Here is a 144,179-nt window from a genome sequence, read left to right as displayed (position 1 = left end):
CTTGGGAAACAAAGTTAACATATTCTGGAGATTACCCTCTCATATGGTTATTCTCTGAAATACTGATGCAATGAGTTATTAAATTGGTCAGGATTCTTGGTTTGAAGTGACAGAAACATGTCAAAAAAGGGGATTTGTTGGCTTACATAACCTTGGACGGCCAATAGTAGAGCTAGTTCTAGGCATTCAAACAATATCATGTAATTTCTGTTTTCTCTTTCCGTCTCTTGGCTCTACTTCCCTTAGTGTTGGCTTCATTCTTAAGCAGGCCTCTCACACTTAGCTGCAAAGATAGCCCTTGGCAGCTATAGGCTTATATTGTTTCTGGTCCTTACAATCTCAGAAGAGGCCCTTTCATAACCAATGTCTGTATCAGTCCCTGAAACAGGGCCGGACTTGACTTTGTGAAATGTGTCCATCCCTGAACCAACCAGCATGCTCAGGAGTATGAGGTTTATTGATTAACCTAGGGCAAGTGCATTCTCCTGAAGTAAGGGAAGCAGAGTTGTGTGCTGATGGATAATCTCCCCGGTGGGGTGGTGGAAGTTTTCAAAGAGAAAAGATGTAGGGCAGTCAAAAATTGAACAGAAGCTTTAGGATCTTTTCTTTGACTTCAATGTTCTGAAATTTCTCAATGAGAGGACTTAGTGTGGTTCTATTTTCATCTATTGGATTGGGCACCTAATGACCCCTTTTGAGTTGGAAAGTCATATCCTTCAGTTCTGGAAATTTTTCTCATATTTTGATATTTCTTTGAAGTTTTTCTCCTGTGGCTGATTGTATTTCCCCAAAATGGTGATGCCTGTATAGCCTCCATCCTACATACTCTACTTACGATGTGACCTTGGTATTCCTCCAAGGAATGGTAGAGTCCCTATTCCCTCCCCTTGAGCATGGGTAGACCTTTGTAACTGCCTCAGCCAATCGAATGTGGCAGAAGTAACACTGTGCAACTTCCAAGGCTAGGTCATAAAAGGAGATATGATTTCTGCCTGGGTCTGTCTGTCTGTCTGTCTGTCTCTCTCTTCTCTCTCAGAACACTTATTCTTGGAATCTATCCACCACAAGTGAGAAAGCCCAGCCCACATGGGTGTACCAGTTGACAGCCCCAGCTAGAACTTCAGTCAACAGCCAGCATCAACCACTAGACATGAATGAACCTTCAGATGCTTCCACTCTCCAGCCTTGGAGCTTTCCAGCTGAGGCCCAGACATTGTGGAGCACAAACAGTCCACGTTCTGCCTTGTATGAATTCCTGTTCTGTAGAAACCACAAGAGATAGTAAGTGATTATTGTTGTTTAAGCCACCAAGTTTTGGGAGAATTTGTTATGCAGCAATAGGTAACTAATACATTTTCCCTCTTCTCTCTATTGTCTCTACTGCCCTACCATTATAATTGTGGGCTGTAGCTCTTAAACTGCTCCTCTAATTTTCTTAACTTTTTTTCTTGTCATTTTGTTTCTTTATCTTTTTGCTGCTCTTTGTAGGAGATTTTCTCAATTTTATATTCTAATCCTTATATTGAATTAAAAAATTTTTACTATAATTTACTTTCCAGGAACTGTTTTTGTATTGGTTATTTTTTTTTGAGTGTTTTGTTTATAGCACCCTGTTTGCATTACGTGTGTGTGCTATCTTTTCATACATCTCTGAGGATATTGTTATATAGGTTATCTATCTACCAGCTTAGTGAGACATCATTTACATACCATAAAACGCACCCTTTCAAAGTATAAAATTCCGTGGTTTCTAGTATATTCACAGAGTTGTGTAACTGTCATCATTATCTAATTCCAGAACATTTTTATGACTCCCTCCCAAAACTCCATACCCATCGGCAGTCTCTCCTTACGCCCTCCTCCCATCTACTGGCAACTACTAATCTACTCTGTCTCTGAGTTTGCCCATTTTGGATATTTCATACAAACAAAACCCCACACTATGTGCCCTTTGTGTCTGGCTCCTTTCACTTAGCATAACATTTTCAAAGTTTATCCATGTGGTAGTATGGGTCAGTACCTTAGAAGCGGTTTTTCCCCCCATTCATGAGTAGTCCGTGCTTTCTCTAAATCTTTTTTGTTTCTTTTCTGTTTGCTTTGGATTATATCTTTCGTGTCGGAAGTGTTCCACAGGTGTCTGATAACCCTTGGATGTCTGCTAAGGTTTAAGAGTGGGGGGCCAAAAGTTGATTGGAAACCCTGAGGCTATGGGTCAGCCTTGACAACTTAGAGTTTCACTGTGCCGCGCTACGGCTGGGCCACTGGGGTGGGGGGAGCTCTGCTAGAGTACTGCATTACTTTGCTGCTGTAACAAAGTACCGCAGACTGGCGATGGCATAAACGACAGAAATGTTTTTGCACCCGATTCTTGAAGGCTGGAAGTTGAAGAAAAGCTGTCGGTAGGATTGGTTTCTCAGGCCTCCCTCCTTAGCTTGTAGATGGGCACTTTCTCCCTGTGTCTTCACATTCTTCACACTCACTTCACTCCCTCTGTATGTGTCTGTGTTCAAGTTTACTGGTGAGCACGTCGCTCAGATTGGACGAGGGCCTGCCCTAATGACCGCATTTTAACCTAATTACCTCTTGAGACCTGTCTCCAAATACAGTCACATTCTGAGGTACTAGAGGTAGGACTTCAACATAGGGGCTGAGTAGAAGAAAGCTGGAGACCTGGCATTCACTGAAGACTTCTGCTTTCAGTTATAGTGCCCTCAGCCCGCCACCGGGTCTGATGCCCCCACCTAGACACCTGCTGTCTTACACTCTTCACAAAATAAAACCTTCAGCTCCAGCTGGGGTTGGGGAAGGGACCTGGAGTTTTAACTGCATTCTAAGTACACTTGCAAGTGACCTTTCCTTTCATCCTGCCAGAGGTACCTGCTTCCCCTAATCATGTTATCATTAGGGGTAAGAGTTCTGCATTGTAAATTGGGTTACTTTTGAGCTTTCTCTACTGTCAGTTCAGGATTTGGCCTTCTTGGTTCTACTAAGTCACCACTCAAATGCTTTCTAGCTTCCAAAATTGTGTTGCTGTTTTCTCTTCTCCCATTATTTTTTCCTTGTCAGTTTGGACCTCTTAAAAATCTTTTATTGTTGTTTTAGTGGCATTTTAGGAAGAAGTAAAAGCAAATGTGGGTGTTTAATCCATCATCTTTACTCAGAAGTCCCACACATTTATATTTTTAAATGAGCTCACGCTATACAGACTGTTCTATAATCTACTTTTATCATGAAAGAAATTCTAGTGAATATTTATGTTGTATCCATGTCAATAAATAGAATTCTGCATCAGTGGTTCTTAAGCTTGGCTGCACTTTGGAATATCAGGGAGGGGTCAGGGTGGGGGGGACCTTTAAAGAGTACTGATGTCTGGGTCCCACCTCCAAAAGTCCTAATTGAATGGATATGAGGTATGATGGCCCTGGGAATTATAAGATCTCCCCCAGGCAGTTCAAAAATGCAGCCAAGTTTAAGAGCCACTGACCTACACTATTGTTCATCATGCCAATACAGTATGCCATGGAAGGGATGGATAGCAATGTGTTTAAACAAACCTCTTTCTCAACGCATAGGTCATTTCAAATAGTTCAATATTATAAAAAATGCTATTATGAACATCTTTGGACTTCAGACATTATATTTGTGATTATTTTATTGGCTAAATTCCTAGAAGTTGGATCACTGTGCCAAAGGATATGAATATTTATAGGATTTTTGGGTACAGTTTACCATAGTTTCTCCACACTCAGAAATACTGTATACCATCATTAATGAAATTTAAAAAAAAAATGAATTTAGTCAGTTTTTAAAACTGAAAAATTGTATTATTGCATGGCTATTTTATTTTTTTCTTATATTTTTACTAGGTAAGATATGTATCACATAAAATTTACCATTTTAGTCATTTTCAAGTGTATATTCAGTGGCATTAAGTACATTCACGTTGTTGGGCAACTGTCACCAGCATCCGGCTCCAGAACTTTTTTATCTTCCCCATCTGAAACTGTGTCCATTAAACACTAACTCTCCACTCTCCCCTCCCTCTCTCCCCATCCCTGGAAACCACCATTTTATTTTCTGTCTCTATGAATTTCACTTTTCTAGGTATCTTATATAAATAGATTCACAAGATATGTGTCCTTTTGTGACTGGCTGATTTCACTTACCATAATGTCTTTGACATTGCTCCTTTATTTTTAATATGTTTTATTATTTGTGAGGTGAAACAATGTTTATGCTATTGTCTATCCCACCTGTTATGTATGAATTCCTGAATCAAATGAAGAACATCCATGAGGAATGTTTTTGGCTTGGAGTGTCTGAAGCCCTAACAGTGGCTAACACTCATAAGGGTTCATTTTTTCTTGACACACACAGGAGTCTGGAAGTAACCAGCTGCTGGTGGTATTTGGTCAGTAGCTCAGTGATATCACATTTGCAAGATGACCTCCCCAGCTCCACAGCCATACCGTCCTTGTCCAAAGCAGGAAAGAATGAGGTAAGGAATATGGGTGACATCCATACTTGTAATCAACAGCACACAAAATTTCCTAGAAATGCCCGTCTTTCGATAGATACTTGCTTGCAAGATTGTGTCACATTACTACCCCTAGTTGCCAGTGACACAGGCAAGAGGGGGTGGTGGTGCCAGGAATGCTTGCTGAGTTAGACCATCAACAGTGCATGGTCCTTGGCCTATTTATCTGTTAGAATGCTTGTCTCTTCTTTGTGATTTATAAAAGTTCTTTGGATATTAACACTCTCAACTCTTTTTTGGTGTATGTATGTCACATTTGTTTGGAAAATATAGTTCCCCAGCTTCTTGTTTGCGGTTTAATTTTGTTTCAACATACAGAAGGTTGATGTTATCGGTTAGGTCCGTACGTCTTTTTTATTTTCTTTTTTTGTTCTTGTGCTTACAAAAGCCTGGTCCATTTGGAGAAAAGATGAATATTCTTTCATAATTTCTTCTTGATCTTTCATGGTTTCACTTGAATTTTAAAAAGCTGGAGTGGTACCCTTTTTGATTTCTTAGGAGGAAACACATTTAATCTACTACCACTGAAGATGGACAGTACCACGCAGTCCTGTCAACTGTGGAAGAAAGTACCTTCTGTCACAGTGTTTAGTGGTGGCCACTGGTGGCAGCTGGGGAAGGTAGACTCTTGGGGACATATTTAAAGGCAAGAAGTGTTTTGTGGTAAACAAACCTCAAGTGCTGGCTGGAGAGAATATAGAGAAAGACACTGGTTTAATTTCAGAAATAAGAAGTGTGAATATACAAATGGAAAGACCACACAGAGATCAGGTTTGCAAGCGGTTGTGCCATGAAATAAATGCCCCATGAACCTGATGTACAGTCTGAAGTTTGCTGAGAGAGAATATAGCTGAGACTGCTTTAGCACAGTGGTCAAAAGTAGCTTTTATGAAGGGCAGAGAAAAGCCCAGCCTACTTTATAAAGCTGTTTCTTGTATTCTTCATTAACCTAGGGCTGGACACTCTTGTGTCCCAGATGAAATTACTTTAAGGTGACAGCCAAGTGACAGCGCAGCCCTGTATAATAATGAGAAAATATACAAATATCCAAGACATTTTCGGCTTAGAAAAAAATATCTTCCCATATGTTTGTGTCCAATCCCATCTGTCTTTGATATAGAAAGATGACAAACTGAAATTGACAATGAACTTCCCAAATCATTTTTCCCGGCTCCAAATGGAAACTACAGAATGGCTTAAAGAATAACCTGTAAATTCCCACCCCCAGCATGAAACACAGTGACATCGTGGTGTTTTCTAGTTATCGTGACACTGCAAGACTGAATTTGAGAAAAAATATTATATGATGATGCCATGTTTTTCCATGTTTCTTTGTCTTTTCTTTGTTGGATAGATTATTGGGTATTTAGACTCATGGCTCCGTTGATGCATATTAGCCTTGGAAGACCTTCGAGTTTAGCCACTTGTTTACTGACCTTCAGATATCATATGTCACATATAACACCTGTTCTTTAGGACTTTAGTTCACTTTAGAAGTGCTTTTTCATCAACACAAAGGTAGAAAATTACAACAACATCCATTTAACTAATTATTCCTCCTGAGATGGTCTTTCAGTGACAGTATTTCCTCAAGAGTTGACTTGTGCTTCTTCCCATGTTTTAATCAAATATTTTCCTGTCTACTCCACTGTCTTCTTCAACTTCAGGTCATTTTAGGAGACGAATTGAGAGCTTTGTTCATAACATTCAACCTTTGGATTTACAAGTACACACATTTTCACTTTGCCTTTGTTAGTACAATAGTCCTTGAAAAAAAAAATAGGTTAATTTGACATCATACCATGTACCCATCTTTTTACATTTGGTTCTCCCACAGGATGCTATTAGTGACTAATGTTACAGGCTTTGCATAATCTGTTTCTTTCTGCTTTTGTCCTAATAGTTCTTTTGATCACAGTTAGATCCAAACAACTAATTTAAGGTGACTTATTCCTTAAAAAGAAAAAAAAAACAACACACATATTATTTCCATCTGTATAAAAGAAAGGCTAAGGCACTTTAATAATGAGCACATAATAGAGAAATTGGGCCTTATGATTCATAGGATATTAGCAACAGGTCTCTTTTTGTCTGGTGTCTACCAAACACCTCAACAACTTCTTTAGGTGCTGCCTTGTTAAATCTTGCAGTGCACATGTGGGTCTTACCTTCACAAAGCATTTTCAATTGTAGGTCTTTGGGCTTTGTTGGATCCAACTGCACTTCCCCCAACACAGTATATGTGCACTGTAAGTGTGCATTTACCATCACAGTATCTTTATGAACCTTGTATCTACAAGCTCTTGACTTCCCTGTATTTTGCTGGCTGGGAACTTTGGAATAGATGGAGCTTCTGTTTCCTGATGCCTTAGGCAGGCTCTCCACTGCTTAGAGATACGATTTGTATCATTGGCTTTTAGAGTACAATGTTTGGCCTGGAATGATCCTACAGTTTAAATGATCGTGCCGTAACAATGGAGAAATAGCCTTACATTTTCTGGAGAACAGGTCACTGTGGATGGTGTTCTAACAACGTTAAAGAGGTCCTCTATCGAGGAGATGGCCACATCATGGCAGATCTCCTGTAAAGTTGGTGAGGGGGCCAAGTACTTGATTACAAGAAAACTAAGTCTCTGTAGAGTTTCCATTTCTATACATGACCTCCTTTATAAAGATGAAATTGAACTGTTGCTGTGGTATTGATTCATTATATGTAAGCCTGGGAGAGACAACAGTAAGCTTCATGATGATGGACGGGCACTTCAAGATGATGGGCACTTCAAGCTTTGTTTGGTAGCTTTTCTTCTTAATGGCTTCATTGTCTTCAGGTTTGGGCGGTGGCGTTATTGAGCTCCAGGAAAAAGAAGGTAAGTGGGGCTGGCAGCGGGGAGGAGAAGCTTGAGAGACAGATCAGTGCTCTGGTCCAAGTTTTACTAGATTTGTTCCACAAGGCTCTTGTGAAAGCAGACGACAGATAAATGGTGAAGAATACCATGTGATCACAAATATGTGAAAAAAGCATGCATTGCGAAACAAGGGCAAAAAAATAAACCAAATGTTAACAGTTGTTATCTTGTGGGTGGGAATAGCGTTGACTGGCTTTTTTTCTTATGTTTTCTGCATTTTTCCATATTTTCCATGCTGATTATGCATTGTTTTATAATAGAGCAATAAGTTTATCAATTAAAAGTGTGATGAAAAAAGATGCCATATGCCAAGATAGATTTACCTCAATGCCTTAGTCTAAATATATTATACCATGAAATAGAATTACTAAATATTTTTTTTCCTGTTGCTGGGAATAAATAACAACATGAAATCTTGGCTTTACTCATCATCTTTGAAAGAACACACACTTAAAGAAGCACAAGTGCATCATCGAGTGTTACTCGAAAACCAACAGTGTTGCAGAAGCAATTTTAAAACCTCAGTAGCAAATAAACTCTGCGTTAACGATCCCTCAGATATACTACTGGAGGCAAAAATCGTATCTTCAGATATATCAGCTTTATTGAGGTATAATTCACATACCGTGTAATTCACCTATTTAAGGTGTACAATTCAGGCATTTTAGTGTATTCACAGAATTGTGAAACCATTACTACAATCAATTTGAGAACATTTTCATCACCCCTAAAAGACACCCCATATCACTTAGCCATTTACTCTCCACTTCCCTCCACCTGACTCCCCCAGCTTCTGGCAACCCCTAATCTATGTTCTGTTTCCACAAATTTGCCTGTTGAGGTATCTTAAAATATCTTGTGTGACTAGCTTCCTTTACTTAGCATGATGTTTTTGAGGTTCACCTATATTGTAGTATGGATCAGTACTTCATACCTTCTTCTGGCTGAGCACTGTATGGATATACTGTATTTTATTTGTCCATTTAGCAGTTGATGGATGTTTAGATTGCTTCCATTTTTAGGCTATTATGAATAATGCTGCTATGAACATTCACGTACAAGTTCTCGTATGGATATTTGTTATTCTTCCTCTCACGCTTATGCCTAGGAGTGTAATTGCTAAGTCAAGTGGTGATTCTATGTTTAACTGTTTGTGGAACTGCCAGCCTGTTCTACAACGCAGCTGCACCGGTTTACGGTCCCACTAGCAGTGTATAGAGTTTCTGTTTCTCTGCATAATCATCAACGCTTTTTATTACCTATCTTTTTGATTATAGCCCCACTAGTGAGTGTAAAGTGGTGTCTCATTGTGGTTTTGGTTTGTGTTCCTATTAGGGCTGTTCATGTTAAGCATCTTCTCATGTGCCCATTGGCCATTTTTATATCTTCTTTGGAGAAATGTCTGTTCAAATCCTTTGCCCATTTTCAATTGGACATTCTTTTTATCATTGAGTTGTTGAATAAAGGAAAGGACTTGGAGCCTGAGAATCCTGGATTTGAACCGGAGAACAGACACTGAGTGAAGGTGCTCAATAGGGGAAAACCAGCCTTCCTGTTTCTCATAGAGCTCTACAAGGGCTGGAGTGTTCTCTGTGAAGGAATGGGGTATTCTCTGCGACTGAATTTTTCACATGAAGTTTATTCCTTTCTTTTCTTGATTAAAGTTGAAAACCCTCTGAGCTGCCTTATGTACGTACTGTGTTTTGTTCAACAGAGAGCACTGAACCTGATTTAACCCTTTCTTGATGACTACTTGGAATATCCTGGATTGTACTGTATCTGTAGCCCTGTCAGGGCACTCGGGGATCACTCAGGTGCAGAGGGTTGTTTGCTGAGGCTCTTGTGGCTTCTAGTGACTTCTTTCCTCTGTTTGGGGTTCATTTATCAGCGAGTCTGTTTGTCACAGTGTTCTTCCTTCGCCCGCTCATTGTGTCTAATTTGACTGTAATTTTAGAAGGAAAGGAGGGTTACCAGGGGAAACCAGATAAGGAAATTGGTTAAATATCATATAAAATCCAAATATAATAGTTTCCATTTCAAAAGCCAGAGGGTGGCTTTTTTGGTCTACTCCACAGTAAAGTCCATGCCCTTTATTACAGCTGTTCAGGTACTCTCATTTAGCTGTTCAGGTCCTGTTTGAGCTTCAGTTGGTTAAAGTTGCTGGAAGTTATCTTATTAGGCAAGTGGAATATTGTACTCATTCCATATTTAGTAAGGGCTTTTGCTCCATTGTCGGTATTCTTTCAGGTATATGTGTAAAATTTCAAAATTCAGAACGTCCTAGGATCAAAGTTTAAGTAACATTTAATTTAAAAAATCAACCCGAAACAGACCCAAACCTTTCATTAAGCAGGGGAGGGTTTTTTTTTTTTTTTAATCAGACTCATATTCAACTTTAATTATCTGGAGGGAAAACATCTGTATTTGGGATTTCCATAGGGAAATGTTATCTTCAAAGTACTCCATTTGGGAACTTGGGTCAAACTGACAATTCTCTGTTGAAAATTAACACCTATTCCAGACGAACTTATTCTTTTTTGCGTGTAACCTGCACCCTACTGGGAAAGGTTTAAAATCATTACCCAGGTTCCAAGGGAGGGAGGGTTAGGATGATGACTGGCACGAAAGGGTTAACTGCACTGGCTGGGGCCCACTAACCAGAACCACTTTGAGGAGGCTCCTGCTCTGGAGGATGGCTGGCTTGCAGGTGCCTGGCTGTGTCAGATAGTACACTGTACTGTTTATCTGTGCAAAATATTTTTTGAGGATTATAGGATTATGTTTTTGGTCATGAGAAACCAGCTTGAAAATTTTCTGACAGTTTTCGTAGACGTGGGGCTTAATAAGCAAGCCAATGGAATGCAGGGGAACTCAGCCTGGGATGTTGCTAAAACTGCAGAACCAGGTGTCACATCCCTCGAGGGAAACCGTGACCTACAGGGTTAATTGCTGGCACCAGCTTGCCTGGAATGAGTTCAGCTGCAGGCTGGAGGTGGCTGAAGTGGCTGGAAGCTGAAATCGTGACCTAGCAAAGAGCCAGCTGGGGTGGGGCTGCTTTGAGGGAGCGGTCAGTATCTATCTGTCTATCTGTTGGGAGGGAGTTCTCACTGGGAAGGTCGTTTGGCAACCTGTTTTTACCAGAATGCCATGCCCACCATTGCAGGCACACCTTGTTCTAGGTCCTGGTTCTGTCTATCCTACGTGACCCCACTGGACTTCATTCTCTCATGCTCAGCCACATCAGGAAACATTAAAGTGGTAGGCTAGGTCTCCATTCTGATTTTATTATTGTTTTTCTTGGTCTTCTTCTTTTCCTTTTGGTGGCACGTATCATGCCTATTTTGGATACCTCATTAATACTTACTTGCTAGTGGACATCCAGGGCTCTCAGATTCCCTCTGCATTTCCCAGTGTCTGTGATTGTGATGCAAAATCGTATGTTTTATCTGCCAGTTCTCTGCTGCTGTTGTTACCACTGTACTCATGACTACTGTCATTTATAGGGTTTTCTCCTGGCCTCTGCACGTCTGTGCCTTGTGTTGTCTTTTGGGTGCAGGCTTCCTTGTGTTCCTATCTTTTGTCTGATATAATCTCTCAATGCTGCTCTGTTCCCCCAAAGGTGGGCCGTAGGTCTCAGGATCCTCCCGAGAAACTCCACCCTTGGTGGCGTGACCATGGGGTCGCACCTCCCTTCGAACACTGCTTTCTGGTCTGTGTGACATCCCTGACCCCCGTGAGCAGTGGAGCCTCCTGGCTCGCCTTGCTCTCACACCAGACACCCCAGCTTTGCAAACTGCTGACTTCCATGGAGCTCTGTTCCCCACCATCCTTCGGCTCTGTTTGTCAGACTCCGCTTTTCATCTTCCCTGTGGCTTTAGCCAGGAAGGAATAGCAGCTTCTGGGCAGCATGCCATGAGAAAGACTATTCCCTCAGGAGCAGCACTTTTTCTGCTTCTCATTTTCAAATGTTCCTGCTTTAAATCTCCCTTCCCTTCCCCACCACGGCATGCAGGTTCCTTTTCAATCTATACAATCTATGACAGAAACTAATAGTTCCTTACAGTCTATAACAGAAACTGGTCCTGGTATTGCATGTATACCACAAAAAGAAAAAATTCCAAGAGATGTCAAGATAATCATGACTGCCACGTTGGAAAAACAAACAAAAACAAAACACTAATGGAGAGCAAAGAGGAATTTCCAAGGGTTTCTGATAACCCTGACCTAGAAGGAGTTCTACTGAAATGTACTCATGGAAAATCTCACCCAGAAGGTAATGTGCAACTGTGAAATCAAATGCAATGCTTCTACCGTGAGACAACCAAGTATTGAATTAAACTGAATTTAGGTTCCCCCAGTAATGGGAACTTTCTGTCGTGTGTTTACTAGAAAGCTTCGAGTGGGGAGATGGTACTTTTCACTTCTCCAAAGTGAGCTTTTAGTCCAAATTAATGTTAAAATTCATGAATGTGCAGTGACAGCTTAAAATTGATAAATGTTGGATAGAGAGTAGCCTCGTTTTATAAAACATGTATTCCTCAAAAGCTTTGTGTAGATACAATTTTGGAAAGCCCAGTCACATTGAAGGGCACTGAGGGAGCATGTTGTTTAAAGGAACTCTGTTTGCAGTGAATCTTTTTTTTTTCTGGGGGTGGGGTAACATGAATAATCTCTTAATATATCTATTTTGTGAGTTTCGGTTTCATAAGGTATGGGGCCCCTACGTTTTTCTTTTACCTCAATCATTTCATAAGAGAACATTGAAGGGATGGAGATTCCAGTTTTAATTATTTGTTGGTTGATCAAAAGCAAACATACCTAAGAATGCTTTAACAAACCCATGCAGGGCCTGAAGGAACAGCCATTTCATTGATTCAGTCAACAACAGAGCTTGACGTGCAGCTTTCTCTTAGGGTTGAGACTATGTAGTCAACTTTCTTAAGAGCCTCGAGTTGCTTCTGACTACTCCCACAAATCTTTTCGTTTAATGTTTGACCTTGATTTTTTTGCTGCAGAAAAATTCTTTACTGAAAGCTTTGAAATGGTTACAACAATCTTTTTCATGAATATAAAGAATCCAGACAGGAATGCAGTTGGCTTTTGAAACACACACGTGGGTATGTGCCTATACACACATATCCTTAGCTAAGATTTCAGCACTCTCTGGATGGAGAAGTGTCATAGCAGGGTCTCTAAGAAATGGGGGCTAGGATAATTTAATTTTTCACCCATTAATTTAACCAACAAGTATTTGTGAAACATCCATTGAAAGCCAGGCATTATAGTTTTAAACATTTACTGCCTTCTGTAGGGAGAATGCCAGAATAAAGGTAATAGGACTCTAAGCTGGGGGAAGAAAAAAAGGGGGAAAGTCAGTATTTACGCCCCCCCCCCCCCCACATACCATGTTGGGTCAGTGCTGATTTATCACCACCACAGCTCATAGAATGTTAAAGTTGTAAAGAAGTTCTGAAATCCCCAGTCCAAAAGCTTTCCTGGTGCAGAGAAGCAAACTGAAGCTCAGCACCGAGAAATGACTCCATCACTGTCACATGGTGAGAAAGTAATAGATCCAGAGCAAAAACTCATAATAATAGTGATGAGGGAGCCTGGGGCAGGCTGAGGGCCAAAACACAAGCTAGCACGCTGCACTCCCCCCACCTCCCCCCCCCCCCCCCCCCCCCCCCGCCCCCAGGTGGTACATGGATGATATTCTTTGGACACTCCCGGCTACCCAAAAACAAGGAAGGACAAAAAACAATTGGTTACACTGATAAAAGTCTCCACCAGTTTACCAGAAAAAGACAATCCTATCATAGCCCAAAGTCCAGGAACTCCCTACTGTCTCAATGTTAATGTCTTGCTAGAGGGAAAAACAATTTTAGTTTAACAATAGCTAGGCCTTCAGTAAATCTTTAGCTTGTGAAAGTCTCTTTGAAAACTCCCTCCCCCCTGACTCCATAAAATGGTCACTCCCCCCACCCCCACCCATATTTACAGTGCAGCTCTTCTTGCCCTGCCCAATGGTCCTGTCCCCTTGCTTTCATAAGATCACCTTTTTTGCACCAAAGAGGTCTTCAAGAATTCTTTCTTGGCTGTCGGCTCCGGACCCCACGAACCCCCCATCACCCTAAAAGTTCATCAATAGTGTCCATGTTATAGGGCTGTTAAGAGGATTAAAGTAAGTTTATAAAGTGCTTAGAATAGTGCTTGGTACTAAGTAAACATGATATTAATATGTTAAATGCCAGCAGCGACAGCAATAATATGCCACGCTACAACTCGAGCAGATCTGATCTTCCCTACTTTACTCTTTCCTGATGTCTTCAGAGACTTCCACAGGCCTTTCGAAACTTGGAGGCTCAGGGAAGGAGCTCACCTCATTTTGATGGAGTCAGACTTGTCCATGGGGAGGGGATAAGATGAATGGGGTCTGGTTAGATTCCGGAAGCTTGGAAGGCCGCCAGTAAAAGAACCACACCCACACATCCTGCATTATGCAAGTCATTCTGGTTTTTACCTTCTATTGTATTGTAAGCACATTTGCCCTTTTCAAACTACAGGTAATGTTTTTTTAATCAACTCTCCTCAAGTATTGCTCAGTGAGGTGGATACTTCACAATTCTTATTTTATTTGACCTCGGCAACGTTTGACTGTTTTGATTATCCCCTCCTGCTTAAAGAAGGTTTCTTTGGCTCCACATTCTTTATCTTTTACTGCCATCTCTTTGCCAGCCTTTGTCTCTTCCCCTCCCCTCTCCTCTCCTCCCTTCTCTTCTCTTCCTTCCCTTCCCCTCTTCTCTTCCCCTCTCTCTCCCCTCCCTCCCTCCCAGGGAAAATTTCAAATGTACACAGAAACAGAATAGTACAGTTTCGCTCTGCCAGGTTTGGCCATGGACTCAGTATACAGTTAGCTTCATTTCTTTGTTTTGCTTTCAGTTTTTATGGGTTGTTTTTAAAATTATTTTTGTCTTATAATTAGGTAAAATATTTCTGTAGTTTTGAAATGAAATGTACAAATCAAGGCATATTCGGAGAAGTATAGCTTCTATCTTTGTCCCTTCCACCATGTTTCCTGTCTCTCTATAGGTAGCCATTTAACTTTTTGTTTTTAGTTCCTTCGTCTATTTAAAAAATACATTATATATTATTCAGTTTTTATCCTCATCTCCACACCTGTGCTTACATCTGTTTTCCTGCTCTCCTTTATACACACACATTGCTGTCAAGTCATATTGAATGAATTATTTGAAGTTGCGGAGGGTGGGGAGGGAGTGTGTGTGTGCCTAAACCTCTCCTGCCTAATTTCTTGCCTTTAACCCCATGGTTACACCTGGGTTGACATCTGTCCCCCAGCCCCACCCCCAACCCCCAACACTGTACTTCAATCACACTGAATTATTTGAAGGGCTTCAATATATTATGCTTCCTACTGCCTCTGAGCTTTCTTAAATGCTGTCATTTCACACGAAATCGTGCCTGGAAAGAGTTCAAGGGAGAACGAGAGAAAAGGGTGTAGGGAAACAGGCAGTGGCACATGTTGCCAATGTGGTGCACATAGTACAGCCTCTATAATGGGCGAGCCTACACATTTCAGCTGATTCTGGGACCTTAGGTATCAGTTATACTTTCACATGTACAGAATTTGTATATGTATGAATTTATGTGTATATCTCTATCTGTTGGCATTGTTGGTAATAGTAAGAGCCCAAGTGTTCTGCCACTTGTAAGCTATTTACAGAAACTATGGAACGCCCACAAGATAGAATAGGATGCAGCAGAAAAAAATAATGAGGTTGATCTCCATGCAGTGATATTGGAAGATCTCTAGGATATGTTGCTAAGTGTATAAAACCATCTACGGAACCAGTGCATACTACCTCTGGCATAAGAGCAGGTTGGGGAGGATAAGACTCTGTGTTCATAAATGCTTTCTTTTTATAAAGACACACCGAAGGATAAGAAAGAAAATAATACACATAGTTGCCTATGGGGAGGAAAAGGGTGGATGGGGCAGGGAGAGTTAATAAAACAAACTTATGAAAGAAGGAAAAGGAATTCGAATTGAAAGAAGGATTGGAGAGAGTATACACAGCTCTTTTGAGGAATTTCGCTGCAAAACTTTGCTGCAAAGCAGATGGAAAATTGTATTTATAAAAGGAAACTGAAAATTGTCATTATTTTCATCAAATTCAGTATTTAATTTCTTTCCTAGTGCTTGCTATTTTAGTTTTCTTAATATATTTTCTAATTATATAATGTCAAGAAAGGGTAGTATTTTTTTAAACAACCCCCTCTTAGAGACACCCGCCATGTGGTCCACTTTACCCCACTGCACTGTGCAAATATCACTTCCTATGTGTGCCCTAGTTTCAAAAAGGTGGGAAGCACTGCCTTACAGAAAGGTGCTTGAGGGGGGTTCTCCATGTGTGGGTAACATAACTCACTGCAGGGTCTTCGGATGCTCAGGGCAAGCCCTGGATAGCATCTGAGTAAGGATCCCTGGACTGCTTACAAAGAGTTACGGAGAAGACTGTAGAAGCTGACATTGGTCCCAGGGGTATTCTGACCCTCAACAGCAAATAGGGGAGATGAGGACAGTGCAACGTTTAGAAAAGGGTGCCCCAGGAAGACAGACCTCGCCATTATGACTTGGGGGTTGTGAGATTTTATTAAAAGGTCTTCTATAAATAGGCACAGTTCAATATTGTTTTTTCATGAGAATATGCTGTTTCAGCCAAATTGACAATTTGTCATGGCATCCTGTGTTGCGTTCCTGCAACCCAGTTGGGATACAAAGCTGATAGAGCTGCTGCTGGGACTATGATGAAGATCAGGCCTGACTGTGACCCTTGCTGCAGGTGTAATACCCCAGACATAGATTCTCTCTGCAAAACAGGGTGTGTGTTGGAAGTCCTTAATATTGCAACGTTCTACAAATATAAAATGAGCCACGTATATTGTTTAAACAACCTACTAGTCACATCACCCAAGTACGAAGAAACAGGTGAAACTAATTTTAATGTGATTATTTTATTTAAAGCAATATACTTATACATGAATATATAGTCAATATAAAATTATGAATAAGAATTCCACATTCTTTTTTTTTCATATTAAGTACTTGAAACCTGGTATATATTTTACATTTGCGGCACATCTCAATTCCGATGCTCAATTCCGAGGTGAAATGTAGTCCTATCAAAATAGAGGAAATAAAATAATGCAAATGTAGCAAAAATATTTTACATTGCTTCAGTCTATTTTTATTTTTTTAATTTTTTTTTTTGAGAGAGAGAGAGGCAGACGGACAGAGCACAAGCAAGAGAGGGGAAGAGAGAAAGGGAGACACAGAATCAGAAGCAGCCTCCAGGCTCCGAGCTGTCAGCACAGAGCCCAACCTGGGGCTCGAACCCACAAGCTGTGAGACCGTGACCTGAGCCGAACTCAAATGCTTAACCAACCAAGCCACCCAGGCGCCCCACGTTGCTTCAGTTTTTAAATTCAAATTTATTAAAATCAAATACAGTGAAATAAAACACAAAATTTAGTTTGTCAGTTGGACTAGCCACATCTCAGGTGCTCACTAGCCACGTGTGGCTAGTGACTAGTGGACAGCACAGATCTACAACATTTCCCTCATGTTGGACAGTGTAGCTCTAGCGGTATCATACCTGGAACTGAGAATCTGGCACAAACAGCATCCGAAAGACAGATATATTATGAATTACTTCTTAGCTATTAACATAATAACTTAAAAAAGTGAATTTGAAAAATTGTCAGAAACATATTTCTTAGAAAAAAATTTCCAGGCCTGTAAATGCTGACTTTGCTCTTTTATCTTTTACAATTCACTTTTGGAAAATCTCCAGGAGTATAAGATAGCTGAAGGATCCAAACTGTAGTAGTTGAGTTGTACCACAAGAGGACCTGCAAAGACAAGTTGAGCTCAAATTTCAGCCACGCTGATATTATTAAACTGAAGTGTAATTAGGAAAACATCTCACTGTCAGAATTAATATTCTCATATCTGCCTTCATTAAAATCGAAAAAAGTAATCCATTTTAATCTAATTTGAAAATAGCACATGGTATGGGGGCTCTAAATGGTGAAGTGAAGCTACCAGAGGTACCGTTTTAGCAGGACGTAGGAGACAGTATGTTATGGTTAAGAATATATATGCAGTATGAAGTCATTCAGGCCAGGGTCAAGTCACAGTTTGACCCCACAGCAGCTTCATGACCTCAGGCAAATCTCTTCATCCTAAAATAGAACTAATTATACTACTTATGTCCTAGAATTTTTTGAAGATTAAATATAATAACACCTGTAAAATGCTTATCACAATGTACATAGGAAGTGCCCCCAAATTTTCATTATTATTATGCTTAGTAGTTGTTATTAGCTCTTAATCCTCTCAGGATTTCAAATGATTTTTTTTTTTTTTTGATAGAGAAGGAGCATTGCTTTAATCCTACCATAGTTTGTCATGCAACTCTGTATAAGTAGTGACAGGAAGACTTAAATACAGTAATGTATCAAGACAGGAAGTGACTATGTTATTTATGTAAGGGGTCCAGCCCTGCCTGGCTCTAGCCCACACTGGCTTTCCCCAGACTTATATTGGAATCAAGTTCCTTGACCCCTTCCAAGCACCTGTTTCAGTCCTAGGGATCAGTTTCCCTGGCTATGCACTACACGGTTCGTGCTCTCACTTCCATCAGAGCTGCACCTTTTGAAGATTGATATTTGGCACCGTTTTCCCTGCTGTGACCTTGACCTCACCCCTTGGCTTTTCCCTCCTAGCCTGCTTCAGATAAACATCTTTCTTTGTTTGATCTGGCACCTTCCTGTTGAATCTTATTTCAATCGGCCGTGCTCCCATTCCTCATATATGAGCAAGAATTTGCTGTGACAGAACAAGAGAGCTCTGACTACAGAATGCCCATTTAGTCACTTTATCTCCTTTACAAAAATATTTGTTTAATTGAATAATAGTATGTGCCTTCAGAATTGGTCATGTGTGCATTTTGATTTGCAATATTCTGTTAAATGTTTAATATTCGATGTAAATATGCACATCTTTATACTGCCACCCCACTACCCAAGCAGGCACTCTGTCCCTTTATTCTTTGCCAAATTTGCCCCAGAGCACTTATCACCATCTGATAAACTGAGCATTTTAGTGATATATTTGTTCTCTGTCTTCCTCTACTAGAAGGTAAGCTTCATGAGAGCTGAGGATTTTGTCTTTCTTATTTGCCGTTATATCCCTGGTACCTAAAACAGTGACTGGTATAGTATAGGAGCACCATAAATATTTGTTGTATGAGTAACAATGCCTATAAACAAGAGAGTGTAGCACTGGCAGACCAGAAATTTTGAGGGATTCCTAGAAGATAGAAAGCAGACAGGATCACATAGATGAGAAGAAAGGAGACTACATCCCAAGACACATACAGGAGTAAGAACAAACCCAAAGCAAGTCTCAATTCATTCAGTAAATGCTGGGAGGCAGAAGGGATCCTTGGGGTAACCACCAGTAAAATTCACTAAAGAACTACGTTAGAATAATAGGACTAGTTGCTCTTCTTCTTCAACCCCTTTCCGCAATACTCTCTCATTCTTGCAGAGCTGAAGGCTGCCACACACTTAATCACAAGGGGAAAACAAGAAGGAAACTGCACTTTACCAAACTGAATGAGCCACCTGGGAATTGCTCTTAGTATGGATATAGCAGTCACAAGAAGTAGAACAGAACTTGAGCTAGCTGTGGCCTCTGTGACAGGCCCAGGAGAGTCAGATGGGAAGGAAAGATAGTTCTGCTCAAAAGAGAAATTCTTTAATGTGTTGGCAATTGCAGTAACAGTGCTCTACTTCAAGCACAGGTGTCCAAAGACATGCTTTATGCCCTGTCCAATTATATAGAGCTGAGCTCACACAAGTTACCTCCCATTCACCAGAGCAGCCGGTTGTGGAAACATACCTACACAAATGCAGAGAAAAACCATGCTAACTACCTGTATTTATAGCCTAGTCCTTCATTTATAAACATGAACCGACAGCCAAGTACCACTGGAAAGACAAAGACTGATCCCAGAAGAAATAGGAGTAATGGACGCAACACACAAAGAATAAAACAATAACAACAATACAACTTTTTCAGAGACATCTGAAAAGGTATTGCACCCGATAAACAAAATAGAATTTACCGCAAAAGAAAAGCTTGGAGAACAAAAAAGAGTTCTTGGAAATTACACTTTTACAAAATAAGGAAAGCATAATAAAAGGGTTAAATGCAGAATATACATGACCAAAGACCAAATTAGTGTTCTGGACAATAAAATCAAAGATTAAAAAGTGAAACAAGTGAAAAAATCTTATAAACCAAAGACATGAAAATTTTAGAGAAAGGTTAAGCAATACGGTCAATTACTCTAGGAAGTTTACTCTCCATTTAATAAGAGATAACATGGTGAGGTGGAAGAAACAATAATAGAAATAATGAAACAGAAAAATTGTTCCTGAGCTGAAAAAGAACAGGAATCTTCAGAATAAATGTGTCATTCAATGCTGAGCAGAAAGAATAATAAAAGACCCGCATGTGGGCACATTCTTATGGATTTCATAACTCCAAAGATAAAATTTCAAAGGCTTCCATCAAGAGAGAGAGAAAGAAAAGTTTATCTAAAGGAGAAAATTTGTTTAATAAGACAATGGAGGGGTGCCTGGGTGGCTCAGTTGGTTGAGCATTCAACTTTGGCTCAAGTCATGGTCTTGCAGTTCGTGAGTTCAAGCCTTGCATTGGGCTCTGTGCTGACAGCTCAGAGCCTGAGGCCTGCTTAGGATTCTGTGTCTCCCTCTCTCTCTGCCCCTCGTCAACTCGTGCTCTGTCTCTCTCAAAAATAAATAAACATTAAAAAAATTAAAAAGAGGCAATGTAGTAGTATCTTCAAAGTTCTGAAGGAAATAATTAACTTATAATTCTATATTTAGTCAAACCAGGAATCTAGTGAGTCAAAATAAAGACATTCTCAGACATGCAGAAAGTCAGAAAGTTATTACCTACAACCTTCACTGACAAAAATACTCGAGGATGTACTGGAGTAAAAAGAGAAATGAATCCAAAGCAGAAAATTAGAATACAAGAGCCAGAAGTATGTAAAGAGACCAGTAATACTTATATTTAAGTTTAACAGTTGACAACTAATTTAAAAATATTCAGAACTAAATCCTAGATTACTACAATTTGAGACATGGACAAGGAAGGGGAAAGGAAGATAGGGTGCTAAGAATTTTATCTTTTTTTTAAATTAAAAAAAAATTAATGTTTATTTTTGAGAGAGACAGAGTGCAAACAGGGGAGGGGCAGAGAGAGAGGGAGACAGAATCCAAAGCAGGCTCCAGGATTCGAGCTGTCAGCACAGAGCCTGATGTGGGGCTTGAACTCACAAACCATGAGATCATGAACTGAGCTGAAGTTGGATGCCCAACCGACTGAGCCACCCAGGTGCCCCAAGAATTTTATTTATTTATTTATTTTTAACGGGAAGTGTATGGATACTGATAAGTTCTATAAGATGAAGGAAGAATGTAAGTTTTAAAAAATGTTTTAGTTTATTTTTGAGAGAGAGAGAGAGAGAGAGAGAGAGAGAGAGAGAGAGAGGCACAGAGAGGGAGACACAGAATCGGAAGCAGGCTCCAGGCTCTGAGCTGTCAGCATAGAGCCTGATGCAGGGCTCGAACTCATGAACCGTGAGATCATGACCTGAGCCGAAGTCAGACATTAACCGATTGAGCCATAAGGTGCCCCAAGAAGATGTAATTTTTAATGTTTAAAATTTTAAGGGTAACCACTAAAAGAACAGAAAGAAGCTATATAACAAATCCCTACAGGAGGAAGAAAGGAACAAGGAAACCTAATCAAGTCAACAAAGAGTGGTAAAGTTAGAAAGGGAAAAGAGGGAGAGGAAGAAAGGTAGGAAGAGAAAGAGAGAACATGGAAAATATAAAATATGAAATAGAACATTAAAATAACATAAATATGTATAGATTACATTCCCCTATTCAGAGAAAAGACAGACATTTAAATTGGGTTTCATTCATGGTATAGTCATCATAAAAACACTCAACAAAGTAGGTTTAGAGGGAACATACCTCAACATAATAAAGGCCACATACTAAAAGCCCACAGTGAACATCATACTACATGAGGAAAAACAGCCTTTTCTCTCAGATCAGGAGCAAGACAATGATGTCCACTCTGACCACTTTTTTTTGAGGTGTATTTATTTATTTTGAGAGAGAGAGAGAGAGGGAGAAAGAGAATGAGAGGGGGAGTGGCAGAGAGAGAGGGAGAGAGAGAATCCCAAGCAAGCTCTGCACTGAGCCTGACACAGAACTCACTCTCACAACCGTGAGATCATGACCTGAGCTAAAATCAAGAGTTGGACACTTAACTAACTGAACCACCCAGGCACCCCCAATCTCACTACTTTTATTCAACACTGTACTAGAATTCCTAGCCACAGTAATCAGAAAACGAAAAGAAATAAAAGGCATCCAATATGTAAGGAAGAAGTTAAACTTTTACTATTTGCAGATGACATGACACTATATTATAGAAAAACCACCACAAAAGACTCCACCAAAAAAACTACTAGAACTGATAAACGAATTCAGTGAAGGCACAGGATACAAAATCAATGTATAGAAATCTGTTGCATTTCTAGAGACTAATAATGAAGCAGTAGAAAGACAAAATAAGAAAAAAAATCCCATTTACAACTGCGTCAAAAATAACAAAATACCTAGGAATAACCTTAACCAAAGAGGTGAAAGACCTGTACTCTGAAAACTATAAAACACTGATGAAAGAAATTGAAGATGACACAAAAAAGGGAAAGATATTCCATGCTCATGGATTGGAAAAACAAATGTTAAAATGTCCATACTACCCAAAGCAATCTGTACATTTAAGGCTATCCCTATTGAATAACCGACAGCATTTTTCACAGAAGTAGAAAAAAACACTCCTAAAATTTGTATGGACCCAAGAAAGACTCCCAATTGGCCAAAGCAAAAAGAAAAGCAATACCGGAGACATCACAATTCCAGACATCAAGTTATATTACAAAGCTGTAGTAATCAAAACAGTATGTTACTGGCACAAAAATAGACACATAGGTCAATGGAACAGAATAGAAAGCCCAGAAATCAACCCACAATTATATGGTCAATTAATTTGCATCAAAGCAGGAAATAATATCCAAAGGGAGAAAGACAGTTGTTTTAACAAATGGCATTGGGAAAAATGGACAGCAACACGCCAAAGAATGAAACTGGACCACTTCCTTACACCATACACAAAAATAAGTTCAAAATGGATTAAGGACCTAAATGTGAAACCTGAAACCATAAAAATCTTAGAAGAGAGCACAGGCAGTAATTTCTCTGACATTGGAAATATATAGAGAGCATCCTTCTATATATGTCTCCTGAGGCAAGAGAAACAACAGCAATAATAAACTAGGGGGACTACATCAACATTAGAAGCAAAGGAAACAGCCAACAAAACTAACAACCTACTGAATGGGAGAAGATATTTGCAAATGACATATCTGATAAAGGATTAGTATCCAAAATATATAAAGAATTTATATAACTCAACACAAAAACCCAAATAATCCAATTCAAAAATGGTCAGAAGACATAAACAGGCATTTTTCCGAAGAAGACATACATACAGATAGACAACAGATGCATGAAAAGATGCTCAACATCACTTATCGTCAGGGAAATGAAAATCAAGACTACAATGAGATATTACCTCACACCTGTCAAAATGGCTAAAATAAAAAACTCAAGAAACAACAAGTGTTGGTAAGGATGTGGAGAAGGAACCCCTGTGCACTGTTGGTGGGAATACAAACTGATGCAACCACTGTGGAAGACAGCATGGGGATTTCTCAAAATTAAAAAGAGAACTACCCTAATTGCACTAGTGGATATTTACCCAAAGAATATAAGAACACTAATTTTAAGGGATATATGCACCCCTATTTTTATTGCAGCATTATTTCATTATTTACAATAGCCAAACATGGAAGCAGTCCAAGGGTCCATGGATAAAGAAATATATATGCTTCCTACCACTTCTTCATCTTTTTGATGGCTGAGTAATAGTCATATATATATATATGTATATGTGTGTGTGTGTGTATATATATATATATGTATATATATATATATATATATATATATATATATATATGTCATCTAAAGGAATGAAATCTTGCCATTTGCAACAACACGATTGAATCCAGAGACTTTAACTCCAAGTGAAATAAGGCATTCAGAGAAAGACAAATAACATATAATTTCACTCATATGTAGAATTTAAGAAATAAAACAAATGAGGGGCACCTGGGTGGCTCAGTCGGTTAAGTGTCCAACTTCAGCTCAGGTCATGATCTCACGATTCATGGGTTCCAGTCCTGCATCGGGCTCTGTGCTGACAGCTCAGAGCCTGGAGCCTGCTTCTGATTCTGTGTCTCCCTCTCTCTCTGCCCCTCCCCCATTCACACTCTGTCTCTCTCCTTCAAAAATAAATAAACTTTAGAAAAATTTTAAAAAAGAAATAAAAGAAGAAGGAACAAAAGAGGCAAACCAAGAAAAAGACTGTTAACTGTAGAGAACAAACTGATGGTTACCAGAGGGGAGGTGGGTTTGGGGAAGGGTAAAATAGGTGAAAGGGATTAAGAATACACTGATCTTGATGAACACTGAGTAATATATGGAAATATATGGAACTGTTGAATCACCATATTGTACAACTAAAACTAATATAACACTATATATTAAGTACACTGGAATTAAAGTTAAAAAAACCCAAAACAACCCTTTTGACAAAGTCTAGTTATGTATCATAAAGAGAGACATCTAGAAAAAAGCCAAATGAATAAACTGACACTGAGAAGTTGAAAATAAAGAGATAGAAATAAATACCAGGAAAATGTTTTTTTTTTTTTTTTTACTTTTTCAGGAAAGTGGCATATGGCTGTATTGATACAAAGTATAATTTAAGGCCAAATGCCAAATGTGGGATACAAAAAAAACCAATCAAATGAGACATGGTGATCTGTCTTGTATTGATACAAGCTATTATCCTCCCAGAAGATGCAACATAATAAACTTTTCTGTACCTACCAGTATCATTCTGAAATGTATAGAGCAAATACCATTACACATATAGTAAACTTTAACATTTCTTTCCCAGAAACTAATAGATCAAGTAGACAAAACATAATTAAGATTAGAGAAGATTGACCAGAATTATGAAATATATGTACATTGATTCTTACATGTATGAATTATATATAATATATGAATGATATATGTATCATATATACATATACATGAATTTATATTCTTATATATAATGATTCATTCTTATATATATTCATTCTTAATATGTAATATATATATGTAATACATATTTATTAAATACAGATTTATTAAAGAAAGACTTCACATTCTTTTCAAGCAAGTATAAAACTTTAATGAGGGTTAGTGATGATTTGGCTACAATGGAAAAGACAATAAATTCTTCCAAGGAGAAACTAAGCAAGTCATTTTCTCTTACCACAGTATAGCAACATAAAGAATTTAATAAGACAGTAAAAAAATTCATATGTGTATGAGTTTCTTGTTGAGGCTGTAACCAATTGCCATACAATTAGTAGCTTAATTATTACTGTGCTGGAGGTCAAAAATCCCAAATAGGTAATATGGGGCTAAAATCAAGAGCTCCATTCCTTGGAGGCTCTAGGGAAGAATCCTTGCCTTGCCTTTTCCACCTACCTCTGCTTTTGTCATTTCATCTTCCTCTCTGACTTTTCTGTCTCCCTCTTTTTTTCTAATGTTTATTTATTTTTGAGAGACAGAGTGCAAGAGGGGGAGGGGCAGAGAGCGAGGGAGACACAGAACCGGAAGCAGGCTCCAGGCTCTGAGCTGTCCGCACAGAGCCCAATGCAGGGCTGGAACCCACAAACCATGAGTTCATGAACTGAACCCAAGTCAGACGCTTATCCGACTGAGCCATCCAGGTGCCCCTCCTATCTTTTTTGTTAAGTTTATTTATTTTGAGAGAGAGAGAGAGAGAGAGCATGTGTGCATGAGCATGTGCACCCCAGGGAGGGGCAGAGAGAGAGGGACAGATAGAATCCGAAGCAAGCTCTGTACTGTCAGCCCAGAGACTGATGTGGGGCTCAAACCCCCAAACCGCGGGATCATCACCTGAGCCGAAACCAAGAGCCAGATGTTTAACTGACTGAGCCACTCAGGCACCTCCATATCCTATCTTTTAAATGAGATTATGGGCCCCTATTTTGTGGCTTTTTGGCACCATTCATTGAATACCTCCTAAATGAAGAAGGCTGTCCAAAAAAGAATCATTAATAAAGATGGGGGAATGTGCCTTTAAATAGGTCATGTAAAGATGGTGGGAAAATATTTTTGAGATACTAAGCTGTGTTTTTCTCCCTTCGGGTATTTACCTCTTTCTCATTTCTCTTTTCAAACACACAGTTGCCTTTATGCTTATTAGCGGTGGTTATGACAGGGCAGAAAGAAAAAGTATGCGAGTCCTCTCTACTTTGTGCTTCAAAAGGCTCAGCCCTTAGGGTTACTTAGAAGATTCTGGGGGGGGGGCAGCAAATGGTGGGAGAAGGAAATAAATGGGGGGATGGGAGTCTCCCTTACTGAACCAGAAAGAGATTCTTCCAGGCTGGAGGGAAGAAACAACGGAGGGAATTTGATTAGAGTAAAGATGTCGGTGGGGCCTCAAAAGAGGGGCGCGTACCCCGTTTCCCATTCCCAGGCAGAGTCCTAGAGTGGCAGTAGGAATGATTGTGAGAGGGATCTGCACGGTGTCAGCGGGTTTCGTGTCCTGTTAGCATACAAGCAGCCGGATGACCCCTCGTGTGTGACGCAGAAGCTGCAGAAAAAGTCAAGACCATAAGGTAACAACAGACATCCCTGGGGAAATAGGGAGACCTCAAATTGACTGAGATTATATTTTTGCCAAAAGTGATATTTCTGGTGCATTTGACATTGTGGACTGAGATTCATATAATTATGAATAAGGCCAGTTATCAATTAACAGTCTACTTGTGCAGGTGAGAGAGAGTTGAGCACACCTTCCTCAGGAGGAAAAGACCAAAGAGACAACAGCATGTATGTATGTGTGTGTGTATAAGTCTTTTAGGAAAAGGTAGAATAATGCTTTTCTTTAGATGCTTTAAATTATCACATGCAAATTCAATCGCTTTTGAACTCTAGTCCAGCATCACTCACTTGAATTAATTGGGAACAGACTTGTGAGAATTAATGAAGCATCGGAATTAGAGACAATTCTCCAATACCTGCAGTAACTCGGGGTTGGTTGTAAAGCCCATCAATTACAAAGACTGTGACCTTGAATAAATTATTTAAAGGCTTTGAGCTCATTTCCTCAGCCCTGGAGTTGATATAATGATCCCTGTATTACAAGGTTGTTGTGCGGATTAAATGAGAGAATGCTTATAGAAGAACCCAGCAAGAAGCAATCATGAAATAAACTATAGTTTCCTTTTCACCTTTTCCTGTATGTGGAATTTATGGAAATGCATTAGTTTCTGTGAAAGCCCAAACTAAGCCTCAGAACGTGATCATGACATAAGTCCTAGGAATATGGGCTCCATACTAAGAATGGGAAATTAGAAACCAAGGTCATATCTTTTGAGTTCTGAACCCATCAGTTAGCTTGCTGGCATTTTTCTTTTCTTTTTTTTTTTCTTTTAATGTTTATTTATTTTTGAGAGGGAGAGAGACAGAACATGAGCGGGAGAGGGGTGGAGAGAGAGAGGGAGACACAGAATCTAAAGCAGGCTCCAGGCTCTGAGCTGTCAGCAGAGCCCAGTGTGGGGCTCGAACTCATGAACTGTGAGATCATGACCTGAGCCGAAACTGGATACTCAACCGACTGAGCCACCCAGGCGCCCCTGGCAATTTTCTGATATTATAGCTAATATATCTGATATTTTTCATCCTGTAACTGAGCCTTTTAACCAATTTGGATGAAACTTATGTTTATTTTCATTAAAAATACATCATCAAAAAAACTTAAATGATATAGAGAAAAACAACAAACTAGCTTCAACTCTGTAAAGGTTTCACTTAAGAGGTTAAATAAATATCAGGGTTTCAGTTTCTTTGGCTTGACCTAATTATATCTTCTCTAAGCATAGCAGAATGTGAGTAACATTTAACAACTCATTTAAACAAAACCTTATTATAAAGAGAACAGGCACAGAGCAGCGTATTTGACAGTGATGCGTGTGGCTTGTATCCACAAGCCCCAAACAACCTATGAATAAGACACATTTTACAAAGGGAAAATAAAACCTTGATGGTGAAGTGTGGGAGGCTTATGTTTTTGTTAAGAGAATTAGGTTTTGGAAAGTACAGGGCTGTTAGAAAAGGTGAAGCTCGTATTTCTCAATTTGTGGGTGATACAGTTTGGGACAATGCAATGGTGATAGTTATTATTTATTGAATGTTTAGTGTGTGCCTTGTGCTACAGTAGCTCCTTCACATATTAATTGGAGGTGTATTTGGTCAGGAGGATCTTAAGTCCTTACTTTACTCCTCTTCATCTTAGAGAAAAGAGCTTGGTGACACTTAGGAATGTGACACCTAGGTACGAGAAAGAGGTCATTTCAAAGGTTGTGCAGGTTGTTTGTGGAGACATTGCCAGGTGGATAATAGCTCTGCAATTGTTCCCCTTTCCCTTGTCCTGTCCTGTGTCTCCCACTGCCTCTTCCTACTGTGGGCAGAGATCTGTGTAGACCATGTTTAATTTAGGGAAATTTTCTTCTTACTCAGATTGGAGCTAGATTGTGTGTGTGTGTGTGTGTGTGTGTGTGTGTGTGTGTGTGTATAAAATGTATGAATTTGTGTATAGATAGGTATTGTGTATGTGTGTATAGTGTGTGTAATTCTGTACATGTGAAAGTATAACTGATACCTAAGGTCCCAGAATCAGCTGAAATGTGTAGGCTCGCCCATTATAGAGGCTGTACTATGTGCACCACATTGGCAACATGTGCCACTGTCTGTTTCCCTACACCCTTTTCTCTCGTTCTCCCTTGAACTCTTTCCAGGCACGATTTCGTGTGAAATGACAGCATTTAAGAAAGCTCAGAGGCAGTAGGAAGCATAATATATTGAAGCCCTTCAAATAATTCAGTGTGATTGAAGTACAGTGTTGGGGGTTGGGGGTGGGGCTGGGGGACAGATGTCAACCCAGGTGTAGCCATGGGGTTAAAAGCAAGAAATTAGGCAGGAGAGGTTTAGGCACACACACACTCTCTCCCCACCCTCCGCAACTTCAAATAATTCATTCAATATGACTTGATGGCAGTGTGTGAGGGAGTTTTTTGGGAGGGAGGGGAGAAGCGTGTGTTTGGTTTTGTATTGCCTGCTGGATGGCCGAATGACTCCTCCTTGCTCTCTTTGTACCGGCATGAGGATCTTGGAGTGGGAGAGCAGGTTTAGAGGGCAAAAGGTCCCCCAGGTTATTGTGCCGACAGTCCAGGAGGATGGACCTACAGAATGAGCAGAAGGGCTGGTAGCTGGGAGTGTTCTAGGTGGGAACTCTGTAAAGAGTAACTTGTGGGGAGCTTGACTCCTGGGCCATGGGAACAGTCATATGGAGAACACAGTTTTTGGTCTTTTCCCTCCTGTGCTGCGGTCTCCTTTAGTTACTCTTGGTTCCTCAGGAAACACTCAGTTGCCACCACCTTGGGTGGAGGTGTGAGGACTGACGGGACAAAGCTGCACAAGGAAGTGTGAATTGCCCTGCAAAGGCCCTCCTGCTGATGCCCCTGTGCAGGGAGCAGCATGCTATGTAGTGGGCGACTGTGTTCCGGTGTTTCCGGAGGCGACCAGCATCTAAGAAAGAGGTGGCGCATGGCCGAGCTGAAAATAGCAAGGAGGAGCAGCTGCAAGGTGGGAGATTCAGGAGCAGATGTGAGATAAGCCCGTTTTCAGCGTATCCTAGAAGGTGATCCTTACAAAGGAAAAAGACTGACTTGGACTTTACACAGATCATCCTTTATTTTCCCAGGAAACCTGTGTGAGAGGTCCTCTTCTTCCTACTTTGCGTATTACAATATAACAGTGTTTTTTTTTTATCTCATGCTGTAAATAATGGTGATAATAACAGCTCTTGTTGTGTACCTCCTATGTGCTAGGCCCTCTGCAGGTTTCTTTACATGCAGCATTATTATGGAAAGATTGCTGCAAGGAAATAATTGTTTTCTTAGTTTTACAGATGAAAAACTGGGGACTCAGAGAGTCAAAAATATACACAGGGCCATGGAGTTTACAAGTGCCTAACTGGGACTAGAATCCAGGACTGTGGGGCCAGAGCCATGCTAATCCCCTTCATACATTGAAGAGATCAGAGATGAGAGAGACAACTAGGGATGAGCTTCCCCAACTCCACTCTCTTGCCTTTTCTAGACTTACTCATAGCCTTACCTTCTGATTTCTGTAGTTCCTTCTCTCTAGGTTATTTTATCCAAGTATCATTTGGACTCCATTTCTTTCTGCCCCCTTGAGACCTTTATCCAGCAATCACCTCCCTTCTCTCCTGAACTTATAACTGTGAGCATTCGAAGAAGAACTCCTTCGCTCCGTTCTTTCTCTCTTTCAAGCTACTCTTCTTCAAAGAAAAGTTTCCATTCATATGTTCTATTCATTTGTCAATTCATTTCAATGAAGCGCTCACTGAGGTTATCACGGACCTCCTGATTGCCAAACCCGGTGGCCTCCTTTCAGTCTTCATTCTTTTGAACCTTTCTGAAGCTTTTGACACCATACTATTGGCTATCTCATAGTTCTTAAAATTCTCTCCTTCTTCAGTATCCAGGACACCAGTCTCTTGTTCTCCCCCTACTTTTCTTGCTTTCTTCCTCAGTCTCATTCAGCCGCTCTTTCTTCTTCCCTGTCTACCTCTTTTTTTTTTTTTTAAGTTTATTTTGAGAGACAGAGCAGAGGAGGGGCAGAGAGAGAGGGAGAGAGAATCCCAGGCAGGCTCCATGCTGTCAGCACGGAGCCCGATGTGGGGCTTGCACTCACAAACTGTGAGATCATGGCCTGAGCCTAAACCAAGGGTCAGACACTTAACGGACGGAGACACTCGGGTGCCCCTTCCCTGCCTACCTCTTTACACACAGGCGTTACTCACAGTTTCCTCCTCTGTGTTAATCCCCTCTCTCCTGCGATGAATTTATTCTGTCCCATTGCTCTGACTTCCAAACCTGAACCAGGCTTTTTTTTTTTTTTTTTTTTTTTGAGATTTGGAAATGTATTGGCAGTTGGAATTGTTCTAAAGCTTTGTTTAAAAAGAACCCTCATCTGTGGAACATTTTGACTCCTCAAGTGGATGCACTTTCTCATTCTTTTGAACCTCCATGGGATTTGGCTCTCACCTCTTAGCTGATACTCATCATATCAAACTTGGTCTGGTAGTTATTTGTGAGCTTATCTTACTCCTTCTGGTGGATTATAAGCTCCTTTACAGCCAGAACTTCGGTTTTCTTATCATTGCATTTTTTTTTTTTTTTTTTTTTTTTACAATACAGTGCCTTGTCCATGATAGGGGACTGATGCTTGTTGAATTTCACTTTATCAATTTTTACTATTAAATGGACTCTGATTATATCTTCTAGAATTTCTCTGAGTTGAGGCCCTTTGAACCAGACCTCCTCACCAAGCCGCTGGAGTTTGAGGGTTGCAGGTGGATTGCTGAAGAGGATGTCATGAAACGTTTATTCCTCCTCAGTTTGGGGAGAGCAGATCCACACGCCCCCTGACACTATGTCCATATTTACAGTAAAGGAGCTTTAGTTCCAGAAGGAGGCCAGCCTGACATCGGCAGGCCAGCTTTCCACACGGTGGACACTGAGTTCTACAGCCATAGATCTAGGCCCAAGCAAGCAGTGGCTGAACAGATTCCACACCCCTCACCTTACAGGGAAGCCCCCGACTGTATCCCCCTTGTGTGTTGCCTGCCTGTCTGCCTGACCCATGCTGACCTGCTCACATGGCCTCTGCTGCCTGCCAGACACCTGACCATTGGCTTGTCTGCTGGATGGTAACAGAGCCCTCATCACTTCTTAAAGGAAAAAATGTAAGTTGGTGGTTGCTTGTCCTCCCATACAAAAATCTCATAATGCTTGTTTTCCTTGTCGCTGCTCCCTATTTCTTCTGTATGAACATATGTACATATATAATTTTAGTTTTTTCTGTTTAATGGCTACTCTTAATATGTGTGTCTTGGTCTAGATTGATTATATTATGTTGCAGGTTCCTAAAGGATAGGGATGAGTCTGGTTGGCTAATTTGATGTATTCTTAGCATCATTTGAAATGTGCACTTAATAAGCAAAAATGTCTTTGATGATGATTTAACACCATCTACTGGTCTTTGATCGAATACATCAGTCTTTAAAATCTATGGTGATTTATCAGCATTGTGATTTACCAGCTTGTATTCTTGTGATCTCATCCAAATTGGTATGACTTTGAGACAATAACTGATAGACATCTTTCATCATATTGAAAAATTAGAATGTAGCGGGGGGATTTACACTGAGTCAAATGTAGATAACTGTGATGTAACAAGGCAAAATATATGTGCCTCCATGATGGCAGTGACAAGTTGCTCTCTCAAAGCAAGCAGGAGTTGCATCCGTCAAGGGGTTTAGGAAAACACTTCATGAAGGAGTTTAGATGTGATACAATCAGATTTGCAGTTTCGATGGCATTCTTGTGGCTGAAGTGTGGAAGATGAATCAGAAGAAGACAAAAATTAATATAGGCACACTAATGGGATAGAAAGACCAAAGAGAAACCATTGATAATCTGGAAGCTGGCCTGGCCTTCACAACCTGTTGGACAGAAACAATTTTACAGAATACTAACATCAGGCAAAGTTACTCTGAGACCATGATAAAGTGAAACAAAACATGGCTACTTCATTATTTTGTTTAAATACAGACAAAAATAAGCTTGCTGTGCCACCTATAGAATACCAAACTTGGTCTTGTTTCTGTTAAAATGAGTGACTGATACTTCTTTACCAATTACAACTTTATTTCTGCTCTAGTCTGTTCATATAGATACCTAACTATAAAATTGAGATACCTAACTATAAAATTGCCCCTATTTTCTGACAGCATCCATTCCAGAGTGAAGCCCTACTTCCTTAGACCATCCAAACCCAAATCCTATAATTTGGTTCTTTTAACACCCTCTTACTGAGATAACCCATGGTTATCCCACCATAGGTTAGCTTTGGTGTTCTCTCCTTCACTGCAATGAGTAAGAAACCCAACTTGTTCAACTACAGGTATATTCCTGATGGTCTTTGGCTAGAGGACATGGGCACTAATAAGAGAACAATTACAGAAGTATATGTAAGCTATGCTGAGGGCATGAAATAAGCAGTGATATCAAGGATGGTGAAGAGTGTGCAGAGTCTAGAAACATTTAAACTGTAACATCAGTAGCACTTGATTGATTAGATTTGGAGGTTGAGAGCATGGGAAGGTCCTCGACAATGTCAAAGTCTCCAGCATAGGTAACTAGGTGGGTAATGATGCTGTATTCATGAATAAGGGGAAAACAGAAAGAGAGGAACTTTTATGGGGGAAGATTCTGACTACTTATAATGGAAGCACCTATGAGATATCCAGGTACAGAGGTCCAGCAGGCAGTTGAGTGTATGGGTTTGAAGCTAGGAAAGATCTTATCTAGTAGTTAAACCCCAAAGAGGGGATGAAATTACCCTGCAAAAAATTATATGTATATATATATGTGTGTGTGTGTGTGTGTGTGTGTGTGTGTGTATATATATATATATATAGAGAGAGAGAGAGAGAGAGAGAATGAATTTGGCTGAGATCAGAAGAACTCTGAGATTTGTTAACATTTAAAGAATAGGCAGAAGAAAACAGAGAGCCGGGAGAGATGAATGTTATAGAAGCAAGGGACTTTGGAGGCTTAAAAAAGGGAGGAGTCATGGGTAGCATCAAATGCAGTTGAGAAATCAAGTCTGTTAGGTGTGGAAATTACAAAATCATTGATGACCAGAGGGAGAGCAGTTTAAGTGGAATGGTGGGTGTGTATGAAGACAGCAGTGGGTTGGAGAGTGAATGGTGAGTGAGAAAGTGGAGGCACTAATTGTGAACAAGTCTTCTGAGACATTTGGATGAGGAGAAAAGTAGAGGTTCGGGGTAGAAGCTAGGTAGAAATGTGGGATCAACAAGCAAAGAAGGATAAGATAAAAATACCACAAGAATGTCTGTTTTGTTCTCTGATACATTACCAGTGACTCCAACAGTGTTTGGCACTTATGAAGGCATTCAATAAATATGTGTTGAATGACTGAATGGCAGAGGAAAATTGGTAGAGATCTTTCCAGAAGATGTAGGAGTTGGAGTCAATAGAGCAAATGGTAAGGCTGTTGTTAACCAGAGAAGTGCAGACCTTCCTCTGTAGTGAATTCAGAGACATCATCCCATTTAATCCTAGGGTCTTTTTCTAGAACCATTTGGTCTTTTCTGTTATCCCATTGTGCATAGTTTCATGTAGTTCAAAACCTTGAATAATATCACCATAGATTTCTTTTGGTAATAGGAAGCAACATCATTTAGAGAAAGTTTGTGAATTGATTTATTTCCAATGTTAATAACTGTCTTTAATATTCTACTTGTGCAACATTTCCTCTTTATGAAGCTGTCATGATTTTGTAATTTTGTAGAACTTTATGCAATCCAAACTGGCCACCAATAGACTGGTGGTCTGGTTTGCCCCAGAATGTGCTGATTTCCCCAACACTGGAGAGGCAGTCATGCACAGGCTAGCTGACCCCTTGCTGGGGATAAAGTAATTGCTATACAGACATCATGTAAGAATTGAATTAGATAGCTTTGCAAGGTCTGTTGTAATGCAGAGCTTCTAAGATTCTGCAACTGTGTGTCTAACCAATCTAATACCATTTCCCATTTTAAAAGCAATCCTGTTACCAAAATTGTCATCTGATATGCTGTTTGTGTTAAACCTTTTGATATTGGAGAACAAATTTTGGACATTGATAATTATATCATAGGTAAGGGAGTTTACCTAATGACAAATAATCTAAGTAGTTTTTTCTAAGAATGTGTGTGTGTGAGAGAGAGAAGATGAGAATGAAAACAAACTACTGAACTTCATTTGCTTTCCACTGACAAGTTAGGATTTTCTCTCTACCAATACTCAGAAGCTCTAGACTGAGATTAGGGTTTTTTTTTTTTTTTTAAACAAAGAAAGAGTTACTGTCAGGAAGCTATATTATATTATATTATATTATATTATATTATATTATATTATATTATATTATATATATTTTTTTCCAATGGAGCATAAAGCTGTGGTTCTCTTGAGGTCCCTGACAGATTTTTTGTTTCAGGGGCCTGCTTTGTCAGTTCCACTGGATAGTTTTACCAGTGCAAACTGGCCTTTCGGAAAAGCCTGTTGTCTGCTAGCTGCCTGGTATCTACTGATGAGAACAGTATGAGGCTGGTATGGCAGAAAAAATAAAGTGCACACATGACTGAGGGCAGATGGTGACAAGGGGTAGACTATAGAGACCCTCCCTCCTCCAAATCTGACAGTCTCCATGTAGCCCTAGTCCAGAATACAATCTTTTTCAAAAGCCATAATCTTGGCCTCTGGGTAAAATAACAGAAGAAGGCCTTGATGGAAAATCAGGAGCCTTGTGATGTGATCTGTGTCTCAAATAGGAGGTCAGTGTGATGAGGCTTCACCGACCCAGTGCTCTCCTTAACGTTGCTGCCGTCTTCCTCCCGCATCCTTCAAAGCTCCTTGGACAAGTTCAGAGCTGATAATTACTGAACTCCTAACACCTTTTCCTCTCTAGTGACCTGAAACTTTGTGACTCTTGCTCCAGCATAAAGTCATATAGAATAAGTCATGTTTATTCACTGCCTATACACAGCACCCACTCTATGGACTGTCCTCATACTAACTGTGCCAAGCTGGTATCATTGTACAGCTGAGGAAACTGATGTGTAGGTCAAAGTGACTGTGACACGGCCACACAGATATTAAATAGAAGATCTAAGATTTCGGTTCTGATCTGTTTGGCTCCAAAACCAGTCTTTTCACTATATTATTTGTTTATGAATCAATTAATGATGGTTCTAATGAATTTTAACATTTAAGTCATCAAATTTGATTTTCTTCAATGGTTAAATTGAAAAAGATAATGTCCAATGTAGTATACACCTACTGAATAGGAGATACACATACACTTTCTTTCTCTCAGTTGAAAGATAGTTTCACAGTAAAGATAGTTTTTCAAACTAACATTGCCTTTTAGCCACTGGTGAAATTTTAAACTTATGATAAAATATAATTAAAATTAGTGTTGGCTGGTTGGTCTCAGGTTGTCAGCATCTCCGCAGCTGAACTTGAGGTCCTGAGCATATTTTCACCTGTCCTATCACTCCATCCCCTCAGGGCCACCTCATATGGGTTGCAGGTTGGACGTTGAACAACTCTAGGAAGCCCCATTCACATTATAGTCTATATGAATGGCATCTGAACTCCTCTCTCCTCCACGTCTATTTCTGAACACACATGAAGATCATCTAACAGGGAAACTAATTAAGGGATGACTGGTGATAGTTATAGCATTAATTAAGAATTATATTGTCAAAGCAGGAAGAATGGCACCTGACAGTTTAAACTCTGACAATCTATCTCAGAACTAGAAACCAACAGAGTGGCAAAACAAATTATGAATTCTCTGGGATATTTTGTTCCTGAAAACTCAGACACAGATACATCCAGTCAGGTCAGCAGCTTGTTTCTAGTGTTGAGTGACATGTTTTGAGATGTTAACTGTGTCAGAAGAGAGGGAAGGATAAGAAACAGCTGACTAAAGGGTTCCCCTTGACCTAAATTCCAAAAAGATTCCCAGTAACAAAAATGGCTTCCTGATCTGAAGGGCTGCAAGCTTTCTTTATGGGAGACATTTTAGATTAGGTCAATAGGACAGAATCTAGAAGTTGATTAACCATATACCTAACTAGTTGCCACAATTGGAGTCTTTGTAAGGAAGTAATTGGATATCCTCAAGGTACACTGTTGTCGGTCTAAAAGGGAGGACAATGTCAATGGTAAAGGCCAAGTGGAGGCAGCTGAGCAGAGAAAATGGCAATCCTTGAAATTTCAGATAATATAGAAGAAGAAAATTATGCTATGTTGGGATGAGACAGGTTTTCTCCATGTGGGGACATGGAGACATAAATGTCAGGACACTGAAGACTTCCATTTTGAATATCTTCCTTTAAGAGCCTTGTATTAGTTGGTAAAGGTTGCCATAACTAAGTATCCCAAACTATCAGCCCATGACAGAGCCCTTACAAATTTCTTGGATGCGAAGGTATATCACAAATACAAAAGAGATTCAAGAAAAGAAATATTGCATCTACAGTTAAAATCATATTTAGATATCATTTTTGGAGAGTTAAGATGGTGGAGTAGTAGGGGGAGCCTATGCTTGCCTCATCCCTCGAACACAGCTAGATAAATATCAAATCATATCGAACACCCAAGAAATGAATCTGATGACTGAGAGAACTAACTGTACAACTAGAAGTACACAGGAGGCCACGTTGAAGAAGGTAGGAGGCATGGAGACATAATTTGGGAGAGGAAAGGGTGGTGGGTGCTGCAGACAGGAGGGAGCCCTAATCATGGAGAGAGGAGAGAGAGAGAGCGAGTGAGCAAAAAAATGCACAGGGGATTGCACAAGAAAAACTCTTCCCCAAAACCACTGATCAGGAAAATGAGATAGGCTGATTATTGTGAGTTTTTAAAACCAGTGGAGGTCAAAGACTAGAGTTTTAGAAGTCCATGCCATGGCCAGTGTGGAGCCTGGCAGATGCAGTGGTGCTCCTGTGGAGGAGGGCAGAGACCCAGGATTGGGTGGTGAAATCTGAGGATCCCTTGGGATCCGCGGGGAGAGACATTTCCCCCTTCTTACAGTGTATCTGGGAGAGATGGCATTGCTTCTAAGGGGACAGAAGAGCCAGTAGGCACCACTGTGCTTCCCTGTTCCTTAGCATAGGGGCAGAGATACCTGCTGAGGGCAGTTAACCTGGACACTGGATTTTTGCTGCACTTTACTCTAAAATCCAAGCTCCTGTGTGTTGATGTGACTGCCCTTCTGGGACAAACTGGAGGGGTGAGACCCTCCTCCAGACGACCAGGAGAGTTCCACACCATCCTGAGTTTTGAAACTCACCTGACATGCCTGAGATAAACCACAGGGGTACTGTGCAGCCAGGCAGGCAAATGGCCTGGACATGGTGAAGACAGGGATCTGAAGGATGCCTGGGACACATAAGGCGAGATTGTTCCTTCTTCTGTGAGGGCTTCCCCGACAGTGGCATGTGTGAACTCCCCTCTCCAGGGATGAGGGAGAGGGCTGACACCATTTTTATCTCCTTCCCGTCAGCAGAGACTAACTTTAGTGAGCAGAACAGCACCAAAAGTGGAAGCCTGAGCTGCTTACACCAAGCCCCACATCCCTGCACCCTTCAGGTGCTCCTTTACTAGGGTAATGTGCCTGAGAACAAGTGCGATGGGCCCCTTCCCCAAAAGACCAGCATAGACTCCCTGGCATACACAAAGTCTACTTACTATAGAGTGCTGCAAAACTTCAGCTCTAGTGGAAAGAGGATCAGGCCTCTTTTAACAAGCAGACCAGAGCACACCTAGTTAAAACTTGCCATACTCTCATCAAGGTCCAAACACTCCCCACTGCAGGCAAGGAGAAACTCTGTAGATGATTGACCTGAGGGAGAGAGCATCCAAAACACAGCAGCAGAGTGCACACAACATACATCAGAAACATTTCCTGAAGCACCAGGCCCTAAACAGCATATGACCTCTTCTTCATAAAGCCATTGCTCTCAGGAAACCTAACAGGCTTTCCTAATACAAAGAAGACAGAAGCTTAGACAAAATGCCAAGGTGGAGGAATTCATCCCAAAAGAAAGAACAAGGAAAGGTCACAGCCATGGAGCTAATAGAAACAGATATGAGTAATATATATGATCCAGGCTTTAAAGCAACAATCATAAGGATGCTAGCTGGGCTTGAGAAAAGCATACAAGATATCAAGGAGATGCTTTCTGCAGGGATAAAAGATCTAAAAGCTAGTCAGGCTGAAATAAAAAATGCTATAACCAAGATGTGAAAACAACTGGATGTAATGACCACCAGGATGGAAGAAGCAGAGAAAATAATAAGTGATAAAGAAGATAAAATTATGGAAAATAATGAAGCTGAAAAGAAGGAAAGATAAATACTAGATCACAAATGTAGACTTAGGGAACTCAGCAACCCATAAAGCAAACATTTGTATCATAGGACTCCCAGAAGAAGAAGAGAGGGAAAAAGTGGCAGAAGGTTGTTTTTTTAAGGTTTATTTATTTATTTTGAGGGCGAGGGGTGGCACACAAGTGGGGGAGGGGCAGGGAGAGAGAGGGAGAGAGAGAATCCAAGCAGGCTCTGTAGTGTCAGCACAGAGCCCAATGCAGGGCTCCAACCCACCAACTGTGAGATCATGACCTGAGCTGAGATAAAGAGTCAGTCACTAAACTGAGCCACCCAGGCACCCCCAGAAGGTTTATTTGAGGAAATTATAGTTGAAAACTTCCCTAATCTGGGAAAGACACCGACATCCAAATCCAGGAGACATGGAGAACTCTCATCAAAACCAACAAATGCTGGTGAACACCAAGACATGTTGTAGTAAATTTTTCAAAATACAGAGATAAGGAAAAATCCTAAAAGCAGCAAGGGAAAAGAAATCCCTAACTTACAAGTGAAGACCAATAAGGTTAGTAGCAGAACTATCCACAGAAACTTGGAAGGCCAGAAGAGAGTGGCATGATATATTCAACATGCTGAATGGGAAAAATATGCAGCCAATAATACTTTCCAGAAGTTCTGTCATTCAGAATAGAAGGAGAGATAAAGAGTTTCCCAACAAGCAAAAACTAAAATAGTTCATGTCCACTAAACTGGCCCTGCAAGAAATATTAAAGGGGGCTCTTTGAGTGAGAAAGATCAAAGGCAACAAAGACTAGAAGGGAGCAGAGTAAATATCTAGAAACAACCACTTTACAGGTAATAAAATGGCACAAAATTCATATCTATCAATAATCACTCTGAATGTAAATGGACTAAATGCTCCAATCAAAAGACATAAGGTATCAGAATGGATAAAAAACAAAAAACCCAAGACTCATCTATATGCTGCCTACAAGAGACTTATTTTAGACCTAAAGACACTCAACCTTGAAAGTGAGGGGATGGAGAACCATCTGTCATGCTAGTGGATGTCAAAAGAAAGCTGGAGTAGCCATACTTACATCAGACACACTAGATTTTAAACCAAAGACTGTAACAAGAGATGAATAAGGGCACTATATCATAATAAGGGAGTCTATAATAAAGATCTACCAATGATAAATATTTATGCCCCCAACTTTGGAAAACCCAAATATATAAAACAATTAAAAACAAACAAAAAGAAACTCACTGACAATAGTACAATAATAGTAGGAGACTTTAACACCCCATTTACAACAATGGACAGATTATCTAAGCAGAAAAATCAAGGAAACAATGGCTTTGAATGACACACGACCTGATGGACTTAACAGATATATTCAGAACATTTTATCCTAAAGCAACAAAATACACATTCTTTTAAAGTGTACATGGGACATTCTCCAGAATAGATCACGTATGGGGTCACAAATCAGGCCTCTACACGTACAAAAAGATTGAGATCATGCCGTGCATATTTTCTGACCACAATGCTATGAAACTTGCACAACCAAAAGAAAAAATGTGGAAAGACCACAAATACATGGAGGTTAAAGAACATCCTACTATAGAATGGATGGTTAACCAGGAAATTAAAGAAGAAATAAAGAAATACATGGAAACAAATGAAAATGAAAACATGATGGTCCAAAACCTTTGCAATACAGCAAAAGTGGTCATAAGAGGGAAGTATATAGCAATACAGGCCTAACTCAAGAAGCAAGAAAAGTCTCAAATACACAACCTAACCTTACACCTAAAGGAGTTAGAAAAAGAACAGCAAATGCCAGTAGAAGGGAAATAAGATTAGAGCAGAAATGAATGATACAGAAACAAACAAACAAACAAAAAATAGTGCAACAGATAAATGAAAATAGGAGCTGATTCTTTGAAAGAATCACAGCCATACTTCTTAAAAAAAGAGAGAAAGGACCCAAATAAACAACACCATGAATGAGAGAGGAGAGATCACAACCAACACCACAGAAATACAATTATAAGAGATTATTATGCAAAATTATATATCAACAAATTGGGCAGTCTAGAAGAAATTAATAAATTTCTAGAAACATAGAAACTACCAAAACTGAAACAGGAAGAAATAGAAAATTTGAACAGACTGATAACCAGAAAAGGAATTGAATCAGTAATCAAAAATCTCCCAACAAACAAAAGTCCAGGGCCAGATGGCTTCCCAGCAGAATTCTACCAAACATTAAAAGAAGAATTAATACCTATTATTTTCACACTGTTCCAAACATAGAAATGGAAGGAAAACTTCTAAACTCATGCTACAAGTCCAGCATACCTTGATTCCCAAACCCGACAAAGACCCCACTAAAAAGGAGAATTAGAGGCCAATATCCCTGATGAACATAGATGCAAAAATTCTCAACAAGATACTAGGAAATCGAATCTGACAGTATATTAAAAGAATTATTCACCATGATCGAGTGGGATATATTACTAGGCTGCAAAGGTGGTTTAGTATTTACAAATCAATCAATGTGATATTCCACATTAATAAAAGAAAGGATAATAACCATATGAGCATTTCAATAGACATAGAAAAATCATTTCTCAAAGTAAACATCCATTCATGATAAAACCTTAAATGAAGTTGGTTTAGAGGGAACATAATAAAGGCCATATATGAAAAACCCATAGCTCACATCATCCTCAATAGGGAAAAACAGAGAGCTTTTCCTTTATGGTTATGGAAAACCACAGGGATGTCCACTCTCACCATTGTTATTTAACATAGCACTGTAATTCCTACCCTCGGCAATCAGACAATAAAAAGCATCAAAACTGGTAAGGAAGAAGTCAAACTGACTCTTCACAGAAGACATGAAACTGTATGTGGAAAACCTGAAAGACTCCACCAAAAAAACACTAGAACTGATGAACAAATTCAGTAAAGTCTCAGGATACAAAATCAATGTACAGAAATGTGTTGCATTTCTATATATCAATAATGCAGTGGAAAGAGAAATCAAGGAATTGATACCATTTACAATTGCACCAAACCCTGAAAGATACCCGGGAATAAACCTAACCAAAGAGGTAAAAGATTTGTACTCTGAAAACTATCAAACACTTATGAAAGAAATTGAAGATGACACAAAGAAATGGAAAGACATTCCATGCTCATAGATTGGAAGAACAAATATTGTCAAAATGTCTATACTGCCCAGAAAAATCTTCACATTTAAAGCAATCCCTATCAAAATACTACTAGCATTTTCACAGAGCTAGACAAAACAATCCTAACATTTGTATGGGACCACAAAAGACCCCAAATAGCCAAAGCAATCTTGAGAAAGAAAAGCAAAGCCGGAGGCATCACAATTCCAGATTTAAAGCTGCATTACAAAGCTGCAATCATCAAGACAGTATGGTACTGGCACAACAACAGATAAATAGATCAATGGAACAGAATAGAAAACCCAGAAATGGACCTACATCTATATGGTCAACTAATCTTTGACAAAGCAAGAGAGAATATCTAATTGAAAAAAGTCTCTTCAACAAATGGTGTTGGGGAAACTGGACAGCAACATGCAGAAGAATGAAACTGGACCACTTTCTTACACTATACACAAAAATAAATTCAAAATGGATGGAAGATCTAAATGTGAGACAGGAAACCATCAAAGTCCTAGAGGAGAACACAGACAGCAGCTTCTTTGACACTCGCTATAGCAACTTCTTACTAGACACCTCTCTGGAGATAGGGGAAACAAAAGCAAAATGAACTATTGGGATTTCATCAAGATAAAAAGGTTCTGCAGTGAAAGAAACAATCAGGAAAACTAAAAAGCAACCTGTGGAATGGGAGAAGATATTTGCAAATGACATATCTGATAAAGGGTTAGTATCCAAAATCTATAAAGAACTTATCAAACTCAACACCCAAAAAACAAATAATCCAGTTAAAAATGGGCAGAAGACACGAATAGACATTTTTCCAAAGCAGACATACACATGGCTAACAGACCCATGAAATGATGCTCAGTATCTCTCCTCATCAGGGAGATTCAGATCAAAGCTACAATGAGATACTACTTCACACCTGTCAGAATGGCTAAAATTAACAACACAGGAAGTAATAGATGTTGGTGAGGATTCAGAGAAAGAGGTACCTTCTTACATTGTTGTTGGGAATGTAAACTGGTGAAGCCACTCTGGAGAACAGTATGGAGGCTCCTCAAAAATTTTAAAATAGAACTACCATATGACAGAGCAATTACACTACTGGGTATTTACCCAAAGGATACAAAAGTACTGATTTGAAGGGGCATGTGCACCCCAATGTTTATAGCATCATTATCAACAATAGCCAAATTATGGAAAGAGCCAAAATGTCCATTGACTGATGAATAGATAAAAAAGAAGTGGTATATATATACAATGAAATATTACTTAGCATCAAAAAGAATGAAATCTTGCCATCTGTAGTGACGTGGATGGAGCTGGAATATATTATGCTAAGCGAAATAAGTTAGAGAAAGACAAATACCATATGATTTCACTCATGTGGAATTTAAGAAACAAGACAGGGGCATCTGGGTGGTTCAGTCAGTTGAGCATCCGACTTTGGCTCAGATGATGATCTCATGGTTCATGAGTTCGAGCCCCGCATGGGCTCTGTGCTAACAGCTCAGAGCCTGGAGCCTGCCTCAGATTCTGTGTCTTCCTCTCTCTGCCCCTCCCCTGCTCACGTTCTTTCTTTCTGTCTCTCTCTCCCCTTGCCCCCCCTAACCCCCGTCTCTCAAAAACTGAATAAAACATTAAAAAAAAGAAAACAGATGAACATGGGGAAAGAAAAAAAAGAGAGGCAAACAGATTCAACTATAGAGAACAAAGTGAGGGTTGTTGGAGGGGAGAAGGGTGGGGGGATGGGCTAAATGGGTGATGGGCATTAAGGAAGGCACATGTGATGAGCACTGGGTGTTATATGTAAGTGATGAATCGCTAAATTCTATTCCTGAAACTAATTTTACATTGTATATTCACTAAAATTTAAATAGGAATTTGAAACATTAAAAACAATAGACATCATTTTTGGCAAGTCACTTATACTCAACATATTCGGGCAGGCCCACTCCTAACAGTTGCAAAGCCTGGGACAAGAGTACAAATGGAGGTCTGCATATCATTTTATCTAAATATTTAAATGTTATAAATCACACTAATAGGCTATTGAATGCAATATGTTCGATCCTTCCACCTTGACAAATCTACCTTCATAATAATCTTGAGGGCAGGATCCAATTTTGAATTCTTGGGCAGCTCAGAGCTCTGTGCCTGAGGGTGATGGTGCACTTTTCTTCCCAACCCATCTCAGCCCCACATCAGGAAGGATCTCCTGCACAAGCATGTGGATGCCCCAGGCCATGTATTCAGGTCCCTCTAAATGGCCATCCCTTGGTAACCCTCAGACGTAGGGTGTATGTGCCTTGGTGTGGGTGGCCCCAGAAGGACAGACCAGAAGAAGACACCTGAGCAGGCCTAGGAAGCAGGCTGAGGTCATTTGGGAAGGGAATTCTTGGGTCCTGGGTGCTCTAACTGGTAGCTGAAAGAGCACAGCATGGGCTCCAGGGAGGTGCATCCTCCTAGCTCTGTGCACTCTTCACCCCTGCAGAAGGGTTGTAGCCAGAGGAAGGCCAAAGCAGAATTTGTTGTGTAAACCAGGGTAGTGTCACAGGCAAGCCACTGTGGACAGAAGGCAGAGCTCTGCTACTATTCAGTGGTAGGACCTAGGGCCTTCCTTCCGTGGGGGAAACATGGCTTAAGGACATTTCAGTGAAGTAGAATGCAATGCCCATACTAGGCAGGGATCACGGACATTGAAGTCACCTTCTGATGAGGAAACCAAGTGAAATGAAGCAAGAACGGATGCAGAAAGAGTCTGCTAGCAGGAAGCCACCTGACAGAAGGCTGAGCTTTGCTCCTGCTGGGGCTGGGTGGGTAGAAGGGGACCCCTGGTCATTCCTAAGGTCTCCCTCTATGAGACTGGAGCAATCCCTGACTTCAACCAGGGACGCCCGCTGGAGCTTATGCCACGTAGTACTGCCTTGTCATATCAGAAGGGTGGGGCCTGGGTGCAGCTGGAAAAAGGAGCGAGTGCTAAAGAGAGAGCATTTGGCTGGGTGGCTCCAGCCAGCTCTGGCCAAGGGAGCCAGGTACTGTGTCTTGCAGACAACTGTGCTGCTCCCGAAGTGTGCTTGGGAGTGGAGTGGGGTGATTAATTCTGCAGCCCTTATCGCAGCCTGAAGACAATGATCCTGCAAGTAGGCCAGTCCCTTTGCTCTCATTCCATACTGGAAAAGTAACCTTCAGAACCTTGGGTTTCCCAGCTACCTCATTACTAGCGAGGCCTCGCACACCAGTCACACGGCACAGAACTCTTTCTTCCACACAACTTGAACCTGTGGGTTTCTGCTTTATCAATTAAGTTCGTTGGCATGAAGCAGGTCCTTAAGAGGATGACTGACTTTGACAAAAGAAAGCATCCCAGTGAGCAAAGCCTAGCTGCTGGCTGTGGCTTTTCTCTCTCTCTGTCTCCCTCTGTTTTCTCTGGTCTTCTCCTGTCTCTGTCTTCCTTCTCTCCTGTCCTCATTTTGTCTCTCTCTGCCTCCCTCCCCTTTTACTTGCTCCCTCTCATCTCTCTGCTTTCTCTCTGTCTCTAGCTCCTTCCCTCTTCCCTCTTGTTCTTTCTTTTCTTCTCCGCCCCTTATCCCCCATCCTTGTACTCCCTTCTTCCCTTTCTAACTCCCTTTAGAAACCTTTGAGAAAGTCAACGATCATGTACATTTTCAGTTGTTCCAGTCTACAGTTTATTACTATTTCACCAGAATCCAGCTTTCTTTTCAACCAGAGAGTTTAATGTAGTGAAACAGAAGAGAGAACAGGATATTTCCAAAGGAGCATTAGATCAAAGCCCCCACCCTCCCCACACTAAAGGCCACCCTGAGATTCAAGGGACAAACTCAAGGTGAGGTCTTACACTGGAAATTCTCCTTCTATCTTTCGGTTTTCTTCTCTCAGTTCTGGATGAGGCCTCATGGGGGAGCTGCTATCTCACTGTAGATAAGTATACTGTTGTTTCCAACAGGGACTGACCTTTACAGGTTGGAATGAAGCATGACTTTTGCTACAGAGAAAAGGGTTCTCGATTGTTATTTTCCTGCAGGTGTCTTTATTTCCTTCCCTACAAGAGCCCATAAACACGTCTTAATCAAGTTTAGAGCTCCATGTTGCCTTAGCAAAATAAAATCTCAAAATACAAAAATAAGATGTTCATTGTGGAAAGATTTTAATTGTTGAACATTCAAATCAAAGGTAATTTTAAGCATTTTTTTTCTTCCACAGAGGGGTTTCACATGTAACGTCCTCAATAGAAAGAGTTCATTGTATATTAATTTTGTTGTTGTAGCTACATCAGATACATAAATCTTAAAAAAAATATCCAGGATAAGAAAATGAAAATGAATTATATGGGCATACCTTGCAAATTAATTTACAAATACAAATCTTGTCAATTTATTTTTTAAAAAACAAGTTCCAGGATAAAGTAAATGAAAGTGATTGCTGCAAAACATTTATTTGATGTATTTGATGTTCAGTCACTTGGGAATTCCTACAAATCCACATTTTCATGCAGCTCCAGTACATGAGCGTTGATGTTCCTATTGATGATCCACAGGCACTGGAGATCCTCTCCTGAAGCATCAGAGAAGAAACAGTTTCATCTGGCAGAGCTTCATTGTTAAGCAGTGTTTTTTTTCCCCTGTGTCTGTATTTTTAAAATTTTTGATTAACCAGAACATTTGACAAGATTGGAGATTATTTAGTTCATGTTCCTCATTTTGTGTTTGAGGAAACTGAAGTCCAGGAAGGGAAAGGGACCTCCTCAGGGTTGCACAGTTGCTGTCCTTTTCCAACTGTGTTCCATGGAGTCCTTGTAAGTCCTGGACATACATTCAGGACCACCAGTGAGAGAGAGGTACTGATTGGCCGTCCCCTGGGTCTATTCTTCTGTTTTGTACCAGAGCATCTCTGTTTTTATCTGTGAGGTAGCCAATAAACTTGCCTCCTTGCTAATCTCTAGTTCGCAGCCATCCCAAGATTTCTGAATCAAGAGCCATGCCTGGCCAACACGGATCATGGGGTTTCTGCCATAATATGTGTAGGTTGTTTCTTCCACCATTAAGGCTTAGTCATTAGCCTTAGTGCCCACTGAAAAGGGAGTTGGCTATGACCTAAGGGAAATCTCTACCACAAAAGGAAAGGGAAAAGAAAGCCCAATCCTTCTGCCTAAGTAGACTTTGGGAAGAGAAAGAAGGCTGATGTAGAAGGTGGTGTGAGACAAACAAGTCCTGACCACCCTCTATAGGATCAAGTACTGGAGTTGGGAGGTTATTACACAGGGAAAACTAAAAGCAAAGAGGCTTTTTCCTCACACCCCCTTTAGAGCCCTAGTGAGTGATGGAGAAAGGTGGCTAGATAGATGATTTTGGCTCTCCATGGCCTGCACATGGTAGGCAGCAGATTCAGAGATTTCCAGGTGCCTCACCCATGAGAAGATCAATAGAAGCCTGGGGTCAGGCCAAGGAAATGGTTGTAGGTAGGGACTTCTCAGATTGTGACAAATGGGCTCCAGGGGTGAGTATATAAACCCCAAAGGCTAGACGGGACTGGTTACATCTTAGTGATCACCAGTTCAAGGACCAGACCAGTGCAGCCATTCTCCTGCAGAGGCTAAAAAAGCATGAGAAGAGCCCAGGGAGATCTGAGGTCCCACTTCTCTCCCTTCACTGTTGACATGAAGTAAGACACCCCTTCTCAACAGGAGGAGGATCAAAGGTGTAAGGAAAAAATACGAAAGAACAAGAATTTACCCAGAAGAGACTGTTATCCCAAACAGATTCCTTATCCTTAAATTGACCCTGTTTCAGGGGTTGGAAAAAGGCCCAGGGCTTGCAGGCCCTCACGGTTACTTCTTTCTTCTTTGCTCTCTCTCAACTGTGTTCAGGGTTCCGTCACTCAGAGCAGCTGTGCACAGGAGGCAGTGTGATGAGGTGGAGAACCAGGAGAGTTTTGTTTCTGTTGTTTGTTTTAAAGTAAGCTGTACACTCAACATGGGGCTTGAACTGACAACCCCAGATCAAGAGTTGCATACTCTACTGACTGAGCCAGTGAGGCACCCCAGAGCTGAGTTTAAGTACTGGCTCTGCAGTTAGGTCCCTGTGACTCTGGGGAAGTCACATCACTTTTGTAGGCTGCAAATTGGGTATCTATAAAATTGGGATGAATCGTCCTGTGAAATTCCTTCTAGCATTTGCATTCAATATTATAGAAATCCCAATGTTTCCTTTGGTGGAGCCCAAGAGCCCCTTCTAACTTCCTCCTCTGGTAGGTAAGAATAAAGTTCAAGAGAGAGTTAGCCTCATGGGTGGCATTCCATGACAGGGTCACGATAGCTCTGGTCTGGTTCCTAGCCTTACCTGTTCAGTACTTTGATGGGGTCAGTGAATGTGGAAGGAATTGAGCTGTGGGGACTGACTGACAGTTAACCAAATTCACAAGAGACTGATGGGGTTCTCAGTCTTTTCAGTGATCTTGACCCTTGGGGTCTAGAGGAAGCTTAAAAGAAAATAAATAACTGCCTGCTTTCCCAGTCTCTTCAGAAAGTCTGTGGATGTCACAGTGCCTTTAGCACCAGAGGAGTTTGGGTATTAATGCTTCCTACCTAACTCCAGAGTGATGTTTAATAATTGAAAGACATTTTTGTTGGGTGCTTTGTCATCTTGTGATGCTCTGCAGGTAGGGAACTGAGAGGAATAGGGCTTTCTCAGTCACCCTGGTGATCCATGTGGTCCCTTCCCCTTTATCCAGCATCAATCAATTAGCCAAATTCCCAGAATTTTGGAATTCTTACATATCAAATGGAAGGGAAACTATTTTAGGACAAAAAAGCCACGGATAGTCACCCAGTGGCAATTGATTAGACAAAGAAATGCAAGAGTCCAGGAACAACAGGCAAGAAATAGTAACTAGGCTGGCTTTGAGTCAAGATTGTCAAGAATTAAGTGTGGAGCCTGAAGCAGAAATCTAATTCTCACTGAAGAGACCCAACAGTATAGATCACAGTGCGACAGTGTCATTTAAATGGAAATACAACTGCGTCCTGTGCCCTTTAGGAAACCATACATGAGGAAGCAAAGCTTCTATCAGGAGATGTCTTGGTGGGCATGGACTCAGAGTAGAGGAAACCTGCCGACCTCCATGGTCAGTGTCATTAGCTATCATGTCCTGATGACACTAGGACTGAGATGAGAATTGGTTTTTCAATGATCAGAACCCTGGGCTCGGGCAAAGCTGCAGACCTGGGAGTCAGTCCAACTCTGGCTTCTTTGGCTGGACTCCAAGCAGGCCTCACCCATCTGCTGCCACATGGTTGCTTCAGACAGTCCAGTTACCATGCAGTTGAGTCAATTACATCTTCACATCAGTTACATTCTAGTTCCCAGGAAATAGTCTGTGCTTTTATGGATGCTTTAGAAATCCCCCAAGCTTTAAGCAAGATATGTCTTCTCCTTGTGTCTTATCTCCTCTACCACATGCCAATTTGTAGTAGCTTCAGCCTCAAAGGGTGGGGCTTGTTTTGTGGCTCCCTGTTCATAGAACTGTAGCTACCACTGCCTTTCTCCCTACCAGCAGCAGCCAGCTCCTAGATTCCCTTTCTTTACCGCATGCCAAAAGAACACCTCTTGTCAGGTAGTTGGCATGTGTTTGAGGTAGAAAATAGTCCACTTGGCTCTGCTGGGAATATGACTAAGTCTGAGATGTGACTGTAAAGGGCACATCCTAGATAGAATCCCCTTTAGCCCTCTTTTCATTGAGTATTCTTCTTATGTAAATAGGAAAGCAAGGTTCAGAGAGGTTAAGTAGCCATCTAAGGGTAATGTCCAGTGTTGACTGATGAATAGTCCTTTCCTGTCTGGGAGAATTGTTTTCTTTGAGCTCTTGATGGAGCTTCCAGTAGGATGCAAATGGTGTGGAAAAGGAGGAAGGCAGTATTTGGCCAGTCGGATATGACTCCTCTACCCTCATGGCCAGTGGCGTGAAAGAAAGAATAGCCAGCACTAGTGCACTAGCAGGTGGCAGAATGCGAACTAGAACCCCAGTCAGCCCGACTCTGAAGCCCAAGCTTTCCATACCATCCCATACTGCTAGTTACGCTCATTCTCAGGTCTAAGCATTCACTGCTTTTCCCTAGAGGCATCCATTTATTCTTGTGAGGATCGTTGCCAGCTGGCAACCACGTGACTAGGTCTTTGCTTTGCTGCAGAGGAATCCACTCCTAGCATTGCCTTTTTATCCTTTTCCACTCCATTTGGATCCCACTGGAAACTTCAAGGATAGGTTAGTGAAGGTATTTATTCCAGATACAGGGGAACCATTCATCAGTGAAGATCAGGGCAGCAGAAGTCATGCCTGTGATACGACCCCAGCCTTCAAGGGGAATCCTGAGCAAATTTATCTCCAGCACTGGTCTGATTCTGCCACATGGCATCATTAATCTCTTGTCCTCTGAATCTCCACTTGTGAAATAGAGGTTTTGGACATGATTGCAAGCTTTACTTTCCTCTTGAATCCCTCTGTCCCTTTACATTGTTCTTGAGGGACTATGCTTGTAAGCAGGATGGGAGACGTCAGCTGCTTAAGGAAGGTGAAGTGCAGTGAGAGTCTCCTGCACCCCCTTAGCAGCTTTGTGTGGTCGAAGGGGTTTGCAGTGCTCAGCTGCAGAGAGAAACTTCCTCACTGATCATTCATAAACAATAACCAGGCCACAGACTAATTGAAACCTTCCCTGGCTGCCCTGTGTCTGAATGTGGGAAATAGACCTTCTTCCTTCTAGTGCCAGAAAGAAACACAGGGTGAGCAGTAGCTAATTATATCAGTTACCAGTTCAGGCATAGTCAGGCATGAGAACTCCCAAATTCATTCCCACAGAAGCATGGAGTTGAACTGGGGGACTTGGAGGGACAGGTCAGAATGTAGTCAGCAGACAGATCAGGTAACTAACGTGTGGCCTCTTGGAGGTTTTTGGTCACCTTGACACTCTGTCCCTAGCCAACTAGTAGGTCTCAGTGGTATGTTCAAAGCAGAGGACCCATGCAAGCCCTGTCACCAAGCTAGACAGGGAGACTCATGGTGCCTTGTCTAGGCAAGGTGACTAAGAAGAAGAATCTAGGTCAGGAACCAGCACACACAGACTGTTTCTGACTTCTCCCTGTATGTGCACTTGTAATTTCTTTGAAAATTAAAAACGAACATCCTTAATGGTATTTACATATAACCAACAAAAGATAGGAATGTTAATCATGGTTCCTAAGAAAGTGACAAGACAATGGCAACTGATGGAATAGAATGAAGGCAATGAGATTTCAGGCTTCCTTTTTTTTTTTTTTTTTTCTGGTCCCTTGAAAATTTCCCCCATTGAACAGACACTGGTGGGATGTGTGGTATACCACATATCTACCAGTTCCTTAGAGGGAAAAATTTTTGTTAGGGAGTTGCATTTATTCCTTTAAAATAGGAGGCACTATGGCAACTGAAAACATGATTTGCAATAACCTTCTGCCTATGACTATTCAGATAAAAGCACCAGGCAATAAAAATAGAGTAGAAAATATGGGGAGTGCTATAACACATTTGGACCCTAATATGTATCCACCTCAACATTTTGTGAGAGTATCTCTTCAGTTTGAGTCGCATTTCTGTACATTTCTTGACAGTGTGAAGTTGAAGGATAAACTCAGCAACTTGGTCAAGGCCTTAGGTTGAGCAGTGAACAATCACGAACAGTTTTCTCTATAATCTCATAATAACCCTTTGCCTTTACCCATATCAGGCACATTGTAAACTCTCTACAGAAAACAGTCTGTTTGCAAATTCTAGCGATTGTGGGTAATAGCAACAGTTTAGTAACAGTAACAGCTACTTTGAGAGTCAGTAAAATGTTATTTTAAAAAATCCCATCCTGTGCCTTCTTCAAAACCTATAGTTGCTGTCTACAAGTGTTTCTGAATTAGTATTGGGATTATATTGTTGCAGCAAAATAAGTCCGCTCTGTTCTTCCTGGGCACTGATTTCTTTCTTGGTTAGAGTCCTGCTTGATGAACTGTCTCTTCAGGCCACAAAGGTATAGTTTAGGGTGAAGGCTTCCAGAGTGTGAATATGGACTATTGGGGAGGGGGAGTCCCTGTTTCTGTTGATGGGGCTTCCAGTCTGGCACTGACAGGTTTAAGGCTCCTGAGAGACCAAAAACATGTGAGACATTCTCACTAAGCATGTTTTCATTCCTAAGCCATGTTTTTTCCACGAAACCCCATTTTCTTTTCTTTGATGGGTTGGGATGGGCAACCTAGAGGGAAAACTTGTATTTCTCTCCTCTGTCTTCTTTAGAACCTGTACTCAGTCTGAGGGATCCAGCTCCCCACCATCTGCTATCTGGGCCCTGACTTGTTCTCTCTCGGCCGAAGACACCTCTCAGAAGATGACTTCCAAACAAAGCTCAGAAACACAAAGGGGAAAAAGACCCTTCACAACATCCTTTTGGCTTTTAAAAAGTCTTTGCTTTAGTCTTCCCTGGAGAGGCTCCATCTAATCAAGCACTGTGATACCCTGTACTAGTGGGACTGTGAGAGCACGACAGAGCCCTTTTTTAAAAAATTTATGTAAAAATTTTTTTTTACACTTATTTATTTTTGAGAGAGCACATGCGGGGGAGGGGCAGAGAGAGAAGGAGACACAGAGTCTGAAGCAGGCTCCAGGCTCTGAGCTGTCAGCAGAGAGCCCGACGTGGGGCTTGAACCCACAAACTGCGAGATCGTGACCTGAGCTGAAGTCGGACGCTCAACCGACTAAGCCACCCAGGCGCCCTGACAGAGCCCTTTACTCTACCCAGGGTGGGGCTATCCACAACCCCGGCCCAAGTGTTACCATTCTCTAGTTGTAGGACCATGGTGCCCGCTCTCGAAAGAAGCTGGGATGGGACATGGGATTTGCCAAGGGCTCTTCTAATCATTCCTGGTCATTCTTATTTGACTATCCTCTGCATAGACTTTCTGAACTTCCAAACGGAGAGGAGATTGCCCAGTCTGGATTTTAATGTGACAGTTGATTCTTGCCCTATCCTTGGGAGATGAAGAGCAGCTTCTCATGCATTTCTTGAAGGGACTGAAATAAGTATTTTGAAAAATATCATCTTTTAATTAATTTTCCCATAATTCTGCTCAGCATTGGAAAATAGAGAGTGTTACTTAAAGCATTTAATAAAGATAACTATGGAAACATCCAGTTGAGAAGCTGCCTTAATGCAGGAAAAAAAAATGTCTGTATTAGCACAATCTACTGCCTTCAAGAGGTTGAAGCAAAACCAATATTATTGGCTCTATATATCAGTTCCACTCAATAATGGCCAAGGCCTGCCCAAGATACACAGTAATGTTTGCCTATGAAAGCATATCACTACGTACAAAATTTCCTCATCACTGTAGCATGGGGTGGAGTTGAGACTTGGATGGAAGACTAAGCTGGAGGCAGGTCAACAGAATGTCATTGCCAGGAGTGGTGTTGGTGGGTCTTATCCTTTAGAGTTTTTAAGATATAGCAGCAGGCTTTGGGGGTGCTTTTTGCCAAATAAACTGTGAAGTGCAGCTTATTTTAATGTGTGGATGCTTGATAAAGGTCTCATGGATTTTCTACCCTAATTTCTAGCCTAGGCCATCCTATTCTTCCTCCTTGAAGGTTATGCTTAGAGTGTTAATTGGAAACATTGGATCAGAGAAACCTTCAGATAGCAGGGCTGTTTTGCTACCAGACAGTCCTGTATTCTCTCCTAAAGTTTGTCCATAATAGTTGTGGCTCTAGGCCCCATATCTAAGTTCTTTCCACCTTTTCTTTTTACCCTGAGAAAGAAAGCCTTGCTGATGTTCTCCTGGGTTTTATATAATTTGAATCAATTTAACAGGCATGATATTTTCCTTGCTGTGCCATTTCAATTAGTTCAATTTAAGAGAATTAGGTCCACTCTGGTGTTTGTTATGCAGCCCTAAAAACATGTCACTGAAATGCTTAAAATCAAAATCTATTTTGTGTTCTATGGCACTGTCCTAAGGGATATATCTTTCCTTGTGGTGCAAGTGATTATTAGAATCAAACTAATACTTGATGTTGATATCTAACTTTCCATTGAGAATTAGATATTAAGAGCTATGGCGGTTCTTTCTGTTTGATGAAGAGAGAAACATTCAGAGAATCCAGTGCTGAGTACACTTTGTGAACTTGACCACTTGAGGACTTCTAGCCAAATGTGGATGCCATGGTTGTTTGCTCTCCAAATAGATTATAGTGAGCTGGAAATCTTTTCAAACTGGTATATCTTGAATGGATCTTTTACTCAGTGAGTAATATAGTTTCACACTCAATTTGTTTAGCTTCTGGAAGTCCTGTGGAAGTAAGTCTGCTATTGTTTACAGGTACTAATTATGAAAATTTATCAGGTAAAATTACACATGAAAGTATTTAAGGAATAACTTATTGCTTTTCATGTAATTCACAATCATGTTTGCTTATTTTCTCTACATTTGTGGTATTCCTAGAATAAATAATAATATGTTCATGTTTAAAAGAAAGTGCGTTGGGGGCACCTGGGGGCTCAGTCAGTTGTGTCCAACTCTTGATTTTGGCTCAGGTCATGATCTCATGGTTCGTGAGCCCGAGCCCCACATCAGGCTGTGCACTGACAGTGCAGAGCCTGCTTGGGATTCTTTCTCTTGGATTCTCTGTCTCTCCCTCTGTCTCTGCCTTTACCCTGCTCTGTCTCTCTCCCTCTCTCTCTCTCTCTCTCTCTCAAAATAAATAAAGAAATAAAAAGAAAAGAAAGCACATTGGAAACATAAGCAGGTAGGAGAAAAGGAATTCACAATGTAGACAAAATTGTACAGTCATTACATTCACCTGAAAACAAAATGTCTCTCCTTTGCCCGTTACATTCTATAGGCTCGCTGTCAATATTGGGGAACCTAGTGCTGGGTATGATATTTAGTTCCATGATGTATGGGATAAATCAGGTGAAATATTTTGGGCTCATCAACGATGCCACGTATGTGTTTTACTGTGAGCGCCCTCTAGAGTCCTGGCTTATGAACTTCACAAATCATGTCTTTTAGTGTGCTTTGATTTTTGGTCCTTGAAAACTGACAGCACATTTAATGTCCCACATTTCAAAGCCTGTTGAGATAGTGACTGCAGGGCAGAGCATTGCAGGTAGAGGGACCAGTATCAAAAAAGGCATGGGGTTGAGAAAGTATGTTCAGGGAGCTATAATATACATATAGCTTGTTTAGAAAATAAGGTTTATGTTGGTAAGGCTATAGATTTATGGTAGAGTTTTAATGCCAAACTTCTGGAAAGTGAATTTAACAGTTTCTCATTAAAATTTTTTTTAATGTTTATTTATTTTTGAGAGAGAGAGAGAGAGAGAGAGAGAGAGAATGAGAATGAGTTGGGGAGGGGCAGAGAGAGAAGGAGACACAGAATCTGCAGCAGGCTCCAGGCTCTGAGCTGTCAGCACAGAGCCCGACGCGGGGCTAGAACTCACGGACCATGAGATCATGACCTGAGCTGAAGTAGGATGCTTAACCGACTGAGCCACCCAGGTGCCCCTTTTTTTCATTTTTTAAAATGTTTATTCATTTTTGACAGAGAGGGAGAGAGAGAGTGAGCGAGCATGAGTATGGGAAGGGCAGAGACAGGAAGACAGAGAATCCGAAGCAGGCCCCAACCTCTGAGATGGCAGCACAGAGCTACATGTGTAGCTTGAACCCATGAACTGTGAGATCATGACCTGAGCCAAAGTTGGATGTCTAGCCAACTAAGCCACCTAGGCACCCCTGGAAAGTGAATTTATTCAGTCTAGGCTGGGGGTAGGCAAATTATGGCCCTTGAGTCAAATCTAGTTGGCTGCTTGTCTTTGCAAATAAAATTGTATGAGAACACTATAAGGCTCATTTGTTTGTGAATTGTTTATAGCTGCTTTCATGCTACAAGAACATAGTTGAGTGGTTGCAACATGTACCTGTATTGAGGCAGAAACTTCAACTTCATAATGTACCTTATGAACATAGCTTTTGCTACACAGATCAAGTGCAGAAGGCACTGGAAAATGAGCTTGTGCAAAAGAGCGCCAGTCCCTACAAGCATCCCCCTCTTTCCCAAGTGACTGCTGCATTTTGGGAATCTGAAACCTTGCTCACTTTGCAGTTTTGGAAAGTGTTGCTTGTGGGCTCCGTGTGTATTGTACCTACTGGAAAGAAGTGATTTTCTAGTCTGCCTTGCCCAAAGGCCAACTGGGTCAGATTGCATTACACTGGTCACTTGAGACCAGGAAAGTATCCGTTGGGCCATAGCAAAGCAGACAGCACAAACTGTCATTATGCAGCATAAATTAAAGTTGCAGAAGTTATGAGGAAATGAGCACATGGGAGGCATAAGACAGCTAAATTTATATCCCAAACTCAGATATTTTCCTGGCTTTAAAATTGGAATGTCTGAAGAATGTCTGAATATGTCTCCAGAGAGTCAAACCAGGACTGATGGGGAGGGAGTTTGAGGGAAGCAGAATTCCACGTCGACATATGGAAGAGCTTTTAGACTCCTAGGATGCACGATTCCAGGAATTGTTGTTTAAGCATACAATTGGAAATCTAGTGGCAACTTACCTTTTGGCGTGCACCCGGAAAACATGCACAGGAAGAGCACTGCCCTGGGACTGGGGTTTATTCACCATGCGGGATCATCCACCCTTCTCTAGGCCTGTTTCCCTGTTTGTGAATTGAAAATGGACTAATAACCCTAGAGAGCCTTTTAGCTCTACTATTCCTAAATTCAGTGTTCTGGGTAAGACGCAGAGGTACGGTGCCTTTTTCCTCTTTTTTCTTTTCTTTTTTGCTGGGGGAGGAATCTGATATTCCAATAACTTTTGTTTTTAAGGGTAGCCTTCATGAGGCAGACCTTGTAACCCTGTCTTTTCCCATTAAAGCTTAAAAAAAAAAAACCCAGGGATCTGAGATACTGTAGTTTAATTAAGACTCCTTTTCATGTCTGTGAAGAACAAAGAACGACTAAAACCATGTCAGATGGTTAAGAGCATAGACTCGGAAGTAGAAATGGGTTAGAATCCTAACTCTGATTCCTAATAGCTGTGGAGCCTTGGGAAACCTGCCTACTCTTCATGAGCCTCAGTTTACTTGTCTGAAAAACTGGGACGGGAATAGTAACTATATCTTAGAGTATTGTTGGAAGAATCAGACAAGGCCGCATCGTTTTTAGGAGGGCTGTGGAGTGTGGGCAAAGACCATACAAGTCCATTTGTTCCCAGTGAGGTCATTTCCTGAAGGATCCAAAATCTCACAGGATGTGCAGTGGGTACACAGAGAAGGAGAGGAGCCCAAAGCCTGCTGCTATATCTTAAAAACTCTAAAGGATAAGACCCACCAACACCACTCCTGGCAATGACATTCTGTTGACCTGCCTCCAGCTTAGTCTTCCATCCAAGTCTCAACTCCACCCCATGCTACAGTGATGAGGAAATTTTGTACGTAGTGATACGCTTTCATAGGCAAACATTATTTGCATGTTGTGACCTTGCTGAATTTGTTAGTTTTAGAAGGTATTTTTTTTTCTAGATTCCTTGGGATTTTCTATATAAGACTATCATGTCATTTGCTAATAGTGATGTTTTTAAGTTTATTTCAGCCTTTAAGATCTGTGTGACTATTATTTTCTTTCCTTATTACACTGGCTGGAGCCTTCAGCATTATGTTGAATCAGAGTCCTTTTATATTTGGGAGTCATTCCTAAAGAACTGCCTCAAATAGTCTACCTACTAAATTTGCCCATTTCAAGGAAGGTTTGGAGACTTCTGGCCTTTCCTGGTCCTCAGGCCAAAACCAGGTAACAGCTTTTCAAACCTGGCTTAAAACACAGAAATAGGCTCTCTGAGCTTCCTGAGCATTGTGTCCACGTCTAGCTCTCTTAGCATTCAGGAAAGCCCATTTCACCACAGGAAAATGTGTGGGGACCACTTAGCACAGAGCCCGGCAAGACTAAGCACTAAATAAATGTTGGTTGCTAGTATTACTACTATTAGACCAGGGCTTCTCAGACTTTAATGCGCATACAGATCACCAGGGGATCTTGATAAAATGCAGGTCTGGGGAGCATTTTGCGTTTCTTTTCTTTTTTTTTTAAAGGTTTTTAAAAAATGTTTTTTATTTACTTTGAGAGAGAGAGAGAGCGCACGCGCAAGCAAGTGGGGGAGGGACAGAGAGAGAGGGAGAGAGAGAATCAAGCAGGCTCTGCACCATCAGCAGCACAGATCCTGACATGGGGCTCCATCCCCCCCCAACGGTGAGATCATGACCTGAGCCAAAATCAAGGATTGTGTTTTCAACTGACTGACTCAGCCACCTAGGCGCCCCTCATTTTGCACTTCTTACAAGCTCCCAGGTGATACCAAGTCTTCTAGCCTGAGGACCAGACTGGGAGTAACAGGATATCAATTATTCAGCACCCTCCTTCTTGGGGAAACTACTTCTCACTTGGTGGCTATGACTCAGAACTCTGACAGGGTCCATGTCACCTGAGCTAGTGAAGCAAGAGACAAGAAGGGACCTATTTCTTATTGCCCTATTTATGCCTAAGACCTGCTCAGAGAAGTTATCTCAGCCACGTTATCTTGCACAGGGAGACCAAGTTAACTAATATGATGAAGCCAAGCTTTGGTGGCCAGACCTTATTGACCAGGACATTTGAAACTGAGATGTGGTCGGTACGATTTGTTTTCCCCATTGTCAGGGTAAAATAAACACCAGTATAATTTGAAGAAGTGTCTCATGGACCATTACTGAAATCAGAACAAAGCAATAAACAAGCTACTGTAGAGTTCTCATTTTCTAAGTTTACCCTTGGATGCGCACATCTGTCTGATGAACACAGCCACAGCATCTGACGAGACAGGCATTGCGTGTGGCCTACTTGCCTCCTTTAAGCGCCACCGTCTGCGCTAGGACACAAACTAACCACTGACAGGAGGACAGTTTCAGACCATGCCCACCCTCCCAGGCTTAGCTCTGAACCACTTCCTAAATCCGCTGGATTTTATCTAGCTTCGGATCTTCTGGGGCTATTGACTTTTCAAGTTTCCTTTCCCATTTACACCTTTGTTTTGCTCCTGGACTTGTGGGTTGAAATGCCCTGCAAGGCAGGCACTTACGGGAGTAGGGAGTACGTCGTCGAGTGTGTGAGTGTCCGGGAGCTTGGTTGGGAGGCAGGGCTCAGCCCCGGGGCAGCATATTCCAGGTGAGACTTGCAGAGATAGGCTTCCAAGAAGTATACAAAGGGGAGCGGGGAGCAGTAGTAAGTAATTTTCCTTCTAACGACCTTGAGAATAATTGCAGGCATGTATTCACCACGTCTTTTTGTGTTGGCTGGGCCTTAAGCTCCAAATGGAGTTAAAAAGAGCAAACTGGGTGTCTGGAGTTCTGGGCTGGAGTCCCAACCCTTGCACGTAGCTCAAGGACCTGGAGTCTGCTAGTTTCCTTTCTCTGGGTCTTATTCCCCCATCTCCAAAATGAGACGAAGTGCTTGTGGACTCTGTCTCTGTGGGCTTGTTCAGCAGTGATAGTCTAGGATTTTATGTGCTACCTGGCCACAGAGCCTAAACCCAGTCAGCTCAGTACTTAAACTGCTAATCTGTTTTTCTTTTTTTTCTTTTTATCACATTTCCTTAGGTGGCTTGACTTTTAAGTGAGTAATGGTGCTTGGGCTTACCCCAGGTCTATTAGCTTTGGTAATCTGCCAGAGCACCCACCAGGCAATAGATAGATTGATTTTTCTTTCTGAACTTTGGTGAAGACTGTTTTAAAGGCAAGTGCTCTGTGGGTCTCTGTATCATCATTTACCAACCACTTTCTTGTTGAAACTTGTTAAATTCAAAAACTATTTCTGCAACCATTTAATTTCTTCCATTAATTCAAATATTGATTTTGCTTTTCCTAGACACATGAAATAGATGACATGTGTTTTTATCTGAGAGATTTAGAATGCTTTACACTTTCTCAATTAGAGCCCTCTCTATTAATTAAAAAGTACTTACACTAAGTTGGGTAGGGTAGATTTATGGAGCTAAACTCCTTCCCTCCCTCCCTCTTTCCTTCCAAGTATAGAGAACAGACATATATATTGAGCACCTACTATGAATCAGCCCTTGTGCTAGAAGATGGCTTTCACATGCATTTAGTCATCACAAAATATTTTTAGGTAGGACTTATCACTGTGTTGCAGATGATAAGACTGAGGATCCCTGAGGTTAAGTGATCCACTCAAGGTTATATGACTAGTGTGTCTGCTCCCCACATGCCTGCTCTCTCTCGTGTGCCAAACCCAAATCAGTTTCCCTACCCCAAAACTATTTTGCTGGATTCCCTAATCCAATTTATTAAATAGAAGCAATGTCTACTATTTGCATTGTATTTTATAAGAGCATGTTCTTTTCCTCTCTAGCTTTCTGTGGAAATCTTGGAAGTCTACATGAGCGTAGTGAAGAACGTAAAAAAAAAAAAAAAAAAGAAATTATAGTCCCATTATGCAGAAATAACCTCTGCTATTATTACAATGTCCTTCCGATGTAAAACACATTCACACACATCATTTGTGCTTCTCAGCAACCCCATGCAACATCATCCCCACTAAACAGCAGAGGAAGCTGAAGCTCAGAGAAATAAGGAGCTTGCCCAAGGTGTACAGCTGGAATGTGCTTGAGCCCACAATCACCCCGACGGTTGACATGAGACCAGGGCTGGTTTTTACCACATAAACGATTAATGTTAAGGGAGAAGAAAGGAGAGTGTTTCAGGAATCACTTATCCTTCTCGTTTGAGCAGATGTCAATATTTGGTAAAATGCAAATTCTGGCAGAGCCCCACTAGTGATTATTTACTAAGCACTCAAATGAAGCCAGTCGTACTCATTTGAAGTTCTAGCAGGAGATCGAAGGATGGCCTCTGATAAAGGTGCTTCATTAGTGGTTACCAACAGACAGGACTCTAATGCCTTGTTTGTTCTGTAGCCTTTTGTCATACCTTGGCTGGCCACCAACTTGGAAGATGTCTGCCCTCATAAGAGTTTGGAAAACCCACTGGAGATCTGAATCCAAGCTGTGGTTTCCTCTAGGCATATGTACACACTCATTTGAATACTTATGAGTAGCAGGTACTTGAAGGTACCACCACAGTCTGACGGCTGTGAACAGAAGTCCTTTAAAAATGGGTATTTCGGCATCAGAGACTACCATTTACATGTGCCTCAAGCCAAGGCAGAAGGAGGGGCCTTATAAGCCCATGCACCTCCTCCACCTAGCTAAGGATTTTGCTCTTTGGGGAAAGTATCTGACGGCAGGTGCTCTCTGAATTAAGTTCGAATAGAATTCAGGATTTTTTGGTAATGTTTATTTATTTTTGAGAGAGAGAGACAGCGAGCGCATGAATAGGGGAGGGGCAGAGAGAAGGAGACAAAGAATACAAAGTGGACTCCAGGCTCTGAGCTGTCAGCACAGAGCCTGACATGGAGCTCGAACTCACGGACCACGAGATCATGACCTGAGCCAAAGTCAGACGCTTAACCAACTAAGCCACCCAGCCGCCCCTGATCCCTGGCTACTTTTAAAGATCTTTTTAAGAAAGTAATGGAAGATATATATGTTAATTTGAAAAATTAAAAATGATGTTGAGGCATAGAAAAGTATAAGAAAGCCCCTTTTCATTCTACCCCCTCTCCAGTCTAACTCCCCAAGGGTAACCTCTGTTGACGGTTTGATGTGTATACTTAAAAACTTTTATCATTGCACAGACTAAGTATAAATATACATATATATATATATTACTTTTTATTGAGATATATAAAGAAAAGTGCACAGGTATTAAGTATATATTCCCTTTTTTTTCTATATTTGTATACACCTATGTAACCATTATCTAGATTAAGAGAGAAATCACTGGTGTAGTTTTAAAAAAATACTAAAATAGGATAGTAGCATGCATGCAACTTTGTGACGTTATTTTATCACTTGTAATATCACTATATGCAAAACTACCAACTCAGTGGACATGGCGTTCCATAGTATGCGTGTATCACAATTTATTTAATCATTTGCCTGTTGATAAGCACTTAGATTGTCTCCCTAGATTTTGCTATTAGTAGCAATGTTTTGGTGACTGTCCTTATGTATACATGTTTGTGCACATGGCTCCAGACTTTTGCATGAAAGAATTCGAGGCAGTGAATGTAATAATCCCTAACATATGCACAGTGTTTCCTACGTTCCAAGAATGGCCACAGTTATTATCCTTTTGGCTGCTATTAACAACTCTGAGAGGCGGTTCTGGTTATTTGTATCCCTTCATGGAGTCAGAGACTGAAGTCAGAGAAGTTACAAATCTTTGGCACCTGTAAGTCACATCGTCTTGAGTGGAGGCAAGAACAGAAGCCAAGCACAGATGTGTGATTCCAGATTCCATGATCCCTTCCATTGCTTCTCAAGTGCCTTCTAATAGAGCTCTCCATTTGTGTCTGGACTCACTCCCCAGATTGTGTTACCAAGTTGCCTCTCTGATCAGAATAGTTTACTCAGTTCAGTAAAGAGAGGAAGGGAAAGAGAGGACTCTGGTGCCAGGCTCACTGGGTTTGAGTCTGAGGTCCACTGCTGATTAGCCAGGTGATATGGGATCAGTTCTAAGCTACAACTTCCTTTAACTATAAAATGGAATAAAACACAGCATCTGCTTATAAGGTGATAGTCAGACTTAAGTGAGAAGATGGGTGTAAATAATTTAGCAAAGTTCCTGCCATTAGAAGAGTTCAAGAAGATATTTTAAATAATAGCTTTGTTTGAGATATAATTCACATATCACACAATTGACCATTGAAAAATGTATAATTCAGTGGTTTTTAGTATATTCACAGAGCTGTGCAACCATCACCCTGATACAACTTTAGAATATTTTCATCATTTCAAATGGAAACCCTCTATCTACTGTCACCCTCCAGTTCCCCCCAACAACCCCAGCCCTAGGCAGCCATTCATCTACTTTTGGTCTCTATAGATTTGTCTCTTTGGACTATTTCATATGAATGGAATCATACTCTACTTGTCCATTTGTGTGGGGCTTATTTCCCTGTGCATAACATTTTCAAGGTTTATCCATGTTGTAGCATGTATCAGGACTTTGTTCCTTTTTGTTGCAGAGTCATATTCATTATACGGCTCTACTACCTTTGTTTATCCATTCATCATTTGATGGATAAATAGATTGTTTCTACTTTTCAGCTATCATGAATAAGGCTACATTCATGTACAAGTTTTTGTTTGAATGTCTGTTTTTAATTCTTTGGGGATATATATATATATATATATATATACACACACACACACACACCTAGGAGTATATATATAGCATTACTGCATATACTCCATAATTCATGTACTTTATTAAATGAACTTTAATAAATTCCACCAGGACTGGAATTGCTAGGTCATCTGGTTAATCTTTTGAGGAAACTATATTCCAAAGTGGCTACATCATTTTATAATGCTGTCAACAATGTGTGAAGATTCTAGTTCCTCTACATTCTTACTAACACTTCTTGTTTTCCATTTTTTGAAATTATAGCCATTCTGGTGGGTGTGAGTGGTATCACACTGTCTTTTTTTTAAAAAAAATTATATGTTTTTATTTATTTTTGAGATATAGATAGAGTATGACCAGGGGAGGAGCAGAGAGAGGGGGAGACAGAATCTGAAGCAGGCTCCAGGCTCTGAGCTGTCAACACAGAGGGTTCAAACTCATGAACTGCGAGATCATGACCTAGTCAAAGTTGGATGCTTAACTGACTGAAGCCACTCAGGCACCCCTCACACTGTGGTTCTGATTTGCATTTCCATTATGACTAATGACGTTTAGCATCTTTTCACATGTTTCCATTGTGATTCTAACTATTGTTTATTCAACAGATATTTACTAATTCCTACTTTGGGCAACTCACCCTTATCCTCTTACATGGCTTAGAATTACCCAACTAGACCATGAGCTTTTTGAGAACAAAGACATGACATGCCTCCAATGTCTTGCTCAGGGATGGCCACTTGAAAATACCTAACATACATATTGAGTAAATAAATGAATAAATCATCATTGGATATGGGAATTCATTGGTGAAGTCGAAAGAGACACAGATCAGAGGCAGGCTCCAGGCTCTGAGCTGTTAGCACAGAGCCCGACACGGGGCTTGAACTCATGAACCACGAGATCATGACCTGAGCTGAAGTTGGACACCTAACCAACTGAGCCACCCAGGCGCCCCAAAGTGACACCATTTTAGGCCTGTGGTTTTCTTTTTAACAATTCCCTCCCTTTTGATCAGACTCAGCTTAACGGAGACAGGTGATCAAAATTTAAGATGTTAGAGTCAGTCTCAGCTACTGCTCTGAAGTTCCCACAGCTTTGCAAGCAAGCATTTCTTAATCACCTACTTTGTGTGTGTCCCTTGTCTGTGGTTGGGCTTTAGTGACAGGCACATTAACTTCAAAAGTGATTTGTCCTGGCCCCAGTCATCATTCTGCTCGACATTACAGTTTTAACTCTGATGAGGTTCTGCTAATATTTGGATCTACAGAAGTGTGGGTATTATAATCAAGTGCATGGTAAGAGGAAAAACAAACCCTGCTCCTACCAGGATGTCAGTGTGCGCCTTTCTGGGAAATACTGTGAGGGTTGGGTGACTCCTGACAATTGGAGGCAATGTGTGCCTAGTGTATCGAAACCCTTGTGCTATCTTCTGGTATTAGTGGATCTAAGAGAGTATTTTCTGTTTAAAGTGCTTTCAGTTCTGCCAGGAATAAGCATCTTCAGTCTTGGATGAATTTGCAGAATGATTCTGACAATTTCATCTACATTTGTTGTGAAAAGCATATGTATATTTAATATACACACTCACTATTCCTTCAGAATATGGAGTGAAACAGCATTGAATTATTTGAAACTTTGTTTTGAGTCCTTTATTCCAAAGGTATAAGTCATGTTGAAAATTGGGAACAGACTGTATTTACTAAATACATTTCTGCTTTAAGACAGTTTTCCTCCTTTGTTTTCCTATTTATTACATACTCTAACAAATTAAACATTAGAAAGGCAGGGTAGACACATGGGAAGAGCTTGAGCCTTAATGCCAAGTTGACCTGATTCGCATCAACTTCGGTCACTTGCTAAATGTGTGATCTGGGGAAAAGTGGTAGGTAGAATAAAGCCCTGCAATGGCATCCGTCCACATCCTAATCTTCAGAACCTGTGTATATGTTATCTTGCATAGCAAAATTGACTTTGCAGATGTGATTGAGGTTATGGACCTTGAGGTGGGGCATGTCCTGGGTTATGCAGATGGCCCCATCTAATCACGTGATCCCTTAAAAGCAGAAAACTTTCTAGCTGAATGAAGTCAGAGAGATGCAGGAAGTAGGAGGCAGAAGGGAAAGTCTGAGAGGTTCAAAGTGTTAGAGGGACTGGACCTGCCTTTGTTGGTTTGAAGAAGGAAGGGCAATGAGATAAGGAATGTAGGGGCCTGAAGGGGCTGAGTAAAACTCCTGGCTGACAGCCAGTAAAGAAATGGGAATCTCAGACCTACAACCACAGGGAACTGAATCCTGCCAAGAAGCTAAAGTAACTTGAAAGCCCATTCTCCTCAGACCCCCTGGTAAAGAGCACAGCCCTGCCCCTACCTTGACTTCAACCAGTGAGACCCTAAGTGGGAGACCCAGTTCAGCAATGCCATACCTGGATTCTGATCTGCAGAACTGTGAGATAATAAATGGGTGTTGTTTTAAGCAGTTAAGTTTGTGGTAATTTGTTATAGCAGCCATAGAAAGCTTATATAGTAAGTTACTGACTGTAAATTGGGAACAATACCTACCTTGAAGGGTTGTTGTTAAGATTAGAAATTACATTTGTGAATTGCCTGGCATATGATAGGTAGCTACTAAATGATAGCTTCATAGGTGGAAGGACCAGAATGAGAAATAGAGAAGAGATGTTAATAGAAAGAAAAAGGATCTTTGTTCATATGTGAAACTACATTTGCGTAAGGTCAAGTTTAGCTGACTTGTATTACACTGATTGGCCATTGGTTGGTAACAGCTTGAGAACATCTGCTTACCTGCTTCTACTGCTGAGTATTAAAAAAAAAAAATAGCATGTTCCAGTGACAAGTGATGCAAGGAAGTGTTGTGAGGCAGTAAATATTTAAATGAACTTTAATAAATCACTGGAGATATTGTGCTGGGTAACTGCATTGGTTTTCCACTACTGCTGAAACAAGTCAGCTCTGATTTCCTGTTTTTACAGTGAAGATGGTGGTAGTAGGAGGGAAAAAAATCAATTCGTACAGGGCTCTACTGGCATGAATTTCCTCATCCAGGGGACCCAAGGAACAGGGAATGACCCCAAGGAATTAATACTAGATCCCCCAGAGATGGTAAAGCTCCAGTCCTGGGAGCAACAGCAAAAGATGTCATGTCATTCTATGATACAAGGACATAGAATTTTCTCAAGTGGACCTGGGAATTGAGAAAAAAACTATTGCAGCATACTTGTCTCCCATGTCCACTCCTCTACCCTCCCACCTTGTCTCTGGACACAGCCTTGGCATCCCTTGCGTATTAGTCAACTCTGTTGCAGTAATAAACAACCACAAACTCTTGGTGACTTACAGCAGTGATTTCTTTCTTGTTCATGTTACATGCTGGTGGGTCTGGGTCTGCTCTTGGCTGTGAGGTGGCTTCATGCATTTTCTCATTCTAGGACCTAGGCTAAAGGAGCATGTTCATTCTGTTTGGGATATGTTACATTCATGGCCTAGGGAAAAAAGTAAGAATCACGGTCATACGATGCAATTTAGCTTAAGACTTCTGCTCAGATGTGACAGATGTCATGTCCACTCACATCCCATTGGCCATTTACATCAATGGACTGAGAAGGTGTACCTCTTAGCCCTCCCATATGAGACATTGCAAGTCACATGACACTATGGGTGTGGGTCCATAATCCTTTTATTGGGAATAGAAGGGAAAAACCTATTATCTAATCTACTAGAATTTATCCTTTTGTGTCAAGACTTCCTACCTTACTTCATGCTTCTCTTCCATTAGACTTACTCAGAGTTCCTATCCTGCCTGCAAGGGACCTTGTCCTGGTGGTTTCTTTCCTTAGATAGGATACACTCTATTCCTACTGCCATGCAGAAAGGAATGCAAATTGTTTCAAGGGTATGGTGACTTATTGAGAAATACAAGTAAAAAAAAATTATCGTTTACTTTTGGGTGGGGTGAACTTGGCTGGGCAGATCCTCATGGCTTTAGATAGCTCAGGGGACCCAGGGATTGACCCTGCATATTTTGGACATAGGCCAGCCTCAAAGAGACTACTTCACTGAGATGCTATGCACTGAAAACTATTTTGACTCAAATTGAAAGAGCATCAAAGGAGCCTTGTGCATTAGAAAGCACTTTGTGGTGGAAAGAATCTTGCCATAATGAGCCTGTTTGTATTTTATGGGAAAGAGATAGGTTTATCTCACCAAATGGACACTTCGGAAAGGAGGAGGAAAATTCTTTATGGCAGTACTTGCTAAGGCATAATCAAAACTGAATTCTGACTTTCACCACAATTGGTCATAACCACACGTACACACACACACACACACACACACACACACATACACACCCCTTGCTGATTAAAGATCATGAACTAGAGTGACCCCTGTTAGCTAGACCTGTGCTAGATCTATACATGAAGGCTCTTTTCTTGATCCATGAAAATGAGACTTATTTTGAGTCCCATACAAAGACCTGTAGACTCAAGGCAAATTTTTACTGCCACATTAGCATAACCATCATGAGCCTCTTTTTTTTTCTACTGCTTAAAGTTTCCTGATTTTTATACCTCAGAGAATTCCTTAGGAAATCTCTTCACTGGTGTGTCAAATAAAAAAAAAAAAAAATCTCAGCTTTTTTTTTTTCCCTTATAAAAAATCTCTGGGAGAAGGTCTGTTTTTGATTCTTTGTAAGGTAGTTCCATATAGGCAAAATTTTCTTTATTAAATCTTTTGTTCCTTTATCTTTTTTCCCCATCAGTAGTTCTTTCAGTATAATCCCAGTACATTTAAAAATTATCATATACAAGACACACACATCCAAAATTATACAGATTCCTAAGAACTTGAGAAATTCCATTCAGAACGTGACCTAGGGCATTGGTCAAGGATCGTGAGTAGTCACCACACTCTTTCTTACCAAGTCTGGAAAGAACCCACACATGAAGGGAATCTCTTTTGGAACAGAGTTATGTCATCAAATGGAATTAAAAAAATTACCACGTTAAAGTTTTAGGGTGGGGTGAGGATGGAAACAGTAATGTTTTCCTGTAGCTCTGGTATTCTGTGATTTTGTTAACCAGTCTAAGGTCACTCAAGCCATATTTTCAGTTTTATAGATTTTGAACCTATCCCTTCTCAGTCTTCATCCTTCTCTGCAAAGAATCTGAACATATTTGAATCTGTTCTCATAAGTCAGCCCTCCTGCAAGCATACATCCTTTTGATCATTTATATTACCCTTTCCTGTAGCAAAACCAAGTATAGTACACTTTTTTAGGGTGTAGCCTGGCCACTGCACATAGTGTGCCAGGTGGGAGAATGCAAGTGAAAGGGTCTCTGAGGAAAGGCTTCTACCTTCCAGAGAAGTAAGATATCCAGAACAGTCATAGATGCCAGACCACATCTATGTCTGTGGTCCCTAGATAAGTGCACTTTGTGTTTTCTTTCCTATTTTGTCCTTAGATTACAGTGACCCGGAACCCTTACCCATACAAATGCTCAAGCAGTCTGATCTTTCTCTCCGGGACCCTTCTCTCTGGGACTTGGCCTCTTACAGTTCCCAAAGTTCCCAGGGTTCTTGGTCCAAAGGCTTAATCCCTAATGTTCTTATTTGTTGCTGAAGATTGAACAAACTGTGAAAAGAGGTGTTCTAGTTGCTGCTGCTATTCTACACTGAAGGTCTAGGATCTCCATGCAAGCTAAGCTCTCATTCCCACTGCTGGCACTGCTGTTGTCTCTGCCCCATTCAAACTTGGAAGAAAAGATAACATACTCCACCTCCTGGCCTTATGATCATCTCAGGATATGCTACATCTTAATTGGTAAGGGCCTTAAGAGTTACAACTTGTGATAATCTCTCTCAGACACGGACACACACACATACACACGAGGACACGTGTGCACAAGCTCACCCGCCCACGCCAGTTGTTTTCCCAAGGTCCAACCAGCAATAGAGTTAAGCCAGCAAAAGCTGGTAGAAACATCAACCCCCTCTAACCAGAACTAGCTTGACTTCTGGTGTTGCATTTGAGTCACTATTCCAGACTTTTTTTCTCTCTCTCTCAGGAATCCTTTTTGTCTTTCACCATCTGGCCTCATTAGGGGCCATCCCACCCATCAGATTGGCTTTACTACTGTATTTTTGAACTGCAGTGTAGTGGGAAGTGGAAATTCTACTCATTCTGCCATAATGATCCTTGGTTCCTACATAAACTTGCGGGTACAAATCGATATGCATGGGAATGATAAGAAAAACACTACTATCACTGAGTAAGATTATTGAAAAACGAAACCATTGTCTCGTTTACCTCTCCCACTCTATGGCAGTACCCAATTACATCCTTATTTAAGAACAATGGTAGAATACTGATTTCATTTATGTAATTTAAAGAGGATAGTTCATGATTTTTTTTCCAGAATGAAGGAAAACTGTTTTAGAAGTGAATTGCTCTCTGACTCTGGAAAAAGAAAAGTAACTGCTAGGAACTTGTTAAATGTTTATTTAACTTTCAGTTAGTTCACATACACTGTAATACTGGTTTCAGGTGTATAATATACTGGTTCAACACTTCCATATGTCACCTGGTGCTCATCACAAGTACACTCTTTAGTCCCCATCACCGATGTCCCCCATCCCCCACTCCCCTCCCCACTGGTAACTATGTTTGTTCTCTGTAGTTACGAGCCTGTTACTTGGTTTGTCTCTGCCTCTCATTTTTGTTCCTTTGCTCATTTGTTTTGTTTCTTAAATTCCACATGTGAGTGAAATCATGGGGTCTTTGTCTTTCTCTGACTGACTTAATTTTGCTTAGCATTATGCTCTCTAGCTGCATCCACTTTGTTGCAAATGGCAAGATTTCATTCTTTTTGTGGCTGTGTCATATTCCATTGTGTATGTATACCATGAGTCTGGTATCAATGTGTACATCTGTAGTTCCCATCTCCTTAATGGGAAATTTCCAGTTCTTTGAGTGCCCAAGGGGCATGCTTCTTGAAACCCATTCCACGGATGCAGTTGTGAATGTTGATTGTATATTCCCTGGTCATTACCTTGTCAATGGCAGAATAGCCCTCCTCGCTGTCCTTCTTTGCAGGAGCAATTCTGCAAGGCCCCAGTTGGAAAGGAAAAGCAGAAGTATTGTGGGAGAAGCTATTGGGAGATTTTGATTACTGACTCAATTTCTTTGCTGGTTATTGGTCTGTTCAAATTTTCTATTTCTTCCTTTTTCAGGTTTGGTAGTTTATATGTTTCTAGGAATTTATCCATTTCTTCCAGGTTGCACAATTTGTTGGCATATAGTTTTTCATAATATTCTCTTATGATTGTATTTCTGTGGTGTTTGTTGTTATATCTCCTCTCTCATTTGTAATTTTATTTATCTGAGTCCTCTCTCTTTTTTTCTTCATAAGTCTAGCTAAAGGTTTACCAATTTTATTGATTTTTTTCAAAGAACCAGTTCCTGGTTTCATAGGTCTGTTCTATGGCTTTTTTAGTTTCTATATCATTTATTTCTGCTCTAATCTTTATTATCTCCTTCCTTCTGCTTGTTTTAGGTTTTCTTAATTGTTCTTTTTCTAGCTCCTTTAGGTGCAAGATTAGGTTATTTGAGATTTTTCTTGCTTTTTGAGATAGGCCTGTATTGCTATAAATTTCCCTCTTAGAACCACTTTAGCTGCATCCCAGAGGTTTTGGACCATTATGTTTTCACTTTTATTCAAAATATATAAAGAAGTTATAAAACTTAACACCCCAAAAATCAAATAATCCAATTAAAAATGGGTAGAAGACATGAAAAGACATTTCTCCAAAGAAGACATCCAGATGGCCAACAGACACTTGAAAACATGCTCAACATCACTCATCATCAGGGAAATGCAAATCAACCCTACAATGAGATATCACGTCACACCTGTAAGAATGGCTAACATCAACAATGTAAGAAACAACAAGTACTGATGAGGATGTGGAAAAAAGGGAACCCTTGTGCACTGTTGATGGGAATGCAAACTGGTGCAGCCACTCTGGAAAACAGTATGCAGGTTCCTCAAAGCGTTCAATATAGAACTACCTTATGATCCAGTAATCACACTACTGGGTATTTACCCAAAGAATACAAAAACATTAACTCAAAGGAATACATAGGCCTATATGTTTTTAGCAGCATTATTTACAAAAGCCAAAATATGGAAGCAGCACAGGTATCCATCACAGAAGTGGTGTGTGTGTGTGTGTGTGTGTGTGTGTGTATACACACACACATGCGTACATACATATATGTATATACATACATACAATATATATATACAATACATACATTATACACACACACACACACACACACACAATGGACATTATTCAGCCATCAAAAAGAATGAAATCTTGTCGTTTGCAATGACGTGATGGAACTAGAGAATATTATGCTAAGTGAAATAAGTCAGTCAGAAAAAGACAAATACCATGATTTCACTCCTATGTGGAATTTAACAAACAAAACAAACATAAACAAAGGGGAAAGAAGACAGAGAAACCAAGAAGCAAGCTCTTAAGTGTAGAGAACAAACTGATGGTTACCAGAGGGGAGGTAGAGGGGATAAAGGAGAAATAGGTGATGGGGATTAAGGAACGCACTCGTGATGAGTACCAGATGTCATATGAAAGTGTTGAAACACTATATTGTACACATGAAACTAATATGACACTGTATTTAACTAAATAGAATTTAAATAAAAACTTTAAAATAATAAACCGATAAATAAATCCATAAACCAACAAACCAACAAACAGATGAACAAAGTCAAACTTCCTTAGGTCCTTTATGATCCGGTTCCTACTGGCCTTCCCACCTTCACCATGGTTCCTTCTTTCATCTGGACTCCCTACTACAGTAGCACAGAACTACTTTCCGTTCCAAGACAACTTCATGTTCTCCTTCTCACCTCTTAGGTTTTGTGCATGCTGCTTCCTCTTTCTGAGGCATTCAGTGCACTCCTTCACCTGGCTAACTCCAAATCAACTTGCAGGTTTCAGCCTAGATGTCATTTCTTCCAGGAAGGCTTCCCTGACTATCCTATCCAACTAGTCTGAGTTACATGGCTCTCCTATATGTTTTCTTAGCAACTGGAGTTTCCCCTATCATATTGCTTACCACCCTCTATGTTAATTCCCTATTTATTTTCCTGTATCTCCCCACCAGCTTGTAAGCTCCTGAGGGCTGGGGTCATGTGTGTCCATCTGGTTCCCAGCTATATCCCTACTATCTACCACAAAGTTTGGCTTATAAAAGCCAGTAAATAACTCCTTACTGATTGAGTGAATAACATGCATGAGATATTTTATAAGTTATGAAGCACCTTGTCTCATTTTAACTTCACTGCCCTGGGAGACAGTATCACCGCAAAACAAAGCACCATGTTACTGTTACATTTAAGCTGACATAGACTATATTTGTGAAGTTTTATGTAAGTAACAATTAACTGAAATATTAACAAATCACACTTTTGGACAACTTTAAAGGAAATCTGACTTATACAAATCCTTCAAAAACAGTGTAATAATAACTAACTGCTTACAAAGTATCACAAAGCAATCGTTACCCTGTTATGCCTTTTAATGAATATAGGACACTCTGCTATGCATAACAGAATATTTTTGCATTCATAAATGTGCTAAAGTCCCAAAAAATGCTTAATACTCTTAAGTGGATTAAGCATGCCTTCTGTGATCTGATTTATATGGTGAATGTGCCAAGTCAAACCTTTCTCCACAGAGCAATCAGACTGTAAACTTCAGCTGAACTCTGATAAAATTATCATATTTCCAAACTAGTGGAGCCCAAATTAATGAGATTTTGCTTTAAGCTCTTCCTATGAAAGGGCCATCCAATCTTTGTTGAACATTTTAAATGTATCAAAATGTTCTAAAATCATACTATTTAATATAGGAGTCACTAGACACATGTGGCAGAACGTGGCTAGTGTGAATGAGGAATTGCATCTTTAATTTTACATCATTTTAAGTAATTTGAAGTTAAAAACTAAAGCAGTATGATTTTTTTACATTGATTATATGTTAAAATTAAGATATTTTGGATATACTGCGTTAAATAAAATATTAAAATTATTAGAATTATTTTTGCCTATTTATTTTTACTTTCTGACATGGCCATTAGAAAATCTTAAATTCCATACCGTAGTTAACATTACATTTCTATTGGACTTCACTGTTTCTATTGGACTTTTACATGCTCCACTGTTCAACTCAGATAGGAAAAAGAAATGTACAGTTTAGGTAAAATGGTACTTGCAATTTATTTTTAAGTTAATTTTTTTTTAAAGATTCAGAGACAGCATGAGTAGGGGATGGGAAGAGAGAAAGAGAGAGAGAGAGAGACAGACAGACAGACAGACAGACAAGATCCTAAGCAGGCTCCACACTGTCACCGCAGAGCCCAATGTGGGGCTCAAACTCACAAAGCCGTGAGATCATGACCTGAGCCAAAACCAAGAGGTGGACGCTTAACCGACTGAGCCACCTAGGTGTCCTGGTACTTGCAATTTTTAAATGTTGTGTTATTTATCCTCAAAACTGAGTTAAACTCTTTGGACTAGATGACATCCTAATACCTAGAAAATGCTAAATGCCTTTCCAACCCATAATAACAGCAGGTTATAAAGCATGCTCTAGGAGAGTGTAACTGAGCATTTATTTACCTAATTATACTACCACATTAGTTATACCAATTTATCTTTTTTCTTTATGTTTATTTTTGAGAGAGATCATGTGAGTGGGAGATGTGCAGAGAGAGGGAGGGAGGGAGGGAGGGAGGGAGGGAGAGAGAGAGAGAGAGAGAGAAAGAGAGGATCCCAAGCAGGCTCCTCACTGTCAGCACAGGGCCCCATGTGGGGCTTGAACTCACAAAACCATGAGATCACGAGCCCAAACCAAGAGTCAGATGCTTAACCAACTGAGCCACCCAGGTGCCCCCCCTTTTTCAAGGAACATAAATTGTTTTATTTTTGTAATTGTTGCTTTTGTTTTGTTTTTTATCATCTGTATGTCTGTTGATGAATCTTACCTTCAATGTGCAAAATATGTAAAGGGATACTGCTCTGGTTAGAATGGACACAGAGTGTGATCAATGGCCTCCCTCTGCAATAAGCCACAACCCTAACACTGCAACCATCCCCCTACACATACACACACACCTCTCGTGCCTCTGGCACCTCAGCAGAATCCTAGGGCCCTGCCATAATAAACAATGTAAACAACACTCTCTACAACACAGCCTAGAATTGGGAAGGAAACAAAAAGAAACCTTGAGCATTTAAATGGGATGTGTCAAATTTCAGATGTTTCTGTTCCCACGCTTCCTTCTTATTAGTGCTCTCTGCAACCTTACAGAATCTGTTCATTCCCTCTGCCTGCATACACAATTCTAACATGCTTGGTTGTGGTTTCCCAGTGAACAGAATATCAGCTGCAGGAAACTGGAAGATGGACACAGTGTAGTTGGGAGGGGGAGGGGGAGGGGGAAATGCTGGGGGACCATGTAGCCAACGAGGAAAGAAGAGATTCTTGCAACTGGTAGCTCCGAGGAATGAAAGCAACATGGATAATTTCCCAAATCAGGAACCAGAATTTACAAACTCTAGTATGACAAGCTGGGGCCACTGAGTATAGGGAGTTGTCTCACACCCCTTAATAGTTCCTTTGGAAAGCACTGTCTCAGGACACAATAAAATCACTGATGCTCATATTCACCCTTAAGCTTTAACAACAGGATCAGTATGGTCTATTCTATTCAGTGTATAAGTCAGAGGAGTATACAATTCATTTAAGCAACCTGTCCATAAAAGAGATTAAAATAGGGGTGCCTGGATGGCTCAGTCGGTTAAGCATCTGACTCTTGATTTGGGCTCAAGTCACGATCCCATGGTTCGTGGATTCGAGCCCTGCATCAGGCTCTGCACTGACAATGTGGAGCCTGCTTGGGATTCTCTCTCTCCCTCTCTCTCTGACCCTCCCCAGCTTGTTCTCTCTCTCTCTCTCTCTCTCAAAAATATATAAATAGGGGCACCTGGGTGGCTCAGTCAGTTGAGCATCTGACTTCGGCTCAGGTCATGATCTCACGGTCTGTGAGTTCTAGCCCTGTGTCAGGCTCTGTGCTGACAGCTCAGAGCCTGGAGCCTACTTCAGATGCTATGTCTCCCTCTCTCTCTGCCCCTCCCCCACTCATGCTCTGTCTCTCTCTCTCTGTCAAAAATAAATAAACATTAAAAAAATTATATATATATATATATATATATATATATATGTATATATACACACATTTAAAAAGGAGAGAAACTAAAATAAGTCAAGCTTTAGTACTTAAAGAGTAACATCCTACCTGAATAACTCACATATGTGAAATAGCTCATTTCCTACCAAAGTTTGACAAATGAGGTGCTACAAGGAAGGAAGGATGCCTCAATGAATCACAACATATAACTAACATACATCTCCAGTCAACACATGCTTGAAAGCATTCTGTGCTTATGGACTGTGAACTTGGCAAAAGAACAGAAGACTTGCTCCTGTAATTCATTCATCCTAAATGGAGATAAGCTGAGTCTGCGTTCTGACAAGTATTTCCTGAATTAAAGTATCTGTCTGGGAGCTGGGTCCAAACTGCTGTAACACTGCAGACTTGTGTAATACAACAGATAGCTTTCAAGGGTGGAGGGGTGCAGGGAGTGGGGAGAGAAAGGGATGGGGGTAATCATAGGAGGCCCAAAAGGGAGACCATTTGGGAATGGAAAAGAGCATGCAAGGAAAGTAATAGCAACTTGTCTGCCAATAAGAAATCATTGTGGGTCTATGCGTTTAGCCCTGGAGCCCACCAGCCCACCACAGCTATTGGCATAAAAGGAATATGTTCAAGAAACAAAATGTCCTTCAGACAGCACTTATTATTCTTTCCCCTGGGAGTATGCTGAACATGTGGGCAATATTATGCAACCTTTGATATGATCCAGATTAGAAGCAACTGGCAATAGAACTTGACATTTCTCTTTTGCTGGACTTATATTTCAAGACCTCTCAGGTGGTGTGACATAAACAGGAAAGAATGTGTTTGGTAGAAGGGTGTTGGCACACAATGAGTCAAGATAATTGGTCTCCTTAATAAAGCTACTATTCTTTTGGATATGACCACCACAGCAGCCTAAGAAAAGTGCTATTATATGGCCACTGTGATGGCAATGATTTTCCTTCTGTATTGATTTTCCTTGTATATATTAAACATACAGTTTAAATGCCTTATGAGGTATGTTTAAGGAACATAAGCAAGAATCAAAATAAGTTATTTCTTATAGTAGGAAGATCATCAGACTAAGAAACAGGAGGTTTGTTGTGCATCTTTGGGTAAGACAGCTTGCCAATATCTCCTGCCATACAATGAAGAGACCTGATAAAATGAACTCTGTGTGTCTCCTGTTACAGTTCTGGTAACATCTAGGATACGGTGAACAGAAACCCTCATGACTGCCATAAGACAGAACTTGTGCCATGATCCCACTGACACACTACCATTGCTACATGGTGTTGGCTTAGGGTGTCTAGGACAGAATGTCCTTTGTGACTGATGGCAGTATACTCTCTGGATGTCTAGATGTGGCTGGTAACATGCCAAGTTTTAATGGACTGTCCAATTGTTCTGATGGATTTTATGAAAAGATTAAGAATATCCTATCTCATAATGCCTTCCACATTCCCCTCCCTGGGAGTCCCCTCAGTTACCTTGTTTGGGGACAGTCTTACTTCCCTTGTGACTCACATCTCAATCATTAATTCATACAGGGCAAGGACAAACTGCTGCTAGTATCTTCTGCCTCCATCCAAGCATCACTCACATATGAAGAGGGCTTGTTTTGCCATTCGTACATTTTAACTCTTTATCCCCTTCCTGAATTGAACAATTGCACTGTAAGACAACAAAACTACAACTAACAGTTAATGGAATGCTAATGCTTAGGCTTGTACATGACACCAATTTACATGAACACTTACTTCCAATTGAAAGTTTATTTTAATACAATAAATTAGAGAAATCCTTCCTTTGTCTCCCCCTAAACTGATTAGCACCAGCAATTCCCCAAACCCTAGTCAGTGAGGGTGAATTTCAAGAGAAATTCAATCCCTGGCAGCCAAAATTCATCTGAGAGCTTTGAGCTTCCTATGAATTGATACACCATGTTCTTATGATTGTTTTCAATATAAACCTGCATATATGTGAGTAGGTATAACATGGTTGACATTAGTCAAATAATTAGTGAGGGGGCACCTGGGTGGCTCTGTCAGTTAAGCATCCAACTTCAGCTCAGATTATGATCTCACAGTTTGTGAGTTCTAGCCCTGTGTCAGGCTCTGTACTGACAGCTCAGAGCCTGGAGCCTGCTTCAGATTCTGTGTCTCCCTCTCTCTCTGCCCCTGCCCCACTCATGTTCTGTCTCTGTCTCTCAAAAATGAATAAATGTTAAAAAATATTTTTTAAAATCAGTGAGGCTCTCATGCTGAATAAATGAGCTCCCAGGATGGGATTAATTATTTCAGGAACTGCCTTAACTCTTTCATTCCACTAAGTTTCCATGTCATAATTAGTAATGTTCAATAAATTATATATCTTTTTAATTAATTTATTTTTTAATTTACCTCCAAGTTAGTTAGCATATAGTACAACAATGATTTCAGGAGTAGATTCCTTAATGCCCCTTACCCATTTAGCCCATCCCCCCTCCACAACCTCTCCAGCAACCCTCTGTTTGTTCTCTATATTTAAGAGTCTCTTATGTGTTGTCCCCCTCCCTGTTTTTATATTATTTTTGCTTCCCTTCCCTTATGTTCAGCTGTTTTGTCTCTTAAAGTCCTCATATGAGTGAAGTCATATGATATTTGTCTTTCTCTGACTAATTTCACTTAGCATAATACCCTCTAATTCCATCCATGTAGTTGCAAATGGCAAGATTTCATTCTTTTTGATTGCCGCATAATACTCTATTGTATATATATATACCACATCTTCTTTATCCATTCATTTGTCAATGGACATTTGGGCTCTTTCCATACTTTGGCTATTGTTGATAGTGCTGCTATAAACATGGGGGTGCATGTGTCCCTTCGAAACAGTACACGTGTATCCCTTAGATAAATGCCTAGTAGTGCAGTTGCCGGGTCATAGAGTAGTTCTATTTTTAGTTTTTTGAGGAACCTCCATCCTGTTTTCCAGAGTGGCTGCCCCAGCTTGCATTGCCACCAACAATGCAAAAGAGATCCTCTTTCCCTGCATCCTTGCCAACATCTGTTGTTGCCTGAGTTGTTCATGTTAGCCATTCTGACAGGTGTGACGTGGAATCTCATTGTGGTTTTGATTTGTGTTTCCCTGATGATGAGTGATGTGGAGCATTTTTTCATGTGTCGGTTGGCCATCTGGATGTCTTCTTTGGAGAAGTGTCTATTCATGTCTTTTGCCCAGTTCTTCGCTGGATTCTGTGTTTTTTGGGTGTTGAGTTTGATAAGTTCTTTAGAGATTTTGGATACTAACCCTTTATCGGATATGTCATTTGCAAATATGTTCTCCCATTCTGTTGGTTGCCTTTTAGTTTTGTTGATTGTTCCCTTTGGTGTGCAGAAGATTTTTATTTTGATGAGGTCCCAATAGTTCATTTTTGCTTTTGTTTCCCTTCCCTCCAGAGATATCTTGAATAAGAAGTTGCTGCGGCCAAGATCCAAGAGGTTTTTGCCTGCTTTCTCCTCGAGGATTTTGATGGCTTCCTGTCTTACATTGAGGTCTTTCATTCATTTTGAGTTTATTTTTGTGAATGGGGTAAGAAAGTAGTCCAGGTTCATTTTTTTGCGTGTTTCTGTCCACTTTTCCCAGCACCACTTGCTGAAGAGACTGTCTTTATTCCATTTGATATTCTTTTCTGCTTTGTCAAAGATTAGTTGGCCATACGTTTGTGGTCCATTTCTGGGTTCTCTATTCTGTTCCATTGATCTGAGTGTCTGTTCTTGTGCCAGTACCATACTGTCTTGATGAGGACAGCTTTGTAGTACAGCTTGAAGTCTGGGATTGTGATGCCTCCTGCTTTGGTTTTCTTTTTCAAGATAGCTTTGGCTATTTGGGGTCTTTTCTGGTTCCATACAAATTTTAGGATTATTTGTTCTAGCTCTGTGAAGAATACTGGTGTTATTTTCATAGGGATTGCTATTCATATTTTTAAAGGCTTCATAATTTGCAAAATCAATTCCCATTTTACAGATGAGAAAATCAAGGTACAGAGAACTGGTGAAGTAATTTCTTCCATTTTTTAATGTTCTTAATATCTTTTGTACCTGGAGCAGTGCTGACTGCTATTATCAATAACTCAATACCTCACAGCGTGGAATGGCACCAGCTCATTTTAGATTCTTTTTTTTAGAGGTTTTCAGTTCCTCATCCCGCTTCAGTCAATTAATAAGCTCTACTGGAATAAAGCTCTCCTTATGACATTACCAGTATTAATACAACAAAGAAAACAGCCAAATCATATATTGGTATGAACTGTGCGACTCAATGGCAATGTTCCTACTATATTGCATGGCTCTGTGTCTTTACACAATGAAGCCATTTCCTCTGCAGCTTCTATCCATTTCCAAACAACAGACGGCACAAACAATCAGTCCTCAGTGCAAGTGTGACGACACCGGCAAGTCTTTCCATTGCCTCTCAGTGGCATTCCTCAACTTCTTTATGTTCCCTGCACTTCCTGTTCTAAACTTTCTTTCCATCAAAGCAGAAAAGGACCTGATATTGTTTTAGGAGACAATAGAGATGTTCTGGAAAGACCCTTTCAGCCTTGGCTTATGAGGAACCTCTCTCCAAATGTATAAGCCAGAATCCAAGGCCTACTGGCCAGCTCCTGTTCCCTAAGAATGTTAGCAATATTAGCATTTCTGTATAAAGGGCTAAGGAAAGGGAAAGTAAAAATTAGCATATCAACTATTTTTCTCTCCCTGGTCTGTGCGTGGATGCTTCACTGGCCCAAATTTTGCTTATCAGTCAGTGCTATGCTCCTCTTAGGGCAAAATATAGCCACAAGAATTTTCATAGTAAGGGGTTTAGAATAGAAATAGAAATTTTGAGCTAGAAATGATCGTAAAGATGTTCTAGTCCAGGCTCTTCATTTTAGAGATGAGAAAATGTGAGACTCCCAAGATAGAGAGTAGCCTGCCCACACACGGCCTAGTGAGTGGCAGGGAACAGACAGCATTTGGGTGACCCAGGTTTGGTCTCATACCCTACCTACTCTGACAAGTAAGAGTCTCTCTGGGGCTTGGTCACAAGCCAACTGAGGCTCTGGGGACTGCTGCAGATCCATCCTAGGGATGGAGGCCATCCTTAGGTTTGTCTTTTTTGGCAAAAGAATTATGTTTATTATTAAACAAGAAAACAGAAAATATAGAGAGGCAAAAATAAAAGTAATTCCTAATCCCACCACCTCTGGAATTGCCACTGCTAACATTTGCAAAGTTTTTCTGACAGTGATTTGAATCTCTATAAGGCTTTTCTCCAGTTAACAGTGGCAGGGCCATTAGGTCATTGCATCATATTCTATCCAAAAAATAACACTTAACCAATCATCTTTCCAACACCTTACAGCACTAAGTTTATTTCTGCCTCAGGTCCTTTGCACTAGCCATTCCCTTGGTCTGGAATACTTCTCTTACACCTTCTCAGGCTGGTTCCTTCTTGTTATTTCAGGTTTCTGTGCCTTCAGAAGAACCTTCCCTTACCAGCTTCCTCACATTATAGCTCAATCATTCCCAATCAGATTACCCTATCCTATTTTCAACATAATATTTATCATCACCTGATATTTTCTTCTTTATTTCTTTAGTCCTTTATCGTCTGTCACCTTAACTAAGCTGCATAAAGACAGAGATTGTATGTGTCTTGTTCATCATGAGACTGTCCAGCACCTAGCACAGTACCTGATACACATTATGTAGTCAGTAATGGTTTGAAAAATATGAGTGATAGTTTGAAGTAAAAGGTTTGAAATAAATGAGTAGACATGTACTTTGGGTTGTACTATAATTTAATTTAAATTAGCCATAGCATTGGAAACATCTTGAATTCATGGAATACCACACGATACAGGCAACCTGAATAAACACGAATGGTGAAGTTTGCCTTTTGTAGTACTTCTATATTCAACTGAAGCATTTTTGAACAAGCATGTTTCTCATAAATAGTTATAATTGCTACACCTTTTAATCAAAATTATTATGGTATGAGGTAAATATGAAATTCTATCCCTAAAAGTATACTGTAAGCCTAAACATTCATGGTCAAATTTGACCTGATCTCTAGCACAATAAGTACTCAAACAGTTTCTCTTCCTTCAGGAAGCAGGACTTTTTTGATATATAAAGCCCACTTGTCTAAATCCAATCTAATATGAGGGAAAGACAGGATAATTTTACCTTTGAGACCTATATTCAATTCGACTGTAATCTTTTAAAAAGTAACAAACATCAGAACTTTCTTTAAAGGCACAAAATTATCCCATTGTAGGTAGGTATTTGGGAGTCATGTCTAATCTAAACTTTAGAGAGTAAATGGCCAATAACCATTGGCAATAACTGAAGGCACGGGCTTTGTAATCAAGAGTCCTGGCTCAAGTCTAACATTCACCATTTACTGATACCTTGGGCAAGTGGCTTTAACTTCTTTTAAACTTAGTTCACTTATGTGTAAAATGAGTAATAGTGCCTACCTCCCAAATGGGCTGTAAAGATGAAATAACATATACATCACTCTGAAAGGTACCTACTACACAGCAAATACTCAACAAATAGTAGCTAGTATGACTCTATGGATAGAATATATAAATATATATACATGTGTATATATATATATATATATATATAATATGGTAAAGAAGTTATATATATGTGTGTGTGTATGTATATATATATATACACATGTATATATACACATACACACACACATATATATAACTTCTTCATTCCCAATCAGATTACCCTATCCTATTTTCAACATAATATTTATCACATAATATTTATGTGTATATATATATATATATATATGTATATATATAATTTGGTAAATTAAAATGCTTATTAAGACCCACTTGGTATGAAGTAGGAATCATCTAAGACATAGGAAGAGTCTGTCGTGATTCTATTTCTCAAGAAGTTCACACCTACGTGCAGGAGATAAGGTGAAAACACAAATAACTAGAATCCAAGGTAGATCATGGCTAAATGTTCTAAAAAGTAAAGTTGTATGGTTAGAATTCTTCTGGTTGCAGATGGCAAAAACCCAATCCAAACCAGCTTAAGCATAGAATGATAGATTGGCTCTCAGAACCAAAGAATCAAAGAATGGGCTTAGACTGGAGACCTCATGCTACTGAGTTACATAGGTTCTCTCCCTCTCCTATTCCTGCCAGAGATCACAGATTTTTGCTTGACTCCATTCTTTCCTAATACAGTAAGAATTGCTCTTTGTTATAGAAATTAGAGCTACAATTGGCCTTCAATTCTAATCCTTCTAACTTACCCCTGACAGATCAATATGGCCAGGATGATGGAATATTATGATTGGCTTGGTTTTGATTATCTATCCACCTGTAAACTGCAATGAGGGCAGAAAAAAATTCCCCAGAGGAAGGTGGGACAGGTTCCTGAAAAGAGATAAATAACAAATGCGTAAACAAAAGACAAGTATTGGTAAAAATGTGAAGCAATTGGATGCTAAATGGTGTAGCTGCTATGGAAAATAATGTGGATGTCCCTTAAAATTTTTTAAAGAGAACTAACATATGATCCAGAAAGCCCACTTCCAAATATTTATCCAAAAGTATTAAAATCAGAAACTCAAAAGGTAATAATAGCACTCTCATGTTCACTGCGGCATTATTCACAACAGCCAAGATGTGGAAACAATCTAAATGCCCATCATCAGATGAATGGATAAAGAAAATTTTGTGTATACATATAACAGAAAATTATTCAGCCTTAAAAAAAAGGATAAAACTTCAGGACATTATACTAAGTGAAATAAGCCAGTCACAGAAAGACAAATATTGCATGGTTCCAATTACATGAGATATCTAAAATAGTCAAATTCACTGAATCAAAGAGTGCAGTGGTGGTTGCCAGGGGCTGGGGAGGGGAGAAAGGTGGGAGTTACTAATCAACAGGCATAAAGTTTCAGTCAAAGAAGATGAATAAGCTCTAGAGATCTCCTGTCAAACATTTTACTTATAGTCAACAATAATGTGTTGTTATACTGTACACTTAACATGGGATCTATTCACTCAAATTTTTAAGTATTCTTAGCACAATAAAAGTTTATAAAAGAGGAAATGTCAACTGAAACAATGACCGGATAATACTAGTCATATTACATCATGCCAAACAGTCCTGCATTTTTAGTATGAATATATTTGTTATTATTATATCACTGGGAAAATGCTTAATATCAAAACAAGTGATATTTCTCTCATTTTCTTGTCCGTTATTTATCTGGGAGGAGCTGGAGAGAAATCCAAAATTTAAAAAAATATCCTGACTATAACAGACTCAATCTCTATCAGATTCTTGGTGATCTGGAAGTCCTGTGTAGTCAGTGGGTCAATTAAAAGGTAGAAATAGGTTACGTTTCTCTTAGAAGACTTTTAACCAAACAGAAAAACCAGTTAATTCTCTCCAAAATCAGTCATAAGCCAGCTAGCTGATCATGAAGAATACTGCTGAGAAATATTTATGCCCAGGATGTGAAACAAACTTCACGTGGCCATGAAAGGGGGGGGGGGGGGGAAAGTCCAATCACCCCAGAGGCATTGTTGGAATTCAGTAGAATCCATTGTAGCTCTGATGAAGATTAATGAAATCATCACGTAAAGGCAACATGAGGCACGCATTCTTTTCCCAGCAGTCCACTTGGATAAGGGACACAAAGGCCTTCCTTGGATAAGGGAAAGACCATTTGCCTTCCATTCTCTCCTTCTTTCTTAATAAAAGAATCCCAATTTTTAAGCTGGATACATTGTTGCTTAGCTAAGAAAACTACATTTCCAAGACCTCTTTGCAGTTTGGAATAGCATTGTGACTGACTTCAAGACAACCAGAGGTCTGCCATGATACTTCCAAGAAAAATGGAAGTGGTACCCTTCTTGTTCCCTCTTCCCCTTTTCTGCTATAGGTAATGTGGATGCAATGGCTGGAGCCAACTTGGTCTGTGAGGTGACATTGGGAATCTAAGTCAAGCATGGCTGAGCATCAGAATAAGAGGAGTTTGGGTCCCCAACACTATGCAGCTGCCATCCTAGCCCTGAAATGCCTCTGTCCAGACCGAAATAAATCCACATCTTGTTTAAGGCACTAATTTTCACATATTTGTTACTCATAGACAAGCCTAATCCTAATTGATGTAAAAGATGTCCTTAATCAGTCTACTTTATTTCATCTGAATTAAAATTCCTAATAGCCTTTTCTCTGTGAATACACAGCCTTATACCATCTTGAAACCAGAAGACAAGTGCCTAATATTCTTTGTGCTATTACACATCTTTTGTAAGTTTAATGCTACTGTTACATGAATGAGAAACCTAAATTAATACAAATGTTTCTCATGAAGAATGTTTTCATTTTTTATTTTAATAATGTTAAAATGCAAAGGTAAATATAAAAATGAAGCTTATATTTTATGTCAGCTCTTTATAGATTCATTGTATAACTAAATCGTTTAACACCATTTTAGATGAGTCAGCTCCCAACAAGCTAGCCCTAAGAGCTGAATTAATCTAATTGTTCTGTCAATGCTTACACATTTTATGTTAATATTAAAAGGTTCTTCTATGGAAATATTATATTCTTATTTTTAATATGCTGGCAGCCCTCCCATGGAGGCAATATAGTTTGCACCCATGACAATGAATGAATGGAAAAGCTGGAGTTAGGGAGTTTTTGAATTATTTAAAAAGAGTGACAACGCTGAGGCTATAACCATGTTAAACTAGGAAAGTTACATTCCCTTCTTCATAGATGAAACTGTACAGGCCAGTATCAGTGAAGGATACAGCATGAATCCTTCAACAGTGTAGATGGATTTAACTTTTGTGTATACCACATGGTCAGGTGAAGTTGACAAAGCAATGACCTGACTGAATTTAATGAACATTTCTAGTACATCGGTGACTCGTTATTCATTCGCCAACCCATCCAAACTACTATGAGTACTTACTATATGACAGGCAAAATGCTAGGTGTTAAGGGTATAAGGATAAATAATACATGAAGAAAGGGAAATAACCCAGGGTGACTGGAGGAGAAGGCACATGGGAACATAAATCAGGAGATTTTTCTATTCATCCATTCAGCCAACTCCCTCAATCGACCAACAATGACTGAATATCCACTATGCATCTGGTTAGGAGCTACAGATACAGAATCAAATTCAAGCATAAATTTGTCCTACAAAGTATCTCATTGACTCTAAGGCTCAATTAGAACCCACTACTACCTGTGTAGTAGCTAAAATATTGTTTATATATGAAGAGGACTTTATCTGGGTCTTAATAAAAATATTAAGTCCTTATCACCAATCCCCAAAGGAAAAATCCTCCATCTAACTGGGAGCAGACAACCCTTGCTCAGAAAGTTTTTTGGCACCTATCATATGTTCAATAATGATGACAAATAATTATCATTTGTTGTGTAAGGCCTAACTCTTCCTACAAAAATGTGCCACAGACCTCGTTCTCAGGAATACAGGCCATTCCTTCATTCACTAAGTAAATACCAATTGAGCATCAGTTATGCAAGGGGCACAGTTTTAGACAGTTGGAATACAATGGTGGACAAAACAGACAAAGATCCCTGCACTCAAGGAGCTTATATTCTAGTGGGGAGAAGCAGGCATGCATAAACAACAAATTATATAGGATATTTTAAAAAGGATAAATACTATGGAAAAATAAATAGAGAAGATAAAGGGGGTGAGAAGTGTCAGATTGGGGGCCAATTGCATTATTTTTTTTTTTTAAATTTTTTTTTTCAACGTTTTTTATTTATTTTTGGGACAGAGAGAGACAGAGCATGAACGGGGGAGGGGCAGAGAGAGAGGGAGACACAGAATCGGAAACCAATTGCATTATTAAAAAGGATGGTCCAAGATGCCCCCACTGACAAGGTGACATTTGAGCAAAGATTTGAAAGAGGTAAGTAAAGTGAACTAGTTAAACAGAGAAATGGTAGGAGAATAGAACTGCCAAAGCAAAGGCAGGAGTATCTGAAGAGCACCACAAGTGGCTGGAGTAGAGTGACTGGGGGAGTGGGAAAGAATAAGATCCAACAGGTGATGAGAGATCAGATGACTTAAGGCTTTTAAGCCATTTTGAAGACTTTAGGTTTTACTGAGTGCACAGTGAGCCACTGGAGGGTTCTGAGTTAGAAGTATGGTATGGTAAAACTTAGGTTTTTAAAGGACCATACTGGTGTCAAAACATTTAGGATAAATTGAAGAAGAGAGGAAAAGCAGGGAGACCATTAATAGGCTATTATAGTAATCCAGGGAGATAATGATGACGGCTTGAACAAGTATAGAAGTAGAGGTTGTGAAAAATGGTGAGATTCTGTATATATTTTGAAATCAATAAAATTCGCTAAAAAATAAAAACTGGAGGCAGGATATAAGAGGAAATTCAGGAAGTGATCCTTAAATTTTTGGCTTGAGTGATTACAAAGATGGAATTGCTCTCAATAGAGAAAGGAAGGCTATATTGGAAGAACTGGTTTAGTGATGGAAACAATCAATTTAGGTCTGAACATGTTGAATTTCAGATGTTTATTAGCCAACAGTTTGAATATATTAATTAGAAAGTTGAGTCTGGAGTTTATGAGATGTACAGGCTGCAAGCATTCCTTCAGTCTTTGGTATTTTGTTATGGCAGCCCTCACAAACTAACAAAGAGCGACTACCAGTCTACCCCCTCCTGAAGGTAGTGGCTCACCCGGTGTTGTCTAGGTTACTTCCTTTGGTTGCCAGACGGTGGGGGCCAGTAAATGTTGGGTTTGTGTTGCCTATGTTGTTGGGTAAGGGAAAACGTGGGATGTTGGGGCCCAAACACCAATTTCTGTTCTTTTTACCAAATCTCCCTACTTTTCCAAGTTCCTGTTGGTTGCCTCTTACATTATTTCCAGAGATTAAAGCTGTACTTAGTAAAGAGAAGCAGGAAGAAACCTCCAGACTGAAGTCCAAATCCAATCATTTACTCAGTAACATATATATAGAAAAATAAAGACAAGCGCAATGTCTTCCAGTGCCCTAAACACCTAACCTAGTGTTGGACATCTAGTGGAGTCTCAATAAATACCCTTTCTTTGAAAATTGATGTCAGTTTTCAACTGAAAACTGAATTTCAATTGAACTCAATTGAAATTGAATGCCAGTAAATGACTCTTGTAACTTTCTGCAGCCCAATCCCCTAATAGCTAATACATGTTAATAGCTCTTCAGTTTATGAAGCTATGGTTACTTAATCCTAAACATACGCTCAGCCCCAGCCAAGGCTTTGGGACCATGTAATTAACAACCTATTCTGATCAGGAAATGTAAGGAGCTGTGTGCCAATAACTGGATATGAATAACTTTGTCTCTGATCTTGCTTTAACTTTGTACCCTGGTTGTAGTAGCTGAGACCTTATCATATATTCCCACTCTAAAAACTTGGCTCTGTTCAATTACTACCTAACTCCTGTGGGCTGCCTTAATCCAATGATGTATATCTCAGTTTCTTTCCCACTGAGGTCGTGTTTTGGTCTTAGGTCCTTAGACCTTGAGGCAGTATCCTTATTGCTGGATCACCATGGTCATGCCTGTCTACCTGCCTGAACACCCGTCTGTAATACTTACTGTCATATTTTCTACCTGCCACATGCTACCTAATGTCAAAATGTCTTCCTGCTGTTGGACCAGATTGGTACCAACTGCCTGCTAACTGCTTGCTCCTAAGACTTATACTAGCCACCTAGCCCAAGAGACCTAGCAAAGCTAGGAGTAGGTTTGCCAGATAAATACAGAATACCTAGTTAAATTTGAATTTCAGAAAAGTAATTTTTTTGGTAAACGTATGTTGCAAATATTACATGGAATATACTTATACTAAAAACTTATTTGTTTATTTGAAAATAAAATTTAACCGCATCCTGTGTTTTTATTTGCTAAATCTGGCAACCCTAGCTGGAACCATGAAAACCAGAGCTCCCGGGTGCTTAATAATATTTTTATTCAAAAGTGTTGTTCTCTTCAGGCTTTAAGATGAGGTTTTCATTTATTCCAATTGGTAATAAGAAACTGAATCACCGTGCAAGTGGATTTAAAATAATGTTTTCATTTTCCATTTAAGAAAACCCTGAAAAATAGACAACTGCTTGTATCCTTCTAGGCACTCCTCAATGAATTCATTATGGGTAACAGTGTAAGTAGAATTGCATTTGGTTCCAGACTGAAAACTGAAAATTAATGAAAGAGGATGAGGGGTGAAGCTTGACATCACCTTGGAGAGGGATGTTCTATTTAACTAGTCAGGTTCATTTCATTTTATACAGCAATCTGATTGACTGGAGGACCATTCAGGGTACATTAATGTCACCTCATCACTGTAGTCCTAAAAAGCTAGATGTGCACATATTTGGACAACACAAACTATACTTATACCTCAGATTCCAACTTGGGAAAGAGATCAAGAGTTATAGACTTTTCCCAAAGACAATGTTCCAGGAAGTTATATCATAAGGACCTTCATCAAAAATGCCTCAAACTATGATCCTTCTCTTTTATAACTGGTAGAAAGCACCTAGTAGAGAAAACATTTTACTCTTTTTTGAAGGATAATTAGCATACATTGTTAAATAGTTGCTGATGTACAATATAATGATTCAACAATTCTATACATTTCTCAGTGCTCATCAAGATAAGTGTGCTCTTATCTCTTTTATCTATGTTACCCATCCTCCCACCCACCACCCGTCTAGCAACTACCGGTTGGTTTTCTGTATTTAAGTGTCTACTTGTTTGTCTCTTTTTTCTTTGTTTGTTTGTTTGTTTTCCTTCTTAAATTCCACATATAAGTAAAATCATATGGTATTTGTCTTTCTCTGGCTGATTTCACTTAGCATTATACCCTCTAGCCCCTTCCATTTTGTTGCAAATGGCAAGGTTTCATTCTTTTTATGGCTGATGTGTATATATATGTATACATATACATACCATGCTTTCTTTATCCATTCATCTATAAATGGACACTTGGGGTACTTCCAAATCTTGGCTGTTATAAATAATGCCAAAATGAACATAGGAGTGAATTATGTTTTGGAATTATCGTTTTCATTTTCTTTGGGTAAATACCCAATAGTAGATTTACCGGATCACATAGTAATTCTATTTATAATTTTTTGAGGGAACTCCATACTATTTTCCACCATGGCTGCACCAGTTTGCATTCCCACTGACAGTGCTCAAGGGTTCCTTTTTCTCCACATCCTCACCAACATATGTTATTTCTTGTCTTTTTTATTTTACTCATTCTTACAGGTGGAAAGTGATATCTAATTGTGGTTTTGATTTGCATTTCCCTGATGATGAGTGATGCTGAACATCATTTCATGTGTCTGTTAGCCATCTGCATGTCTTCTTTGTAAAATGTCTATTCAGGTCCTTTGCCCATGTTTTAATCATGTAGAGTGTGTGTGTGTGTGTGTGTGTGTGTGTGTGTGTTGAATAGTACAAGATTTTTATATATTTTGGATATCAACCCATTATCAGATATATCATTTACAATTATCTTCTCCAATTCAGTCAACCCATTATCAGATATATCATTTACAAATATCTTCTCCAATTCAGTAGGTTACCTTTTTGTTTCCTTGATAGTTTCCTTTGCTGTGCAAAAGCATTTTATTGTGGTATAGTCCCAATAGTTTAATTCTTCTTCTGTTCCTCTTACCTGAGGAAACATATCAAGAAAACTGTATCTGTGACTAATATCAAAGAAGTTACTGCCTATGTAGTCTTCTAGGGGTTTTATGGTTTCATATCTCACATTTAGTTCTTGAATCCATTTTGAGTTTATTTTTGTGTATGGTGTAAGAAAGTTGTCCAGTTTCATCCTTTTGTACCTATCTGTCCAGTTTTCATAGCACCATTTGTTAAGGAGACTACCTTTTTTCCATTGTATATTCTTGCCTCCCTTGTCATAGATTTATTGAGCAATTAAGTATGGGTTTATTTCTGGGCCCTCTACTCTGTTCTACTGGTCTATGTGTCCATTTTTGTGCCAGTACCATACTGTTTTGATTACTACAGCTTTGTAGTATATCTTGAAATCTGGGATTGTGATATCTCCAGATTTATTCTTATTTTTCAAGATACCTTTAGCTATTCAAGGTCTTTTGTGGTTCCATACAAATCTTAGTATTATTTTTTATAATTCTATAAAAAATGTTGTTTATATTTTGATAGGGATTGCATTAAATCTATAGATTGCTTTGGGTAGTATGGACTTTTTTATGTATGTATGTATGCATGCATCTATGTATTTATTTGTTTACATATTTTGACGAAGTACAACATCCATTCATGATAAAATTCTCAACACAGCAGGTATAGAGAGAACATACGTCAACATAATAAAGGCCATATATAAAAAACCCATAGCTATCATACTCAATGCTGAAAAACTGGAGCTTTTGCACTAAGATCAGGAATAAGACAAGGATGTCTACTCTTACCACTTTCATTTAACATGTATAGTACTGCAAGTCCTAGCCACAGCAATCAGGTGAGGAGGAACAAAAGGTATGAAAATTGATAAGGAAGTAAAACTTTCACTATTAGCAGATGACAGGATACCATATACAGAAAACTCTACCAAAATACAAAAACTAATAAATAAATTCGGTAAAGTCACGGGATAAAAAATTAATGTACAGAAATCAGTTGCATTTCTGTACCCCAATAATGAAGTAGAAGAAAGAGAAATTAAGAAAAAAAATTCCATTTATAATTATACCCAAAATAATAAAATACTTAGGAATAAACCTAAACAAGGGGGTAAAAGACCTGTGCTCTGAAAACTATAAAACACTGATGAAAGAAATTAAAGATGACACAAAAAAATTGAAAGATATTCCATGCTGATGGATAGGAAAACATTTTACTTTTGTATGATGGAGGATTATCATTTAAAAATTCACAGCAGTTGGGGAGGCAGGAGAATGGCGGCAAAGTAGGAGGACCCTAGACTAGCCCCATCCCACAAACACAAGTAGATAATCATCCTAAATATCCCAGAAAGCAACCTGAAGACTGAAAGAAGAAACTCCACAACTAAAGGGACAGAAGAGGCCACATCAAAGAAGGTAGGAAATGTGGAGATGTAGTTTAGGGGAGATATAGATCACAGCTGCTACAGAGGGGAGGGAGCTGTGGTTGCAGAGAAGGGCGAGAGAGAGGAGAGCACACAGGGGAATGCACAAGGAGAACATTTTCCCAAAGGCACTTGCTTGGAAAATGAGAAGGACTAAATTTCCTGAGTTCTTGCAACCAGTGGGGATTAAAGCCTGGAGTGGGGCTTGGCTGGGATAGAGCCCAGAGGGCACTATCCTGATCCTAGAGAGAAGGCAGGCAAACAACCCGGGATCAGAGAGTATGGAAAGAATGATCTGAAGAGCACCTGAGGCACAGGGGGAAGAGTATTTGCTCTTCTTGAAGCATGTCCCCGAGACGCAGCATTCACAGAGACATCTCACTGAGAACAGAGGAGCTTACAGTGCCATTGTCCTCCCCCACCTCTTAGCATAAACACAGAGTCACATATTGGAACCAGCACAGCACCAGCACTGGCTGCCTAACTTGCTTACATTAATCCCACCACCCTGTGCTCCAGTGGGGCTGCCCTTCTCTGTACTGCTTGCTTCAGTCCCAGTTCAGTGGGCTCCTCTCCCAGAAGAACAGTACAAACCCCTGCCCACAACACATCTCCCAACCAGAGAGTTTTGCAAGGCCTCAGCTCTGGTGGAAGTGATGACAGGTCTCATTTCACAGGCAGACCAGAGAACGCCTAGTTAAAATTCCCCCACATTCAGGTCAGGTACCAAATACTGCCCATAGCAGGCAATTAGAGCCTCTGCAGATGACTGGCATGAAGGAGAGAGCAGCCAGAACACAACAGCAGAGCACATACAGCACACACCAGAGGCAATTCCTGAAGTGGTAGGCCCTGGGCACAATACGACATCTTCTTCATAAAGCCATTGCTTTCAGGAGCAGGAGACATAACTCGCTTCTCTAACAGAGAAGAATGCAAAACCTTAGACAAAATGCAAACATGGAGGAATTATCCCAAAGGAAAGGAAGAGATAAGGCCACAGCCAGAGAAACAGATTTAAGTAACATTCTTAAAAGAGAATTGAAGGCAACAATCCTAAGGATATTCACTGGGCTTGAGAAAAAAATAGAAGACATTAGTGAAATCCTTACCTCAGAGATAAAAGACATAAAAAAAATCAATCAGATATGAAGAATGCAATAAATGAGATTAAAAACACACTTGATGCAATGAACAGCAGGACTAAAGAAGGAGAGGAATGAACAACCAGAAGACAAAGTAATGAAACATAACGCAGCTGAACAAAAGAGAGAAAGAAGAATTATGCAACACAAGAATACACTTAGGGAACTCAATGACTCCATCAAATGAATAACATTCGTATTATAGGAGTCCTGGAAGAAGAAGAGACAGAAAGAGGGCAGAAAATTTATTTTAAGAAATAATAGCTGAAAACTTCCCTGATATGGGGAAGGAAACAGATATCTACATCCAGGAGGCACAGAGAACTCCCATCAAAATCAACAAAAGCAGGCCAACACCAAGACATATTATAATTAAATTTGCAAACCATGGTGATAAGGAAAACATCTCAAAAGTAGCAAGACAAAAGAAGTCTGTACCTTACAAGGAAAACCCATAAGGCTGGCTTGAGATTTCTCAACAGAAACTTGGCAAGCCAGAATGAAGTGGCATGATATGTTCAAAGTGCTCAGTGGGAAAACATCTACAGCCAAGAATACTCTATCCAGCAAGGTTATCATTCAAGATAGAAGGAGAGATAAAGAGTTTCCCAGACAAACAGAAACTAAAGGAGACCATGACCACTAAACCAGCCCTGCAAGAGATATTAAAGGGGAATCTTTGAGTGGAAAGGAGAGACCAAAAGTGACAGTATAAAGGCAAGAAACATGAAGTAGCAAAAATGAATATCTGTGTAAAAATCAATCAAGGAACTCACGGAAAATAAGGATATAAAACATAATAACATATACCTAAAATGTGGGGGGGAGAGGAGATAAGAATGGGTTCAAACATGAAGGGCCAACTTAATATAGACAGTCTATATTAAGGTTTATATACAAACTTAATGGTAACCATAAATAAAAACCGTTAATATACATGTAAGAATAAAGGGAAAGAAATCCAAATATATCACTAAAGAAAATCAGAAAAACAAGAAAGAGAGAAATACAAGAAAGGATCAGAGAAGGTCTTCAGAAACAACCACAAAAGAAGTTTAAAACTGGCAATAAATACATACCTATCAACAATTACATGGACTATAAATGGGCTAAATGCTCCAATCAAAACACATAGGGTGTCATAATAGATAAAAAAGACAAGACCTATCTACATGGCGCCTATAAGAGACTCATTTTAGACCTAAAAACACCTGCAGATTGAAAGTGAGGGGATGGAAAAACATCAATCATGTAAATGGATGTCAAAAGAAAGGTGGAGTAAGCAATACTTATATCAGACAATCTAAACTCTAAAACAAAGACTATAAGAAGAGACAGGGGTGCCTGGGTGGCTCAGTCAGTTGAAGATCTGACTCTTGATTTCAGCTTAGGTCATGATCCCAGTATTTGGGACTGAACCCCACTTCAGGATCCATGTTGAGCATGGAGCCTGCTTAAGATTCATTCTCTCTATCTCTCTCTCCCTTTGCCTCTCTTTGTCTCTCTCACTCAAATAAAAAAAAAACTTAGAGAAGAGACAAAGAACACTATATAATAATAAAAGTGACAATCCAACAGGAAGATATAACAATTATAAATCTTTATGAACCCAACATGAAAGCACCCAAATATATAAAACAATAACAAATGTAAACAAATTAATCAATAATAACACAATAATAGTAGGAGACTTTAACACACCACTCACATCAAGCCACAGGTCATCTAAACAGAAAATAAACAAGGAGACTATGGCTTTGAAAGACACACTGGATTAGATGGACTTAACAGATATATTCAGAATATTCCATCCTAAAACAGCACAACACACATTCTTTTCAAGTGCACATGGAACATTCTCCAGAATAGATCACATATTAGGTCACAGAACAAGTTTCAACAAATTCAAAAAGATTAAAGTCTACGATGCACTTTTTCTTACCACAATGCTATGAAACTAGAAGTCAATCATAAGAAAAAATCTGAAAAGACCACAAATACATGGAGGTTAAACAACATGCTACTAAACAATGAATGGGTCACTCAGGAATCAAAGAAGAAATTAGAAAGCACATGGAAACAAACAAAAATGAAAATGCAATGGTACAAAACTTTTGGGATGCAGCAAAAACAGTCCTAAGAGGGAAGCTTATAGCAGTAGGGGAATACCTCAAGAAGCAAGAAAAATCTCAAGTAAACAACCTAATTACACTTAAGGGAACCAGACAAATAGCAAGAAACAAAGCCTAAAGCCAATAGAAGAAAGGAAATAGTAGAGATTAGAGCAGAAATAAATGATATAAAAACTAAAAAAAACCCCAAAAAACAAAAGAATAGATTACTGAAACCACAAGCTGGCCCCTTGAAAAAATTAATAAAATTGATAAACCTCTAGTCAAATGTATCAAACAGAAAATAGAAAGTACCCATGAATAAATAAAATCACAAAGGAGAGAGAAATAACACCACAAAAATACCATTATGAGAGAATATTATAAAAAACTTTGTGCCAACAAATTGGGCAACCTAGAGGAAATGGATAAATTTCTAGAAACATATAATATGTCTAGAAACATATAAATTACCAAAACTGAAACAGGAAGAAATAGAAAACTGAACAGACTGATACCAGCAATGAAATTGAATCAGTAATCAAAAAACTCCTAACAAACAAAAGTCCAGGACCACATGACTTCACAGGCAAATTCTACCAAACATTTAAAGAAGAGGGAACAGTATGGTGGTTCTTCAAAAAACTAAAATTATAACTACCCTATGATTCAGCAATTGCACTAGTAGGTATTTACTCAAAGGATGCAAAAATACATTTTTTGAATTTAAGGGGTATGTGCACCCAGGTGTTATATAGCAGCATTATCAACAATAGCCAAACGATGGAGAGAGTCCAAATGTCCATCGACTGATGAATAGATAAGTGGTATATATATACAATAGAATATTACTCATCCGTCTAAAAGAATGAAATCTTGTCATTTTTAACAACACGGATGGAGCTAGAATGCATTATGCTAAGTGAAAAGGTCAATCAGAGAAAGACAAATACCATGTGATTTCACTCAAATGTGGAATTCAAGAAAAGAAATTCAGGTATATATGGGAAGGGGAGGGAGAGAAGAGAGGAAACCAAACCACAAGAGACTCTTTTTTAAATTTTTTTTTAATGTTTATTTCTGATAGAGTGAGAGAGACAGAGCACTAGTGGGGGAGGGGCAGAGAGAGAGGGAGACCGAATCCAAAGCAGGCTCCAGGCTCTGAGCTGTCAGCACAGAGCCCAATGCAGGGCTCAAACTCATGAACTGTGAGATCATGACCTGAGCCAAAGTTGGATGCCCAACCTACTGAGCCATCCAGGCACCCCAAAGCACAAGAGACTCTTAATGATAGAGAATAAACTGAGGGTTTATGGAGGTGGGTGGGGGATGGGCCAGATAGGTGATGTGTATTAAAGAAGGCACTTGTGATGAGCACTGGCTATTATATATAAGTGATGAATAACTTAATTCTATTCCTAAAACCAATATTTTACTATATGTTAACTAAAAGTTAAATGAAAAATTATTTTAAAAAATTTATCCAATGAAGGGTGCCTGGGCGGCTCAGTCAATTGAGCGTCTGACTTTGGCTCAGGTCATGATCTCATAGCTCCTGGGTTCAAGCCCCACATCGGGCTCTGTGCTGACAGCTCAGAGCCTGGAGCCTGCTTTGGATTTGAGTCTCCCTCTCTCTCTGCCCCTCCCCTGCTCATGCTCATTCTCTCTCTTTTAAAAATAAATATTTTTAAAAATTTTTAAAAATAAATATTTTTAAAAATTTTTAAAAATTCATAGGGAATCATAAAAAAAATATAAGGAAGAGTGATACCTATTCTTCTCAAACTATTCCAAAAATAGAAGAGGCAGGAAAACTTCCAAATTCATTCTGTGAAACCAGCATTACCATGATACCAAAACCAGGTAAAGACACCACTAAAAAAGAGAACTACAGGCCAGTATCCCTGATGAACATAGATACAAAAATCCTTGATAAAATACTAGCAAACCGAATCCAACAATACATTTAAAAAACTCATTCGCCACGATCAGGTGGAATTTATTCCTGGGTTACAAGGGTGGTTCACTAATCACAAATCAATCAATGTCATATATCACATCGATAAGAAAAAGGATAAGAACCATATGATCATTTCAACAGATACAGAAAAAGCATTTGACAAAGTACAACATCCATTCATGATAAAAATCCTCAACAAAGTAGGTTGTGAGGGAACATACCTCAACATAATAAAGGCCACATATGAAAAACCCACTGTTACCATCATCCTCAATGGGGAAAAACTGTGAGCCTTTCTCCTAAGGTCAGGAATCAGACAGGACGTCCAATCTCACCACTTTTATTCAACACAGTACTGGAAGTCCTGGCCAAAGCAATCAGACAACAAAAAGAAAGAAAAGGCATCCAAATCAGTAAGGAAGAAGTAAAACTTTCACTATTTGCACATGACATGATACTATATATAGAAAACCTGGAAGGCTCCACCAAAAACTGCTAGAACTGATAAATGAATTCAGTAAACTTGCAGGATGCAAAATCAGTGTGCAGAAACCTGTTGCACTTCTACACACCAATAATGAAGCCTCAGAAAGAGAAATTAAGGAATCAATCCCATTTACAATTGCACCAATAAACATGAGATATCTAGGAACATACTTAACCAAAGAGGTGAAAGACCTGTACTCTGAAAACTATAAAACACCGATGAAAGACACTGAAGATGACACAAAGAAATGGAAAGACATTCCGTGCTCATGGACTGGAAGACCAAATATTGTCAAAATGTATATACTACCCAAGGCAATCTACACATTAATGCAATCCCTGTCAAAATACCAACAGCATTTTTCACAGAACTAGGACAAACAATCCTAAAATTTGTATGGAACCATAAAAGACCCCAAATAGCCAAAGCAACCTCGAAAAAAGAAAGCAAAGCTGGAAGCATCACAATTCCAGACTTCAAGTTATATTACAAAGGTGTAGTAATCAACACAGTATGGTAGTGGCACAAAAGTAGCCACACAGATCATTGGAGCAGAATAGAAAACCCAGAAACGAACACACTTTTGTATAGTCAATTAATCTTTGACAAAGCAGAAAAGAATATACAATGGGAAAAAGACTATCTCTTCAGCAAATGCTGTTGGGAAAACTGGACAGCAACATGCCAAAGAATGGAACTGGACCACTTTCTTACACTATAAAAAAATAAATTCAAAGTGGATTAAAGACCTAAATGTGAGACCTAAAACCATTAAAATCCTAGAAGAGCACACAGGCAATAACTTCTTTTTCATTGGATGGAGCAACTTCTTTTAAGATATGCTTCCTGAGGCAATGGAAACAAAAGCAAAAATATTCGGACTACATCAAAATGAAAACCTTCTGCACAGCAAAGGAAACAACCAACAAAACTACAAGGTAACCTATGGAATGAGAGAAATTATTTGCAAATGACATCCGATAAAGAGGAAGTTGGACTTTATTTTATCCCCAGGACAATGAGTGATCATCCCAATATTTTATGCAGGGGGGTTTCATGATCTGGTTGCATTTTGGAATGAACACTTCAGTGACTTCAAGGTTAAGGGGCTGTGGTAGGGTGAGAATGGAAGCATTGAAATCAGTGAGGCCTTGGCTGGAGACACTGGGGGCTTGAACCAAGGGACTGAAGGGAGGGAGTCAGAATTTAATAGGTATTTATGGAGGTAAAAATAATAAAACTTAGTGTTTGATGAGATGTAAGGGGAGAGGGATACGGAGGAGTGACATGGAAAACTGGGTAAATGGTGGTAACTGCCATTCATTAAAATACAGAAAAGTGCAGGTGGAGCAGGTTTTAGAGAGGGTGATGAGAGCATGAGGTCACTTGTGGACACCTGCAGCTGGTGTCCCATGGGCAGGCTCCAAGTGTGTATGTCCTGCAGTTGGTTGGATTTCTGTGTAACTAGAGTCTGCTGAGATACACTGGCCTTTGAAATTCAAATGGAAATGATTCAAACCACATTCCACATGCAGTGGGAGCTCTACATCCTTCCCTAAGTCTCGGTAGATTCTTGAGGGGGTGATTGATGTTTTTCCTCCTTGCCTCTAGACTTCAATTCTTGCCTCTGCTGAGTTGGTTCAGTTGATGGATCATTTTTCTGCCCTGGTTTCGTGCCACATTACCCCAGCTGTTGAACTCAGCTACTTCGCCTTAATTTTCACAAAGCCCAGACCAAAAACTCAATCACACAAGGCCATTGTATATGCAGCGGGTTTGACTCAGTGATCTGTGGAGATGCAAGGGGGTTCGGTGGCAGCAATGCAGAGCAATTTTAAAATGAATAACTGTCATCCTTGTTCTTGAGAAGCCCTGGGCCAACCTGTCAACCTCGGTGGCAGCCTCCTCCTAAATTGCTTTGACCTCTCTACTTTGTCTCTCTCAGTGCCTCCTAGCAATGGAAACAAACAAACACAAGTAAAACAAAACCAAGCCTCCTATTTTATTATGCAAAATTTCTTTATAGTTGCTTTCTTCAAGCCATATTTGAACATCCAAAGATTCATAATGTCTTCTGCTAACAGTGGTCTGTATCTTCTGAGTTCTCCCCAATCGTTCCTCCTCTCTTCCTCCAGCCACCACATCTCTGTATGGAGAAGAAGGGGTAGGAGTTATTTCACCACTGATAGGAATAGTACTCCCTAGAAGAGAAATGGCCACAGCTCGTTTTTATTTTAAATATTCATTTGTTTCCCTTCGTTATATAACTCTGGCTCTTGACAGTGGGCTGGAGGTAGGGGTTTGACAGTCAACAACAGAGAGCTTCTATTTGAAGCAGTACAAATAGATGTGAGCACCCATCGAGAATGTGTAAAATGAGAAGAGCAGGTGGCCTAGGACGAAAACCTGTGGTCCAAAGACATTTAAGCCTTAAATTCTAAGGGAGCTACAGAAGAAAAGGGGCCATCCAAGTGAATTAAGGAGGGTCAAGAACCAGGAAGAAAAGCAGCAGAGTGTTTTGTCATGAGTACCAAGGCAGGGAGGTGCTATGTCTTCTTAGAAAGCAGGTGAAATCTGGATTTGTGTGTCTTTGTAACCTAGGGCCTGTCAGAGTGCCTGGGCTGTAACAAAGGCTCGAGGAATATTTGTTAAATTGAAACAGGCAACTTGCTAATCTGACTTCTACTTTCTCATAGTTGACCCAGCCGCTTTCTCAATTATTTTCCATATATTTTCAACATATTCCTCATACCCTCATCACATGACTTAGCTTGAGGTCCTTTGACAGTGTTTCTTTAACATCTTTTTTCTCATGCTTACAGCTTAAATTTGTCTCTGTGGGTGCCCTCTCTACCTCAACATTTTGTCTCTCTTTCCATTGTGTTTTAGAGAAGATGATTTTTTTTTTCCCCCTTTTGCCAGGGCTTAACTATACTGCTTACCAACTGTTCCCTTCAGGGGAACTCTGATTTGTGATAATGAGAAGCTCTAGTGAGCAACTAGCCTAGATTAAGAAAAATTATGAACTCCATTATCATTAAACACCATTTGATAAACAGTAACTTTGCAAACATTGCCTCCAGGGTAGTGGTGCTAGTAAGGGGAGAGAAATATGAAAAAGGCTCATGGTGTGGAAAAAAATGGGAACTCTGGTCCACGTAACTTCTTTACTTCCTTTCTACTGGAAACTTCTGGAGAGAGGACTATACTCAGTTCTAGTTCTTCACAACTCACTTGTACTTAACCCCTCGTAGTCTGACTTCCTGTGTTGCCAGAACTGCGGTCCACAGGATTTGGCTTACCAAGTGAATGGATTTTCCTTCAGACCTTATCCCCCTCATCTGATTTGCAATATTGGATACTGTCAGCGTCTTTTTTCCTTCCTTTGATTCACTAAAACTCCATTCAATAGCTTCTCATCTCTTTTCTCCCCTTTCTTATGGAAGCTCATCATTTTCTAATGTCCTTTCTAACTGGAGACTGCCTTTTGAATGAACTCCAGGCCTGCACTTTGAACTGTCTGCTGAACATCTAAATTTGAACAGTAATTCGAAACTACATATCTAAAAACAGATATTTTACTTGATTGGATCCTGGTTTAAAAACCAACTATAAAAGACATTATTTGTGAAATCAGGTACATTTGGATATGAACTAACTCTGATATTAGGGAATTATTAAATTTCAAGGTGTGATAGTAGTATTGTGGATTTATAAGAAAACAACCTTATTCTTAGGAGATGCATGCTGAAGTATTGAGGAGTAAATTGTCATGATATCTGCAACATACTTTTAAATAGTTGAGAAAAGATATACGTACACACAAACATGCATAGAGACAGGAAGCAAATATAACACAATGGTAACAATTGTGGAATCTAGATAGTTGCTATAGAGAGGTATTCATTGTACCATTGTGTGACTTTTTTTGGTATGTTTAAAAAATTTAATAATAATTAATTGGGCAAAATGTTTATAATCTCTTCACTGGTCCCACACCAGCTCTTCCTTCCTGATTTGCCAATAGGACCATAGTCTTCAGTGTAGTGGGCACCTATAAATTTCTCGCCTAGCACACTTTTCCAGAAACTACTTCTCTCAGCCCTTTACATGGCTGCGCAGTGACATTCTGTGTTGCGTGGCCCAAAGCACCTGACCAAATCTTCAATAAATCCATTCTCTTGGATTTTTGGATTTGGGACTTAGAGGGCCTCTTAATGGCTGAAGCTACAAGATGTAAAACATCTACAAGATGTAAAACATAGGAACATTGGTTGCTAGGTTTTCTGCCATATGAAAAAATAGAGTTTGCAGTGAGAGACGACAAAAGATGAGCAAAGAAGGCCAGAGGCAGGGAATAGAGAAGGTCCTGTTGATACCTTTAATGACCTCTTCTCTATGGGCCATAAAATTCTTAATTGAGAACATTCAATCTCCGTGGTTGCAGAGGTATCCGGTATATGGTAAATTCAGAGCAAATTCTGTTAAATAGAGGATAGTCTTCTTATGTTTTCATATTTAATTTTGTAAATATTTTCATCCAGACTTTTTCACAGGTACTGACTTTTTATCTCTTCTCAGAGATGCTTTCTTAAGCAAATATTTTATAAGACAAAACTTGTTAAGTAAGTTGTCTGAATTTATGATATTTTGGGAATTCTTTGCCAATTTTAAATGGTACAAGATCATAGGCCTTCTAGGTTTCATTCCATTATGGTACATAATGTATATTTATCCAATTAAAAAAGGAATTCCTTGAAAATAACTCTTCTTACAAATAAGAATAATCCAAAACCCAGTTATAGAATTTAAAAATCAAAATTTGCTCACCATATGCCCTGCCATTGTTTGATTTGTTTCAGTCACTTCCTTGCTTTTGTGGAAATATATTTTAGTATCTTTTGCAGACTTCATTTTCAGTAAATACAATTCACGAAAAGCTTCAAAAGGTAAAGTTTTTATCAGTCCCCTTAAAGACTCAGATAAAATTTTTAGATGATTTTGAACAAAATTCAACCAAACTCTAGATAACTAATTTATAAGAAAGTTCAATTTGTAGAGGATACTTAGGTTGATTTAAAATGTAGTTCTTTAAAGGCTCAAAAATGTCTAAAATGTAATAGATGAAGGTATTCAAAGTGAAAAAGCACATACCAATATAGTGGAGTAACTTTTGGTGTTACAGTTGGCTTCTTGATGAAAATGCTATAGTTGACTTGTATAACTGTGTATATGTAAAACTATTTATACATTTTGAGAAGTACAGCTTCTAGTTCAACTGGGAGACATCTGATTCCTTTGGGTGTACATATGAATGATGTGTGTACCACAAATAAATCAGAGTACATTTTATCCTCCATAGGTTTCTTTTTGAATTAGTGAAAACAACGTTTTTACAGTGACATTGTGCCTTGTGTATTGCCACTCAAAAACAAATATTTTATGTTCAATCTTGAAACTTCTTATGGATTTTACAAATTCACAATGAAGTCAGATGTTTCACCAGGATCACCTTCTATATCTTTAATGTGATTCTGTGAATTGAATGAAAGAAATCAAATAATTATTGGATATTCTATTTGAAGCATTTGGTGGCCCAGATACAACTAGCATCTTTTAACTCTTTGTGAAGTTTTTCTGCTAATGGAACCGATATATTGACAGCTGTACTTTCCCTCAAAGTATTAGGAAATTTGGAATGGAAAATGATTTATATGAATTAAGAGCAGTCATTGGATCGAAATGAAAATTACATTTCACAGTGTTATGTAAGTCTACCTTCTGCAGCTGCACGTTTTCTTTGGGCAGATTCTTCTTAAAATAACTACTCGTTTTTGAAGGAGATGCTGATGCTTCTTCAGCATATTTGTGTCTTCTGGTTGTCATTGTGGGCACAGTGATATCACTTTGGCTCCCATGGTGGAGAGTAAATGCTGTCAAGCATTTTGTGCAAGTTTCCCATTCATCATCATTTTTTTTGAGAAATAGAAATTTGGTACTTAATTTTTCATTAAATATGTACTTTGATATTTTGAGTTTATTGATTCCCAGAAGGATTCTTGCAAAATAAAAAAAAAGCATTGCCAAACAATATTACACCATACAATAAATAACAGATTCACTATAGCAGGAGCAATCAGGCTACTTTCCATACACTAGTGCAAGGCTACTGTCTCTATTCCCTGTTTATATACACCTAACATATGCTGCTTTGAGCCACTTGCTGGTCAAGGCCTGGGCCACAGCAGAACTTGCTTGTACATCAAGTTGTCTGGCTAGGCCGAAGGAGCTGTTACTAAGCCCTTATGTCAGAGAACACTTCATTTCATCAGTGATTGTGCTCCAGTTATGTCCTTGAATAGGAAATGTTGATCATGGATCGGCAGAGATGGTTATCTTTGAGATTTAACAGTTTTTAAATTTTTTTTAATGTTCATTTACTTTTGAGAGAGAGAGAGTGCGCGCGCGCGCGCGCACACACACACACACACACACACACACACACACACACACACACACGCATGAGTTGGGGAGGGGCAGAGAGAGACAGAGACATAGAATCCAAAGCAGGCTCCAGGCTCCGAGCTGTCAGCACAGAGCCTGACGTGGGGCTCAAACTCACGAGCCGTGAGATCATGACCTGAGCTGAAGTGGGATGCTTAACCAACTGAGCCACCCAGATGCCCCGAGATTTAACAGTTTTTTAAAGTGAGCACTCCGTGCATGGTACATGCCTCTCACACACTTCGAGAGGAAACCATGGCAGAAGCTGGATCCACAAAGTAGAGGGTACCAAACACATCCCAGCTTATTTTAATGCAACTACTACTACTAATGCTTCATTTAAAAATCACCAGAGCAAATGCTAAACTACATGGGGGTTCTGGAACAATAGGTATATACTATGACTGCCCTGGACAACCGGGCATCTTATGTTTGACTCAATTTAGGAAAACCCATTACGTTCACGGATAAAGTTCCTTTAAACTTGCATTGAACGTGGACTGTATTTGTTTCTGATTGGGGTCCCTGTAGCCTCTCACATCCAGTAAACGTGATCACTGGCTGGTCCTCTTTTTGAGAAAGACAGTTTGACAAAATAGGAAAAGACTGGTCTTAACTCTATTGCTTTCTAGCTGTGTGACCTTTGACATTTACTTAGTTTCCTCATCTGTCAATTGGGGTCAAGATGCCCATCTTATAAGTAGGTTGGATTGTTTGTTGTCAACCTAGCATCATCCTCGCCACTCTCTAAAATTTCTCTGGCTCACAGGGGAGACACTTAGAGCAACATTTCACAGAATGCCTTTCTGGTGTGAGTCTGGGTTTGTAATGTTCCACTGGGAGGGACTTGTGTGAGCTTTGAAAGGCGAAAGAGGAAGAGAAGCTGGATCCTTTGCAGATGCTTCCCTCGGTTTTCATTTCCTCCTGAGATTCCCACCACGAAGTGCTGTAGCAGCTGACATCGTCACAGTGGCCTTCGTGAGATTTCTGCGCTTTTGGATTTCTGGGAAGTGGCCTTCCTGACTTTCACTCCCTTAGCCCTGCCAAAGGTTGCAAAGGTTCTAATTCCCTGCATTCAACCTTTCTATTTAGCATACAGAGTTTCTGTTTTCCTGGTAAGCTCTAACAGATACCTGGAGTGGTTGTGAGGATGAAATCCATACTATGTGTACAGCACTCACCACAGAACCTGACAGGCATCAAGCAGATGGTCAATCCACAGTAGCTGCCTTATTGTTATAATCATCAGGAGAATGCCTTGATTTATTCTGTTTCTCATTTTGGTACTGGGCGAACTGGGGAGACCTCTGGACCCTCACAACTCTGCTAGTCTATCCCTGGGACTTTTCTGGAGGCTCTTAGTCTGATAGATGAGAAAAGAATTCAAGGATGGGCCAGACACAGCGTTTGAGTGGAACAAGTGAAGAGTTTATTAGAGAGAGTACACTCTCGAGATATGAGAGCACTGAGCTCAAGGGAGGGTTGTGCCTGGGGTTTGGCTCTTTATCTTTTATTGGGAGTTGCTAACTAAGGGGAGGAATATTTAGTATTTGGAAAGGAGATTTCTTTGCCAGCAGGGGTTCACACCTTTTCTCTTCTACTTGGTCAAGGATTCCGTGGCCTTCTTTGTCTTGGGCCTGTCTGGTTTGATCTGGCTTCTTGTGACTTTGTAGAGTACTGCCAGAACAGGCTGCTAACCTTCTCAATAATGGGGCTTGACCCTCCCTTTGTTGGCTCCATGCATCCTGTTAAAGCCTAACTAACGTGCATCCTGTTAAAGCCTAACTAACTACTTACTCTAACTGTTCTGTCTCAGAACAAAAGCCCGTGTTCTATCTTTGTACCTTTGAATCCTTTCTCTGTTCAGAAGCCTCTGAAGTATGGCCATTGGTTGGAAGATGGTTTGTGCTTTCCATGGCTCCAACCTGCTCCAGTTCTGACAGTTGGCCATGGTTCTCTGTCCTGACTGCTGGACCAGGCATAGTAGGTCCAGTTAAAGAAGCTTCATAAGGATGAAGTCTGAACTTCAGAGGAGGAATGTAGAATAAGGAGAGGACAGCCTAGGGCCTTCCGCTTCATGAGCAGCTGACATAGAGAGCCAGCTACCAAAGGGATGACTCCATCTTGTCCTGGTGCTAAAATCCACCTAGTTCCCCAGTACTGTTCCAGACTGATTTGTGGTAACAGTGCTCTGTCATTACAGACAGTGGATGGCACTGCCTCTACTTCTTCCCATGTACACAATTTGGGATTTAATTTTTCTCAATATTCTGATCTGTCCTCACCCATATGGAAACTGACAGGATAAAGAGAGAGAAGAATAGTATTTTCTCTAAACTCTAACATCTTCAGTTCTCCTTTCCCATCCACAAATCACCTCTTGGAAGTATAACTGTCTTCTTTGTCTCTTGAGAACATTAAGTGAACAATGGGGATTAAGGGAATTGGCTTCTTTTAACCTGCTTTTCTGTTTCTCAAATGATGCAAGACAAATTTCTCTTGCAAGACACCCCAGGTATGTAGCATGGTCCAGAGGGTGGTATCATGGTATAGTGGAGATAACATGATATAATGAATAGGAGAGCTGAGTTCTCAATCTAGCTATGATACCTTAATTCATTTCCCTTTTTTCTGGAACTTTGGCTTCTTCATGTGTGTAATAAATATGGAGTTATACAGATCTGTTGTCTTTTACCCAAAGCTCTTCCCAGATATGAAGAAGATTTCAAAGTTTTTCAGAATACTAAAAGGTAATACATCTTGTATCATGTAACACACTCAACAGGGTTAGGGACAACATCCTGTAATCAAATACATTAATATTTCTGCAGCAAAATGTATGAATATTCACAATGAGTGAGATAGACATTATAAATAGCCTAATGTGTGATCAGGTCACATCTTTGCTTTGTGGAGGAAGTAACACTTGAGCTGAGATCTGGATGACAAGATGGCACCTGCCATGTAAAGATCACGAGGAAGGTAAAGGATCAGGTAAAGGATCAAGCTAGGGCAGAAGTCAAGAGGTGAGAATGAGCTTGGCACACGTGGAACAAAGGGAAGGTCAGTGTTGCTGAAGACAGACAAGGATGAAAGGGGCAGAACGGAGTTAGTGAGGGAGTTAGGACTCAGATCACAGAAGGCCCTGCTGGCCTAGCTAAGGAGTCGGGATTGCGTTCTAAGTGGAGTAGGAAGATTTTTGAGGGCTTCAAGCAGGGAAATAACATAATCTAAATGAACTCTGAGCAAGTTTCCACTGACTGGCATGTGAAGAAGGGAGCTGAGCAAGGGAGCAGAGAAGCCAGGGACATTGGAGGGAAACCAGGAGCTGAAGAGGCCACAAAAAGAGTTTCAAAAAGAAGCATGTGGGCAACTGTGTTGATCGCTAGTGAGAGGTTACGTCCAATGATTGATTCTCAATCAGAAACTGGTATCGGACTTGGCAATGTGGAAAAAGTCATTGCTCTGGAAATGGTTTCAATGGCGAAATGGAGACAGAGAGCTTGACTGGAGCAGGTTGAGGAAAACATGGTCCTGCTGTTAAGGGGAGCAGAGAAGTGCAGCTGCAGTTGAAGAGAGATGTGGGATGAGGGACAGTGGGTGCCATACTCTGAATGTGGGGCTAGGATTGCGGGTTGGGACAAATGCTACGGATATAGAGTGAGGAGGGGGTGGAGGAAGTCACATAGCTTGACCCCCGTATCGCAAAATGTGACTAGCCACAGCTGATGGACTCCGGTCCCAACCGATGCTGCCAGGATTGCCAATAATATTTCCTCTTAGCTCCGGAGTCTGCTTGAGGCTTTCTCTTGCAAATGTACTGGGAATAACGATAATTAAAAGTGTTTGGGGAAAATGTCAATGCCTGAATACAAATGCTCCAAGCTCATCATTCCCACGAGATTACCTCTTTCCTTGGCCACTTTTTATCTGAGGTAATTTATCTGTTACTTAAGAATTTCCAAGCTTATCTTAAACCTGGCTGGTTTTCTGCTTTGCTCGTGGTTAAAAGCTCATTCTTATGAAACTGGAATAATCTGGCACCTCTCAAAATGAACAGCGGCTCACTGGAAGCCTTCACCGTTGTTTGTGAAATAGGAAGCGTCAAAGGCAGCCTGGTCTGCCTGGGTACAGTTGGAAAAGGGCAGTTCCATTTCTTACCAACTGTTTTGTCTAGCAGGGCATCCTGTAAATATTTGCCAAGTGTGTGCCCTATGCAAGACTCCGGAGAACATGCCAGTGAACCAGACTGCATGGTATTTCCTTTCAAGGATTTTTTTAGTTTACTTAGATGATTAATGATTTGTTATTATTTATGTGCCGGGCATTCTGCTGAGTACTTCACTTTTGTGACCTCACTGGATCCTTCTCTGTGAGTTTGCTTCTCCTCCTAGCTTTCTTCACAGACAAAACTGAGGCTCAGAGAGCTAAAATCATTTGCCCAAACACATAATTAAGAGGTGGCAGGGCTAGGATTTCAGATTCTGGAGCAGCACTGGCCGAAAGAACTTTCTGCAATGATGGGAGATGTTCTATCTTTACACTAACTCCTGTAGTGCTTATGCACTAGTTAGTGCAACTGAGGAACTTCGTTTAAAATTTGAATTGAATTTCTTTACATGTAAATAGCTCCTTGTGGCTCAGGAGGCTGTATGCTTTCTTCTAAACCATGCTGGGTCACCATAAGAAAGGTGGAACCAGGATGGCCATTCCTTTGTTCTGCCAGCTTTGGGGGCACTGGTGTTCTCCAGTCCATCCCTAGAGTGTGCAAGGTAAGCTCCAGCCCCCAGCACACATAGCGACTAAGGGAAACAGTGAACACGGCCACCTAAGTACAGGCACGGGGAGGTAGTGACTGCTGATGGGCTGGCTTTGTCTCCTGCAGCTGCCCTGGTTGAGGGTCATTATGGTGGTGGACTGCCTCGGCGGGCTATGACCCAGGCTGTGATATTGCTCAGCACTCAGCATAGGTCCCCTCCCCCAGGTGCTGGCATCTGTCTCTGGGGCCTCAGCCTACAGTGCAGGGCCAGATGCACTCAAATGCCCATCCTTTACTGTCCTGAGCAACGCCCTGCATTCTTGCCTCAGAATCCTATTATGTCTTCTTAAAAGATGGGACTCACATTTTCAGCATGTTTGGGTGAGGGAAGAAGGGCACGGTGGATTGTCTATCTCTATCCCTGTTTTGTTTGCTTACTGTGATTGTCTTTTGAGATATGACCAAGGTGACTTCTTGGTACCCTTCTCACTTAAAGCCCAGGTTAAAAATCTTTTTGTATTCATCTCCCTCCTTAGTTTGTCTTCAGGGAATGGAAAACATTTTTCCCAAGGTCTTCCTAGCTCTGTTTTCCATCCGGATCCTTAGAATGGAAATTTGCACATAGAAAGCAGTGCTCTGGTATGTGGGTGGTATTTTCCCCAGGCTTCCCAAGTGCTGTGTAGCTGAGCCTGGATGCTGGATGATTTTCTTGCTTTCCTTTGCCACTTGGGGCCAAATTTTAATTTACATGGTTCTCGGTTTACCTCTATAGCATTCCTATAATTCAAAGGTAGTTTTCCTACCCTAATCTCCTTACTGATTTATTAATTTCACTCCTCTTTCCCACACCCTCAGTCTGGAAGCATACCCTCAAGTTCTGCTTGGGTGGCTGCACCCAGATACCTCCCTGACTCTGATTCATCATATATGGGTGGGGGGCAATTTCCCCTACTAGTTCTCCTTGGGGCGTGAAGCAATTTCTGCGGCTGGCTCTCACCTTTCTCGCTCACTCCTTAGTATTTGAGCACAGGAAGGCTCCTGAGGCTACCTGAACACAGGAATTAGATGTGTTCTTTCAGAAGTTGGCCAACATGAGTCCTATAATTGGTCTCTAAGGTCCTACGTATTCTGAGTCAGGTTCCCAGAAGTCTCTCTAGCCTTACTTACTCCAAAGTAGAAATTGAATAGCAGCCACAGATTCCCCCCTACATATCAAGAAATATGAGGTAAATCCTGTGGTATCATTCCAGGTACTTATCAGTCATGTTCTAAAATGTCATGTTGGTTTCTTTTTGCTCAGTCTGGGATTGTGCCCACAATTTAATTTGCAGGTTTTTTTTTCTATTTTTTTTTTAACGTTTATTTATTTTTGAGACAGAGAGAGACAGAGCATGAATGGGGGAGGGTCAGAGAGAGGGAGACACAGAATCCAAAACAGGCTCCAGGCTCTGAGCTGTCAGCACAGAGCCCAACACGGGGCTCGAACTCACGGACTGTGAGATCATGACCTGAGCCGAAGTCGGCCGCTTAACCGACTGAGCCACCCAGGCACCCCTAATTTATAGGTTTTAAGAAAAACCTTTGTGTTTGGAGATTTCATGTATGTGGTAAATAGTGACCTTGGATTTCCATACCTTTTCTAGCCGAAGTATTTCTCACAGTGAATGACTCTCAGTGCCTTTCCCTTTGTCTTAGTGGCTGAGCAACCCATCTAAACTTTCAAATTTGGTATCTATGTGCACAGTACAGGACTTAGTAGAGCCATTAGTGCTAGAACGTATGCCTGTATACAACATCCTATCACTGTCTGAACCTCTGATCACAGACCTCTCTCTCCCTCTGAAGAAGTTGGAGAGAGCCTGAGGAGGCTGAGAACCTTGTCCTGGGGACTTCTTCCTTTATTGGTTTACTGGTCTCGCCCGGATAACTTTGTCTTAGATCTAGTCAGGAAAACCAATCCACTTTAGGTGTTTCAAATAGCAGGGATTTAATATGGGGAACTGGTTATAGCAATGTTGGGGTTCCCAAATAAGCAGGATGCTAGACCCAAAGCTGTTCTCTATTGTTGAAGCCATGCCAGTGGTAAGCACAAACAATAAAGAAGTGTGTTCTTCCCTCCTCCTACCTTCTAGTCTCTTGCTAGTTCTCCTCATCAGCAGAACCATCAAGGAACCAGCTGGCATGGAAATCTGGAAAATATGGTATGCAGACTCCCAGCCCCAGAATCATAGAACCAACTGTAGAAGGGTGGGCTTGGAGATCAAAGAAAATTGGGAAATAATGAATACGGTCATGAAATGGTTTGGCAAATCTGGATTGATTATTCATAATTATTTCTTAGAATACATTAAATTCAGGAAGATCTTTAGTTTTCTATGGTTAGTGGAATTCGACCAGTATCATGTTGAGGTCTGTGGCTTGCCATGTGCTGGGACTCTGTATATCTGATGTATTTTTTACTGAGGCTTTTGGAACTGCTATTTACCAAGGGACAGCTTCAGACATGCCTTTCCCAGATACTAGTATCTTAAGGGGGTGTATCACCTTCAAGGTCCACTGAAAGGTCATGTTATTTAAATAACCTAATACTTCAAAATACTTTTTGTCCCCATTCACTAGCAACTGAGACAACTTGAGGCATCATTTTCAGAACATATGAAAGCAGTTTTTTCTTTGTTTTTAGTTGCCATAAACATTTGATAGGGAACAGTGTGAGACGTTTGAACTCAGGGTACAGTATATATTTTTCATGCCTGTTCTGAATATGGCATTTTATACATACCCATACCTTGTGTGTTATGGGCTATATATGGGCCATAAGACTCTTTTAATACGTTCTAAAAGAATAGAAAGAGTAGTTGAAAAGGAAAACCGAAGTCAGGAGTAATATTTTCTCTTTCTATAAATTGGGCCTGAGTTGGGCTTATAGTACAAAGGTTAAGATAGATCTTCAAGACCCTCAACCATTTTGGGAAAGGTCTAGAAAACTGGATAGTAGAACTTACCCCTTGAAAGCCTAGATCTATGGAAAATAATAGGATTATTTAATATTTCTACAGTGATTTGTCCTTCCCAATGTGAGAATTTTCCATCACCTCTTCTTCTAGGAAAAGGAGAGATAAAATGCAAAACATTCTATTGCACTAGCTACTGTTTATGAAGAGACAACTATGTTCCAGGAACTGTGTGAGGTTTTAAATATATTTTGTATATAATCAACAACTGTGCAAGGTAAATGTTTTGCCCTATTGTAAAGATGAGAAAATCTCCTTACAGAACTTCCTCAGACACAGGGGAACTCTTCAGTGAAGAACCCAATAAGCAGTTCAGAGTTCTAAATCCTCACTACCCAAGGGGTGGTCTTTGGACTAGCAGCACGGATGTTATCTGAGAGCTTGTCAGAAATGTAGAATGTCTGCTCCCACTTCAGACCCACTGACTCAGAATCTACATTTCAACAATATTCCCTAGGTGAGTCATAGGCTCATGAAAGTCGGAGAAGCATGGCTCTGGGGCTGATGTCAGCAACTTTTTTTTTTTTTCTGTAAAAGGCTAGATAGTAAATATTTGAGGCTTTGCAGGCCATATGGTCTGTGTTGCAACCACTCAGCTCTGCCTTGTAGCATGAAAACAGCCACAGACAACGTGTAAATGAAGGGGTGTGGCCGTGTTTCAATAAAAGTGTATTACAAAAATAAGCAGTGCTGGGCTGTATGTTGCTTATAGGCTGTAGTTGGCCAAACTGTGTCCTAGATGGACTGTAGTTTATTTTTTCCTACTATGTTAGATTGTAAACTCCTTGAGGGCCATGACTATTTTCTCTAGCACGGTCTTTGACACATAGCAGTGCTCTATGCATCCTTGGTGCTAGGTGGCTTTGCCATGGGGATAAGATGCTTCATTCATTAAAAATTCAAATGAGAGGAAAATTATGTGTGCTGGAGGCAAGGCTGTTGTTCTAACACAGGAGGCTTTACAGTGTTTGGCATTAGTCCAGTGCCATCTGTCAATCTTGCAAGCACAGGAACATGCTTAGTTAACTCACTGAGAGCAAATTCAGTCCTCAGAGCTGAACTCATAGTAACCAAGTTCATAAGACTGATGTATAAAGCCAGAATGAGCAGTTACTAATATACAATGAGAAATAATCTTCACAGGAGTGAAAATATGGAATGGCATGACCAACATATTCTTTTCCCTTAGGTTGGCACTTCTTAATCTGGCGTCTTGGGGTTCAGATGATCATAGAACATCTGAAAATGGTATGCAAAATATATGTCTATTGCATTTTTCTTGAGGGAGGGTCTATAGTTCTAGTAGATTCCTAAAGAGGTCTATGAATGATGTAAAGGTTAAGAATCACTGTAGGTACACTGCCAGGAAAGTCCAAATTATAATTTAAATTCCTTTCTTTATTTTTTTAATATGAAATTCATTGTCAAATTGGTTTCCATACAACACCCAGTGCTCATCCCAACAGGCACCCTCCTCAATGCCCATCACCCACCCACCCCTCCCTCCAACCCCCCATCAGCCCTCAGTTTATTCTTAGTATTTAAGAATCTCTTATGGTTTGCCTCCTTCCCTCTCTGTAACTTTTTTCCCCCTTTTCCCCTCCCCTGTGGTCTTCTGTTAAGTTTCTCAGAATCCACATATGAGTGAAAACATATTGTATCTGTCTTTCTCTGCCTGACTTATTTCACTTAGCATAACACTCTCCAGTTCCACCCACATTGCTACAAAAGGCCATATTTCATTCTTTCTCATTTCCAAGTAGTATTCCATTGTGTATATAAACCACAATGTCTTTATCCATTCATCAGTTGATGGACATTTAGGCTCTGAACAAATCGGGAGACTATAGATGCTGGAGAGGATGTGGAGAAATGGGAACCCTCTTGCATTGTTGGTGGGAATGCAAACTGGTGCAGCCACTCTGGAAAACAGTGTGGAGGTTCCTCAAAAAATTAAAAATAGATCTACCCTATGACCCAGAAATAGTGCTGCTAGGAATTTACCCAAGGGATACAGGAGTGCTGATGCATAGGGGCACTTGTACCCCAATGTTTATAGCAGCACTCTCAACAATAGACAAATTATGGAAAGAGCCCAAATGTCCTTTCTTTATTTTTTAATGCTTATTTTTGGGAGAGACAGTGTACAAGTGGGGGAGGGGCAGAGAGAGAGGGAGACACAGAATCCAAAGCAGGTTCCAGGCTCTGAGCTGTCAGCACAGAGCCCAACGCAGGGCTCAAACTCATGAACCACGAGATCATGATCTGAGCTGAAGTGAGACGCTTAACCAACTGGGCCACCCAGGCGCCCCTGCTTTCTTTAATGAGAACTGTTAATGGTATGACAAGATAATATTTTTGAAAAATTAACCTTAGCTTATTTTTCTGGTATTTTCAACATTCCCTCTCCTCTTCATTTTGTTTGCTCCAGCTGTACCATTCTTTGCTTTAGGGGAAAGATGACAGACTAGGTTGGAGAAATTTATTCTTGGCTTTTGAGTTTCAAAAAGTCTAGCCCTGGGGAGGGTGGTGGGTGGGAAATAAGTACCAGAGCAGCAACAGTGAACACTAAATTTGGCTGTGATGAGAGTACTATTTGCCTCAGCTAAGGACTCTTCAGACTGAGGGACAGGAAGTCAGTGTGAAGCCAGAGTTTCGATTTTGGTGGGTTCTTTGAGTAAGTGGCCTTATGCTTGCCTCTTTAGGTTGAGTCCTCCAGGTAGAGGAGCACAGTTGTCATTGTAAATAATTTTGGGTTATTGGAGAGCAGAGAGGACCTGCACTTTCCACTCCCTTTTCCCAGATAGAGTCCAGTGAATCAATGACACGCCAAGATAGAAATGTCTGAATGGTATGGCTAGTGGGTGGGCTTGAGACAGCCTCATAGACTGTCCAGAGTCCAGAGTCCAGTGCAGTGCAGGAGCAGGAGAATGTTTATTGAGTACATGGGAGATACACAGACCTGGCACAGAGAAATGGTAAACCTGAAGAAGTCTTGTGGTCAGGGCAAGGAGGATGTGGCAGTGATCTGTGTGGACAGAGGGAGGACCAAAGGCCAGTTGGAAATGAAGATGGCTCAGTGGATGTGAGTGAGGAACATGAGACCAAGGACAAGACTGAACCAATCATGCTATTATGTTCTCACCAATTTAGCAACTCAGGAGAAAGGGATGCAACCAAGATTAAATACTCCCACCTGGGATTCAAAATAGCAATTAATCATAGCTATGGAAAAAAGTAAAGTCAATTATTTTTTTTACCATACTTCTGAGTTTGTGGATAGTAATTCATACCTGCCACCTGTCACAGCGTATACTTCGAGTACCTTAAGTCTGTAGAAGCACATATTCTTTTTTATTAACTCAGTGATTCACATCCCTGGTCGCATATTAGAATAACCTGGGGAGTTTTTAAAATCCTCATCCCAGGTCATTTTGCAGATTAAACTAGATCATTTTGCAAATTAAATTAGAATCTCTGGGGTAGGACCGAGACATCTGTATTTTTTTAAAGTTCCTAAGGCAATTCCAATTTGCAAACAAGGTTGAGAATGGCAGCTATAGTCCAGTCTCTAGGGGAAGTAGACCAGAATCAGAAAGTTACATGGTGAGAATGGAACCAAAACCTAGTGGATGAGTTATGTGAATTGAATGAATAATGCTTTCAGGCATTCATGTTCACAGCAAGGGTGGCCTGGATGGCCTTGTTGATGGGGTTAGAAAGTCTTAGCTTGTGACAGAGTTTGGATGATCCAGCTAACATTTGCCTCACCTACTCTTTTTTATTAATGTTTATTTTTATTTTATTTTTTGAGAGATACACAAAGAGAGAAACAAGTGGGGGAAGGGCAGAGAGAGAGGGAGAGAGAATCCCAATGCTTGTGGACAGCATGGAACCTGAAACAGGGCTTGATCTCATGAATCATGAGATCATGACCTGAGCTGAAATCAAGAGTCGGACACTCAACCTACTGAGCCACTCAGGCACCCCTGCCTCACCTACTCTTAATGTCTTCCTGATTTCCTAGGTAACCAAGTCCTCTTCTGACCAACACATTCTTTAGTCATGTTAACGGGTTCATTCCGGTTATTGTATAGTCCTGCAGGCTTGGGAGGTCTTCTGTATTGTAAAGGTGATTGCATATCCCTGCTGTGATTCATTATGTTTTGATTTTAAAGTTTAACTCAGAGGGTAGCCTTATTTTCCCCATTTCTAAGTTCTTAGGGGTGTTTTACTACAATTCTACCCTATCCCGGTCCTGACAGCAGTCACATCACAAACCATATTATCTCTTCACAAAGACTGTTAATAAATAATGTTGCCAAATGCACGTCTGTCACTGATTTAAAAGGAGATTCTCATGAACAATTTCTTTTTTTTTTTTTTTTTTTTTAACAATTTATTTGAAAACATTGTTCAAATATCATGGCAGACATTCTCCTGTTGTGTTAGATAACGGAGATGTAGAAATAGCTTGCAAGCATGACCATGTAATCTTACATCAAATCATTTGGAGCGGTGTTCTTAAATGCCAAGCAGTTGAATTTGCCAGCAAGCATTTATTGAGCACCCATTTTCTGTCAAAGACTGTACTTGTGAAAACAAAAATAAGAAACCTGGTCCCTTGCTGAAGAATGACTGGATCTAGTCTACAACCTATCTGGGCACCATGTTTATTTCAGCATGTGCATTGTAATCACTTATGAATCTGGCAAAATGCCTGCATTTTGAAAGAGCTAATGATGAGTTTTGATGATACCATAAGGTTTGTTACATCACACACACACAGCCATTCTTTTTGTCCAAGCCTGGCTAATATGACACAAAGTCATAGGTGATACTTTTTTCTATATATTCTTTTAACGTATATTATTGAGAAACAGAGCATGAGCATGGGAGGGGTAGAGAGAAGAGGAGACACAGAATCTGAAGCAGGCTCCTGGATCTGAGCTGTCAGCACAGAGCCCGACGCAGGCCTTGAACTCACAAACTGAGATCATGAACTGAGCCAAAGTCGGACGCTTAACCGACTGAGCCACCCAAGCGCCACGGTGATGCTTTTTTCTTAGCAGATTATAGAGAGAGGCCATTTTTGCTTAGTGGTTAATTGGAAGATAGAAATGTGCATTTTTTCCCCTTCAGAATATTCCTCAAGTATACTGTGCTTTTCCCTGTCAATCCACATAGTAGCTAGAATGATTTAAAAATCATTATGTCCTACCCCTATTTGAAAGTTTCAAGGTTTCCCATTGTCCTTAGAATAAAGTCTACATTTTAAAACATGATTAACAACTCCCCTCTCCCAGCTCTTGTAGGAAGCATTCCTTAATTTCCCATTCCATGCCTACCATCACTGGATTAAGATGTTTTTTTCTGGATTCTCCAATCATAGCACATATACTTCATTATCATTGCTTGCTAAATTGCTTGCTCTATTTTCCCAATAGACTCTAGGACCAAGTCTAGATATTTACAATGGTACCCCAGGTACCTATCCCAGTACTTGGCCCACAGTTGATGCTCAATATTTATCAAACGAATGGATGAATGTCTCAGTCCGTATGGGCTGCTACAACAAAAATACCATAGACCGGGTGGCATAAATAGCAAATACGTATTTCTTACAGTTCTGGAGACTGGGAAGTTCAAGGTCAAAGTGCTGGTATCTGATGAAAACACTCTTCCCTGTTCATAGATGGCTGTCTTCTTGCTGTGTCCTCACATGGCAGAAGAGACAAGGGAGGTCTCTGGAATCTCTTATAAGACCACGGATCCCGCTCATGAGAGCTTGACCTTCATGATGTATTCATCTTCCAAAGGCCCTACTTGCAAACACTATCACACTGGAGATGTGGTTTCAACATATGAATTTCGGGGAGAGACAAACATTCAGTCTGTAGTAGCCTCCATATAGGCTTGTGTTTTCTGTGTGTTTTCTCTACTAGCCTATAAATTCCTGGAGAGCAGGAGCTGTTTTTCATCTTTGGGTCCTCATAGTGTCTAGAACAAAGTAGGAGCTCAGTATCTGGTAAATGAATGTTTAAATGCTGTTCCCTCTTTGTAGAATGCCTCTCTATTCCCAGGGTCCTCTTCCTTTCTTTCTCTAGAGAAAGCCTCCTCTTCAAGATCCTGCTTAGTTACTACCTCCCTTGAGCAACCTTGCCTGAAACCCATGGACAGAGCCAAGTCAGTTTTCCTCACTCCCTCTCTATACTCTTACAGAACCCCAGTCCGAGTGTATGATCTTTACGGTCACACAGCATCCTACACATAGAGGAGTCTCTCACGAGGTTTAATGCTCTGCTGTCACCGTCTTCAAATTCATAATGATTTTGAAAAAGTGGCCCTTCATCTTCATTTTGCCCTGGGATCTGTAAATGATGTAGGCATTCCTGATCCCAGCACAGTGCATGGCACCTAGCATGGGGTTCAGTAAATGATTTTGAATTTGAATGTTGAATTGTCTATAGTTATTCCTGTCCAGAAGAGGAACCATAAATCTGTTCCTGTGAAATTCTTTTGCATTATTTCAACACATTTATCAGACTCTTACTACTCTTATAGATCCTTCTCTGTTCACGCTTGGCATTCCATTCGCTGAAACCACAAAGGAAATGTTCTCATCCTTGGAGAACAAACCCTATTCCTAACTTTGCAGTCATGCAAACTGTCTGATAGAAAACAGAAAGTACAATATGGCTTATCTTCAAGAGGATTCATTTTGACTTGCTGGGACACTCATGTGAGAAAGCAAGGGCAGGTGATCTAATTGCACACTTGGGAAGTGCATTTTACCATCTCCATTTTTCACACACTCAGAAGTACAGGATTTGGCTTCCAGGAATGGCAGAAGAGCGTTCACTATGATAGCACCCATAAGAGAGGGCTGTTATGAAATTGCTTTTTAGCTGAAATAGGAAAACATGTTGTGAAACAAATGAATGCCCTCTCAACCTGGTTTGATATAGAGGTATGATTTAGTAGTTCTGCTTGATAATTCTATTCATTTGTTGTGATTTGTACAGAACTTTGGTTTTAGGAGTGTATGTAAGTCATCGAGGTCAGTTACAAGAGTCAGACATTCTCAATTCTCAGGTTTGTATGCAGCTGACAGAGTGTAGCATACACTGTGTGATTAGAAACAGCGTGAGTGGTATATAGCAGTGTATTTTCACTGACTTGTTTAAAGTAGTATTGGTCCAATGGTTGTACTGCTTTGTTTTCAAAGCCTTAGTAAGGATGTGATGGACATTCAATGAAGGAAAGGTGGGGTTTTGCGATCAGCAATGATATCAGGACCGTGTTGCTGCCTTCATCATTATAATCATTGTCGTTGTAATAAGCACGTACATTATTTTGGGGCTTAACAGTTTCCAAAGCATGTTTCCATCCACTGCCAGTCTGTTATTGCCAAGAGCACAGGCACTTCTAGGAAGGTATGTTTGTTATTTTTGTCTTACATCCACTTACTGGAGATGTTTCTTTGAGAAATCAAAAGGAAAACTGGAAGAGGCAGAAAAAATTTGGAAACTCAGAACATAAATTCTGTAAGAGATATAATTGGTTTAGAAGGAAAAAGTCTAAAATAGCAAGAAAACATGAATTGGAAACATTAAAGGAAGTGATTTGGGCTCTATGCCTAAGAGGTTGCCACAGGTGTCCTTCATGGAGGTGCCCCACCACTCACAAGCCATGAGTTGGCTTTCATGGTTTGTAGCTGTCTCTGGGCTCTCAGGAGGAATGGGTTAACCCAATTAATTGCTCTTTATGCAGGCTTCCTGAGTAAATGATAAAGAGAAGTGGGGGGTAAAAGTCTGGCTAATTGCTGGCTGGAAGAAAGTGCGTTATGAAGATGAAAGTAGTCACCTAAAAAAAGGATTTCTCTCATTACAAAAGGGATGGCAGGTCCTTTAAAATAAGGACCTCTCAAATGTTTGCTTGTACGTCATTAATTACTCAACTGAGTAAGAAACCAAAAGCCCCTGCTGAAGGAATGTCAATCAGAAATTAAGACAAAGCAAATCTAAAATCATACTGGTAAATGGACTTTAGAAGTTAGGTTTTACATGTTTCATTTTATTGGAGAGCAAGTTAAAATACCAGAGTAGGGTTCAATACCAGACCCTTGGCAATCCTTGAGAGAAAGCAAGTGAAAAAGATCACAGCCTTGTAATAAAACCTATAAACTGCAGTTAATATTGATAAGGAAGCATACTTTCTAACCCTCATAGATTCCAAGTTCTGAAAGAGTAGGACTGTGTCTTGTTCATCTTGCACCACAGGCATAAAATAGGAATGCAGGAAATGCTTGACTGAAGATAAAATTTAGAGGGATTTCGAAGTGATGGGGGCAGCATATTTGCATATTTGGTATAGTAAGTCAAGAGAGTAAGTAGTTAAGTCTTGACCAGAGTTAGATAATTTGAGACACTAAAAAAATTTGCTTGTTATCCCGATGCGACGCGTTTTGCCTTGAGAAACATTATGGTCTGTGTTGTGAAGTATGTGTTTGGCTTTTTGGGGAGGGATCCAGTGGGGCATCATAGTCCCTTCTGCTACACAAATGATACCAGGCAGTTTGATAGACTTGATAGCAGAAAAACTCTGGACAGGCCCCTCTTTTCACTTCAGTACCTTGAAAAAGGAGAGGGGGGTGCTCCTGGGTGGCTCAGTCAGTTAAGCATCTGACTTGGGCTCAGGTCATGATCTCACGGTTCGTGAGTTCATGTCCCACATTGGGTGAGCACGAGTTCCACTTCTCTCTCTCTCTCTCTCTCTGCCCCTTGTGGGATTTTCTCTCTTTCTTTCCCTATCTTTCTGCCCCTCGCTCATTTGTGCCTTCTCTCAAAGAAAGAAAGAAGGAAAGAGAGAAAGAAAAAGGAGGAAAAGATTTTTCCTGCCTTCTCTGCCCACTACCCTTCACTAAGCCATTAAGCCTAGATTTGTGAGGAAGGCGTGCTGCTATAAGGGTAGATCCTAATATTCAGGAGATTCAACTCAATAAATATTTCTTGAATGCCTGCTAATTGCAAGGCTGCAAGTAGTGGATTGAAGCTAAGGTACTAGTTAAGATTGAGCAAGTATTTTCCTCTAGCATCAGTTGAGTGGATATTCGCTTGTCACTTCTTCCTGAAACTATCTTAAATCCATGCCACATCTTAACCTTCTTTCAACCTTATATTCTAAGCCATCATCATCTCTTTTACAGTTACTGCAATGGCCTCCTCACTAAACTTCTTTTTCCTCATTTGTGCCCCTTCAGTCTAACATGCATGGAGTAGCCAAGGGATTCTTTAGCAACTGCAGTCAGGATCGTGTTACTTCTCTTCTCAGATCTCTGCCATGGCTCTTGATTTCACTCAGTGTTTTTAAAAGCCAAAGTCCCTCAAAATCCCTACATAGTTATCCTGTGGTCATTTTAACTCCCATCCTCTCCTCCATGCCCTTTCTGGTCCATTTAAACTGGCTGCTTCTCAGTTCCTTCAAGGTGACCAGTTCCTGCCTCAGGAGTTTTGTGGAGAACATATTTTAGAAACGCTCTTTACTCACTGGCTCTTACCTATCTTTTAGGCCATAGCTTACTTGTCTATGCCTCCATTCAGTCAATTTATGTTTCATAGCATTCCATTGGCTTCCTTCGTGGCATTTACTATAGTTTCTTACTCTACATTGTGATTGATATAATGTCTAACTCACCCACTAGGATATAAATTTCATGATGGCAGAGGTCATGCAAATTCTTGCTCAATATTGTATGCTTAGAGCCTTATAAAACATCTGGTGCATAGTATGTACTGGGTAAATATAACCAATAACCCTTTACCTAGTGTGAGGTATAAATAATGTAGCTGAAAGTTTGCATGCCATTTACAGTGTGTACATTCTATGTAGTGTTTCTTTTATTTCCTAGGAGCTGTTATTGAATCAATTGTACATTTCAATCAGAGGTGCCTTTGAATAAAGGAGATATGGCATACAAAGTCACCTTAAAGTAATGCAGTGATTCACGGGTCAGCAGGACTTGAATGTAGCTTGATAGTAACACATCAAATGAAAGAATGTGTATGTACAAAAGCTGTTTGGGTTGTTAGTGGTAGAAGCTTAACAAAAGATGTACTAGCGATAATCATATTATTCCTTATAAATTAGTATATTGGCCTCTGGTTTTATAAGTCAGTATCTGTGGATTTGCTTAATGTGGCTTTGCCCTGGGGAGATGAATCCATTCCATTTCAGGTGGGCTAATACAAGATAAAATCAAATTTCAGAGTCTAGAACATTGAAGTCCAGACATTTGAACTACCTTGGTAATTCATCAAGATAATGTTAGTCTGATAGGGCTTTTCCTATCAGAGTATAGTGTAGGACTTTTCACATAGGGCTCATCCTGGTGCTGTGGGATTTCAATGCATGGATTATCGTCAATCTTTGAATTTTAACTGAAGCTGCTCTACTGTTTCAGATTTGTGGCAAACATGCAGTAGGCTACAGAGAAATGCTAAACAGGCTTAAAAGAGTTTCAACAGGAAAATTCCCTCAAAATTGAGCATACTTACTGGAAATTATTACACACTACAGAGAAATGTGTATGTCATACTCGGTTCAGATTACTATAACTCAGGCTGCACGGAGGTAAATAAAATACACTATTTCTCTTTCTTTTACTCTCCCATGTTGAACTACATAACATGACATTAAGTTTCTTTCATCTTCTTGACTCAATAGGTAGCTCTTTTCTTCTTTGGTTTTCGTTTTAATTTACTCAGCTACCTGTGAAGTAGTACTAGAAAATATCAATAGGACCCTCTCCTCCCAAAGAAAACTGCCTGACCCTCCAAAGAAGGACATTTTGGTGTGGCCGTTGGATGCCATGGGTATTTTGGTACTTTTGTGTGATACTGAAGCTTTACTCTGGGGAGGAAGAGTTTTTTTTTATTCTCTCTTGAGAAAAATATGGTCTTTGGTCTTTGTCAGGAAAAACGTTTCAAGTAAAGGACGGTCATTTGTCTGGAAATTGTAGCAAAGATAGCTTAGCTGTGTGTTTCAATTACCTATTGCTGTATAACAAACTACCCCTATTCAGTGACTTAGCACAATAGTCATATTATTTCACATGACTCTGTAGATTGATTAGGCTCAGTCTAGTGATTTTTCTGCTGGACTTTCTTGGCTTCTGTCACATGACTGCAGTCAGATGATGGTTGAGGCTAAATTATCCAAGCTGTTTTAACTTACATAATCTGATACCTTGATGGGTATTGCTGAAGGCTGGGCTTGGCTGGGCTGAGGGGACATCTAGGTCACCCATTCTCCACATGGCCTTTTCATGTGGTCTCATCATCATGGTTGCTGGACTTCTTACATGGTGGCTCAGTACATCCGAGAGCACAAAAGCAGAAGCAGTAAGGCATTCTTAAGGTTTTGTTTCAGAACAGGTACAGGGTCACTTCTGTATTCTGTTGACTAAAACAAGACACAGAGCATCCCAGATTTGCTATGGGTGGGGCCTACCCAAATTCATGAGTAATGTGAAGAATTGTTCATTTGGAGCCATCTCTGGATTAACCACCATGCTGGGCAGCACAATTTATATTCCTTCAGGTGTTGCTGAATGGTAGCTGACCAGTCAGAAACTGTATTTTCCAGAATTCATTGCTTCTTGTGGCCATTGACTAATTATTTGGAATGGGAATGAAAATTATGTATTTCACTTTAGAGTTAAGGCTTTTATGAAATGGATGACTTTTCTATCCTCTTTCCCTTTTTTCATTGGCTAGATGCAAATAGTAAGATCTTGAAGATGACAGAGACACAGATTAGCAGGGGCCTAAGTCCTTGCAATACTGCATGGAGGAAAGCTGTCAGTAAAAACAGATATGCTCACTTTTCACTATTATATGAACAAGAAATAAACTTATGATGTGTTAAGTACATGGAAATTTGGATTATATTTGATACCATAGCCTAGTGTTATTGCACTAATAAAGAAATCTGGTATTTGCACCACATCAACAAAAAATAGTATAAAAATCATATGTTCATCTCCATAGATGGAGAAAAGGCATTTGACAAGATCCAACATCCATTCATGATAAAAAAAAACTCTTAACAAAGTGGGTTTAGAGAGAACATACCTCAATGTAATAAAGGCCATACATGAAAAACCCACAGCTAGCATCATACTTAATGGTGAAAAACTGAGAGCTTTTCCTCTAAGATTGGGAATGAGGCAAGGATGTCCACTCTCACCAATTTTATTAAGCATCGTACTGGAAGTCATAGCCACAGCAATCACATAAGAAAAAGAAATGAGAGGTATCCATATTGGTAAAGAAGAAGCTAAACTGTCACTATTTGCAGATGACATGATACTATACATAGAAAGCCCTGAAGACTACACCAGAAAACTACTACAAGAAATAAATGAATTAACTGAAGTTGCAGGATACAAAATTAATACCCAGAAATCTGTTGTATTTTTATACACTAATAATAAAATAGCAAAAAGATAAATTGAGAAAACAATTTCATTTATAATTGCACCAAAAAGAGTAAGATACCTAGGAATAAACTTACCCAAGGAGGTGAAAGACTTGTACTCTGAAAACTATAAGGCACTGATAAAGGAAATTAAAGATGACACAAATAAAGGAAAAGATATTCTATGCTCATGGATTAAAAGAATTAATATTGTAAAAGTGTCCATATTATGCAAAGAAATCTATAGTCAGTGCAATCCCTGTCAAAACACCAACAGCATTTTTCACAGTAGAACAAATAATACTAAAAGTTGTATGGAACCATAAAAGACCATGAATAGCCAAAGCAATCGTGAAAAGAAAAACAAAACCGGGAGTATCACGATTCCAGACTTCAAAATATACTACAAAACTATAGTAATCAAAACAGAATGGTACTGGTACAAAAACAGATACATAGCTCAATGGAACAGAATAGAGAGCCCCAAAATAAACTTATATGCTCCATTAATGTATGAAAAAGGAAGCAAGAATATACAATGAAGAAAAGATAATCTCTTTAAAAAATGGTGCTGGGAAAACTGGACAGCTATGAGCAAAAGAGTGAAACTGGACCACTTTCTAATTCCATACACAAAAATAAACTGAAAATAGATTAAAGACCGAAATGTGAAACCTGGAACCATAAAAATCCTAGAAGAGAACACAGGTAATAATTTCTCTGATATAGGCCATAGCAACATTTTTGTAGATCTATCTTCTAAGGCAAGGGAAACAAAAGCAAAAATAAACTATTGGGACTATATCAAAATAAAAAGCTTTGCACAGTGAGGGAAACTATCAACAAAACAAAAAGGCAACCTGAATGGGAGAAGATATTTGCAGATGTTATATCTAATAAGAGGTTACTATCCAAAATATATAAAGAACTTATACAACTCAACAGCAAAGAACAAACAATCCAATCAAAAAATGGGCAGAAGACTTGAATAGACATTTTTGTGAAGAATACATATGGATGGCCAACAGACACATGAAAAGATGCCCAACATCACTAATCCTCCAGGAAATGGAAATCAAAGCACAGTGAGATATCACCTTATACATATCAGGATGGCTAAATTTAGAAAGACAAGAAATAAAAAGTGCAGGTAAGGATGTGGAGAAAAATGAGCCCTCATGCACTGTTGGTGAAAATGCAAATTGGTATACCCAATGTGGAAAACAGTATGGGGATTCTTCAAAAATTAAAAATAGAAATACCATATGATCCAATAATTCCATTACTGGATATTTAGCCAAAGAAAATGAAAACACTAATTCAAAAATATACACACCCCTAGGTTTATTGAAGTATTATTTACAATAGCTTAGATATGGAAGCAACCTAAATATCCATCGATGATGAATGGATAAGGAAGATGTTCCATACAGAATGGAATATTACACAGTCATTAAGAGGATGAGATTGGGCCATTTGGGACAACATGAATGGATCTAGGAGGTATTATGCTAAGTTAAATAAGCCAGAGAAAGATAAATACCATATGATCTCACTCATATGTGGAATCTAAGAAAAAAAACAACAACAAATGAATAAACCAACAAAAAAGCAGAATCAGATCTATAAACACAGAGAACAAACTGATGTTTACTAGAGGCGAGAGAGGTGGGGAGGTGGGCAAAATGGGTGAAGGGAAGTGAGAGATATAGGCTTTCAGTTACAGAATGAATAAGTCACAGAAATAAAAGTGACAACTTAGGTAATATAGTCAATGATATTGTAATAGCATTTTATGGTGACAGATGGTAGATAGGGTGAGCATAGCATAATGTATAGAGAAGGTAAATCACTGTGTTGTACACACGAAACTGATACAACATTGTATGTCAACTATACTCAAAAAAATTAGAAGAAAAGGAAATGTGGTATTTGATGAAGGCTAATTGGCATTGATTGTCATCCCACGTATAAGAATACCATACACCATTTCATGTTTCTGTTGGCCATCTAGATGTCTTCTTTGGAAAAATGTCTATTCATGTCTTCTGCCCATTTCTTCACTGGATTATTTGTTTTTCAGGTGTGGAGTTTGGTGAGTTGTTTATAGATTTTAGATACTAGCCCTTTATCCAATATGTCATTTGCAAATATCTTCTCCCATTCTGTCGGTTGCCTTTTAGTTTTGTTGATTGTTTCCTTTGCAGTGCAGAAGCTTTTTTATCTTGATGAGGTCCAAATAAGGTATTATGCTAAGTGAAATAAGTCAGTCAGAGAAAGAGAGATACCATATGTTTTCACTCCTATGTGGATCTTGGGAAACCTAACAGAAGATCATGGTGGTGGGGAAGGGGAAAAAAGTTACAGAGAGGGAGGGAGGTAAAACATAAGAGACTCTTAAATAGTGAGAACAAACTGAGGGTTGATGGGGGGGGTGGGGGAGAGGGGAAAGTGGGTGATGGGCATTGAGGAGAGCACTTCTTGGGATGAGCACTGGGTGTTGTATGGAAACCAATTTGACAATAAATTATATTAAAAAATACCATACACCATATTTTTCATGCCTACTTTGTGGTGACACTAAAATGCAGATCCTAAAAATTTCAACTATGTAACTCATGGAGGAAATGCAACAGATACCTCTGTGGGCTAAAGAATTTCCCATTAATTCATGGCCATAACCAACTAATTTTTCCCTTTTACTTATAGTCAAAATTTGTGCCAGATTGCTGTTAATACACTGTGAATTGATATGAAAACCACTGATGAGTTGTATAAAAGATGTCAGATGCTGTTGGTGTACTAAAAGAGCTCTGTATTAGTGTAAAATTATTATCATAAACACCAAAATTTATGGGAACTTCACCATCATCAAAATCTGGGCACAAAAAATTTCATCTCTTAAAATTATTTTGCATGGATGAAGAGTTGCGGCAAAATTATAATGGCAACAGAAGGGTACAGTGGCACTCAGAATAGTTTAGTGCCAAAATAGCCACAACAGAATAGCAGATTTAAATTCATTATGTACCTGCTATAATGCCTGATATTCCTAATATCAAAGTCTCACAGGGTTGGGAGGGGCCAAAAAGTCATGCAGTTAACATTACTAGTTTGGTGTTAAAACCATAACATATTGGATTGGGATAAATGCAATTCAAGATCCTGTAGAGTGGAGAATAGGCAGGCTCAGATACCACACTTGGGACTAAAGTTTCTGCAGGTCTGTTAATCTCTCTTGATTTTGAAGAGCAGAGAAGCACTCGAGATACCTTAAGTAATTAGGGTTTGTTGTAAGACTATAGACTAGGAGTAACCTCACTGGGCTGACAGCTGTCACTCGGTATCCAAGAAAGCTGCTCCAAGGGTGGGTTTTCTTGTCATATACCCTTAGATGAAACTATTCATGGATCTCCACTCCAGAACTCTGTTGTTAACTAGACTCTGCTACTTTCTCAGTTTTTGCTTCTCTTTTATCCTACACCAGAATAGACTATCTGATGAACCCCACCTCCCAGCCTCTGTATCTGTGTCCATATACTCAGTCAGCCTCCTTTTGGTACGATGGAGGACCCACATGAGCTCCTACTACAGCCAAACCCTCCATATGTGCTGCTTTTCTTGCTTGCTCAGAGACAACATTCCATCAGTTTTCCCTTTCTTCCTTTTATCATCAGCATTTCCCAGCTCAACTGCATCATTCCTGTGAGCACAAAAATATCTTGTAATTTCTCCATTCTTAAAAACAACACAAAACACAAACTTGGCCTTACTTCCATCTCCAGACATTGTCTTATTTGTCAGCTCTCTTTTGTAGCAAAAATGCGTGAAAAGAGTTGCCCGTGCTCACTGTCTTCATTTCCTTTCTTCACATTTGCTCTTGAACCTACTCAAATTAAGGTTTCATCCTCAGCACTCTACTAATACAGCTGTTGCCAAGGTCAAAGAGCTTTTCATTGAAATCAGTGGTCAATTATCATTTCTCATTATGCTTGACCTATCTGTAGCATTTCATACAGTTAATCATTTCTTCTCCCTTGAAACACTTCAACCTGGATTTCAGGACTCGTGCTTTCCTGGTTTTCCTTCTCTCTTACTGGCCACTCCTTATCCGTTTTGATTGCTGATTCCTCTATTTCTCTTACCCCTAAGGATTGGGTTGCCTTGGACTAAGTCCTCAGATCTCTTCTCTGTACATTAATCCTTCTTGACTTATCCAGTTCTGTGGCTTAGAATACCATCTCTATGCTAATGATTTCCAAATCTGTACCTCTAGCCCAAAACCTCTTCCCTAATCGCTCAGCTCATGTATCCAGTGACCTTGACATCTTCACATTAATAGATAATGACGTTTTAAACTTTATTCTTCTGTTACTGACTGAATGTTTATGTATCCCAAAAATTCGTATGTTGAAACAAAATCCCTAATGTGATGGTATTTGGTGGTGAGGCCTCTGGGAGGTGATTAGGTTATGAGAGCAGAGCCCTCATGAGTGAGATTAATGCCTTATAAAAGAGGCCCTAGAGAGCTTTCTCAGCCCTTCTGCTATGTGAGGACACAGTAAGAAGAAAGCTATCTGTGAACCAGGAAGGATACCCTTACTAGATACCAAATCTGCTGGCACTTTGATCTTGGACTGCCCAGCCTGCAGAACTGTGAGAAGTAGCTGTCTCTTGTTATAAGCCACCCAATCTATGACATTCTGTTATAGCAGCCTGAACAGAGTGAGACAACATCTAAAACAGAACTCCTGATGTTCTGCTCCAAATTTGAGCAATCTGTAGCATTTCTTACAGTCAGGACATGGTAAGCCCATTATTCTAGTTGCATAGGCCAGAATCTTGGAATTATTCTCACTCTTCTTTTTATTCTCTCACATCCCACATCCAATATGTCAGCAAATCTTATGTCTCTACTGCCAGTTGAAACCCAAAAATTCAACCACTTCTTACCCTGGGACCACTCTGGTCCAAATGTCCACTACTTTCTTTCTGAGTTAATTGTAACAGCCTGCTGATGTGTCTCCTTTATTCTACCTTTTCTGTCTATAATCTACTCAATGTAGCATCCAGTGATCTTTTTAAATTTTAAGCCAGATCATATAAGTCTCCTGCTCCAAAGCATCCAGTAGCTTACCACCTCAAACAGGCAACAATGCCTACAAGACATCTGTTACCTCTCCTAAAAACAAATGTTTTCATTTCATCACCTACCACTTCCACCTTAGTCCACTCCAGTTTTCTTGATCTCTCTCTCTACTTTCTTTGCCTTTTCTCCATAGCTTTTATATCACCTATGATGCTATTTTTTCTTTTTCCCATTAGACAGTGAGCTCTGCAAGGTCGAAGATCTTGTTGTTGTTGTTGTTTTTTTTTAAGTTAACTATTGCAAACCCAGTTCCCAGAAGAATGCCTGGAATACAGCAACTAATTTATAAATATAAATATTTGTTGAATGAATGTATAAAGTACCAAATGGCTTTACCTGTTTTTTTTTTTTTCTAATTTCCATTCTGGGGATGAGACTGATTGGTCTAGTGAATTATCATTGCACTTTCATACAACGCCGGTTAATATATATTTATTGGTTATGAGTCAGGGCCCACTCTTTGTCTGAGTAATGAGTACAGGCTAGGGCTTTCTTTTTCCCCAGAAGAGGCCTGTGGCCAGTTTCTGTCTATTGCTGTTAGGTGGGATGAAGATAGTTATACATTAGGTTGTGGCATGGACTGGATGTTCTGGAGGAAGATGGGTTTTAATGTATTGCCATGTAAGATTTCAGGTTATGACTTCAATTTCTAGGTAGTCTATATGAAGTTAACTCTCACTTATACTTGAGGATAGGGTTTTTAGCTCTACAAATTGGGAAATGAGTAGCTACATATGGATTTGGGGATATAAGATATGTGACCTCAGAAAAATCACTTACTATCTGAGCTTTAGTTACTTTATCTATAAAATAAAGGACAATCACAGCATTTCCCATATAGGATTGATATGAAGATTAAATGAGAATATATATGTATATATGTATATTGGAAAGAGAACCAAATAGAAATTCTAGAACAGGAAAAAAAAGTAAGTGAAATTAAGCTATACAGTTGTTGATTTAACATCTAGAAGAGAGAATTGGTGAGTGAAATAGACAATGATTGAGGAGAAATTATCCAAAATGAAACAAAAAAGATGGAAAATAGAAGAGATGATAGGATATAGAGGATACAGAGAAAAGCTTGAACATATATTCAAAATTGATGTCCAAGAACAAGAACGGGAGAAAGCAATATTTGAAGAGATAATGGCTGAGAATTTTTCGAAACATGTAAAGAGAATAAAGACAAAATAAGGATCTCAGAGTAACAAAAACAAAGAAACTCTTACAAGCAGATTTAAAGGGTAATACTTATACAGAAGAGAAATAATCCCCAATGAAGGTGTGGAGATGCAGGGAAGAATAAAGAATGATAAAAGTAGAAAACATTGGTTAATCTGAATGAACATTTTAAAGCAAGTATAATAACAATAATAACAGCATATTGCATGTATATATGTGTAGCATATCCATTCCATACACACACATATATAATATACATGTAATTGAAATACCCAAACACCTTAGTATAGAGTTTATGCATTGTCCTTGAAGAGATAAAAGTACTCACGCAGCAACAGAGCATAATTGGAGCAACAAAGGCAAGTTGTTAAAGAATGCATATGGTATAGATTTATTTACAGGAAATTCATAATCTGCAAAATTAAACAACATATTATTTAGAGACAAACATGTGGTTAACCGGTAAAGAATCATTCTGAAAATGATGAACACAACATTCAATGTGTGGCTATCTCTGGCCAGGGGAGGGGGAGGAGAGCAGGGAGGATCCCACAGGGAATATCAGTATCAGTGATACTTAAATCAGGTGATGGACAGTGTTTGTTAACTTCTATTTCATTATATGTAGGTTTCATAAGAGTTTTGTATCTACTCAGTGTTACTAAAAACAACCCGAAAGAGAGAGTAGGCTTATAATGTCTTATGAGATTAAGAAGTAATTTAGAAATAATAAAACACCAAGAAAAAAATCCCTAAAACCTAGAAAAAATGACAAGAACTCCTTTGAGCCTTACACAGTTAGCAGAAAATAATTAAGCCCCAAAGATAATATAGCTATTAAAAAAAGGTCATAAGACTGTGTAAATACTGATAAAATAACTTGTATTAACACACTAGAAAGCAATTATAAGTATCTAGGAACAGAAATTATTTTACTATCAAAATGTTCTATATATAATTTTATTTTGAAAATATTTATATGTTGTATATTTTTATTTATATATGTATATATTTTACATTTATATCTATAAATCTTACTTTATGTATCTTATTCATTATTAAAAAAACTATTTTGTGAGAGAGAGAGAGAGAGAGAGGGAGGGAGAGAGAGAAAATCTCAAGCAAGCTCTGCATTGTCAGCATGGAGCCCAATGTGGGGCTCGAACTCACAAACTATGAGATCATGACCTGAGCTGAAATTAAGAGTTGGACGCTTAACTGACAGAGCCACCCAGGCACCCCTATATATTTTAGCATATACTTAAATATTTTATATTATATGTAAATTTATATGTGTAATTTATAAATAAATAGCAATATTATATACAGTAAACCTACACATACCGATTACTCAGATGCAAAAATTATCAAGTTCTCGCAACATATGTCTCATTTCTCCCATCACCTCTTATGTTGCTGAAGTCGGCTGGATATTAAAATATAAGAATTAAGAAAACCTATGAAAGAAGTAAGAGAATCTCAAAGAAAATTTGAGCAAAGAAAGATTTGTTATTGCAGTGGAGAATTCTACAACAGTGGTTGGAGAGTTGATGTCAGATCTTAGAGTTTGTGTAGGGTGAGATTTAAAATGTAAGTTAACAACAAAAAAAAAAAAAAGAAAAGAAATTTGGTCAGAAGTACTAGAATGGGGGACAAAGAGCAGGGAGAGGAGGTCCTTACCGGAAGAAGCCTACTGTGGGTGGCAATAAGTCTGCTACAGTGTGGCGGTACAGCGTGAGCTGAGTGCTAGGAATTTAGTGCTATGGGATCAGAGAGGAAGGTATTGTAAATCATGCCTGAGGGTTATCCAAAAGGCCACACCGTCTATCTGAAATATCCTCTGACGGATGGGCAAAATCTTGGCCGGGGAAGAAAAGCAGGAGAGTACTGATCCATTGAGAGCAAACAGCAGTAATCTCTCTGCCCTGAACACTGGCAAGTCACATTCCACAACCTTTTCCCTCACCCAGCTCTAAGCCCTACCCTTGGCTCCTACCGTTTGGCTAAGGGTGCCCATTGACTCTGTCAGTAAGCCATATAATGCAAAATGGGAATTAATGAAGTAGGTCAGTTGTGGTTACATCACATGCGTGACAGGACATGGCCACAGGATAGGTCATTTTGATGAAAGGGATTGGGGAGTTTGGAAAGTGAATAAATCCTGGGGTATTACCAGGGGTGGGGGTTCCAAGTTGTGTGTGAGAACCCCTCATAAAGAGATGTGCCAGGTAGAGGAAAGGGGTAAAAACAAGATAGAAAGCATTGATTATTATTTTTTTTAATTTTTAAATCTTTTTTTTAATGTTTGTTTATTTTGGGGAGAGACAGAGCACGAGCAGAGGAGGGGCAGAAAGAGAGGGAGACACAGAATCCGAAGCAGGCTTCAGGCTCTGAGCTGTCAGCCCAGAGCCCGACATGGGGCTCAAACTCACAAACCACAAGATCATGACCTAACCAACTAAGCCGCCCAGATGTCCCAGAAAGCTTTGATTCTTGACTGTTGCAAGGGCTGTTGTTCTCAGTCTTAGTACATGTTCTCAGTACATTAAAATTGCCCTGGAGTTTTAACCTTTGGCCCAACTTTGCCTGTGCGGATTTTATTTAATTGATTTAGGGCATGGCTCTGGAGTCAGAATTTTACAAGCTCCCATGTGATTGGAATGTGCAGCCAGGGTTGAGAACCATCACTCGATCTATCATGTCTCTTCTGGAACAGCTATATTGAGGTTGTGTCGGACAGGGACTATTTCTTATTCATCTTTATTCCCACTGATAAGCTTAGCACAGTGCCTTGCAGTTAGCAGTTCCTTAGGAAATGTTCCTTATGTTCTCAATCTTTAGAGAACATGCTGTACTAAAATATTGGTGTGTGTCTTTTTGGTGCAATGGAATCATCATTTTCTTCCAGATATACATTGGTTAGATATTTTAGTGAGAATCTCTAAAATAGTATATTAGCTCCATGCCTTGCTGTGGCAGGCATTTTTGATGTCCTTTCTGACAGTCCTTTCTCCCACCTTGTTTTCCTTTGCTAACAGAATCCTGGGTCTTGTTCAGGGGATAATGGACTCAGTCAAACCAATTACCACTGAGCACTGACTAGATAAGATCTAGAGATAAGTATGTATGACACAGTTTTTGGCCATCTAGATTACAAGGGCCACGTGAGAAAGAGATTTCTTCCCTATACAGAGTTGTATAAAAAGGGTTTGGGGGGAGCCCTCTTCCTTCTGATTGTGCTTTGAATCCTGTATGAATGTCTGGAGCTAGAGGATGCATCTTGTGACCAAGAGGTGACAAACCTGACAATGGTATAATAGGATGATAAAAAGGGCTTGGATTGTGGATCAGGTCTTTGAGCGCTCAAACCCTGGGACTGTTTTCCACTAGATTTCTAGTTCAGTAAACAATAAATGTCTTCCTGGCATAACCTGTTGTTGGTTAGAGGTCTGTTACTTGCAGCCAAAAGCATCACACATTGAACAACTCTTTTTTCTACATTTTTCCAAATGTTTATTTATTTTGAGAGATAGAGTGTGAGTGGGAGAGGGGCAGATAGAGAGGGAGAGAGAATCCCAAGCAGGTGCCACGCTATCAGTGCAGAGCCTGACACGGGGCTCGATCTTACTAAGTGTGAGATCATGACCTGAGCCGAAACCAAGAGTTGGATGCTTAACTGAGCCACCCAGGTGCCCCTGAACAACTCCTTTTAAAAAAAAATCAACATATTTCTGGGGCACCTGGGTGGCTCAGTCAGTTAAGCGTCTGACTTTGGCTCAGGTCATGATCTCACAGTTCATGGGTTCAAGCCATGCATCCAACTCTGTGCTGACAGCTCAGAGCCTGGAGCTTCCTTCAAATTTTGTGTGTCCCTCTCTCTCTACCCCTCCCTTGCTCGTGCTCTCTCTCAAAAGTAAATAAATGTTAAAAAATAAAAATAAAGTCAAGATATTTCTTTATTTTCAGAATATACTCATCTTTAATATCATAATTTTCTCATAATAGTAAGGCATTTTTAGTTTATTTTTTTCATTGAAGTATGGTTTACATACAGTGTTATGCTGGCTTCAGGGGTACAACATGGTGATTCAACAACTGTATAGGTTATATTATGCTTACCACAAGTGTAGCTACTATCTGTCACCATATAATGTTGTAACAGTATCATTGACCCTATTTCCCGCACTGTACCTTTAATCCTCATGATTTACTCATTTCACAACTAGAAGCTCTACCTCTCATTCTGCTTCACCCATTTTGCCCATCCCCCCACCTCCCATCTGGCAGCCACCATTTGTTCTCTGTATTTATGGGTCTATGTGCTTTGTTTGTTCATTTGTCTTGGTTTTTAGATTCTACACATAAGTGAAATAATAAGATATTTGTCTTTATCTGACTTATTTCACTTAGCATAATACCCTGTAATTCCCTCCATGTTGTCACAAATGGCAAGATCTCATTCTTTTTTATGGGTGCACAATATTCCAGTGTGTGTGCGTGTGTGTGTGTGTGTGTGTGTGTGTGTGTGTGTAGGCCACATATTATTTATCGTTTCATCTATAGATGGCCACTTAGGTTGCTTCCATATTTCATATTTTCGCTAGTGTAAATAATACTTCACTAAACATAGGGGTGCATATCTCTTTTTAAATTAGTGTTTTTGTTTTCTTTGGATAAATACCCAGTAGTGGAATTGCTGGATCATATGGTAATTCTTTTTTTCATTTTTTGAGGAGCCTCCATACTGTTTTCCACAGTGGCTGCACCTACTTAACGCTCCCACCAGGAGTGTAAGAGGGTTCCTTTTGTTCCACATCCTCGCCAACACTTGTTATTTCTTGTTTTTTGGATACTGGGCATTCTGAGAGGTGTGAGGTGATATCTCACTATGGTTTTGATTTGCATTTTCCTGATGATGAGTGATGTTGAGCATGTTTTTATGTGTCTTCTTTGGAAAGGTGTTCGGGTCCTCTGCCTGTTTTGTAATTGAATTGTTTGTTTGGTGTTGACTTGTATAAGTTCTTACTATATTTTGTATATTAACCCTAATAGTAAGGTATTCATAATTGTAATTGCTGAGTTTCCTCAGTTTTTCTCTCAGTCTTTTTTATCTGCTTATAATAATAATCCAGTTTCATTAAAGAGAAATTTCATAATACAGAGAAGTATAATGAAGAAAATTAAAGATACTCATAATCTTACCACCTAGATATATGCTATTAACATTTTGGTTTGTTTCTTTTCAGTGTTATTTTGAAAATTCATTTTATTTTTGTCAAGGTTTTATGTACTTATAGTTTAAAATCAAATAGTTGTATAAATTCTATAAAAATAGCAGTCAACTATCCAGTATTTCCCAAACCTCATTACCATTTCCGAGATGTAGTTAATTTAAACTCTTTTAGCTCTTTCTTGTCATATTTATCTCCATATGTATAAATAACATGTACTACTTATATTTCTTTATACTGAAGTTTCACATGTTTTCTTTTACTTCCAAATATGAATAAAAGGACTTGAATTTCTTACATAGCTTGCAGACTTCCTAGCCTAATACATATCTCCTATCCCATCCTTCTAATATGGTCATATTACAATTATATTTAATTTTATAGTCCCTATTTACATTATTATTATCATAGAAATTTTAATGATGGTTAAATCATGTAGTATATTATGATTATATTTCCTTTCTTATGTAACTCTCTAATCTCCGTGAATTTAACAATTATCTTTTCTTCTCTCATATACCTGTCACTGTTATACCATCATATTCTCTTAAAAGATAGGTATATTTCCTCTTGGTAGCTTCACCTAAGTTATTGAAGGAATTAAACTTCTGCAACCTCATATTCTGAAAAATGCCTACTTTCTGTGTCTTTGCTTTATTGTTATAGATTCTGGGAGATTTCCTCAGATTTATCTTCCAGTATTTCTATCGACTGTTAAACTTTCTGTTACCATATTTTAATTTCCTAAAGCTATTTTGGGATATGCCTTATAGGATTCTATTTTTGTTTTATAATTTTATATTGTTTCCTGTATTCATTCTTTTCTTCATCTTCCTTTAAAATTTTTTTTAATGTTTATTTATTTTTGAGAGAGAGAGAGACAGAGACAGAACACAAGCAGGGGAGAGGAATAGAGAGAGGGAGACACAGAATCCAAAGCAGGCTCCAGGCTCTGAGCTGTCAGCCCAGAGACTGATGTGGGGTTTGAAGTCACAAACTGTGAGATCATGACCTGAGCCAAAGTCGACAGACACTTAACCGACTGAGACACCCAGGTGCCCCTCTTCATCTTTCTTCTAAATTTATTATTCTTTTTGTAGGATCCTTTCATGTTCTTCAAGTGTATGGTGCTACTTAGCTGTTCATTGATAGCCATAGTGGGGTATCTCTCCTCAGGGTGCTATCTTTTCCTTAATTCTCCTCCTCTTTTGGTGTTTCCATCCTTAGCTCTGATTGGTGTTTAAAAATCCAGAGTTTCTCTAGATTCTCCACAGTCTACCACAGTCAAAATATGTAAGGGTTTCTCAATTAGACTTTCAATTAATCCTTCTGGTTTTCAGAACTTTCCACATCCTACCACCAGTGATACCTCCCATCTCTAGTTCCTGGGCTTTTCCAGGATTGTTTACTAGTTTATTATAAAGGATGCATGCCAGATGAAGAGGTACATAAGGTGAGATCTAGAAGGATCTTGAGCACAAGATTGTTTACTAGTTTATTATAGAGGATGTGTATGAACAGCCAGATGAAGAGGTACATAAGGTGAGGTCTAGAAGGATCATGAGCATAGGAGCTTCTGTCCCCATGGAAGTGGGATGTGTCAAGCTCCTGAACAACTCCCGCTTTTTAGGTTTACTAGATACCTCCACATATAGGAACATATGAATATATATATATATATATATATATATATATATATATATATATAATATGAACATATATATATATATACACATAAACACTGAATTTTTTGATAATGTAAAAAGGTGGAAGAAAAATAAACATCTATCAATAGGGGAATGGCTGAATAAAATATGGTATATCTAAATCATAGAATATTATGCAGCCGTTAAGAAAAAAAATATTTGAAGGGGTTTCCACAGAGTAATATTAAATGAAAATTGCGAGATGCAGAAGACTATGTTTTTGATGATCTTATCTATGTGAAACAATCATCAACAGAAAAAAATTCTATATGAGATGTATATATAGGCATGTGTTTGTATAGAACTGAGTGGGGAAAAATATGGATGATCAAATTCTAGGTGGTTAAAGTGGTTTATCTTCCTGTGAGGAGGGGCTGGGGATCATATGGAGTGAGGGGGAGAGAAGAGGGAGTAGAGAGCCAAGTTACAAAAAAAATCATCATCATAATGGAAATATATTTTGTCTGCATCCTACCCGTCTGGCAGATATCAGATTTAGATTTCTCAAGTTTTAATTTCCATTTTGCTATAGCAACAGCCAACTAATGGCAGGACCTTATTGAGTGAGTTAATATTGCTTGATATGTCAAAATATAGCCTTCTGATTAGAAGACATTGGCCACATATTGGATTCTAAATCACATAAATAAGGGCTATAAATAGGAAATAGGATGATAGTTAAGCATATTAGAGAAAATATGTGGGGTGTGTAAATTATGTTCTTTAAGTATACTGGAACTTTTGTAACTTAAAACTGTTCAGTAGACTAGGTAACTAACAGTAGTTTCCTGCAAGTTCTGAAATCCTACTATCCTAGGATCTAGTTCTCTGATTAGATTTGCACGTTAAGTATTAAGGAATGAAAGAAGGAAAATAACGTTTAATGGCTTGTGCCAAACTCTTTCCAGTGGTAGTTCTCTGGTGTGGCTTTGGGTACCAATCTCTAAAAACCACCCTCAAAGTCACCGCAGGTAAATATATGGTCAAAGTAAATATATTGTGTCTGCTGTGCAAATAGTTTCAAGACACATCCCTCACCCGCTTTCCAGATTGCTGTTCCTAAGCCCCTCTCAGAGAGATTCTGGGGCCTGCCAACAATACTTTGAGTTACCATTTAATTTAATCATCACAACTACTCTGTAAGACTAAGTAGCATTTCCATGTTACAGATGAGGAAATCAGAGACTGAGAGAGGTCACCTAGGATTCAAATTCAGGTACCCTTGCTGCAGAGTCAGAGCCTCCCCTATTTGCAGTACTTTGCATTATTTGCAAGCAACAGAAACACTTCTGGCAGATTTAGACGGAGAAGGGATTTAATCACTAGGAATGTTGGAATATGAGTCTCAGAACTATGCAGCCGTGAGCAATGCTCACTCAAATTCAGACCAAAGAATGGACTGAGTGAGGACATTACTGAATGCTGTCGCTTTCACTGAGGTCCACAAATGCAGGACCACTGAGGATGGGTGCTGTCGCTGGCACTGCTGTCCCTGCTACCTCAGCAACCCACTTGTCTGCAGTCACTACTAATCCCTGCTCACAGCCACACTCTCCTCTGGAGTCACTCCTACAGCAAAGTCCCAGCACCTGTTTGGTGACATTGGCTTAAAATAGGGTTCTTTTAAACTTCACTGTGCAGTGGAATCATCTGTGAAGCTTCTCTCTCTTTCTCTCTCTCCCCCTCCCCCCCCCCCCCCCCCCCCCCCCCCCCCGTTTTGTCTCTCTGGCTCCATCTCTGTGTCTGTCTCTCTTCTTCCCTCTCTCACTCTCTTCTCCACCCCTGTCTCCCCATCCCCTCCACTTCTGTCCCCTCCCCTCTCCTCCCCTCCATCCTGCAGATGATTTTGATTCAGTTGGTCCAGGGTGGGGTCCAGGAAGCCTAGGTTTGAAAAGTTTCACAGGTGGATCTAATGTGCATTCAAGGTAAAGAACCACTTGTCTACTTCACGCCAATGTTTGGTTACCAGGCTTTTTTGATCAGAAGAATCTCCTGAGTACTTGTTAAGGTAAACATTCCCTGGCCTAATCCCAGAGTCACTAAGTCCGAATCTCTATGACGAGAGCCCATGTAGCTATTATCAAGAACCTCAGGTGATTCTTTTTTTAAAAAAATTTTAAATGTTTTTATTTATTTTTGAGACAGAGAGAGAGAGCATGAGCAGGGGAGGGGCAGAGAGAGAGGGAGACACAGAATCCGAAGCAGGCTCCAGGCTCTGAGCTGTCAGCACAGAGCCCGACGCGGGGCTTGAACTCTCAGACTGTGAGATCATGACCTGAGCTGATGTCGGACACTTACCCGACTGAGCCACCTGGGCGCCCCATCAGGTGATTCTTTTTTTTTTTTAAGTTTATTTATTTATTTTGCGTGAGAGAGTGCACACACGAGCGGGGGGGGGGGGCAGAGAGAGAGAGAGAGAGAGAGAGAGAGAGAGAGAGAGAGAGAGAATCCCAAGCAGTGTCTGCACTGCTACCATGGAGCGTGATGTGGGGCTCGAACCTACAAACTGTGAGATCATGACCTGAGCTGAAATCAAGAGTCGAATGGTTGAGCCACCCAGGTGCCCAGAACTTCAGGTGATTCTTATCATTAGTTAGCAAAGTACTCTTCCAGGACACATGACCATACTCCAGCAGCAAGGAGCCTGGTAAGATAAATGTCTGGCATTTCCAGCCTCTCTAAGGGAAAGGCGGGCCCTGCCTCCCAGCATACATCGGAAGGGGGTTCGTATCCCGGACTTCCAGAAAGAATGACGAATGCCTGTTGCATTCCCACACGGTTTCACTGTTGACACCTGGGTTTCTTTAAATGGAGTGTGTATTTTCTTCCAAAAGGTTAATTGTGACTAAAACATCAATTCTCGGCATACGTCTTTGCCAAGAAAACCACATTGCTGCTGCTTCTTAAGTTAGTCTTTGTCTCTGTACACGTAAGAAAAAGGGGAGGGTGCTTGACCTGAGTTGGCGACGAGAGAGACTGTGGATGAGCTCCTGAATGTTATTCTGGTTGACATCTCATTTTAGCAGAAAGAAGCTGAACCGGAATTTAGCCCTCAAGAAGTACGATAAAATAAATATGACAAAGGCCTGAATGTTGCTCAGATAATTAGTGTAAAATATGACTCAGTTGCTTCCTTAGTGGTGCCATGTCTGGATTATGAGTGATATTTAGGAATCAAAATATCTCAGTGCATTGCATTTTTTAAAGATGACCCCTTTGAGGATCTGATACTGTCTTTTACTTGGAGTTAATTTTTCTTATGTTTTCAAGAATGGCCCTTCTACAGAATTCAGTCTGTATCTCTCTGAGTGTACTAATTTCTCACACAGAGTGTAAGTCAGTGTAAACATTCCAATTTCAACTGCGTTCATACATCGGTATGTTCCTTCACCCGGGAAGAAAAGGCCTTCTCATCCCTACTACCAATAGATTAACTTTCTCTTATAGTGACCTATTTAGGGGGAAAGACACCCAGCCCGCATATTCCTTACACAATCAACTGCATGTTGATTGTTAGAGTGTTAGAGTGAAGAAGATAGCTTCCTGTGCAGCACAATCACAGGAAGTTCCCAAAGGAAAAGCTCGATAACGGTGATAAGGATATCACTCTCAGTGACGCATATCACAGCTTCAAACACTCAAAGCTGTATGTTGACTGTCAGTGGGTTTATCATAATGACTTTTGTTAAAGTCATTCTCAGTCACTTTGTAGATCCCTCTTCATAAGTTGCTGTCTAGGGCCGCTGGTGAAGTTACAGATTTGATTGATAAGACGCTTTCTCCATCCCAGCTGTGTACAAGGAAGGGCCAAGTCTGTTTTACACTAAGCCAGGAAAGCTCTTCTTTGATGGGAACAGTGTGGTCTCTGTGGGTTCAGAACGTTTAATTGAATTGTGGCTTCTTGACCTCCAGATGGGACAGGGCCCTGTGTTAATAATCAAAAACATATTATGCATCTAGGACCGAGCGACCGGCACCATTACAACAAATGACAGTGCTCTTTGTTTCTTGCTCTGTTGCTGGGGCCAAGTGATAAGTGCTGCCAACTGGGAGTCCTGGGGTCAAGCAAGCTGGGATGACTACTACTACTGCGGTTAAAGTGAATAGAATGAAAGGAGGGGGGGATGATGTGGATTTTAGTCTGAAGGTGTGTCTGAGAAGGTTCACAGCAGGCGGCGCTTATGCCTGGGGTCAAAGGGCACCTCCAGTCACCAAGGGCTGGAAGCCTTGAGAGGTCTACGTGGAAAAATGCTGTTGTTTATGCTTTGGCTCTCCCTGCTTGGCATCAAGAGGCACTGACCCCAAGGGATGTTATCACATTCTGTTGTGCTTTGGGGAAAAGACTGAATTTAGGTGATAATCCATTTCTAATACTTCATTTTGTAATTGGTAATTTACAAAATGATTGTGTATAGATTGTTTACAACGTATAGGTTTGTTCGCAGTGTCTTTCAATAAACTTTAGAAGAGCAGGGGTCTGTGCTTTCTGTGGAGAGGGCCAGATAGTAAATATATTACGCAGTCTGGGCCATATGGTCTCTGCCACAACTACTCAGCTTTGCGGTTGTGGCATAAAAGCAGCCGTAGGTAATATGTAAACAAATGGGTGTAGCTGTGTGCCAGTAAAACTTTATTTACAAGACAGCCAGACTGATATAACCTGTGACACAGTCACATAGTAATCATAATGGCACTGGCCCAAGAGACTTCAGACCTGGACTCATGTCCAAGCTCTGTCATCTACTCACTGTGTGACCCTTTTAAGCCTCAGTTTCTGCATATCTAAAATGGCATTACCTCCTGTACCTACTTCACATGTCTGTTGAGAGAGTAATAATAATAAAATAATACACAAGTAAATATTATTAGTGATTATTATCATCTGTTGAGCACTTACTACGTGGTAGGCATTCGGTTAGGTTAGTTACATTCATCATCTAGTTGCGTCTCATGCTATGAGAAACGTTCCATTTGGTGTATCTATTACCACTACTAATAATCAAAAATTATAAATTTTATTGAGCATTTGTTACGTACCAAACACTGTGCTAATTGTTTTACATGAATCACCTCAATCTTCATGACTTTGGTAGCTCTTGCTATTATGAACTCCATATTACAAATATTAAGGTCAGCGAATGCCACTATTTTGCAGAGTATGCATTAGGGAAGTAGAGGCAACACCGATTGACTACTGAGTGAACCTAGACACTTCATTCTTTTGCTTTTTTATTCTAAAAGGGTATTCTCTTGAAATTTAATCATGGTAGGAGTGTGCCTATCTCCTTTACCTCCAGCTTAAGGATGTCTCAGTCTCTCTCTCATTTCTCTTTCCCTTGTGTCCCGTTTGCTGATTCGAATAGCTTATGAATGTCCTAAGGCAGAAACTGTCTTGACAGGTGTCTAAACAATCTGGTTGCTCAGGCTTTGAAGCACCAATGGGCTAGTAATACCATCAAACTTTGACTGGACAGTTTATAGGTGCAGGCTTGCGATAAAGGCAGGGCCCGTGGACTGTGTCTACTCTTGATTGAGAATAGCTAATAGGTGCTCACTTCAGTTTTCCTACTGAGCCACTGGCTCTGGCATTTCCTGTCACAGTCCAAATGCGAGGGCTAATCTCAGGGATGAAGATCAACTATTTGAATTTGGAACTTGGCGCTCTTCCCTTCTGCCCCCTTTCCCCCAGTTCCTTTCTAGGTCATCACGTGCCCATTCATTCATTTATTTGTTCATGTATTCGACAAGCATTTACTGAGCACCTAGAATGGAATGAGCCAAGTACTGAGCTAGACACTGGGAATACAGCACTGAACAAGATTGGGAGATAGTGACCTGAAAGAGCTGACAGTCTAGTGGGAGAGTCAGAGAAAAAAACAAGTGACATGATTATGAATTATCTTAAGTTCTATGGAGTTAACACACGAACAGCTTAGCTCGGGAGGGAAGATTGGAGGGTGGAGGGGAGTTAAAGTTATCAGGCAAGGCCTCTGCAGAGCAAACACGTGTGCCGAGAGTTGCAGCAGACAAGGAGCCAGCCGGACGGAGAAAATGGGAAGAGAGTTGCAGGCAGAAGGAATAGTGTATACAAAAATTCTGAGACAAGAAAGAGATTAGAGTTTCTGAGGAATAGCAAGAATGCCAAGTGCGGCCGGGGTCCAATGAACAAGGGGAGAAGGATGGTAGGAGATGAGACTGGGCAGATAGGAGGGGCCACAGTAAAGACCCTGGATTTTACTCTTATCATAACGGGGAGTCATTGGAAGGCACGCAGCGGGATGGTGACTGGTCTGGCTTGGATTTTAAAAGAAATCACTGCATGCGGGCTTAGAATAGACTGTGGGAGCCAGGATGGGAGCAGAGAGAGAACAGATGGGAGGATGCAATTGAGGTGAGGAGGATGGTGACTTGGGCTACAGGGGTGGTGGCGAAGAGGGAGTGACACTGAC

The sequence above is a fragment of the Panthera tigris genome, chromosome X (assembly GCF_018350195.1).
Source record: "Panthera tigris isolate Pti1 chromosome X, P.tigris_Pti1_mat1.1, whole genome shotgun sequence".
NCBI lineage: Eukaryota > Metazoa > Chordata > Mammalia > Carnivora > Felidae > Panthera > Panthera tigris.
This window is presented reverse-complemented; position numbering follows the sequence as displayed.